The 144,179-nt window shown below is 46.3% G+C and overlaps 5 protein-coding genes across 6 annotated transcripts in view; 3 read left to right on the forward strand and 2 right to left on the reverse strand.

Moving 5' to 3' along the window:
* Nucleotides 1-9,476: 9,476 nt before the first annotated feature.
* On the reverse strand, nt 9,477-46,102 carry LOC130127189 (poly [ADP-ribose] polymerase tankyrase-2). The gene is made up of 29 exons (XM_056296760.1): nt 45,868-46,102; nt 43,691-43,806; nt 43,277-43,385; nt 42,946-43,041; nt 40,276-40,312; nt 38,701-38,776; nt 38,209-38,303; nt 36,934-37,000; nt 35,604-35,681; nt 34,915-35,023; nt 33,681-33,802; nt 32,575-32,666; nt 30,714-30,792; nt 29,781-29,952; nt 28,173-28,252; nt 25,479-25,624; nt 25,061-25,226; nt 23,917-24,136; nt 23,550-23,659; nt 19,861-20,049; nt 18,925-19,345; nt 14,938-15,014; nt 14,177-14,297; nt 13,808-13,905; nt 12,790-12,864; nt 12,406-12,511; nt 11,089-11,275; nt 10,371-10,527; nt 9,477-9,587 (listed from the first exon to the last, which is right to left on the reverse strand). Exons 1-29 carry the CDS (start codon nt 46,100-46,102, stop codon nt 9,525-9,527), a joined length of 3,699 nt encoding a protein of 1,232 aa, XP_056152735.1. The 3' UTR covers nt 9,477-9,524.
* A 1,473-nt stretch (nt 46,103-47,575) lies between these two features.
* nudt13 (nudix (nucleoside diphosphate linked moiety X)-type motif 13) lies at nt 47,576-60,156 on the forward strand. 2 transcript variants are annotated; one of them, XM_056296894.1, is made up of 9 exons: nt 47,576-47,850; nt 48,667-48,759; nt 49,392-49,534; nt 50,678-50,785; nt 51,778-51,884; nt 52,236-52,361; nt 52,946-53,057; nt 53,492-53,646; nt 59,912-60,156. In XM_056296894.1, exons 2-9 carry the CDS (start codon nt 48,677-48,679, stop codon nt 60,110-60,112), a joined length of 1,035 nt encoding a protein of 344 aa, XP_056152869.1. In that variant the 5' UTR covers nt 47,576-47,850; nt 48,667-48,676; the 3' UTR covers nt 60,113-60,156. The 2 variants fall into 2 exon arrangements, with proteins under 2 accessions (XP_056152869.1, XP_056152868.1); XM_056296893.1 differs by lacking the exons at nt 47,576-47,850; nt 48,667-48,759; nt 49,392-49,534; nt 50,678-50,785; nt 51,778-51,884 and having other exon boundaries at nt 52,349-52,458.
* Nucleotides 60,157-66,123: 5,967 nt separating this feature from the next.
* On the reverse strand, nt 66,124-78,001 carry dnajc9 (DnaJ (Hsp40) homolog, subfamily C, member 9). The gene is made up of 7 exons (XM_056297513.1): nt 77,862-78,001; nt 74,872-75,052; nt 71,858-71,998; nt 71,156-71,326; nt 68,115-68,198; nt 67,553-67,633; nt 66,124-66,854 (listed from the first exon to the last, which is right to left on the reverse strand). Exons 2-7 carry the CDS (start codon nt 75,043-75,045, stop codon nt 66,741-66,743), a joined length of 765 nt encoding a protein of 254 aa, XP_056153488.1. The 5' UTR covers nt 75,046-75,052; nt 77,862-78,001; the 3' UTR covers nt 66,124-66,740.
* Nucleotides 78,002-82,428: 4,427 nt separating this feature from the next.
* Nucleotides 82,429-93,358, forward strand: si:ch211-207i20.2 (uncharacterized protein LOC568537 homolog). Its single transcript, XM_056296761.1, has 5 exons — nt 82,429-82,806; nt 84,618-84,792; nt 86,857-86,915; nt 91,375-91,480; nt 92,268-93,358. Exons 1-5 carry the CDS (start codon nt 82,600-82,602, stop codon nt 93,356-93,358), a joined length of 1,638 nt encoding a protein of 545 aa, XP_056152736.1. The 5' UTR covers nt 82,429-82,599.
* Nucleotides 93,359-97,894: 4,536 nt separating this feature from the next.
* LOC130127192 (serine-rich coiled-coil domain-containing protein 2-like) overlaps nt 97,895-144,179 on the forward strand; it is a 114,383-nt gene continuing 68,098 nt past the window's right edge. The window contains exons 1-7 of the mRNA XM_056296762.1: nt 97,895-97,945; nt 135,191-135,413; nt 135,450-136,669; nt 136,792-136,959; nt 137,743-137,919; nt 138,533-138,591; nt 139,155-139,331. Of these exons, the coding sequence (XP_056152737.1) occupies nt 135,220-135,413; nt 135,450-136,669; nt 136,792-136,959; nt 137,743-137,919; nt 138,533-138,591; nt 139,155-139,331 (1,995 nt within the window). The 5' untranslated portion in view covers nt 97,895-97,945; nt 135,191-135,219. The remainder of the gene's footprint in view (nt 97,946-135,190; nt 135,414-135,449; nt 136,670-136,791; nt 136,960-137,742; nt 137,920-138,532; nt 138,592-139,154; nt 139,332-144,179) is intronic.

Consider the following 144,179-nt stretch of genomic DNA (forward strand, 5'->3'; position numbering starts at 1 on the left):
CATTCTGCTCAAAAGACTTCTGGAGACACATCTGGAGTTCCTTCGACTTTATGGAAGGACGAAGATTTACAGTATGAATTACACCCACTGTGCGTTATTAAATAGTCAGAATTACATTACATGTCACTGACTAGTTGTTTTGGGCGTTTCATTAGCTCTTTCTGCCCCCCCCCCCACACACAATACTCTACAATCCATCTGTTGTGATATCTACTTTCGTTCAGTAGAGTTGTTAAATGTTATTGTTGAATACTCGTGTTTCTTTCTGTTCCTTAAATACCCGGGGTTTAAAGGACAATGTTAAAAGAAAAGCCTTATTTCTTTTCAGTAAAGGGCAAATGTTTAACTGTTTCTTTCTTCAAGAGACTTACTCTTGCGTCGCTGACGCCACTTTCTGGTCTAATCAGTGGGGTGACTCTATTTTATTCACTCTCTGGTCTAATCAGTGGGGTGACTATGTTATTCACTTTCTGGTCTAACCAGTGGGGTGACTCTATGTTATTCACTTTCTGGTCTAATCAGTGGGGTGAATCTATGTTATTCACTTTCTGGTCTAACCAGTAGGTTGACTCTATGTTATTCACTTTCTGGTCTAACCAGTGGGTTGACTCTATGTTATTCACTCTCTGGTCTAATCAGTGGGGTGACTATGTTATTCACTTTCTGGTCTAACCAGTGGGTTGACTCTATGTTATTCACTCTCTGGTCTAATCAGTGGGGTGACTATGTTATTCACTTTCTGGTCTAACCAGTGGGTTGACTCTATGTTATTCACTCTCTGGTCTAATCAGTGGGTTGACTCTATGTTATTCATTCTCTGGTCTAATCAGTGGGGTGACTCTATGTTATTCACTTTCTGGTCTAATCAGTGGGGTGACTCTATTTTATTCACTTTCTGGTCTAATCAGTGGGGTGACTCTATTTTATTCACTCTCTGGTCTAATCATTGGGGTGACTCTATGTTATTCACTTTCTGGTCTAATCAGTGGGGTGACTCTATGTTATTCACTCTCTGGTCTAATCATTGGGGTGACTCTATGTTATTCACTTTCTGGTCTAACCAGTGGTGTGACTCTATATTATTCAGCCATGGTTGTCTGTGAATGTTCTCATTCATCCAGGTCATGGTTATCCAAAAGGAGTTGAATCAAGTGCAACTGGACTTGGTATATATCCGTGAAGACGTTTCGCCTCTCATCCAAGAGGCTTCCTCAGTTCGTGCCTTTCTGACTAGAACAAGCTAGTCTGACTGGCTGGTGATGAGACTCAGACTTTATCCTATTTGGAGTCGTTGTCAGAGCTATAGATGTCCATGGCTCTTTGTGTGCCGATGTTTCGGAACACATCGGAACACAGATATAGCAAGAGATATAGATATAGCAAATGAAGTATTTAATTTCTATAAGTCACTATACTCTTCTTCGTTTTCTGACTCTGGTTCTAAGCAGTTTTTTGACAAGGTTAAAGGTCACCTGCTTAGCATTGATCAACCCTTCAAAGATTTGTGTGATCCAGACGTTCTTATAGAAGAATTGGATTATGTTATCTGAAAAATGGCTATAGGTAAATCTCCTGGCTCCGATGGTCTTACTACAAGCTTTTTCAAATGTTTTTGGTCAGATATTAGAGAATTATTACTAAATGCAATAAAGGACTGCATAGAAAGACAGGAACTGACCCCAACTATGAAACAAGGAGTAATAATTTTGATCTCTAAACCGGGAAAAGATAAAAGTATTCTTGACAATTTAAGGCCTACCACGTTGCTAAATACAGACTACAAGATTCCGTCAGGCGTGTTGGCTGCAAGACTGAAAGAAGGTATAACACAAATAATTAGTGAAACACAGTCTGGGTTTATCAAGGGAAGATCTATTCACCATAACATCCGTCTGGTTCTGGATCTGCTAGATTACAGTGATTTAGTTGAAGATGATGGATTCTTACTGTTTCTAGATTTTCACAAAGCGTTTGATTCTGTTGAGCAACTTTCCATCTTACAAGCCCTACATCATTTTGGTTTTGGAGAAAGGTTTGTTGGTGTCATAAGCATGTTATACAAGGAGATAAACAGTTATGTGTCCTTACCTGGTGGTACCTGCTCGAGATTTGGTGTTAAGAGAGGCATTAGACAATGCTGCGGCAGCTCCCCTTTGTTATTCACTATTATAGCAGAATTACTTTCCATTCTAATTAAAAATTGTAACATTGATGGGCTGGAGGCCTTGGGCAACAAGTTATTGATGAGCCAACTTGCAGATGACACCACACTTTTCTTAAAAAATGCCTCCCAGATCCCCTTGGCCCTTAAATCCGTTGAACTCTTCGCTAAAGCATCAGGTTTAACTCTGAATATAAGCAAATGTGAACTTCTGGCGATACATGAGCATGATTCTAGCTCTTTATTTGGTGTCCCTGTTAAATATTTAGGAATTAACTTAAGTAAAAACATTGAATCAAGAGAAGAGATGAATGTTCAGAATAATATTACAAAGTGTAAAGCTATATTAAACAGCTGGTTACAGAGGGACATTACTCTGTTTGGGAGGACTCTACTCACCATGATGGAGAGTCTCTCTAGATTTATTTATCCTGCTTACTCATTGGCTATTTCATCAAGAATGATTAAATCCATAAACCAAACTAATTTCAGTTTTGTTTGGAAAAACAAGTGTCATTATATCAGGAAAAGTGACCTCTTGTGAAGTTATGGAAACGGGGGGTTGAATGCCATTGATTTTGACATTATGAATGGTATGATTCAACTGAAGTGGCTGAAAGCCTTTGTCATGGATGAGACTGTGATTTGGCATGCCATCCCTAATGCAGAGACTGGAGAGCATCTCCAACCACGGTGCAGATGCCAGTCAGTGTTATGTAACCGGACTCCGCGGTCCAGATGGATAAAATAACGACGAACTAAGGCAGGAAGATTGTGGACTTAAGCTTCAAGTTTCAGACACGATGGCTCTTGAGTTTGTTGCTTGAGTAGAATCCCAGTAACACGAATCTGAATCACCATAACCAACACAAACCCAACACTTCATCTGTATTTCACAGAGTCTAACAGAGAGAGGAGAGGAAGGCTGCGGATGGCAGGGGAGACGAGAGGAGAGCGGAGAAGGTGGAGGGATCGGGTTGGAGAGAGAAGAACTGACAGAACCAGCAGACAGGAGGAGGAGGAGATGGGCAGCAGAGAGAGGAGGAGATGAAAGTGGAAGTGTGTTTTGTTTCTCCTGTGGATGGAGAGAGGAGCTCTAGACACATGCACACACACACTGACACATACACACACATGCACGCGCACACTGACACAAACACACACACACATGCACACACACACTGACACACACACACACATGCACACACACACTGACACATACACACACACATGCACACACACACTGACACACACACACATGCACACACACACTGACACACACACATGCACGCACACACTGACACAAACACACACACACATGCACGCACACATTGACACAAACATACACACACATGCACGCACACACTGACACAAACACACACACACATGCACGCACACATTGACAGAAACATACACAGACACACACACACATGCATGCACACACTGACACATACACATACACACACACACTGACACAAACATACACGCACACACTGACACAAACATACACACTCACCCACACACTGACACAAACATACACAGACACACACACACACTGACACAAACATACACACACATGCACGCACACACTGACACATACACACACATGCATGCACGCACACACTGACACAAACACACACATGCACACACACACTGACACAAACATACACACACACCCACACACTGACGCAAACATACACAGACACACAAACACACTGACACAAACATACACACACATGCACGCACACACTGACACATACACACACATGCATGCACGCACACACTGACACAAACACACACACATGCACACACACACTGACACAAACATACACACACATGCACGCACACACTGACACAAACATACACACACACGCACCCACTGGCACAAACATACACAGACACACACACACACACACTGACACAAACATACACACACACATACACGCACACACTGACACAAACATACACACACACCCACACACTGACACAAACATACACAGACACACACACACACTGACACAAACATACACACACGTGCACGCACACACTGACACGTACACACACATGCACGCACGCACACACTGACACACAAACACATACACACACACACTGACACAAACATACACGCACACACTGACACAACACACACTCACCCACACACTGACACAAACATACACAGACACACACACACTGACACAAACATACACACACACATGCACGCACACACTGACACAAACATACACACACATGCACGCATACACTGACACAAACATACACACACACCCACACACTGACGCAAACATACACAGACACACACACACACTGACACAAACATACACACACACCCACACACTGACGCAAACATACACAGACACACACACACACTGACACAAACATACCCACACATGCACGCACACACTGACACATACACACACATGCATGCACGCACACACTGACACAAACACACACACATGCACACACACACTGACACAAACATACACACACACGCACCCACTGGCACAAACATACACAGACACACACACACACACTGACACAAACATACACACACACATACACGCACACACTGACACAAACATACACACACACCCACACACTGACACAAACATACACAGACACACACACACACTGACACAGACACACACACACATGCACGCACACACTGACACATACACACACATGCACGCACACACTGACACAAACATACACACATGCACGCACACACTGACACAAACATACACACACTGACACAAACATACACAAACACACACTGACACAAACACACACACACACACACACTTAAATATAGTGGAATATAGTATAGTGGAAGAAGACTGTGATTTCACAGTCTTACTTAAACCTGATCCTCCAGTATGCAGAGACCCTTTCAACATACTGTATTATTACCACACCACACCAGAGCTTCTTCCTTTGGTTTACACACAGTCAGCGTTTTGGTGTGGCAATGTGTGTGTGTGTGTGTGTGTGTGTGTGTGTGTGTGTGTGTTAGGCTGTGGGACTGAGGATGACTGCTTCATCCTCAGTTCAAAACCCTGCTTTGCCATTTTACTCTCTCTTTTTACCTTTATTATTTATGCACAACAATTGCCCCTCTGGGGGCAAATAAAAACCTAGTTGACTTGACTTATTAGACAGTGAATAGGCACAGAGGGAATGGGAGAGAGAGAGAGAGAGATCGACATGCGACAAAAGGTCGCCGGCTGGATTCGAACCGGGGACGGTTGGATCACCGCCTTGTGGTGGTGGAGAAGCTTGCGTGTACCAATGATCCCAGGAGCTACGCCGCCCAGAGCTTGGCTCCTGGTAGGGTCACCCAAGGTGGATAGGTCAAGGTGGAGGTTCCAGATGAAGCGTGATCCAACAAAGACCTCAGCGGTGGAACTGGTGGAAGATGTCTGCAGGGCACAACGGCAGTGAAGGTGGATGAAGGCTGCAACAGAGGGTGGTCCCCGATCGTCTTGGTTCTCCATGTCATTGGACTCTGGACGCCCCCTGCCAAGGACCATGTGGTGGCTGCAGGAGCAACAGCCACTCCACATAAGAAGCTGTCACGCGCAGGCGTCCTCCCATTATGAGGCTCCAGGATCGGCCTCTACACCCACCTGCAGACCCAGAGGGACCCAGAGGGGGGACGATCACACTCGACCCCGAGTGACCGCCGATGATGTGGTTTGCGCTGTAATGATTCTGCGATGGAGGCGCCCCCTTCATTTTATGTTATTATTGCTGCTTTTGTGATACGTTAGTGACAGCGAGGCGGTGGAAATGTGTCCCTTCCACCGGCCCTGCCAAAGAAAGCTCAAAGGTTATAGGTGTAATAACGCAATGGCCTCCCCTAGAGGCCAGGTGAGGTCAAAGGTGATTTAACCAGCAGCCCCCTGGGAAGCAGACGGGATGCTATTTCATCTAAGGGTATGTTTTTTTTGGGGGGGGGGGATAACGCTGCAGATGGAGGAGGTGGAAAAAATGATTTTGCTCCTCGTGATCTTGCCACCACCTCACCTTGTTGCACCACAGCAAAGGCCAAGCTGGTTACTGAGATGAGCACAGACACGGCTCCACCTGCCAAGGAACTTAACGACCTCCTACCTGCCTCCTACCTATGAGAGAAAACACACCGCAGGAGGTTAGTGTGCTCAGTCAGCAGCGATGCTGTATTTTGTTTCTGCTGCAAAACGTGTGAAAGAATCAGTAGCTGTGCGCTTGGCAGCGGTGGTTCATGGGTAAATCTGCTTAGCCACTTGAAACGGCACGAAGATGGCAAATCGCACCGTGCCGACGTGCAGAACTGGCTTGAATTAGATGGCAGGCTGAAATCAGGGGAAGCCATCGATGGTGCCGGTCATGAATTACACAATTACACACAAAAGAAAATATCTGACCTCGGATGAATTTAACAATAAGTCACATTTTATTCCAACATGGCTGCCGCTGCCAGCAAGACGATGCTTCCCACTCCCAGACAGCCTCAGAACGGGATGCTGCTGATAGACGACTGGACACTGGAGTAGCACTAGACCAGACCCCGGGGGGACCGGAGAAACACAGCTGGAGAGATTCTCACAGAGCAGGAGGACGTACCGTGACCCGTGAGATGTACTTGTTCACACCACCTCATCATAGCCCCCCACCTCCCTCATTCCTCCCACCTCCCTTATTGCCCTCAGCACTGAACAACGGGATTCTTTGTATACCGATAGGGAGACGTCCCTTCTGCAACCGCACCCTCAAACCGGTCCCTAAGGAAGAAAGTCAAACACGTCCCCCAATCTGAGACGTTCAGCTGTGATTTCCTCGGACCCCCCCCCCCCCCCATCTGCGCTACACAGGCGGGCCGAGTGAGTCTGGCGACAGAACAGCAGAAGTTTTACACCACACAGCTAACCAGACAGACAGTACCAGAGTACCATGCATTAGGGCACGACGGAGACCACCTCCGGAAAGTAAACAAGTACATTTCAACGTAACAACAGCGTTCTAGTAGCGCCCATTTAACGTCACATCACGGATGAGAGAAGGAGCTCGGCGACAGCAAAACAGCCGGGGCAGTAGTCTACATATGCTACATTCGTTTTGCCCCCTCCCTCCGTGGGTTTAAAAAGTCCCATCTGACCTCTGTCCGAAGTAAAACATACGTGTCTGAGCAAAACCTCTTGAAAAATCTTGAATCCGTCTCATTTTTTGTTTCAGAACCCCCACCACCACCCCCACCCCCGACCCCCCATTACATCACGGTGCTGTACCGGGCGTGTACAATTGTCATGGAATAGTACTGGCACCTTTTGGCTTTGCACAAGTCAAACTACCACAGGCACCCTGTAAAACTGGACCCCGATATGTTCCGAGTGACTCGCAAGCACAAACACCGTTGTGCCTGTGTTGACCCGGAACGAAGAACAACACAATGGAACGACACACTGTGCGGCACCACCGCGGGTGCAGCAAGGTACACTTACGCACAGGAGAAGAGAAACGTCTTTAAAAAGGCTCCCAGGCCTGCTGTGTCAGTGGGAGACGATTAAAGTCACTGTCCAATCACAGGGCCCGTCTCGTTAAGGCTGATCCCATGAACACAAGTCCACTTCTGCTGGGTCTGAGGAGCCCGCATACCAGAACAGTTCTTTTTGCTTCTAAATTCAGACAGAAATTCATTTCAAATATCAATAATTTAACATGCTGGTACAAAAAATATATATACATAACATCTTCGTAAAATAAATAGTTCACCCGTGAAGATGTGTCCTGAAAGTTGCCCGGTAACAGGTTTTTTTTTTTCCTTCCTTTGAGTGTTTGGAGATATCAAGAGTTAGGAATGACAGAGCAACAGATCCCTCTTCCAAAACAACGAGTCGGTTTCAACACACACACACACACACAGACGTGTCTAGTTTGGAACGTTCATCCATCCGTTACCCGAGCCGCTTATCCCAAGTCGGGTGGCGGGGATGCTGGAGCCTATCCCAGCAGCCATTGGGCGGCAGGTGGGGAGACACCCTGGACAGGCCGCCAGACCATCACACACACACATACACACCTAGGGACAATTTAGGACAGCCAATTCACCTGATCCACATGTCCTTGGGACGACCCCCAACGTCGGACTACCCCGGGGTTCGAACCCAGGACCTTCTTGCTGTGAGGCGACCGCGCTAACCACTGCGCCACCGTGCCGCTATAGCTTTTTGGACAAAAGGCACCAACGTGGGATAGCAACACATGCCGTGTTAACGTGTTCCTCTAGACAATTTTTGCATTTGAACAATTTCTCTGTTGTCAGATTTAACTTTTTTCCCTCTCGCGTTTTTGCAATAACCATTGTCAGTAGTGTCAGTAGTGTCAGTAGCGTACCTTGTAAGGCCTTGTAAAAGTCAACAAATAAAATAAGACCGTCATCCTTTACGAAGCCACCGCAGCCAACTGCATCTAATACCAGGCGGATGTTATTGCATGTCTGCCCTTCGTGAAGCCAGCTGGAGATGTGTCGGTAATAAAACCAGGTGTGTTTTTGAATCTCTCAGTAAATACTGATGCCAGTCATTTTCCATCACTGTCAATCAAAGGCAGTCTTATCATGTGGAACTGGCACATGGGAAGGACCCGTGCGATGGACTGGCGGCCTGTCCGGGGTGTCTCCCCGCCTCCCGCCCAACGACTGCTGGGATAGGCTCCAGCATCCCGCCACCCCGACTGGGATAAGCAGCTAGGATGGATGGATTTAGAGCACCGGAGCAAGTATCGAGTGAGAAGTAGCCGGGTTCAACGCCTCGCCCTGAAACACAGGGCGTACGGCCCGAATGTAACACGATTATTGATTATTGGTGGTGATGGAACCCGTGGTTCTTCAGATACGGGACTGTTCTGACCACGGTCCCCCCCCCGCCTTCGAGCACCCCTGCGTCCAAACTAGGTAAAGACATGTGTTGGACAGAACCCATCATTTAGGAAGAGTGCTATACCTGAATGACTGGACCATAGCATTTAAAAAAGACGAAGTCGACACTCACATCATACCATGACACAACACAGAGTTCATAAAGTGCAAACTGACAAACGATAAAAAAAAACAAAAAACAAACAAACAGCAAAATGGGTGTCCGATAAAAACACAAAATGTTTTATACATTGTATAAATAAAGGTTGTTGTTTTTCTGTGCATGCAGGCAGTAAAGCAAAGGCTGTGCTGATAGGCTAAGACAGGAGCTCTCCTCTTCCGTACTTGTCTTCCTTGTCCTCCCTCCCTTTCCTCTTCATTCCTCCTCTGTGTTCCCCTTCTCTCTCTCTCTCTCTCTCTCTCTCTCTCTCTCTCTCTCTCTCTCTCTGGCGCTCATCCGTCGGTGGACGTGTCAGGTTTCATGATCTGGTAGGTGATCAGGTACTCGGGGTAGGCCTGCGGAGAACAGAAGGCGTTCACATCCGTGTCAGTGAACAGACCGAGGCCGTGTCTCACGGCCTGTCATGTGACCATATCATGTCCTGCACCATGTGACCATATCATGTCCTGTACCATGTGACCACTATGAAGCCACTGTATGGATCACCTGCCATTAGTTACACTCATGCTCTGATGGAGGCCTGTAGCTGTAGGCCGAGACGTTAGCATGTTTTGCTGGCTGAAATACATTGGTGAAAATGAGGCCCCGCCCCTGTCCTTTTCCAGATTGGTGAGTGCTGCCCTACATCCTCGGATGTGGGTTTTGCCGTCTCTCATCTTTCCCCTCATAATGGTCCACAACGCCTCTTAAGTGATGACAAGCCAATGCGCTCTGCTCTCCGACTTTAGAGCCGCGGGCAGACGCCGACAAGACGTCTGCATGTGGTTTCCCCACCTAATGACAGCCGATTGCTGGAGTGGACATCTCCTCACACTGGACTGTGAAGGAGCACTCTGCACGTACTGCCCTCACTGGCTTTAGGTACAATTTTCCCTCAACACACATCATGATTAGTTGTTGACAGCACTTTCCAAACTCAAAACTTTTTTTTTTTATTCCCCCCCCCCTTTTCTCCCGAATTGTATCTGGCCAATTACCCCACCGTTGTCCATGTTCCAACAGTGGTAAAGATCAGATTCATTCATTAATACTCATTTTTAGAAACCACTCGCAGACTATATGGCATCCTGGTGTTTTCACATAAGCTCTCTTCCTTCCCTCCGGGAGTGATTTTGTACCTGTTCTCCTCTGTAGATGACATACTCAGCCAGGGCCAGGCCATTTACGCTGGGTCTCCCGGTGACCGAGTGGTGGCCTGGAGGGGAGTGGGCCATCTTCATTGCACTGAACTGGAGGAAGGACTTGCCCAGAGTCACTCTGCAGAACAACAGGTGCCTGAGGTGGGACAAAACATGGTAAAAAGAAGTAAGCATGATGTGTGTCAAACATAAAATATATAAAGCTGCACATCTTTTTTTTTTAATTTCCTCGCCCCTTTTTTGCTTCCCAATTGTACCCGGCCAATTACCCCACTCTTCTGAGCCGTCCCGGTCACTGCTCCACCCCCTCTGCCGACCCGGGGAGGGCTGCAGACTACCACATGCCTCCTCCGATTCATGTGGAGTCGCCAGCTGCTTCTTTTCACCTGACAGTGAGGAGTTTCACCAGGGGGACGTAGCGCGTGGGAGGATCACGCTATTCCCCCCAGTCCCCCCTGAACAGGCACCCCAACCGACCAGAGGAGGCGATAGTGCAGCGACCAGGACACATACCCACATCCTGTTTCCCACCCACAGACACGGCCAATTGTGTCTGTAGGGATGCCCAACCGAGCCGGAGGTAACACGGGGATTCGAACCGGCGATCCCCATGTTGGTAGGCAACGGAATAGACCGCTGCACTACCCAGACGCCCCAAGGCTGCACAATTTAACATGAAAAGCGTGTCGTCGGTCACCTCTGGCAGACGTAGCAGGACCGGTCTTTGTGCAGGGGGCAGCCGGTCCCTCCTCCTATCCCGTAAACATACTGGTTACTCTTGGACGAGTTCTCAGCAAAGTAAATCCCTGCACCGAACATCCCCCCGATGTAGGCGTGGCGCTCGTCGAACCCCTTGTGGATGATGGCGTTCACGAACGGAGAACCTGAGAGGGCAGGATGAGAGGCGAGAGGGGTTGTAAGGCCAGACGTATTTGGTTTGGACTTTTCGTTTGGGAAAGACATGGGAAACCTGCCTCTGCCCTGATGATAACTACTCATTATTACCAAGCAATCTGCAATCACAGTGAACGACAACTTTTGAAGCCATCTCTACAATTTTAGCTAATTCTACATCAGTCTGGGTAAGAGCATTATCCAGGTACTCAAAATTTACAATTACTTTACAGTAAAGGCATTTAGCCATCAACCTTACTTTATACAGTGAGACATCAAAACATGTATTGACACGTCACTGGCAACAGTAAATTTGATCCCCAAATCAGTCAGTGTGTCCATGAACCCTTTTTGCCCAGTCACTGTACTTTGAGTGAGATTCTGAATCTCTTCTTACTCAGTGTTACACATTACTTTTGAAAAGAGTATAACCTCCATCCTAAAACATGTTAAGTATCAAGCTGTTATGACTGCCAAGATCCTCTGACTCCAGCTCACTCATTTGATATGGTACTTCCATCCATCCATGATCTGAACCCCTTATCCTGCTCTCAGGGTCACAGGGATGCTGGAGCCTATCCCAATAGTCGTTAGGCAGCAGGCGGGGAGACACCCCGGAATCACAGGGCCAACACACACATACACATATTCACACCTAGGGACAATTTAGTACGGCCGATTCACCTGACCTACATGTCTTTGGACTGTGGGAGGAAACCGGAGCAACCAGAGGAAACCCACACAGACACGGGGAGAACATGCAAACTCCACACAGAGGACGACCCGGGTCGACCCCCAAGGTTTGAACCCAGGACTTTCTTGCTGTGAGGTGACCGCACTAACCACTGCGCCACCACCGTGCTGCCTATAGTACTTCCATGTTTAGCGCAAATACTAATACATACAGTAATCAAAATCACGTTCAAAATAATGACTGTAATTGCAGAGCAAAGTGTCTACATAAAGACACAATACGTTCTAGTTTTACGTGAAATGGTATAGTATTTTGTTAGACTATGCAAGAGCATGTGTGCCTTGGAAATGTTGTGTTGATTTTGTTTGGTCTGTGCCAACTCTACTTGCGTTTCCCTTATTAAGGTGTCATGGAAGGTAGTCTGACCATGGAAGAGCATGCGCTCATTGGAGTGGTTGTGGTTCTCCTCCGACACCTCCTTCCTGCGGTGAGTGTACCTCTCCCAAAGCTTCTTGTTGCAAACTTTCTGGATCTGAAAGGTAGACGGTGTACATTGCACAGACAGACAGACAGACAGACAGACAGACAGACAGACAGACAGACAGATCTGGTGGTCACTGAACAGCGTCATCGAGTGCTGCATACCTCCCCCATAAGCACACCTATAATCCAAGTTACACGGCACTTCTCTGTAGTTTGATGATGCTCTTATCCAATAAGAACTGCAACGAGTGAGCAGGTGGACACTCAGCTAGCTTAAGCTAAATACCTCAGATTTTCAGAGATAAAGAAGGGTAACGGATAATGCACCTTGACTATGTTGTATCTGTGGAAGACCCCGCCAGCGTGGCCACCATCTCTGTGTTCTCTGATGGTACTCTGCATCTGCCCGCAGGAGAAAAAGAGCAGTTTATGACGATGACATGATAGTTGTGTGAAAAATCAGAGACTGCTTTCCCTTCCCATCCACCCCTCACTGAACATGTGGCACCTTTTCATTGCTGGACTTCTTTATATATGTTAACTGGATGGAATTGGCAGTTTTTCTATGTCAATCTGAGTGACTGAGCTGAGTAAATATATGGCATTGGAAGTCGTAAAAAAACAATTTTAATGCCTAAATGTTTACAATGTTACTTAGAAGCTACAAAGGTTTATAAAAATTTTCATATAAGTTAAATTTTACACAAGTTACGTGATTATGTCTTGGAAAAAGTGTATTCAGGTAACTTGAAGGCTTTCCTCTATACAGAAATTATTGGGCTTCTTTTCTAGCAACACACTCCCCCCCCCCCCCCCCCCAGTTGTATTCGGTCAATTAATTACCCCACTCTTCCGAGCTGTCCCGGTCGCTGCTCCACCCTCTGCCGATCCGGGGGGGGGGCTGCAGACTACCACATGCCTCCTCCGATACATGTGGAGTCGCCAGCTGCTTCTTTTCACCTGACAGTGAGGAGTTTCACCAGGGGGACGTAGCGCCTGGGAGGATCACACTATTCCCCCCAGTTCCCCCCAACAGGCGCCCCGACCGACCAGAGGAGGCGCTAGTGCAGTGACCAGGACACATACCCACATCCGGCTTCCCACCCGCAGACATGGCCGATTGTGCCTATAGGGACACCCAGCCAAGTCAGAGGTAACACGGGGATTCGAACCGCCGATCCCCGTGTTGGTAGGCAACGGAATAGACCACTACGCTACCCGGATACCCAGCAAACGCACTTTTGCGCAAAATTGCTGTCTGCCTCTCGTGAAAACACCAATGGCGCTACAGCTAGCAGGCTCAAACAGTAGCCTGGGAAATAAAGTTCAAGGTCCAAGCCCCTACCTCCTCCTCCACAGACTGGAACTCCTTGTCGTCAGCTGCCAGGTCAATGAGGATGGTCCCACTGTTAGCTGTGTTCAGCGTCAAGTATGGGTTTAAACCTAAAACAAACATAAACAACAGAACCACAATGGCGATAAGGGCAAACAGTTCACTTCCTGTATGTGACACAAGACACAGGGAAGTTGTATTGATTGAATTGTGTGGAGTGTTTGTGTTTGTGAGCATGGCTAAGTGCACGCTAGTGTGCTGGCTAGAGCGAAGAGAATGAGCGAGGGGGTGTAAAGGAGAGAGGGATGGACGATGAGAAAGAGTGAGAGACTGGGGTGTGTGTGTGTGTGTGTTTGTGTGTGTGTGTGTGCGTCCTCTCACTCTGCGGCCCGCTAATGAGCCTCTCCACTCCTTTGATGATCTTGTGTCTGTGGCCGTAGGCGTTGATCCCGATCTCCTTCAGCTCTCTATGTCCCATCTCCACTAGCACATCCAGGGTAATCTACTCAGGAGACACACGAAAGACAGACACATGAAGGCGGTGTGTGTGTGTGTGTGTGTGTGTGTGTGTGTGTGTGTGTGTGTGTGTGTGTGTGTGTGTGTTCCCCCCCCTTCCCCCCCCAATCGAATTTTGGCCAATTACCCCCCTCTGTCAATCCGGGGAGGGCTGCAGACTACCACGTCTATATGGCAATATGGGGATTTGAACCGACGATCCCTGCGTTGCTAGGCAACGGAATAGACTCTTCCGTTGCCTACCGACACGGGGATCGCCGGTTCGAATTCCCGTGTTACCCCCGGCTTGGTCAGAAGCCCCAACAGACAAAATTGGCCGTGTCTGTGGGTGGGGAGCCGGATGTGGGTACGTGTCCTGGCCGCTGCATTAGCACCTCCTCTGGTCAGTCGGGGCGCCTGTTCAGAGGGGGAGGGTGAAACTCCTCACTGTCAGGGGAAAAGAAGCGGCTGGTGACTCCACATGTATCGGAGGAGGCCTGTGGCAGTCAGCAGCCCTCCCCGGATCGACAGAGGGGGTTGGAGCAGCGACCGGGACAGCTTGGAGCTTGGAAGAGTGGGGTAATTGGCCGAGGACAATTGGGGGGGAAAACAGGGAGGGGGGGGGAGTAAAAAAAGGTTCCTTTCACCTGTTCTCTATCAAAGATCTCCAGCAGATGCTCCAGCCCCAGACTGTTGAGGAACTGACAGATACTGAGCTCCGCCCCTGGAACAACAGACACAAACAGCAAACACGTGTCATACCTGACCAAGTTTCAAGACATTTTAAGAAACTTTTCATTTGCAACTTTTCAGACTCTATTTCGCATTCTTTCATCTCAAACTCCTGAGTCCTCCTCCTTCAAGCCACCTGCCAGCTCCTCCATCTTCACAGTATCCCCACAGGGGTCCCACGCCACAAGTTAGGAGGCAACAGGCAAATTACTGACGGATACGACTCAGTGTTTTGAACCTGGATAAGCACACAGCGGCTAGTGAAAAGCAGAGGAGCCCGGGACAGATTCAGCGCTGTGACGTCACATTCAGGTCACGTGTCTCAGTCTCCTCTCCAGTAGAAACTCATCTTCCTCCTGTCACACATGGTAACACAAAGGTGGACACGTGTAAATCAGTTCTGAGGGAGAGGAAGCTGGGTGAAATTGGTATCCTTCATCAGCCCTCCGAAATTTAGATCGCTAAATAGATGTGTGTATTGAAGGGGTGACTCAGACTCTTCTTTGTCACCATACACGTTGTACTATCCATAGTCTGCTCCCTGGAAGTCGTCCGGACGTGGCCATTGTAGAAATCCCACCGGGTACAGGACACTCGCTGAAGAAACTGCTAAAGGTTCCCCTTTGCCTCATCCCCAGAAGGATTCATCTGTGGTCTGGTATCTCTTGTTGACTAGTTGTTTCCTTATGTTGGTTGCACGGTGGCCCAGTGGTTAGCACTGTCGCCTCACAGCAAGAAGATCCCGGGGTTCGAACCCCGGGGTTGTCCAACATTGGGGGGGTTGTCCTCTGTGTGGAGTTTGCATGTTCTCCCCGTGTCTGTGGTGGGTTTTCTCCGGGCGCTCCGGTTTCCCCCCACCGTCAAAAGAAACATGCATGTTAGGGTTAAAACTCCTGTCTGTGCCCCTGAGCAAGGCATGGCAGGACGAACTGGAGTTGGTCCCCGGGGGGCTGCATGGTGGCAGCCCCCTGCTCCTAGCTACACACATCACAGCTAGGGTGGGTTAATTCACAGTCACTGAATTTCCCCAAGGGAATTCATTTATTATTAATTAAATTAATTAATAAATATTTTAGTAATAAAACTAATAATGGGGATCAATAAAGGGCATTAAATTAATTAATTATGTTACTGTTGTCAGTGCCAGACCAGTTCTGCTTTACTGTATTATGCTGAAGGAAGAACTGCCGGCAGCTCAAACGTACAGCACTGACACAATTAGTCAATTGATCAATTAGATGACAGACTCAAAACTAATCAATTGAATTTTTGGTGATCAATGAATCATTTTAGTTATTTGCCAAGTAAAAATACCACACATACATGCTGAGATGTGCTTGTTTGTTTCATCATAATAAAATGACTACTTCAGGGAATACTAGGAATACTACCTGCTGGTCAGACTAAGTTTTAAAGGGTGGAGGGGAGTAATTATATGCACATCACGTGGGTGGAGGAGAGTAATTATACGCACATCACGTGGGTGCAAGGCTATCAGAACAACGTCAGTAAAAAAGGGGGTCAACACTTGCACACTTACTCTAAGCCAAAGTTTAATAATGACAACATTTCAATCAGACTTGGATCTTCCAGGAAGATCGAAACGTTGTCAGACCAAGTTTGGAGACATCGCTTTGGGCTCTGAGGAACTTGTGATAAGCATCTGTCATTTCCTGAAATGTTCCCCCTTTTTCTCCCCAGTCGTCCCCGGCCAGTTACCCCACTCTTCCGAGCCGTACCGGTCGCTGCTGCTCCACCCCCTCTGCCGATCCAGGGAGGGCTGCAGACTACCACATGCCTCCTCCAACACATGTGGAGTCACCCGCCGCTTCTTTCCACCTGACAGTGAGGAGTTTCGCCAGGGGGACGTAGCGCGTGGGAGGATCACGCTATTCCCCCCGAACAGGTGCCCTGACTGACCAGAGGAGGCGCTAGTGCAGCGACCAGGACGTATATCCGCATCCGGCTTCCCACCCGCAGACACGGCTGATTGTGTCTGTGGGGACACCCGACCAAGCCAGACGTAACACAGGGATTCGAACCTGTGATCCCCGTGTTGGTAAGCAACGGAATAGACCGCTACGCTACCCGGACACATTTGCCATTATTTTTGATATTTTATAGATTAAATGATTAATTGAGATATATGGTTGATAGATTAATTGATCATGAAAATGATTATTGGTTGTAGGGCTACAAATGTGTGACAGGTGGAGACTTATAACAACATATAACTGAGCTTGTGTGACAGGTGGAGACTTATAACAACATATAACTGAGCTTGTGTGACAGGTGGAGACTTATAACAACATATAACAGAGCTTGTGTGACAGGTGGAGACTTATAACAACATATATCTGAGCTTGTGTGACAGGTGGAGACTTATAACAACATATAACTGAGCTTGTGTGACAGGTGGAGACTTATAACAACATATATCTGAGCTTGTGTGACAGGTGGAGACTTATAACAACATATAACTGAGCTTGTGTGACAGGTGGAGACTTATAACAACATATAACTGAGCTTGTGTGACAGGTGGAGACTTATAACAACATATAACTGAGCTTGTAAAAAACTCACGATACCTCAGGACAGACGCATCCCGAGTGTCTTCTAAGATGGCGGCCATAACAGTGAAGCAGTATCTAGAGGTGGATGTACTGTCTCCGCTTATTATTCATGCTACGCTATAAAACCGAGGGCACACAACATTAAACGTAAGGGCTTCTTTAGCATTGTGGACCCGACCCCCTGCTGGTGAAAGCTGTGACCTGCTGTTTATCCTGTCCACGCCGCTTCTGTCACCGAGACAAGACGTGCATGTAAAGAGTGGGACGAGTTAAAGACCATGTTTAAGCCTCGAGGGAAACGAGATTCAGACCGTGAAAACGGGAGCTCGGCTCAGTAATACAGGATTTTTTTCAGGGGGGGAGGGCAGTGGAGGAGGAGGAGGACGAAAGAGAGAGAGAGAGAGAGACTAGGGAGGTGAAGGTGAGCTGTTCTCTTGGGGATGGAGGATTTTTTTCGGCTATCATAAATTAGATGACAAAACCTTTTATGCGTACATGCTCCACAAACCCTGCTTTAAAATGTCCCTTTTTTTGGTTTTATTCTGCACCAGCTGGGTGTCGGGGTGGGTTTGAATGAGTTGCCCCAACTTCATTTTCTCGTTAAAGCCTCCCCCGTCCCAGCTCGAGAGTCGCTCACCAACCCCACCGGCGTTGAACCTGACGACTCACCAACCCACGTAACCTGCTCCAGGATAAGAAATCCATCTCAAGACACTTCTTCTCAGCACTCGAGGGGGACACGCCACGAGCAACGTCGGCGCATCACCGCTTCTAGTCGGCACACAGCTCTCAGGGCAGCTGAGCCGTTCCCAGAGTCATAAACCTTAATTTCCCCTAAATGTTTGCACGTGGGCAGCGGTAACTCAGAGGTAGAGCGGGTCATTTGTTAACCGGCCGGTTGCCGGTCCGACTTCTCCTTGCAAAAGTGTTGTGGCGGTCCCCGAGCAATAAACCTAACCCCTAACTGCTCCCGAGGAGCTGCAGGTTACCTTGCCAGACTCCGCCGTCGGTGTATGAGTGAGTGTGTGTGTGTGTGTGTGTGTGGGTGGGTGGATGTGAGGCACTAATCAACTGTAAAAGCTCTTCGAGGGGCTGTTCCAGCTAGAAAGGCGCTGTATAAACACGGTACGTTACCATTTGACAGATTCTTGTTATCATCAGCTCAGACGAGAAGACCGTGTGACATGATACGACAATATCCACATTTTGTCCTGACACAATACAGCCGAAAGATGATAAACAATAACATTGTGTTACTGCTCAGCCCCAACTACGTGGCTAATAAAGTAGCGTTGACAACGGAGAGTAGAAGATCTGTTCTGTCCTCACCTTCCTCTTTCTTCTCGGCGCCCGGCGCCCCCTCGGTCCCCAAGAGCAGGGCGGACATTTCCGGAAATGCTGCTGCTGCCGATGCTGCCGATGCCGATGAGGATGAGGAAGAAGATGAGCCAGAACCGTCGGCAGGGACGGGGTTGACGCTGGCTGAAGGCGCTGCGGTGGCATCCAGAGTACCGGCGCTCTCTGGTGCAGAGGAGGAAGGCAGAAGGGGCGGTATGGGGCTCGAAGAGGAGGTGTTGGAAGAGGAGGAGGAGGAGGAAGACGAAGATGAGGCAGAGAGGAGAGGGGAAACTACAGCGACGGGAGGGCCCCCTGGGGCCGGGGCTGCCACGCTGATAACCTGGGGCTTGTAGCACCCCGGTAGGGCATAGGGGGGCATGGCTGCCGTCAGCAGGGCCCGGACATCGTCAGCCTGTGGGAGCAAAGGAGGAGGAAGAAGAGGTGGGAAAAGAGAGAAAGGTTGAGGAGGGCAGTCGAGGTGTTGGGAGAGAGTTTCGGGGGGGTGGGGGGGGTGGAAAGAAAGTTTTTTGTTAATCAGTATTCATATATTGACTCACCATCCATTCATTGGATAAAAGACAGGAAATAAAGGACTAAGAGAGGAGCGTACAAACGAATAACAACTTCTAGAGCTCATCCCGGGGGGAAAGAAAGGAGCAGGGAAAACAGAGAGAGAGAGAGAGAGAAGGGGTGTAAAAACAGGAGGGTGGTTGGGGGTTGTCCAGAAAGAGAACAGGGGGGGAAGGAGAGAAAATGAGAAAGCTCATCCCAAGCGTGGAAGGAGAACAAGTAAAATCAGCAGAGAACGGGAATGAGAGGGAGGGCTGGACGGCATCGAGCGGTGACGTTAGGCCAGGGAGACACAGTCGAGACAGAAAGACACGGGAGGCTGACAGGTTGTGGTCAGGCAGCAGCCAGGCCACCTACCGTGACCAGGTCCAGCGGCGACTGTCCTTCCTGGTTGCGAAGGGAAGGGTCGGCTCCGTGAGCCAGAAGGAGAGCACAGAGCTGCGTGCGGCCCTTCTGGGCGGCCTCGTGGAGCGGCGTGAACGCCCACTTGTCCGTGGCGTTGACACAGGCGTCGTACTTGATGAGAAGAGCCGCCACGTCCACGTGCTGAAAAAGAAGCACAAGCGCACAATGGCGCCTCAGATCTGTGCCTTAGTGGAAAGTTCCACTTGGTTCATAGTGGTTATGACATCTGGATATGCAATTAAGGATATAAGGTGATATTTGCTATTAACATTTTTTTCCCATCAATCGCTTTTTCAGAGCAGGTAGGACTTTGGGTTTCTAAAATGGCTTAGTTTAGTTTATTGTGTATCTGAGAGGGACAACGCACAATTTAACAACTGCACCAGAGTTAGCCGGCAGCTAATTTGCATCTGCAGTCCCAAACAACAATTAATACAGAAGTAAAAACATAACAATACATAAGAAAACTATGGGACAGGCAGACAAAGAACAATCAAGACAAAATAAAAACATGACATTACATCAGAAAACCAATCTCAATAGTTATAAGTACAATCTGATCTATTTAAAACAGTGGATATAAATAGCAATCTGGCCTGTATGACAACAACATAATGAATATGGATTTTATCTATTCAGCAACAATAAATATAATTAGTAAACTGACCTGAAACATCAATAAATTAACAATCTGACCTAAACTACTACAACAGCTATAAAAATCAATCTGGCCTACTCAATGGCAAGAATTATAAATTACACACAGTCTACGGTCATGTTGCACCTGGGCTGGACCCAGCCAGAACCCGAGGCTGCTCCCGACTAAGAAACATATAGTAACTACTCTGAATAAAAAGTGCAACAAAAACCCTGAGTGAAATCTAAAATATGTGCAAAACATTAAAGCAAGGACATTTGCTGGTGGATCTCGTTTTGGGGGAGAGCCACTCTTCTTTGGAGTCCAGACATTTCACACACTGAGAGCACTCAGTCCACTGTGAAAAAGCCCATTATACCGAGCTGTGCCTGGGGCTCTCCAGTGGCCCATGTGGGCCATTTAGACAACCTCGCCTGCTAGAGTGAGACCAAGACCTGCTATTACACTGGATCTAATCAAATGAGAGAGAGAGAGGGAGAGAGAGAGAGAGAGAGAGAGAGAGAGAGAGAGAGAGAGAGAGAGAGAGAGAGAGAGAGAGAGAGATCGTGAGAGAGCGAGAGAAAGAGAGAGAGAGAGTGAGAAAGAGAGTGAGAGAGAGTGGGAGAGAGAGTGAAAGAGTGAGCGAGAGAGCGTGAGAGAGAGTGCGAGACAGAGAGAGAGGGAGAGTGAGAAAGAGAGAGGGAGAGTGAAAGAGTGAGTGAGAGAGCATGAGAGAGAGTGCGAGACAGAGAGAGAGGGAGAGTGAGAAAGAGAGAGGGAGAGTGAAAGAGTGAGTGAGAGAGCATGAGAGAGAGTGCGAGACAGAGAGAGAGCGAGAGTAGTGGCAGTATGGCACAGTGAAAGTGAGATACTTAAAGAGTACAAGAGAGTGGGATAGCAGGGGCAGAGATGGACAGGAAGGGGGGAAAAAAAGGAAAGGGAAAGAAAAAAAAAGAAGGAAAAGGAGAAGAAAGCTCAAGTGAGGGCAAACGAGACGAGGGCCAGGAATGTGTGATGACACAAAGAACAGAAGGGGGGAGAAGAGAGAGAGAGGAAATACATGCAGGGGAGGAGAATGGAGCGGGGAACAGCGACTGAGTGGACTGTTGTCCCCATTTCAATCAGCGGACCGCTGGGATGAGATGTTTAGAGTGGTCCTCGTTTGGTGTGTGTGTGTGTGTGTGTGTGTCCATTCTGTCTCATCATCCTATGGGTCCCCTCTGAGAGCAGTGTTGAGCAGAGCCAACATCAGCCAGCCTGGATATAATCACCATCTCATCAGCCTCAACACCCCTCTCAGAGGGATGATGAGAGGGGCGCAAGTACATGAGGTGAAATGACGAAGTGTTCCTGGAACATGTGCGACTCAAGCCTGCACGGTGACAGGTTTACATGCACACCGTAGGGGCTTGTGGATATGTGTGTGTGTGCGTGTGGTTGTGTATGTACGACTGCGTAACAGTGTGTCTGTGTGGAGGAGTGAGGGTGTTTCTGTGTGGATGTACTTGAGGTATAAATCTGTGTGTGTGTGTGTGTGTGTGTGTGTGTGTGTGTATTCCTCACCAATCAGTACTGCCTTAGCTGTTGGTTCGGCTGGGTCCAAAGCGGTTCTGCCATCCGTGTCTCGGATGGCTGGCTTTGCATATGTATTCAGGTGCTTCTCAAAGAATTAGAACATTGTGGAAAAGTTCATGATTTTCTGTAATTTGATTCAAAAAGTGAAACTTTCACATATTTTAGATTCATCACATAAAGTGAAATATGTCAAGCCTCTTTTGTTTTAATCTTGATGATTACGGCTTAGAGCTCATGACAATCAAAAACCTAGTATCTCAAAATATTAGAATATTATATATTATATAAGACCAATTAAAAAAAAGGATCTATAATAGAGAAATGTCGACCTTCTGAAAAGCATGTTCATTTATGCACTCGATACTTGGTCGGGGCTCCTTTTGCACGAATTGCTGCATCAATGCGGCGTGGCATGGAGGCAGTCAGCCTGTGGCACCGCTGAGGTGTTATGGAGGCCCAGGTTGCTTTGATAGCGGCCTTCAGCTCGTCTGCATTGTTGGGTCTGGTGTCTCTCATCTTAATTTGGCCCATAAATGAACATACTTTTCAGAAGGTCGACATTTCTCTATTATAGATCCTTTTTTTTAATTGGTTTTCTGTAATATTCTAATATATTGAGATACTGGATTTTTGATTTTCATGAGCTGTAAGCCGTAATCATCAAGATGAAAACAAAAAAGGTTTGACACAGTTCACTTTATGTGTAACGAGTGTAGAATATGAAAGTTTCACTTTTTGAATTAAAGTACGGAAAATAATGAACTTTTCCACAATATTCTAAATTTTTTGAGATGCACCTGTATATACACCCTTGTGTCCAGAGTACATCCAGGGTGTATATGCGTGAGTGTGTGAATGTGTATGTCTGCACCTTTATCAGGGATATACCGATACCAGCAGGGCTGCAACAACAAATGGATGAAATCGATAATATTCGATTATAAAAATAGTTGGCAATGAATTTCATTATCGATTCGTTGGGTCTGTGTCGGTGTACGGTGTGTCGCCGAGCTGGCTACGTCACATCAGAGGCTTTGTGTCGACGCAGTTGCCCACTGGGGACCGGGGTTCGCGCCCCGGTCTCGTCAGATCCGACTATGGCCGGACTCGATGAAGCAGCAACAATTGGCAACGCTGTCTTCGGGAGGGGGGCGGAGTCTGCTTGTGTTCGTCACACGAATGTGTGTCTGTGTGTGTGGGGAAAAAGCAGTGGTTTGGCCTTGTCAGGAAAGTGGCGAGGCGTCTCCTTTGAGGCTGCCGGCTGGAGAGAGGCAGTTGCCGAACGCACACGGTACGAGGGTGGGAGTTTGAGCTAAAATAGGGATCGATCGGCCATTAAATTGGGAGAAAAAGGGAAAAATCAGAAATAAATTTATGTGTGTGTGTGTGTGTGTTTGTGCAGTGTGTGGGTTATCGTGTCTCCACTCACCCCGTATGAGGCGGCGTTGTGAAGGGGGATCAGCCCGCCTTTATCCTGGGAGTTGACCTCTGCTCCATGTTGCAATAGGTACTCAGCCACCTCCAGGTTGTTGTAACCAGCTGACACACACACACACACACACACACACACACACATAATGATTGAATACAACGAGTATCTATAGTACTGTACCGACCATGGATAACTAGACTCGCCAGCCCTTGGCTAATGGGTCGGACCCGGGTTCGCGTCCCGGCTGCCCCCCCGAATTCGCTACAGTACTATAATGTGTGTGTGTGTGGCGGGATGGAAGTGTACCCTTTAACGCTGACACTCTGTTGCTATCGGAAGTTGTGCGTTTGTGTGCATATCTTACCAGCTAGATGTAAGGGAGTGGAGTGCCTCCCCTGTGTGTCTCTGCAGTTGACGTTCTGGGGGCTGCAGAGCTTTTTGACGCGGGCCAGGCAGCCTTTTTTGGCGGCGTCCAGCAGGGCGGCGTCGCCTCTCAGCAGGTCCTGAATATCCGTGTCTGCGTCCTTCACCAGGTCCAGAGGGGTGTTGCCGTCACGGTTCTTCCTCATCGGGTCGGCACCGTGCTGCAGAAAAGGCGCCGAGATGTTAACACCAGTATAACATGTTTACTTCTTCTGATTTAACGGTTCATTCAGTGTTTCCCCCGAGAACTGTCGTGTCGTGCAGGAGTGGTGAGGTGTCAGTACGTTGTCGACCACGGAGGAGTGTCGTCGACGTTTTTGCCTGGTTTGCCTCCTTTACCCTGTTTTGTCCCCTATACCCACACTGCTGCGTGACCTCCCGCAGCCTCCTGTTACATCACACTCGCAAGCAGTCAGATTCGCCATCGTCGCCGTTGGGCCAGAAGCACACATCTGCAAGTGAGCTTTACTTCACAAGAACCGAGGCCCTCACGAGCTTTAGAGGGGCGATCGCCAACATCAGCAGACGTGGTTTTTGCCCAGCAGGGAAATTGTGTTCTTTATATAAAGCACGCGATATGAAAATACGCGTGGTCTCGTCCTGTGACGAGTCACGTTTCTGCTGTGTTGGCTGTATGATGATCTTTAGGGAAAATGAATTTGGGACATGACATGTGGTGGTCACTGACATCCATCAGTCCGGTGAACACCTCAACAACAGACGGCGCTGCGACCCTCCTGCGTGGATTTATTATGAGACGAGGGCACATCTCATGGACAAAATAATGAACAATCAGAGAGCTACAGATTATCCCGTTGAAAACCTGTGATTCTACGGTACGGTAAAATAAAACAGGTGTTGCAGGTGTTTTCCATTTCACTACAAATGAAAACACTAATATTCACATTTCACCAATATGGGGGGGGGGGGGATTACTGGACAGGTATTCAAATTTTTCTGCCACCACAGAAAACTACTGATGATACCGGAACATCTAAACACATGTCAAGTCGCTTGCTCGAGGGCACATTTCGGGTTGTTATTTATGGTGGTGTGCGAGTGCATGGGCGGATGGGTCATCCCACCTGCAGTAGCAGTTTACAAATCTCGTATTTGCCCTTGGCGGCGGCCTCGTGGAGGGGTGTGAACTTCCACAGGTCTGCCACATTGACCACGGCACCGTGGAGCACGAGGAGCTCGGCCACCTCATAGTGACCATAGGAACAGGCGTTATGGAGGGGCACCAGACCACTGGCAGGGGAGAGGAAAACGGGTGGTCAACATACTACACACCAATATGAACTTTGGTGACACCATCTCGTCTCTTTCTATCACACCTCTCTCTTAATTGCTACTCCTTCATCTTCGTCACGCTTCTGATGTTATTCGATGTGCTGCTACACCCACTCCCTTTTACCCCTCCTCATTTTATCACCTGCTCTCGTTAACCTAGCTACGGATATCGCTTCCTCTCTCTTGTCTCCCTGTCTCCTTTCCGCTCACCCTTTGTCTTTGGCGTGCACGTCGGCCCCGTGCTGCAGCAGGTACTCCACCACTGCCAGCCGGTTGTAGCCGGCGGCGAAGTGCAGCGGTGTGGACTGACGGCCCTCCACATCCCTGCAGTTCACGTTTTGAAGTGTGCACAGCTTCTGCAGAGACAGTCGCAGAAAGGCAAGAGAGAGAGAGAGAGAGAGAGAGAGAGAGATTCAAAGCCATCATCAACTGATAAGGTTGAGAAAGACTTGCCATTTCAAAATTGAAATTGAAATCAAAATCTGGGGACGTCCGTGTAGCATAGCGGTCTTTTCCGTTGCCTACCAACACGGGGATCCCGTTTCGAATCCCCGTGTTTCCTCCGGCTTGGTCGGGCGTCCCTACAGACACAACTGGTTGTGTGGGAAGCCGGATGTGGGTATGTGTCCTGGTCAGTCGGGGCGCCTGTTCGGGGGGGAAATTGGGGGGAATAGCGTGATCCTCCCACGTGCTACGTCCCCCTGGCGAAACTCCTCAGTGTCAGGTGAAAAGAAGAGGCTGGCGACTCCACATGTATCGGAGGAGGCACGTGGTAGTCTGCAGCCCTCCCCGGATTGGCAGAGGGGGTGGAGCAGTGACCAGGAAGGCTCGGAAGAGTCGGGTAAGTACAATTGGGGAGAAAAAGGGGGAATTTTTTTTTTTTAAATTCATTCATTCATTCATCTTCAGCCTCTTCTCCGGGGTCGGGTCGCGGTGGCAGCAAGCTAAGTAGGGAACTCCAGACGTCCCTCTCCCCAGCAACGTCCTCCAGCTCCTCCTGGGGGATCCCAAGGCATTCCCAAGCCAGATTGGACATGTAGTCCCTCCAGCGAGTTCTGGGTCTACCCCGGGGTCTCCTCCCAGTTGGACGTGCCCAGAAAACCTCCAGAGGAAGGTGCCCAGGAGGCATCCTAATCAGATGCCCCCCCCCCAAAAAAAAATTCAAATCTAAATTATTTTCAATTGAGTCTTCACACACTAGGGAATCAACTTGGCGGCTTGCTTAGATATTTCACTTAAAATTATACACTTCCTTTGTAAGTTTGCAGGTAAATGAATCCACCTAATTTTCATTATATGAATGCAAAGCATCTCTGACTGCAACTGTAATTCAGGGGTGTGCAAACAGACTTCACTTAAAACGACGACTAAACGTGAGGCTGTAAAAGGACCTGGACAAATTCTCATTCACACATAGTCTCCAGGATGCCAGCACTACTGCACCACTAACCGAGCTGCTCAGCGTGTTAAGACATGCAGGACAGTGAGGAACAGATGTAAGAACAATAAATCAATTCCTCTGAGTAAAGATAAAGCACTTTTTCTGATTATGTCACAGTGAGTAATCTAATGAGTCATCTGTATTGCTTTGACATGATGCTGTAATTGTTATCCCCGCCAGGCAATATTTTCTTACCGTCGTTTTATTATTATTATTATTACTTTATTGATCCCCATGGGGAAATTCTTCCTCTGCATTTAACCCATCCTAGCTGTGTGGCTAGGAGCAGTGGGCAACTGCTTTGCAGCGCCCGGGGACCAACTCCAGTTCATCTTGCCATGCCTTGCTCAGGGGCACAGACAGGAGTACTAACCCTAACATGCATGTCTTTTTGATGGTAGAAAACCCACCGCAGACACAGGGAGAACATGCAACCTCCACACAGAGAAGACCCGGGATGACCCCCCCCCAAGGTTGGACTACCCCAGGGTTCGAGCCTAGGACCTTCTTGCTGTGAGGCGACAGTGCTAACCACTGTGCTACCGTGCCGCCCAAATTCACTCACCGTTTTATAAGTGAAAGTCAATCAGCAGAGCAGCCATTGGCCTTGACTCATTTCATATCATGAAAACCGCGACGGTTAAACACATCTGAAGTCTTACCGTTGTTTTACTGCTTTAGAATGAATGAAGGTCAGTCAGCACAGCAGCCATTCACCTCCATCGATTTTTATCTCATGAAATCGTGACAGCTAAACACATCTGAAGTCATGATAGCCTGATCTCTGGCATTTCATGTCAGATTTGGTCACTCTCGCACGAGGGTCCACCTAGGAGGCTGCACATCCACAGACTGACAGGCAAAACTTTTTATTAGGTATATTTTTTTTAGCTCGAGCGCTGGATATTAAAAGCTTTTTTCCCTCCACATTTCCCATTCAGTCGAGTTGGGCACTGTGCAACATTTTATAGTGGCAGGAAAAACACACTGGATTTTCTTTTTTGTTGGACCCCCCTTTTCCTCCCCCCCTTTTCCTCCCCAATTGTATCCGGCCAATTACCCCACTCTTCTGAGCCATCCCAGATCTGCACTCTACTGAGCGCACTCCTCTGGTTTGAAATGGGTTTGAACCCACGTTGGTAATATTGCTAGCTGCGTCACTAAAGAATCTTTGGACTGAACTGAACAGACCGAGAGACATCCAGAGAAATATTAGATTTCACTTTCTGTGGACTCATCAGCTGCAAAAGAGGAACAGAGAGCTCGGGTGACAGAAACAGGAGCTATGAGTGGATGGCGAGATGAAGACTAGAGAGGAAGAGAAAGAGGGGAGACAGAACAGAGAAAGAAGGAGGTAGGAATAATGGCTGAGAAATTGTAAAATAGAGTTAGAGTAAGAAAAAAAAAATGTATTTGCATATGAGTGGAGGGTGACCAACATTTTTCTGCAAACGTCTGTTTACCTTGACAGTCTCCAGATCGCCGGACTTGGAGGCCTCCAGCAGCTGTCGGTCCATATCGGAATTCCCAATCATGACCCCCTCTAAAGAGGAATAAGGAGTTTGGCGTCACAATGAGACGACATTAAAGTGAGTCTACATAACACCTACTCTTAAACAGATGAAAGCATTGAGAAATTCCCCAGCTGCAAAGGACAGTAGACAATTTTAGTCAGTAGTTGGCAAAACAATAACACTTTCACTATCTCCACTATATTAGATGTTTCATTTGTTTTGTTTTTTGAGAAACTGAATGACCTACAATTAGGGCTGTGCAGTATGACGATCTATATTGTGTGACGATAGAAAACGTCTGTCGTTTCACGTATCGTTTATTTCGTTGTGTCACAAATCACACTCTTTACGGCAATATTTTTCGTCATCCGGACGACTCTTTCCGCTCTTTGCACAGCACAGATGCAGGCAGGAAATCTGCACGAAGGCAATACAAACAAACATGGAGGACAGTGAAGGTAAGGCAGAACGGGGTAATCCCGAACAGAAGGACTCCGACCAGCCAGGACAAAACGAGGAGCTTGTACCTAAAAGAGGGGCTACTTCTATCCTATGGACGTGGTTTGGTTATGAAAAGTCTAACGTGGACCAGAAAACCGCACTTTGCAAAATATGCCGCACGCCAGCCCCCACAACAAACACCACTGGCCTCTTTTACCACCTACACAAGAATCATGTCAAATAGTACGGAGAGAGTCTACACATGAGAGCTGCAAAAGCAGTCAAGTGCTTCTAAATCGAGTCGAGGTTCTGGATAAAAGGAGCAAAATAATCAAATATGAGTAAGCACCTTTTATTTGTCAAGAAATTAATTCAAAATGTAATAAGAAATAGGCCTTTCCATGTTGTCATTTTATATAAACTATTTATTCAATGAATTTAAAGAAAATTTGCTATATCGTGATATGTATCGCTATCGTGATGTGAAGGACTTATATCATGATATGTATTGTTATGGTGATAGAAATGACTTATATCATGATATGTATTGTTATCGTGATACGAATTATCTATATCGTGATATGTATCATTATGGTGATATGAATGACCTATATGATATGTATTGTTATAGTGACATGAAATACCTATATCATGATATGTATCGTTATCGTGATACGAATGACCTATATCATGATATGTATCGTTATGGTGATATGAATGGCCTATATGATATGTAATGTTATGGCTATATGAAATACCTATATCATGATATGTATCGTTATCATGATGTGAATGACCTATATCATGTTATGTATCGTTATGGTGATACAAATGACCTATATCGTGATATGTATCATCATCGTGATGTGAATGCTCTATATCGTGATATGATCGTTATGGCGATATGAATGTATATCTTGATATGTATCGTTATCATGATGTGAATGCTCTATATCGTGATATGTATCGTTATCATGATGTGAATGCTCTATATCGTGATATGTACGTTATCGTGATATGAATGACCTATATGGTGATGTGAGATTTTGGTCATATCGCACAGCCCTACCTACAAGAGATGAACATTTTGACACAGGAGGACATGCACACACACACCTTGCAGTATCTCCTGGACACTCTCATTGCCCAGCTGTGAGGGGGAGAATCCCTGTAGGGACATGAGGAGGGGGTCACAGCCGGAGTTGAGCAGCAGCCGGCAGGTCTGGAGGTGACCACAGTGGGCTGCGCAGTGTAACGCCGTCTGGCCCAGGTTATCTACGGCGTTCACCTGAGGAGGACAAAGAAAAGGGATTATCCTTTCATCCTCTTTGTTCCCTCCATTTCTATTTTACACCGTTGGCCGTTTTGCTGGCAGAGCGAAAACGGATGCTTGCTGGAAGCACTGGGGAGAGCTCCCATTACTGCCAGCTGGCTGCCAAGAATCAGTTTTGAGCACGGTGCACTTTTGCTCAAAGTTTTGATAGCTTTCCTCAATCTCTTTGTCACTCTAAGCACAAAAACACCAACACACACACACCCCAAGTGACCTTTCCCCCCCCCCTTTTCTCCCCAATTGTATCCACTCTTCCGAGCCGTCCCGGTCGCTGCTCCACCCCCTCTGCCAATCCAGGGAGGAATGCCGACTACCACATGCCTCCTTTGATACATGTGGAGTCACCAGCTGCTTCTTTTCACCTGACAGTGAGGAGTTTCACCAGGGAGATGTAGCGCGTGGGAGGATCACGCTATTCCCCCCCCGAACAGGCGCCCTGACCGACCAGAGGAGGCGCTAGTGTAGCGAGCAGGACACATACCCACATCCAGCTTCCCATCCGCAATTGTGTCTGTAGGGACGCCCGACCAAGCCGGAGGCAACACGGGGATTCGAACTGGGATTCCCCTGTTGGTAGGCAACGGAACAGACCGCTATGCTACCCAGACGCCTATTTCTTCATAATCTTGAAGTGGGATGGATATAATGTGTGTCCCTGATATTTACAACTTTTGAAATCGCTGCGAAATCGTTGGCATATTCTGGGCAGTTCTCACCTTGGCATCATGTTTAACCAGCACTTCAATGACGTCATTATGGGACTTCTCTGAGGCCAGGTGGAGAGGGGTCAGCATGCTGAGGGGACAGAACAACATCACAAGGAAATCTAAAACCCCAAACAGGGGGCTTTGCCCTAGTCACAAATCAAAATTCCAGACTTTTCCCCCAAGACTTCCTCCATACTAACTTGCCCCCCCCCCCCAAGACATCAACTTGTTTTATAAGACAATTTTTTTGCCTCTGTTTTGTGTGAATTATCCATTCTTTTAAACAATAATAATAATAATAATAATAATTCCAAGCCCTCAAAGAATGGCCAGTGCTAATGTGAACAAAACAGCGGAGCACATGGTTTGTCTTATTTATATTGGTAATGACTTGCATGTGTTTTGCCCTGAAGGCGGCTGACCAGCACTGCCTCTCTCCCATGATGCTGGTATCGATTTCTTTTCAGATATTTTGCACAATGCTTTAGTGTTTGACTCGGGACGTGGAGCGACCCAGGTTTTAAATTTAGGGTTTTCCAGTTATAGGCTCGGAAACAAACAACAGCCCATTTTGACAATTATTTGTTTCTGCACGACTGTGGGTGCTGATCCAGGGGAACTACCTGCGTTTTCCCCTGGCAACAACAGCTCTAATGCAATGAAAATGTGCATTTAAAAATAAAAGACAAACCCAAATCATTACGTGCTTTTTATCTCATTTACTGCCTATAACTGCACCATCAACTAAATTAATCAATGTGTTTTCTTTTCTTTAATTAAAAAAATTATTATTAAAATCATTATTATTGTTGTTGTCATTATCAAAATTATTAATAATTTGAAAATGAGAAAAACCCTTAGAAACCCAGCTGCTTGCTGGCCAGGCGGGAAAACTGAAATCCAAACAGGAAGTCAATTCAAACAAACATGAGAGAATTTGGGGTTTTTGATAAAAAGGGCACACATTTTTCTTTTTACCTTTCGTGGTTTGTGAACTTCGCTGTGTATGTATTGATTAGAGCAAGGCATCCACACATGTTCGACACTTCCACACAAATTCCCATACTTTCCATTCTCCAGGTCCATAATTCAAAACTCCATAATAAGTGTAACAGCTCCCAACATGAACATTACCAAAACATGAATGGAAAAAAAAGTTTGCACATTTGCATTTTTAAGTGGCAGCCATGTTTGAAGTCTATCACATTTGTGGGAATCTTTAATAAACCTTTTTTTTTTTTATTTTTCCCCCTTTTTCTCACCAATTGTACCTGGCCAATTACCCCACTGTTCCGAGCCATCCCGGTCACTGCTCCACCCTCTGCTGATCTGGGGGGGGGGCTGCTGACTACCACATGACTCCCCCGATACATGTGGAGTCACCAGCTGCTTCTTTTCACCTGACTGTGAGGAGTTTCGCCAGGGGGACGTAGTGCGTGGGAGGATCACGCCATTCCCCCCAGTTCCCCCTCCCCCCGAACAGGAGCCCTGACCGACCAGAGGAGGCGCTAGGCTATGTTTCTCAGCAAGCAGCATACACAGACCAAGAGAAGCACCCAGCCCGTTGTGTACTGACACTGGGTTTTCAACACAATTTGTAGCAGGACTTTTATCAACATTCTGCACAGAATTGCACATTTTTAACGAGATTTTAAGCCAAGCAATTTTCTACAGCACCCTAAATACTTTTGACAAAGTCAAGACTCGATTCTTGTGATGTCTTGGAATTGGAATTTCAATATGAATAATACCCCTTCGATAACCGGACGACATCCTCGCAGCACACCTGAGCTTGGATTTTATGTTTTACCTTGTTTTGTGAGTTCATGAGAGTCAACTGAAAGTATGTATGAGACGCTACAGTACTCACTCTTTAGTCTTTTCATTGACGTTGGCCCCTTTCCTCAGCAGTAGCTCACAAACCTGTTTCCTCTTAGGGTAGGGAGAGGTGGACGCACAGTGCTGGGGACACACACACACACACATAGATACACACACACACACACACACACATTATTTACACTTACTTACATGATTTGCTTACCTTTGTCTCTGGCTCTTACTTCCCATTTCATTTCCTATAGCTCTGACATTGCAGGGATCTTTTCCAGGCACAGCGGCTTTGACCCTGGACCTCCTTACTCTGGGTTGCTTGTATATTGTTGAGCTCTGAATTTAAGATTAGCTTACAGTTGTACTCAGTGATGGGCCCCACGGAATAAAAGCATCAGCCTTAAATATCTTCAATTTTAAAATGTAAAAAAAAAAAATGATGAAAATTAAAACATTCAACTAGGGTATGGATGAATTCATTTAATTTCTGGTCAGATTTGGAGAACTTCTTATTACACGGTGGTATTATTACTTATTCGGTTGAGTTCAGTGTAGGTGTTAAATGTTGCTAAGCCCCCCCCCCCCAGTTTTTTTCTCCCCAATTGTACCCGATACGTGTGGAGTCGCCAGCCGCTTCTTTTCACCTGACAGCGAGGAGTTTCACCAGGCGGATGTAGCGGGTGGGAGGATCACACTATTCCCCCCAGTTCCCCCTCCCCTCCCGAACAGGCACCCCGACCGACCAGAAGAGGCGCTAGTGCAGCAACCAGGACGCATAACCACATCCGGCTTCCCACCCGCAGACACGGCCAACTGTGTCTGTAGGGACGCCCGACCAAGTCGGAGGTAACACGGGGATTCAAACCGGCGATCCCCGTGTTGGTGGCGTGTTATTCCTCAGCCTTTTTGGGAGAAGTCTCCCCTTTAATCAAATTGACTGGTTCTGTACTCTCATCACTTTGGAGTTACAATCCGAATAACGGCGAATAAAATAGTGAACACCATATTTCTCCTCCCGCTCTCTCTATCTTACTTTGTCATCACAAACAGCACGTAAGCACACACACACACACACACACACACACACACACACACACACACACACACACACACACACACACACACACACACACACACACTTACCAGTGCGGTCTCGTTAGTTTGGGGATGCTTGAAGTTGATCGTCTCCAGGGTCAAGTGTTTTTTCACTCGCGCCAAGTCAGCTTCCCTTGTTGCCTGGAGCAGGGCGTGACCTCTGAACTCATCTACCAGGGAGAAAATGTTGAAGATAATGAGGTTGTGTTTACAGCACATGTGACAAGTTTTCAGAGGAAAAAAAAAGGTCCAGGTCAAAACCAAGTCGGAAAATGTTTGTGTGCAAGGTGACGGATAGATGGAAGACCAGGATGTGTGGTAAACACCGCCACCGGTTGGGTTCAGTTCCTTTCATGGTCCAAGGTGTGGAAAACTGACTTTAGCACTGCTTAGCGTTAAGGGTCCAAATCCTCACTAGCTCAGTGGGAAGAGCATGTCACCAGCGTTGTCAGCGGGGATCGCCGGTTCGAATCCCCATGTTACCTCCGACTTCGTAGGGCGTCCCTACAGACACAATTGGCCGTGTCTGCAGGTGGGAAGCCGGATGTGAGTATGTGTCCTGGTTGCTGCACTAGCGCCTCCTCTGGGCGGGGGGGGGGGGACTGGGGGGGGAATAGCGTGACCCTCCGATGTGCTCTGTCCCCCCTGGTGAAACTCCTCACTGTCAGGTGAGAAGAAGTGGCTGGCGACTCCACTTGTATCGGAGGAGGCATGTGGTAGTCTGCAGCCCTCCCCGGATCTGCAGAGGGGGTGGAGTAGCGACTGGGACGGGTCGGAAAATACGGTAATTGGCCAAGTACAATTGGGGAGAAAACCAAAATAAATAAATAAATAAAAATTGGGGAGAGAAACAAGTGGGAACCCCCCCCCCTCCCCAAAAAATTAAGCAAAGTTACAGTTTTGATCAACCAGCCAACATGGCAAGTGCATTCAATCCTATTTCTCATAACTGAATAATTTGACTCCTAGTTTTTTTTTTGAATGTAAGAGACTGACTAAAGAAGTCAACAGTATAATGGTCAAACTGTGACGGCATATAGTTAGTGCTCATTTCAACCTGTCAACAAAAGTGAAGACTAAATATGATTGTACACTAAAGCCATAAATGTGCGAGTGAGAAAATGGGTGAGATGGGATCACATAACACTATTCTGCTGCAAATCCACAGATTAACATTTTCACAGGTGAAAGAGATTACGCGGAAAAACCCCCGAGGGGCTCCTCCGGCGTTGTCAGTGTGCTGAATACTGCACAGGATATACAGTGGGGGAGGGGGACGTACATGCCAGTCTTTCTTTGAGCTGCGCAGTGGGAGCCAGGTCGATGGAACTTTTGTTGTGGCAGTTGAGGAAGGTGGGGTCAGCGCCGTAGCTCAGCAGCAGAGAGCACACCTGCACACAAGATAGGGTCACATGACAGGGCCCACGTACACCGGGGAACATGTTGCTCGCGGCGCAAACACAGCATAAGAAAACCCTCTCGGCACAACGAGAAGCAGGGCACGTGAAGCGCTCCAGAAGGTGAAACCCATGCTGCTCACGAGGGAGGAGAAAAGGTCCACGTGGACGGACGGCTGCTATCACACCTCATTGTCCCGTCTCACACCGGAACGGCCGAACACAATCACACAATATTACAAAAAAAAAAGAAGCATTCGATGATCAGACAATCTCCGCTAAGCAAATCCGACGCCTAATTTCAATAAAATGGCTGCTGGCAAAAGCGCTATTTGCGAGTTGAGAGTTAATTAGCTATCATGAGTGATATGGAACCACGTTTTGCAAGACAACTGGGAGTGAAATCTTTAGTTGTGGTGCAGTTTAACTGGACAAATGGAGACGACGCTGGAAGAAACTGGGGACAGGAATACAAACTCGGCAGTAGCGACTGCTTACAAGAATGAGAACTACCGTCACCACGTGAAGTATTTTCAGCTGTACTTTTACTAAAAGCTGTTAAAAGGTAGCATACCTCAACGCGGTTCTTGGAAGCGGCTTCATGCAGAGGAGTAAACTGCCACAGGTCCATGGCGTTCACACAGGCTCCGTGCTGAACGCCGACACGAGAGAACGAGAGAGAGAGAGAGAGAGAGAGAGAGAGAGCGCAAGAGGAGAGGGTGAGAATGAGAGCGAGCGAGAACGAGAGAGAGAGAGAGAGAGAACAAGGACGAATGCGTGACACAGACAGACATAGATGATAGATAGAGAAGGAGTGAGAATAAAAGGGGATAGAATGAGTTAGGAGTAGCAGACAGAAAACTTTGCTTGAATATGAGAGAGAGGAATAGAGAGAGAGCAATAGACAGAGACAGAGAGAGAGAGAGAGAGAGAGAGAGAGAGTGAGAGAAACAGAGACAGAGAGCGAGAGAAACAGAGACAGAGAGAGAAACAGAGAGAGACAGACAGTGAGACAGCGAGAGAGAGAAACAGAGAGAGGGAGAAACACAGAGAGAGAAACAGAGAGAGGGAGAAACAGAGAGCGAGAGAAACAGAGAGCGAGAGAGAAACAGAGAGAGGGAGAAACAGAGAGCGACAGAGACAGCGAGAGAAACAGAGACACAGATAGAGCGAGAGAGAAACAGAGACAAAGTGAGAGAGAGACAGAGAGAGAGACAGAGAGACAGAGAGAGACAGAGAGAGAGACAGAGAGAGAGACAGAGAGAGACAGAGAGAGAGACAGAGAGAGAGACAGAGAGAGAGACAGAGAGAGACAGAGAGAGAGACAGAGAGACAGAGAGAGAAACAGAGAGAGAGACAGAGAGAGAGACAGAGAGAGAGACAGAGAGAGACAGAGAGAGAGACAGAGAGACAGAGAGAGAAACAGAGAGACAGATAGAGCGAGAGAGAAACAGAGACAAAGTGAGAGAGAGACAGAGAGAGAGACAGAGAGACAGAGAGAGACAGAGAGACAGAGAGAGAAACAGAGACACAGATAGAGCGAGAGAGAAACAGAGACAAAGTGAGAGAGAGACAGAGAGAGAGACAGAGAGACAGAGAGAGACAGAGAGAGACAGAGAGAGACAGAGAGAGAGACAGAGAGAGACAGAGAGAGACAGAGAGAGAGACAGAGAGAGAAACAGAGAGACAGAGAGAGAAACAGAGAGACAGAGAGAGAAACAGAGAGACAGAGAGAGAGACAGAGAGAGAGACAGAGAGAGACAGAGAGAAACAGAGCGAGAGCGAGAGAGAATGTGAGTACAGGAGACAAAGATAGCCAGAAGACACCAGAGTTTGAGTGCGCTGGGCTATTAGGTTTTATAACACAGCTACGTAGGCACACGCGTGTGCTCAAAGCGACCTACCTTAACCAGCAGTTCAGTAACTTCATAATGTCCATACGAGCAAGCGTTGTGAAGTGGTACCAGATCCCTGTAACAGAGGAGAGAATACATAACAGTGTATTAGACCACATATTAGCTACCATGTGCCATCGAGGGCCGAGAGGATTTCCTTCCAACCAACCTCTGGTTGAATTATCTGATTGGTCTTCTTTGGCTGAAGCTGCTGTGGTGTAGCGATGTGGTTGGATGGAAAATTTTTTTATTTTTTTTTTCTTCTGGATTTTGATATAGTCTATTGATCCCCATAGGGGAATTACACTCTGCATTTAACCCATCCTAGCTGTGTAGCTAGGAGCAGTGGGTAGCCGCCGTGCAGCACCTGGGGACCAACTCCAGCTCGTCTTGCCATGCCTTGCTCAGGGGCACAGACAGGAGTATTAACCCTAACACACACGTCTTTTCGATGGTGGGGGAAACCGGAGCACCCGGAGAAAACCCACTGCAGACACGGGGAGAACATGCAACCTCCACACAGAGTTGGGATGACCTGGGATGACCCTCCGAGGTTGGACAACCCCGGGGCTCCAACCCAGGACCTTCTTGCTGTGAGGCAACAGCGCTAACCACTGCGCCACCTGAGACTAAAATCTGCATACTCTTGGCACTCCATGGCACATGATTGCCTTTGTCTGTATTAGAGCATAGAGTATCATCATACATGTTATAATGATAATAATTCATAATTTCTCCATCCATCCATCTATCCATCCATTATCCAAGCCCCTTATCCCGACCAGGGTCACGGGATCCTGGAGCCTATCCCAGCAGTCACTGGGCGGCAGGTGGGGAACACCCTGTACAGGCTGCCAGTTCATCACAGGGCCGACCCACACACACACACACACACACACACACACACACACACACACACACACACACACACACACACACACACACACACACACATTCACTCCTAGGGACTGCAGACACGGGGAGAACATGCAAACTCCACACAATGGACGACCTAGGACGACCCCCAAGGTTGGCCTACCCTGAGGCTCGAACCCAGGACCTTCTTGCTGTGAGGCGACCGCGCTAACCACTGCGCCGCCGTGCCAACCATTCATAATCTATATCATTATTATGCTGTTGTACAAGCCCAATGGTTGTGACCCCCTCTACACACATGGACAAACATCTACATTTGCACTACAAATAGGAGAAAAAAAAGGTGACGCACACACAAAAATATGAACACACACACACACTGAAGTGTACCCTCTCTCTCCCACTCACCCCTTGTCCTTGGCGTGGACATCAGCCCCGTGCTGCAGCAGTAGCTGGACCGCCTTCACGCGGTTGTAACCCGCAGCCAGGTGTAGGGGCGTCGACTGAAACAGGAGCCGACAAAAAGAAATAATGAGCAAAACAGCTGAAGTGCACTGCATCAGCTGCAGCCTCGGTGTTGCTACTTTCTTTTCATTCGTTTTGCTGTTTTAGTCTGCTAACGGCAAAACAAAATAGGGATCTGCTCCAAGAAAATAGGGCAAGATAATCTCGTCTTTTCAAACGGGCCCGATACTCCATGGCAGGAGAACCAGTAACCAGTTTTGGAAAATTACCCTTTACTGAAGCGTGCCGCCTGGGGCATTGGATAACGGCTTACATGAGGATCCCAACAATCCATTTATACCCGAAATGTTGAACACAAGAGCACGTGACGACGCAAGACTTCCTCGTCTATACGAGAACAAGAGGCGTCTCCCCTCCCCCCCCCCCAGCACTGACCTTTCTTCCATCGCTGGCGTGGCAGTTGACGTTGAGCGGGGTCAGCAAAGCCATCAGCTTCTCTTCATTACCGCTTCTACCGTGACCAAAGTGTCCCGTGTCAGAGAGCAAAACGGATGAAGAGGAAATAAAGAGATGAGGATAAACGACATGAAAATGGAAGAGACGACGAGAACAGGGGGAAGGACGCGGGGATTAGGAGAGGAGGAAAGGAGTGTGCGGGGGGGGGGGTCGAGGAGAAAAGGGTGAAGAACACCAGAGAGAAGAGGAAGGATATGGGGAAGAGGATGGAGATTGAGAGTTGCGTTTATACAGGGTCTGTTGTTTTCAGGGCCAAGTCTTACAGTCAAAACAGCCCACGTCCCACAAAGCAACACAACAGACCCCTCCCACCAAATTTCTGAATCGAGCGGGATTTCAAACGATTACATGAAAGATAACAAAACTAAGAAATATCGCTCCATGAATATCACTCTATAAGATCTCTCTCCCATCTGACACCGGCATGTCAACACTTTTACCATCATACACAACTCTATCCACCCATCCATCCATCCAGCCATTATCCAAACCGCTTATCTGGCTCTCAGGGTCACAGGGATGCTGGCAGTGGCGCCCCCAAGGGGTGGCCACGGCCACCCTGATACTATCCCTGGCCCCCCTGCTGCCCCCCCCCCCCAGCCACGAGTCGCATATGCAGAATATGCTTCTGATTATGCATAATAAGCTTCTATCTGATATTTTACATTAGGTGCTGTTCATTTAAATCAATAATGTATATTTTTCTTAACTCTCATATTGACAGTTTTCCACTAGGCTATACAGTATACTACAACAGCAGCATAGAATTCCCCAAATTCAGTCATGGCTTTTGGTTTTGGTGTGCCACCCCAAGATTTTCAGTGGCCCCATTTGGCCCCCCCCCCCTATGAACAATTTCTGGGGGCGCCACTGGATGCTGGAGCCTATCCCAGCAGTCAGTGGGGTCACATGATTGCCTATGTCCATATTAGACCATAGCGTATCATTATACATGTTATAATGATAATAATTCATAATCCATCCATCCAACCTTCCATTATCCAAGCCGCTTATCCCAACCAGGGTCACGGGATGCTGCTGCCTATCCCAGCAGTCATTAGGTGGCAGGCGGGGAGACACCCTGGACAGGCTGCAAGGCCATCACAGGGCTGACACACACACACACACATACATACATACACACACATTCACACCTAGGGACAATTTAGTATGGCCGATTCACTTGACCTACATGTGTTTGGACTGTGGGAGGAAACCGGAGCACCCGGAGGAAACCCACGCAGACACGGGGAGAACATGCAAACTCCACACAGAGGACGACCCAGGACAACCCCCGAGGTTGGACTACCCCGGGGTTCGAACCCAGGACCCTCTTGCTGTGAGGCGACCGTGCTAATCATTGCGCCACCGTGCCGCCCGTCCCTGCACCAATACCATCAAAAAAACAAAAATAAATCTGTACATCCATTGTACCTAGAGAGGGATACGACAAGGAAGCTCATGGCGCTGACACAGAGGTCAACAGTACTGTACCTTGCACTTTCCAACAGCTCTTCTTTTCTGTATTCCCCTGTGTGGAAAGACAGAAAACTCGAGTTAATTCACATAAAAGCAGGCCTTGTTCGACAGCACACAGTGGTTTAGTGAGGATTTATTTTTCAATTTGTGTGCCTATGCAAATGTTAGCTCTACCACGGGTTCTTTCAGAAATGTTTTTATGAGAAAAATGCTTCGGGTTTTGGCTAAATGCCCGAAATAGGGGCAACACACACTTTTTTTTTTCTTGTGATTTTTTAAAATTTGGATTCTTTCTTCTTTTTTTTGGGGGACATCCGTGCCATTCTTCTAAATAAAATCTGAGAGCTTCTTCATGGTTTCTTTTTTTGGTAACACTTTAGTATGGGGAACATAAAAAAACTTAATTACTAGTGAATTAGTAATGATCAAGATGTCACTTTAGTATGGGGAACATATTCTAAGTAACAAAAACTTAATTTACAGTAATTTAACACTATGAACACTTGTAGTTTTGTGTGTTGTTATGTAAGAACAGACCATATTCATTAAGTGTTAGTAAGGGAGAATAACTCTTCTTGTGGTACTACCACCTTATAAAGGCCATACTAAGCAAAGCATATTGAGATGGTACTACTAATAAGCAATACTTCTGAGGTTATAGAGGGAAAACTCATAGTTAATGGCTTACTGGTTGTATAATAAGGCCATGCAGAATAAGGCATTAATGAGTACGTAATAATGACCAATTAAGAGCCAATATGTTGCTCATTTGCATGCTAATAAGCACCTAATTAATGGTGACTACGTTCCCCATACTAAAGTGTTACCCTTCTTTACACCTTCAGGTGAAAAGAAGCGGCTAGCAACCAGGATAGCTCGGAAGAGTGGGGTAATTGGCCAAATGCAATTGGGGAGGAAAAAAGAGGGAACACTAAAAAAAAGGAGTCACATGAGAACTTTCCCTGGTCAAGTTGGTCTCGACATCGTCGAGCATGTGATGTAGAGGGGGCTGGCTGTGGATGGGCGGGGAGTGAGAAAAAGTGCGATACTTTCGTTTGCGCATTTCATTTTCTTGCCAGCTGGCTAACGTTAGCTAACTACGCAGCTAGCTACGTCTACCTTCTATATCCAAACTCCGTCAGACTAAACTACATCGAACTGAATCAAACACCGTTCACAAAGTTAACTTCCAACTTTTTAACCCGATAAACGCTCTAAACTATCTGGCGACTGGCAGGATAGAAAATGGTCGCCAGATTAAAAAGCCAGTCGCGTTGGCGGCCATTTTGGTCGCCATCTGGAGCCCTGGATTTAGACGTTTTCTTCTATGAGATCATCTTCAGAAATTAACAGTGTTTATTTCTGAACAGTTTTTAATCACACAATTTCTTTCTCAACATTTTTCTGAACATTCATCCTCTAAATTTTGAACCAAACGTCCTACAGACCTTTTTTTTTTTTTAGCAGGGACACCCCACTCTTTAGGATATGATTTTCCAGGACTTTTGCTGAAAGCCATTTCTCACGCAAGGTCATATTATTCAGTATTCATTAAAGTTTATTATTATTATTATTATTGTTGTAACCGGTTATTTTCTTGCCCGGTGCGGGATTCGATACGGGGTGTACTGCACCACAAGGCGACATCACTAACCGCTCGGCTAAAGGGTCAGACCCGTTAGCTAGGGGCTAACGTGTCTTATTAGTAGTTTACATAATCATTATTATTATCATTCACCTTTAGTGGAGGTCTTAACAGTCCCTAAACGGACTGTGTAACTTTTAGCTGGTCACTGAACACAAACTTGACCACTGAGGCCACACTGAATACAGCGTGATTTGGCTGCTTTTTTGACCGCTTGCTAAAAATATAAAATCTTATCTAAAAACCAAAGAATAAAATAAAAACATGTCATCTCAGTAAGTAAAAAATATGATTTAATAACCATTTTCTAATTTCCCATGACCTCTATAATATACATTTCCAGGACATTTGATCCGTTTCACCATTTTCCAGGTTTGTTTCCACGACTGGAAGACGGCTATAAATTTCCAGGTTTTCGAAGATGTGTGCGAGACCTGTTTGAGGCTTTTAAAGAAAAGGCCATTCATTTTTCTAATAGAGGAAGAGTCAAGGGAAGCAAGGCTCAGAACCATTAACTTAAAAAAAGAAACTAGACCAGCAACTTCAGATTGGACGAAAAATGTAACAATAGGGTTAGTTTTGTGTATATTTCAAAGTTTTGATCATGATTGACGTACCAAGATAGATTAGTGGTATTCAACCATGTGCCATGGAGAGTCAAGGAGGCTTTTATTCCAACCCAACAGCAGCTGATTTCACTAAAGAGTCCTACCCTGTCTGGTCAAAGCTGTGCTAATTATGAAAATCAACTTATGTAGTGTCGGGTCAGAACGAAAACTTGCATACGCGTTGCCCTTCACGGCACATGGCTGAAATCCACTGCCATGGAGGATATACAAAAGAGGGTGTTCACGCTCTCATGCAAGAAATAGGAGAAATCTGTAGCAAGCAATTGAAATGATAGAATCACGAGGTTAGTGTGTGTGTGTGTGTGTGTGTGTGTGTGTGTGTGTGTGTGTGTGTGTGTGTGTGTGTGTGTGTGTTTGTGTGTGTGTGTGTGTGTTTGTGTGTGTGTGTGTGTGTGTGTCTGTATTCCTCACCAATCAGTACTGCCTTAGCTGATGGTTCGGCTAGGTCCAAAGCGGTTCTGCCATCTGTGTTTCGGATGGTTGGCTCTGCACCATGCTGAAGCAAGACTGCAAACCAACAAATGCACGCATGCACACACACACACACACACACACACACACACACACACACACACACACAAGCAAGAATGATTTGCTGCAGACTGAACCGATATTGGAGACTTGATAACGTTCTCAGCAATCACCTTGGCACCAGCACCCGTTTCTGAAGGTGTGTGTGTGTGTGTGTGTGTGTGTGTGTGTGTGTGTGTGTGTGTACGCATGTATGCGTTTGTGTGTGTACCTATGCAGACGTCTATCTTGCCCTTGATAGCAGCCTCATGGAGCGGCGTGTAGTTCCAGTTGTCTCTGGAGTTGGCGTCAGCCCCGTGATGCAGCAAAAGGTTCACCACCTTCAGAAGGAAGGAGAACAGAGGAGAAAAAAAAAAGTTTCAAAAACACAATAAGAGCACAATGTAGCACAGACCAACACATTTCCCAGAACACGACACCAAGGAATAGGACGAACTAGCTGACTCAAACAAAATAGGATAGAAAAGAACTGAACTTGACAGAGTAGAATAGAATAGTCCCCCCCACCCCCCACCCCACCACCCCACCCCATTCCTGTCTGTCTCCACCAAATACCGTTTGCTTAATGACACAGAAAAAGACACAAAAGGTCTTTCTGCCACTTATCCCCACGTCTCACGCAGACCTCGGCGTGTCCGAAGGAGCAGGCGTTGTGGAGGGAGATCAAACCCCCGTCATCTCTGGCGTGGACGTTGGCTCCGTTCTGTAGCAGGAAGTCCACGACATCCCGACGACCAAAACCTAGAGAGAGAGAGAGAGAGAGGCAGAAAGAAAGAGAGTTTAACAGAGAGAAGGAACGCGAGTCAGTCAGCCAGACAGCTTAAGAAAGACAGAAAGACAGAGAGAGAGACAGAGAGACAGACACAACCAGAGAAACACTCAGAGGAAGAGTGAGTGCAAAACTAGAAGAGGACACCCAGTAGAGTGCACATCTCCACCAGGCAGGTCTCCTCTTCTCCGGGGTTCAGACTTGGTGACAAACCAGCCCAAGAGTTATCACCCAATTACGGTATAAAATAGGGCTTTCAAAGGTTCTGAATCACCGCAACCATGAGAGGTCCTTCGTCATACAGTCATAACTAAGGGCGTCCGGGTGGCGTGGCGGTCTAGTCCGTTGCCTACCAACACGGGGCTCGCCGGTTCGAATCCCCATGTTACCTCCGGCTTGATTGGGCGTCCCTACAGACACAACTGGCCATGTGTGCGGGTGAGAAGCTGGATGTGGGTATGTGTCCTGGTCACTGCACTAGCGCCTCCTCTGGTCGGTCGGGGCGCCTGTTCAGGGGGGGAGGGGTAACTGGGGGGAATAGTGTCGCTATTGCAGCGACCAGGACACATACCCACATCCAGCTTCCCACCCGCAGACAAGGCCAATTGTGTCTGTAGGGACGCCCAATCAAGCCGGAGGTAACACGGGGATTCGAACCGACGATCCCGTGTTGGTAAGCAGTGGAATAGACTGCTGCGCCACCCGGACGCCTCTATCACGAGAGGTTCTTGATCATACAGTCATAACTGTGCACAAAAATGTTAGGCTGATGGGTTCAGTAGTATGCAAGATTAGTCGCGGACTGACACACACACACATACACATACACACACACACACACACAATTCCCTTTGCCTGGTGCTGATAACGATGGCGACTGAGAGAGAAAGAGAGGAAAAGAAATAATGAAGTTGGCTACAGATGGAAATGCAAGAGGTGCCACCAGATGGAGAAAGACAAAGGAAAAGAGTTCATTCTCAGGTAAAGCGTTTTTACAAAGGAATCATTCTCAACGGTCACAAATCATTCACATTCCATCTAGTTCATAATTCATTATATGTCTGAGTCTTAAGATGGCTTTGTGTCGAGCCTACGCCCCATCCCAATGAATTATTTACAGTAAATCTCAAGTGGCTACCGTGGCTACTATAATGAAGGCCTTTCTGGGGGTAAACATTTCAATGCGTTATAACCGCGCACTTAGCCTGGGTTTTGATGCAAGCTGATTGAATAATCCTAAGGAAGTTTTGAAAAAGTTAATGCCGTCTCATTTTTCTAATCTTGTTTCATCTTCACCGCGGGCATAAGCACCTCTGATCCTCTCAGAGGGTCTAGACGCAAACCTGGGCTCATTTCTACCAGATTCCCTCAAAACTAGAATTTGTGAGGGGACAACAAAGGGTTATAAGGGCAGAAATGCTCTCTTGGGGATGAGAAAGAGGTGTTTGATGCCCTGCAGAGCAAATTTTTAAAAAAAATGGCATGCACCTTTTAGGTAACCATGACCTTATGTAAAGGCAGGGTTGGAAACTGAATTTGAATTCGTATTTTGGGAAATTCTGGCAGAGCCAGTGTACGTCAACATAAACCGGTGCATGCACACATGGCTTCGTCAATTCGTGTCGCAGAAACCCCCAGTGAACATGTTATTTCGGTCTCTAACCAGCGACGGTGCCTTCACACTGGCCTACAGTTGTGACGCTCCTAGGTGTGTGTATACACACGCGCGTGTGTATACACACACCTAGGAGCGTCACAACTGTAGGCCGGTGTGTTTGCAGACGCGCGTGAGTGCAGACACACGCGTGTACGGTATGCTGCCCGTATAACGGCGGTATAACGGTCTGCTGATCCCTCGCATGTTTGTCACTGAATGGGATCCCATTGTTCCCCAGGTCGGTGCGTGACTCCTGCGTGAGACACGGCTCAGGAAACGCCTCGTAACAAACCCGTAATAAACGCAAGGGGCGACGACGGCAGGCGCTTGCTTGTCTCGTCTCGCGCGTATCGATCACGCGTGCGGTCCTCCTCACCTGCGGCGAAGTGCAGCGGGGTGGATTTCCGCCCCGCCGTGTCCCGGCTGTTCACGTTCTCCGGGGTCACCAGCTTCCTCGCCCGCTCCACGTCGCCGCTCCGGCAGGCCTCGAACAGCTCCCGGTTGCGCTCCCCCGCCGACGCGCCGGTCCCCGGGCTCTCCGCCGACACGGGCCCCGGGGAGACGGCTCCCCCGCCGAGCCCCGACACCCCCGAGCACTGCCGGGCCGACATGTAGCGCCCCCCCACCGCCCCCGCCGCCGCCGCCGTGTTGTTGTTGTTACCGTCTCCGGCCTGAGGTTTGGACCGTGCGCTGTAGCAGCAGGGGGTCGGACTCCAGAGTCCGTGAGCCCACCGAAGCCAACTCACCCCCCCCCCCTCCGGCGACCAAGTGGTTGCGCTCGCTGTCAGACAGCCTCCTCCCGCATTCCTCCGCCTCGCCTGCCCGCCTGCGTGCCCGTTACGCCGCGGCTCCTCCGCACGTCTGAAACGCCACGCGTATTAAGTGCCGGCCGATGTCACACGCCGCTGTCATGCCGCAGACGGCAAAACGCGGGTTATATAATACATGCGATGTATGTAATATATACATATATATATATGTATATATGTTCTACATGAACCCGATGACCAGCGTCCACCGCGCTGTTACTACTCAAAGCTGGCCAAGACAGCGGCAAACGTCGTCGCTCGATTTAAGTTTCGGGAGGTGTCGAGCGGGCGGAGCCGCCGCTACAACCGCGCTCTCTCTCTCTCTCTCTCTCTCTCTCTCTCTCTCTCTCTCTCTCTCTCTCTCTCTCTCTCTCTCTCTCTCTCTCTCTCTCTCTCTCTCTCCGCTCTCTGTCTACCTGAAACTGTTTTGGTTTTATGAGCTGGATTAGAAAAAGATGATTATGTGTGAATATCGGCTTTTGGACTGGAATGTAATCTGGATAAAATCTCTCTCTCTCTCAGTGGCGCCCCCAGACATGTTTCATAGGGGGGGCCAAATGGGGCCACTGAAAATCTTGGGGTGCCACACCAAAACCAAAAGCCATGACTGAATTTCGGGAATTCTATGATGCTGTTGTAGTATACTGTATAGGCTAGTGGAAAACTGTCAATATGAGAGTTAAGAAAAATATACATTATTGATTTAAATGAACAGCACCTAATGTAAGATATCAGATAGAAGCTTATTATGCATAATCAGAAGCATATTCTGCATATGCGACTCGTGGCTGGGGGGGGGCAGCGGGGGGGGCAAGGAAAGTATCAGGGTGGCCATGGCCACCCCTGGCCACCCCTTGGGGGCGCCACTGCTCTCTCTTTCTCTCTCTGAGGAGAGCCCCGCTCGACCGTGTGGCGTACGTACGACGAAACAAGCGCACTTAATGCTCGCAATCTCTGCAGACGGCACTTGTGTTTTTCAGCCCGGTGGGCTCCGGCGGAGTCTGCGCCGGTTCGTACGCAGGACCTGTGTGCCGATCCCTATAATGAAAGACCGGCCTACGCCTCCCTCGTCCGACCCAGAACACTTTCTACGCGATCTGATAACGGTGACCCGCCTCTCCGCAACTGTGCAAGCAAATTGTAAACGCCGCTGGAGGATCCTACCCCCACCCCCCCCCCGGATACGGGAGCGCTCGCTTACGAGGACGGAGTCCGTTGTTGTGCGGTACCGCAAAGACGGTGTTTGGTGGAGGGGGAATAAAGCAACCGAATAACACGAAGTAAACTCAATAACGCAGCCGATGCCGCGAGTCCGGGAGCGCCGTCAAAAGCAAACGCGGGCTCGCCGGTCACGAGGAACGACGAGACCGACCGGCCGCCATTTTTGAAGTCCTCTGCGGTGACGTTTTGCCTACAAAACACCTGGGTTAGTGTGGCAACGTGCTCGCTTGGGTTTGGGCAGCGGCGCGCGAGCAGGGTCGGAGGTCAAGTGTGAGGAGTCTAACTTCAGCAAGACGTAAAGCGGACCCCCCCAAGAGCCCGAATGTAATGTAAATACGTTGTGTCTCAGCTTTGTCGCCGCCGTTAGTAAACCTTTTGCAAAAGAGCCCCGGCTTTAGAGAGAGGATTGTAACTCTTGTGTGTACGTACATACGCAACTGTACATCCGGTGTGGTTCACAACATGGCTTACGCCTTAATTGGATTGTTTTAATTGATGGGCTTGTCCTAACTGTGCTCTGATATAACGCATGCAATTACACTGTATAATACAGTATAATGACACATACATTATATACATGACATTAGATACATTATATAATATATACACAGTATGCTCATATACATCCATACCTAATACAGTATAACTGTCAGAGCTAGCCCTAACTCAGATATCTGCTTCTGTGCTTTTACATCATTGATGTTTAGGGCTATAACAACACTCTTGTCCAGGAGACTGTGAATTCAGCATGTTGTGGTTGAGTGTTTGGTGGAATGGCAGCCTGATACGAACACGTCTGACGTCTTTCGGTTGGGCTGCCTATAGGCCATCCTAATTTCAGCTGTCAAATGGAGCTTTCAGACTCCTTTACTTATTCATGACTGACTGGTAACCCAATCGATCGATCCCCTGCAGATTTTAAAGTCAGTTTTTTGAGTGCAACACACTACGTCAATGTTTACTTGAATGTTAATGGGGAAATACTGCTTTAAAAATGTACCAAGTTGCTGTATATGCCATGCAACTTTTTACAGTCTGTCTACAAACGGGAATTTTACAGATGTTTAGCATTCGTCATTATTTCCACATTTGTATACATTCGCAAGTCTTTTATTGTCTTTTCAACTGTGTGGCATGTGATCCAGTCCAGCAACCATGCTAAGGCCGCTGAGGATTCTCCTCTGCGCCAACAGAAGGCCTCTCTTTCGCTCTTGCTCTGCCTACGTAGCCCGGATGAGGTGAGTTCCCCTGCAGAGGAGCAGTACTTACCATTTGTCCACATCCAAGTTGTAGCTTTGCTGTGGTTTAAATCCATTTTCAAGAAAGACCTACTACTACTACTACTACTACTACTGCTACTACTACTACTACTGCTACTACTACTACTACTGCTTGCGGCTGCTCCTGTTAGGGGTCGCCACAGCGGATCATCCGTTTCCATCTCTTCCTGTCTTCTGCATCTTCCTCTGTCACACCAGCCACCTGCATGTCTTCCCTCACCACATCCATAAACCTCCCCTTTGGCCTTCCTCTTCTCCTCTTCCCTGGCAGCTCCATATTCAGCATCCTTCTCCCAGTATACCCAGCATCTCTCCTCCACACATGTCCAAACCATCTCAATCTTGCCTCTCTTGCTTTGTCTCCAAACCGTCCAACCTGAGCGATCCCTCTAATATACTCGTTCCTAATCCTGTCCTTCCTCATTACTCCCAGGGAAAATCTTAGCATTTTTCAAGAAAGACCAAAAAGAAAAAGTAAAAGAGGGACCAAAGGGTTTTGTAATCTGGGATTGCATGACAATTTCGTCTTTATCCAGATTGATCGATTGAGGCTAACTTACTTTGGTCCATCTATCCCCGGACCTTTCCAGGTATCTCAACAAGCTAAAGGTGAATGATGACGCCTGCTTGGCGGCTCTGCAGACTGGAAAAGTCTTCCTCTATCACAGGCTGGCTCCTCTGTTGCAGCGGGCAGACCAGGGCATTTTCAAGCTGCCAGCCCTGCACACCAAAGGTACAGAGAGAAGGTTGTCCTCTGCTGCTGATTAGAAACAGCAGAGTCCTGCAGGTGCATGTGTATATGTGGAAATTACCAGTGGCGGGGCCAGGGTGCCAATTATGGGCTAAGCACCCCTGAATGACCAGTTAGACCCCCTAAAGAAAACCAAAACATGAAGGCGGCCTAAAATTGGGTTGAAGCATATATTGGCATTCAAGTTTTTGATTACAGTGTTGGAGATGAGTCCAAGTGGCATGTCGATCGATTCCGTTGCCTACCAACAAGGGGATCGTCGGTTCGAATCCCCATGTTACCTCCGGCTTGGTCGGGCATCCCTACAGACACAACTGGCCGTGTCTGCGGGTGGGAAGCCGGATGTGGGTATGTGTCCTGGTCACTTCACTAGCACCTCCTCTGGTCGGTCAGGGTGCTTGTTTAGGGGGGAGAGGGAACTGGGGGGAATAGCGTGATCCTCCCACGCGCTACGTCCCCCTGGCAAAACTCCTCACTGTCAGCTGAAAAGAAGCGGCTGGCGACTCCACATGTATCGGAGGAGGCATGTGGTAGTCTGCAGCCCTCCCCGGATCGGCAGAGGGGGTGGAGCAGTGACTGGGACAGCTCAGAAGAGTGGGGTAATTGGCTGGATACAATTGAGGAGAAAAAGGGGGGGGGTCCAAAATATATATATATATATATATATATATATATATATATATATTGTTGGAGATGATTTCTCCCAGCAAAAAGAGAGCTCTGCTGAATGACTTGATGTAATTTGTATACTGGGTGGTGTGGAGTTAGAAAACAACGAGACAGGAGACGTGAGAGTAGACGTAGTCGAGGTAGTTTACTAGCTCCAACTTTGCATGTCATACATCTGACAACGACACTGAACTGACTGTGAACCGGAAGCGGAAGTGCATTATCTGACCCCTCGCCTCTTCCCTTAAAGGTACACCGTCCTCTTAGGTGAATGTCTCTCGATATATAGATGTGGGTCACCACAGTGGGGCAGAATATGGACCCTGGTAAGGGTTTGGATATTTCAGATGTCTTTCTGCTCTGCAAAGATAAACTTAAGCTTTTAATATGTACATCACACGTTAATGACATCTCAAAAACATGGTTTTGTGTGTGTGTTTGTACTGACTGTTGCAGACGTGGAAGGGATTCTGCAGAAGCTTGGTAAAGACAGATCGATGGTGCGGGAGTCTGTCCTGATCAGCTGTTCTGAGCAGAACCAGGCCCAGTTCTGCTTAGATGTTGGTGAGAATACAACCCTACTTAGATTCAGTATAGCAAGGAAATAACGTTTTTCACACAGTAAACATGTTTCTGCAAAATAATATATATTCCTTAGCTCAGTAATGACAAAAAGAAAACTGACGGGGAATCCGGGTAGCGGATTCTGTCGCCAACCGACACTGAAATCCCTGGTTCTAATCCCCGTGTTACCGCTGGCTTGGTCGGGCATCCCTACAGACACAATTGGCCGTGTCTGTGGGTGGGAAGCCGGATGTGGGTATATGGCCTGGTCGCTGCACTGGCGCCTCCTCTGGTCGGTCGGGGCGCTTGTTCGGGGGGGGGGGGATAGTGCGATCCTCCCACGTGCTACGTCCCCCTGGCGAAACTCCTCACTGTCAGGTGAAAAGAAGCAGCTGGTGAAACTCCTCACTGTCAGGTGAAAAGAAGCAGCTGGTGAAACTCCTCACTGTCAGGTGAAAAGAAGCAGCTGGCGACTCCACATGTATGGGAGGAGGCATGTGGTAGTCTGCAGCCCTCCCCAGATTGGCAGAGGGGATGGAGCAGAGACTGTGATGGCTCGGAAGATTGGGGTAATTAGCCAAGTACAATTGGGGAGAAGAAGGGGGGGGGATAACAATAACTTCCTCTGTCCCTGCAAGTAAGGCAGCCCTTTTCTGGGGTGCCAGTAGATTCTCCATATTTTATAGCTGGTCAGCAGCAAAATGTCCTTCGTACAACATACATAAGATAACAGCAGATGTCAGACAAGTAGAATAAATATTTGTTAACGTAGCACACACAGCTTATTAATGTGTCTCATTGACATTGTTGTCTCTTTGCTCCTACAGATATCCATTTTAGGCCCTAAGCCCTGCAAATGCCGTGCAGCAGTGCAAAGCATCACTTACTCTGCACGTGCATGTGTGTGTCTGTCTGCTTGACTGATTTATTTGTGCATGTGTGTGTGTTTCCAGTGTGTCTCTGATTCCTTTTTCTACGTGTTTGTGTTATAGGGGAGTTGGACCAAGGTGCGGTGGAGGAGATGTGTGAAGGGAAATTTGTTGACCTGAGGAAGGCCTTCTTTGTTCTGAGAGGAGAAGAGGCCCCCCTCGTGGCCAGGGTGAATATGTGCATGTGAACTGCTGAGGCTAACATGTCTCATTATCGTGTGCGTTAGTGTGCGTGTGTGTGTGTGTGTGTGTGGAGGGGGGGATGAGATACTTCCAGTCATTGGGAGATTGCTGTCAGTAGGGTGACTGGATAAACCTGCGCTCAAGACTTCAGTGTTAGCTAGCGCCCTCTCCACTGAAGTGTCCTTGGGCAAAGAAACTGACAGGCTTTGAGGGGAGCTGTTGGGCAGCTAGCTGACCTTGCACTCTGGAAAGAGAATAACCCTGTCAACAAAGTGTCAAATCATTATGACCTTTTTTAATACTCAGTGGGTGTTAACCAAATATATTGTGTCCTCCAGGGTCAGGCTCTGCTGCGGTGGCACCAGGGGAATGGCTTCTGCAGCGCCAGTGGTCAGCCCACCCACAGAAACCAGGCAGGAAGCCAGCGGCTCTGCCACAGCAACGGCATCGTGTACTACCCAAAGGTTACACACCCAATGTGGAAGAAGTCGGATTGTTGAATGCAAAACTTGGAAAAGCCAACCCCTGCTTTAGAGACTAGCTAAACCCTAGACCATTTTCGTGAGTTTGATGACATCTACAGGTTAAAAACCATGTAAAGGTTAAAAACATGGCAGGCTGGTCTTGGTACTCTGTGATCAGGGCTCAGCGTATTCGGTTTTTATTTTTCAAAGCCATCCAGCATGCCGATTTTCACCACAAGAGGACACTGTTACATAACCTCACATGAACAGGAACAACTTTTGGATCCGTGGAAACTTAAAATCCGGGTGAAAATCAGTTTAAACCGATCTGCTCCTTTTAAGAGATCTGAGCATTTTTCGGTGAAAATCGGTAAAAGCCAAAAACGCTGAGCCTTGTCTGTGATGTAAGCAGAGCAGGATAAACATAGCTGCAGATAATAACATTAGTAATGGCACTATTATTTCCATGGTTTATTGATGAAGGTCTTCATTCTGCTCTAAGTTCCAGCATGCTCAGAACGAGACTGTCAGTGCTACTGGCAGGGAGAGGGGTTTTTGACAAGTTGTTTTCGGTGTGACTTCAGATGGCTCCGGTGGCGATTGTCCTCGTGTCCGACGGGAAACGTTGTTTACTGGGGAGGCAGGCCTCCTTCCCACGGGGCATGTACAGTGCCCTGGCCGGCTTCTGCGACATGGGTGAGTCGGTCTAATTACGACTAGAGGGAACAAACACCCATTGAACACACACACTAACACACACAAACGCCTACACACAGTACCAAGCACCAGCCCCCACCTAACCTGCAAACCAAATGTCTTGCTGTCAGAGAGAAAAAAGACTGTGTACTCACCTGTGCAAGTGTTGATTATGTGATCAAGCGTATTGGTATGATTTTATGGTATGTCTGAAGTCCATTGGTCACAAATTCCATATGTTTTGTCCAAATTCCATATATCCATGTTACCCACATGGGTACAGGTGGGCTTCCCAACAACCTCAAAATGAAGGGTTTGGTTTAGTATCTACAAACCCAGAGGTAATTTTTGTACTCTTAATGACACATTACTCCTGCCTGATTCCTGTGTGTGTGTGTGTGATATATGATGTAAAATAAAACACGTGTTCCCAGGTGAGACCCTGGAGGAGACGCTGTACCGAGAGGTAGCGGAGGAGGTGGGGTTGGAGGTGGAGAGCATCAGGTACTCCGGCTCTCAACACTGGCCCTTTCCTCAGAGCTCCTTCATGGTGGCCTGCCATGCCACTGTCAGCCCAGACAAGGCTGAGGTCAGTAGAGTTTTACTCGGTGCTGCAGACATATTTATACCCGGATAGACACCAACAATAGATAGACTAGTGTTGATTTACTTACATTTACCGTCAGTATGCTATATTTGATTCAGAGATGGGCAAACATACTTCATAATCTAACATGTTACAAAATACAAATACATATTTGTCAAACATATCAAAATAAACTACAAAATATGGGGTGGCATGTGGCCCAATGGTTAGCACTGTCGCCTCACAGCAAGAAAGTCCTGGGTTCAAGGGGGGGGGGATAGTGTGATCCTCCCACGCGCCATGTCCCCCTGGCGAAACTCCTCACTGTCAGGTGAAAAGAAGCGACTGACTACTCCACATGTATCGGAGGGAGCATGTGGTAGTTTTCAGCCCTTCCTGGATCGGCAGATGGGGGTGGAGCAGCGAGCATCTGGAGTTTTAGAATTTCTCCAAAGAACACTTCTGCAGAGGAAGGATGCTTAAAACCAGTTTGGTGTTTATGACCAAAGATGAAGACGATAGCTGGTGTTGTGAAAGTTTTTCCTAAAACCATGTAGGCCTACAGTTTCTTCAGCCTATGATCCTCCGGGCCGTTATCTTCTCCCGCTAGGTGAGCGTGGTAGGGGTTGACAATGAGACGGTTAATGACGCGGTTTCGAGACAGCATTGAAGAACACACGTATACAGTTGGTCTTTCGATTAGCCATTCAATTTAACCCCTTTTGTTGACGTAAAAGGCACATCAGCGTCCACACCACGCACACGGCATGATGTCACATTATCATGTGTGGTCTCTGTATCATTCACATCATCACCATGACTTAGAACAGGCTAACGTTGAGTAGGCTATAGCTAAAAAAAAAAGATCACCCCTCTTTCATCTCAAGTCTGATCTCTGTTGAAAAGTGCTTTGGAGTATTTTCAAACACAAAATACCACTCTCTGAAGTAACATATTACGAATTCAAGTACTTAGGATCGACAATACAGACAGAAGGTGGTGGTAAGAAGGAAGTCAAGAAAAGGACACGATCTGGGTGTTCTTCATGGAGAAAGGTAGCTGGAGTCAGTGTTGTAGTACTTGAGTCCAGGACTCAGACTCGAGTCCAACTCGAGTCCTGATTTTCAGGGTTCGTGATTCGACTTGGACTTGAGCACTGATGACTCGGACTTGGACTCGAGTATTGACTGCATTCGGACTTGGAAGTTGGAGATGAGGACTCGGACTTGTTAATTGATAAAGATTTTTTTTGTTTTTGTTAGTTTTGTCGTTTGGCTGTTGTGTCACAAAGTAAATAAACTCCCTTTGAAGTGGCGGCAGCTGTGTCATTTCGGTTTCATGTCGACCTTTTTTATTTGTATGTCAGCTTTTTTACGGTGCCAGAGTGGAGCACTGGAGCCCATCTTGGAACTCGACTCGGACTCAACCTTGATGACTTGGACTCAGGTAAGGAGGACTTGACTTGGACTCGACTCGGACTCTCTTTGGGGACTTGGACTCGAACACTGGGGACTCAAGACTCGACTTGGATTCGAGGTTTAGTGACTCGACTACAACACTGGCTGGAGTACTTTGTGACAAAAGAATGCCGTTGAGGGTAAAGGGCAAGGTATACAAATCAATGGTCAGGCCTGCCATGCTCTATGGTATGGAAGCAGTGACAACAACAGAGAGGCTAGAATCTACATTTCAGGTAGCAGAGATGAACATGCTACGGTGGTCCTTGGGGGTGACTAAAAAAGACCGGAAGAGAAACAAAGAACTGAGAGCTACGTTCATGATCAGAGGACTGGACGAGAAGTTGAGAGAGACAAGATTGAGATAGTTTGGACACGTACAGAGAGGAGGCATAGACTATATAGGAAAGAAGGTATTGGACCCAGAAATACCTGGCAAGAGAAAAAGAGGAAGACCAAGAAAAAGACAGAGAGACCAGATAGAGGAGGACACGGGGAGGGTTGGACTGCAGGAGAGGGATGCGTCAGACAGAAAGCTATGGAGGGCAAAAATCCACTGTGGCGACCCCTGAGAAATAGGGAACAAGCTGAAACAAGAAGAAGAAGACTGAAGCAACATATTACAAATTACATTCTATTTTGTCCAGACTGATCAAATACAAATAACAAAATATTCAAAAGTACTACTACTACTTTCGGCTGCTCCCGTTAGGGGTCGCCACAGCGGATCATCTGTTTCCATTTCTTCCTGTCCTCTGCATCTTTCTCTGTCGCACCAGCCACCTGCTTGTCCTCCCTCACCACATCCATAAACCTCCTCTTTGGCCTTCCCCTTTTCCTCTTCCTTGGCAGCTCCATATTCAGCATCCTTCTCCCAATATACCCAACATCTCTCCTCCACACATGTCCAAGCCATCTCAATCTTGCCTCTCTTGCTTTGTCTCCAAACTGTCCAACCTGAGCTATCCCTCTAATATACTCGTTCCTAATCCTGTCCTTCTTCATCACTCCCAGTGAAAATCTTAGCATCTTCAACTCTGCCACCTCCAGCTCCGCCTCCTGTCTTTTCGTCAGTGCCACTGTCTCCAAACCATATAACATAGCTGGTCTCGCAACCATCTTGTAAACCTTCCCTTTAACTCTTGCTGGTACCCTTCTGTCACAAATCACTCCTGACACTCTTCTCCACCCTGCTTGCACTCTCTTCTTCACCTCTCTCCTGCACTCCCCGTTACTTTGGACAGTTGACCCCAAGTATTTAAACTCATATACTTTCATCACCTCTACTCCTTGCATCCTGACCATTCCACTGCCCCCCCCTCTCATTCACGCATAGGTATTCCGTCTTGCTCCTACTGGCTTTCATTCCTCTTCTCTCCAGTGCATACCTCCACCTCTCCAGGCTCTCCTCAACCTGCACCCTGCTCTCGCTACAAATCACAGTCATCCACGAACATCATCGTCCATGGAGACTCCTGCCTGATCTCGTCCGTCAACCTGTCCATCACCATTGCAAACAAGAAAGGGCTCAGAGCCGATCCTTGATGTAATCCCTCCTCCACCTTGAACCCATCTGTCATTCCAACCGCACACCTCACCATTGTCACACTTCCCTGCACATATCCTGCACCACTCCTACATACTTCTCTGCTACTCCCGACTTCCTCATACAACACCACACCTCCTCTCTCGGCACCTTGTCATATGCTTTCTCTAAATCCACAAAGACACAACGTAACTCCTTCTGGCCCTCTCTATACTTCTCCATCAACATTCTCAAAGGAAACATCACATCTGTGGTGCTCTTTCGTGGCATGAAACCATACTGCTGCTCGCTGATCGTCACCTCTCCTCTTAACCTAGCTTCTATTACTCTTTCCCATATCTTCATGCTGTGGCTGATCAACTTTATACCTCTGTAGTTGTTACAGTTCTGCACATCGCCCTTGTTCTTGAAAATCGGTACCAGTATACTTCTCCACTCCTCAGGCATCCTCTCACTTTCCAACATTGTGTTAAACAATCTAGTTAAAAACCCCACTGCCATCTCTCCTAAACATCTCCATGCCTCCACAGGTATGTCATCAGGACCAACTACCTTTCCACTCTTCATCCTCTTCATAGCTGCCCTCACTTCCCCCTTGCTAATCCACTGCACTTCCTGATTCACTATCCCTACATCATCCAACCTTCTTGCTGTCTTCATTTTCTTAATTCATCAGCCCCTCAACGTACTCCTTCCAGCTTCTCAGCACACTCTCCTCGCTTGTCAGCACATTTCCATCTCTATCCTTGATCACCCTGACTTGTTGCACATCCTTTGCAGCTCGGTCCCTCTGTCTAGCCAATCGGTGCAAGTCCTTTTCTCCTTCCTTAGTGTCTAACCTGTCATACAACTCACCATACGCCTTTTCTTTTGCCTTTGCAACCTCTCTCTTTGCTTTACGCTGCGTCTCCTTGTACTCCTGTCTACTTTCTTCATCTCTCTGACTATCCCACTTCTTCTTTGCCAAACTCTTTCTCTGTATAATTTGCTGGTACTTCCTCATTCCACCACCAAGTCTCCTTGTTTTCCTTCCTCTGTCCTGATGACACACCAAGTACCTTCCTAGCAGTCTCCCTCACTATTTCTGCAGTGGTTGCCCAGCCATCCAGCAACTCTTCACTACCACCCAGTGCCTGTCTTAACTCCTCCCTGAACTCCAAACAACAGTCTTCCTTCTTCAACTTCCACCAACAAAATACTCAAAATTAATTAAAATATATATTCCAAATGCTTTTAATTCAATACTGCCCACCTCTGGCTTTGGTAAGCTACTGCATTTAGATGTAGCTCTGGAAACATCAGTACACACATAAGCACAAATTCACGTCCCACGTTCTGGTCAAACAACTTATAACTCTTTGTTTTTATCTCCATTTGTGTCCTTATATCCCTTAAAAGCATCTCAATACACCTTTGTTACAAGCGCTTCACCAATACACCGACTCGACTTGACCCTGGAGGACAGAAATATTTTTCGAGGCATCCTAAAGGCTCCACAGAATGAGGTGCTGGTTTTGGCCCTCGACCTCTGTGACGTCGACCACACTCTTGGCCCGACACTTTCCATCACACATGACCTAACTGAGTAGACGCCTCAGCATGAGCTGAGGAAAAAAACGAAAACATGAGCCGCAGTATTCAGTGCACATTGCTATTCTGAGAGTTGGGGCTTAGTGAATGTGGGTCATGCAGATGTTGACCTTGCAGCAGACCGCCACTGCTCAGATATGTCAAAACGTCACGAGGATATGTCGTAACCACCTGTTTAAACCATCGTGTATTGATCTCGCCTTCCGAACCTGGTTGTGACAAGGGACTCAAAACTGTTGAAAATCTGTACAGCGAAGGAACTTTCTCATGATATTCAGACTTGTCTGAAAGATTCAATTTGCCTATATCTCATCTATTTCTCTATTTCCAGGTTAGATATTTCTTACAGTTTCCAGATTTTCCAAACCATCCTATTTATTCTGAAATTGATTCCATTCTCTCTTTGAACCCCAGTGTAAAGAGCCAAATTTCAGTATATACTGAAATAGATTCCATTAAGCCCGGGACTTTTCTCTTTTTTTTTTGGATTTCCCCCCGTTTCTCTCCCCAACTGCATTCAGCCAATTACCCCACTCATCCGAGCTGTCCCGGTCGCTGCTCCAACCCCTTTGCCGATCCGGGGAGGGCTGCAGACTACCGTCTCCTCTGTCACATGTGGAGTCAACCGGCCGCTTCTTTTCACTTGACAGTGGAGGAGTTTCGCCAGGGGGACGTAGCGCATGGGAAGATCACGCTATTCTCTCCACTTCTCCCTCCCGCCCGAACAGGCACCCTGGTCGCTAATGCAGCGACCAGGACACATACCCAAATCCGGCTTCCCACCCACAGGCACGACCAATCGTGTCTGTAGGGATGCTCAGCCAAGCCGAAGGTAACAACGGGGATTCGAACCGCTTATTTTCACCTGATAGTGAGGAGTTTCGCCAGGGGGACGTACCACATGGGAGGATCATGCTATTCCCCCCAGTTCCCCCTGCCCCCTGAACAGGCGCCCTGACTGCTAGTACCGCACTAGTGCAGCGACCACATCCAGCTTCCCACCCGCAGACACAGCCAATTGTGTCTGTAGGGACGCCTGACCAAGCCAAAGGTAACACGAGGATTCGAACCACGATCCCCTTGTTGGTAGGCAATGGAATAGACCGCTACGCTACCTAGATGCACCAAGCCCAAGACTCTTAACCATCTTAAAGTTGCTTGGGAGCAGGATTTGGGTGTGGAGCTGACGGAAGGGGTGTGGGATACTGTGTTGGGGCTAGTTCACACCACCTCAATATGTGCTAGACATAGTCTTATATGATGTAAGATCTTCCATCGCAGTCATTATACTAATGCTAGACTAGCAAGGATATTCCCTGGTAGAAGTGACGCAGCAATCGCCTGCTGGCCTGCTTCACATGTTTGGACCTGCGCTCACTTATCTGAATTCTGGACAGACATTTCTAAATCCTTTGGGGATATATCTGGTGTGGACGTTCCACCTGATCCTCTTACGGCCCTGTTTGGCATTCCCCCCGAGACTAACACTCCCCTGTATCTTAATAGAATTATGTCATTCACCTCTCTTTATCTAGACGTCTAATACTTCTTAAATGGAAACATGTATCACCAAAAGGAGGGGGGGTGGATGCCCCCCCCAAAAAAAGGTCAGCACACAACCTTTTGTAGCATCACCTTTTCCCTACTGACCTTTACACTTATGTAACTTGTCCAGGTGAATGTGGACCATACTGAGTTGGAGGACGCTAGGTGGTTCACCTTAGAGGAGGTCACCAACGCCCTGAAGATCAAGACTCCTCCAAGGAACCCCAAAGAGGAGACCCCCACCCTTTGGGTCCCGCCTGACTATGCCATAGCCAACCGCCTCATCCAGGAGTGGGTGAAGGATCAACAACTCAGTCTAGCAGGAAAATAACTTTGTGCCTTTAGGCCGCAGTGTCCAACAACTGGTAATATTCATGTGGGTGATGAATTCCATTTAAAATGTTTTATATGTTAGAGCTAGAAAATGAACTTTTTAAATGATAACCCGATACCTGCTGAAGAGGCTGGTACATGAGACAGACATATCCAGTTTACAAGTATTTGATCAAGCCAGACAGGGAAAGCAGAAAAAACAAAGTCCAAATGAACGAAAAAAACAGAATCTCCCACTAGAAATGATCACAACTTGTGCATTCAAAAATGCCCGAAGATCATCTGGAAATCTTTGTTTACAGTCACATCTTTGTCACCTCCAACCTGGGGTTCATTGTTCTTAGTTTTCATCGTCATGGTGGGAAGATCCAGCCACTTTCAAAGCATCTGTCTTGATGCATACTCAATAATCCAGGTAAGAAAATCACAGAAGGTTGAATCCGTTCATCCGGACACAACGTTTATTGACAGATACGTTTCATCACTCATCTAAGTGGCCTCTTCAGTCTAAGGGCCCAGACACACCAAACCGACTAGCGGCGATGAAGACCGACTGTTGCGTTGCCTCATTTCGCCTGCTGTCGCCTGCTATCTGGGCCAAAAAGTAGCACTTGAACACACTGCAAAGACTACAGGCGACAGCCCTGATTCACTAGCTTAGTACTGATTCATTAAGCTGAACAGCCAATCAGAGTGGTCTCCCTCACTGACGGGCTCCACCGATTCAAAATGCTGAATCGGCCGAAAAGCTGCCGACAGGGGTCTGACTAGTGCTGACAGTGCAGGACACACCACAAAAACTAGGGTCACAGATGCTCACAGACGGCCCGACTTTTGCCGACGGCTGACTCTAGGCCTGGTGTCTCAGGGCCCTAAACTGATTGCAGGTATCCCCACCTTTATAAACAATGCAGTGGCATAATGACTAAAACCAACGATCTGTTTCATATGCAAATATGGGTGTGACCATTAACTAGAGTTTCAATTGCCATGTGTACTATTCAAAGAGGATTTGGTAATGTTTGCAGTCACAGCATTGTAGCATTGACTTATGATGTTAAGTCTCTCTTCAAGTGCGTTCACATTGATAAAGCAGTGGAGTTGTGACTTGTACATTGGGGAAACCAAACAGATGCTGGCCAAGAGGATGGCACAACACAGGAGAGCTAACACATCAGGCCAGGACTCCACCGTCTACACCCATCAACAGACCAGTAGCCACTCTTTCAGGGATGAGGATGTGCACATCCTTGATAGGGAGGAACGCTGGTTTGAATGGGGAGTCAAAGAGGCCATCTATGTGAAGCAGGAACGACCATCCCTGAACCGGGGGGGGGGGGGGCTAACAGTACATCTGTCACCATCTTACAATGCTGTGATTGCAACTATTCCCCAATCCTCTGTGAATAGTACACATGGCCATTGGAACTCTAATACATCAATTTGCATATGAAACTGATCGTTGGTTTTGGTGGTTATGCCACTGTATTGTTTATAAGGGTGGGGATACCTGCAGTCAGTTGAGACTGAAGAGGTCACTTAGATGAGTGTTGAGACGTAGCTGTCAATAAATGTTGTGTCCAGATGAACTGATTCACCTTTCTTTGAGACCCTTTCAAAGCAGCATCTGACCGCGACGTCAGTACACGTATTCAGAACAGGGGATAGCTGAGATGGTCTGGGGGACAGAGACAAGAACATACTCATGGTACACTTCAGACCCTTATGGTCTTTTAAAGTGCCTTTGAACAAGCCACTAGGAACCTAGGCCCCTACCCTCATGCACTCACTGTGAAAACATTCTGGATTAATGCAATCCTACACTCTTTGTTTTGTTGTAATACAAGTCCGGCTTGTGGTTTTCTTCACGTCCGTCTGCCATCTAATAATTTGGAAACAAAATGGAGGCAGCTGTCACGACCCTCAATAGTGGTCGACTGTCAGAAGGCCATAAGTGAACCACATTAATAAATTGTGATACAACTTCCTTATGGATTGTCTCTACTTTCTGGTGTTGATTTTCCTTTTTTTCAGTTTGATGATGAATTTGTAATGAAATGATTCACTTGTCATTTTTTTGTGCCCCAAAATCTTTTTTCATTTATTTGGAACCACAGGGCTCAATTCTTGGGGCCTTGTTATTTTTGATAGACATTAATGACCTTCCCAATATTTCAGACAAGCAGTCTAAATGTTATTTTATTTAAATACATTTATTTATTTATTTGACACAAGTCAAACAGATCTAGAAGCCCAAGCTGCCCCCAGTACTTTACAGATAATGATAAGACTATGAATAACATGGAAGACGTGGTCAATGGCTTCAACAGATTCTTTGTATATGTGGGCGTGCAAAACTGGCAGGAAAAATCAATGACACACAAACAATCACAGAGGGGAATGATACTGATTATGATTATGGGGACAGAGATCCAAGTTCAAATTGTCTTAGAGGGGTAGAAAAGAAGGCAATCCTGGACATTGTGAAGAAATGCAAGAACAAAAAAAATCTACTGACTGGAATGATATTGATACGACAATAGTTAAGAAAGTAATCGAAGGTATTGCAAAAACCGTTAACCCACATCTATGACATGTCCTTTCAATCTGATAAAGTTCCAAGCAAAATGAAAATAGCAAAACTTATACCCCTATATAAAACCGGAGATAGACAGCAAGTTACAAACTACAGACCGATTTCATTACTGTCACAATTCTCCAAAATATAGAAAAACTATTTGCTTCTAGACTAGACAAGTTCATTGAGAAGCACAAACTGCTGACCGATAGCCAGTATGGGTTTCCACCAAACAGATGGACATCTCTGGCGCTCATTGAATTAAAAGTCTTTGACACTATTGACCACAACAGATTAATAGACAAATTGGAAAGGTATGATATCAGAGGGGTGGTTCAGAATTGGCCAAGCATCTATTTAAGTAACAGGCAGCAGTTTGTAAAGATAGGTGAACATAAATCGTCATGCATGGATATTACTTGTGGTGTACCCCAGGGCTCGGTTTTGGGCCCAAAACTGTTCATTCTGTGCTTAAATGATATATGCAAGATATCAAAAATATTGGAATTTGTTCTATTTGCTGATGACATGAATATATGTTGTTCCGGTGAGAATTTAAAGTAACTTTTGGACATGAACACAACAGAAATGGAAAAAATTAAAATGGTTGTTTGACAAAAACAAATTATCCTTAAATCTGGACAAAACAAAGTTTATGTTGTTTGAAAATCAAATAAATACCACATTAAAAGTAGTGATAGACAATGTCCAACTAGAAAGAGTATATGAAAATAAATTTCTAGGTGTGATACTAGACTACAAAATCTGCTGGAAACCTCACATAACATATGTGCAAGCAAATCTGGCATGGAGTATTGCAGTCATGAGAAAAGCAAGTCACATTCTGGATCATACATCATTGCACACTGTATTGTTAATTTATTTTACCATATCTGATGTACTGTGTGGAGGTATGGGGTAACACCTACAAAACCAATCCACAACCATTATGTATAGTAGAAAAAGAGCCATAAGGATAGTTAATAATGTAGGATATCGTGGACGTACCAACAAGCTATTTTTAAAGTCAAGTGCCTTGAAGTTCAGGGATTTCGTAGAATTTAACACAGCACAAATAATGTTGAAAACAAGAAACAATCTACTACCGACTAACATGCATAAAATGTTCTCAGATAGAGAAGGGAAATATAACTTGAGAGGGAAATTAAACTTCAAGAAATTATATGTTCGTACAACTTTGAAGAGCATGGGCATGTCAGTCTGTGGGGTAAAATTGTGGAAGAGTCTTGAGCATGGAACTCAAACAAAGTACAAACATTACGCAGTTCAAGAAGAAGCACTCATTATCAAGAGATACCGGGATGATGAAGAGTTGTGTTAACTGTTAAAAGTTTTACTTATCTCCAAACATTCCTAATTACATTTTTTTTCATTTTCCTTTATGTGACACCAAGTGGATATTTGGGTTGTTATATATACATATATATATGTATATATACATATATATATGTGTGTGTGTCATATAGTTTTGTATATGTTTTTTTCTTTTCCTTTTTGTAATGTATAGTAGCTGAATTAACTTCAGAGTAGGTGACAAGGAGCAGGAAAAAATAAGTGTGTACTTCCTCCTACTCCTTTTCCAACATGTAACGAGTAATCTGATGCATACGGAGGGAGATTTGGTGGCTGAGTTTGATGTGTGGATTTGTTGATGACTTCAGATTATTGGCAGTGGATTATCTGTATGGTGTATCCTGCATATGTACATGTTTGAAATAAATCATCATTCATTCATGCATTCAAGTGTTTTCTATTCTTCTATTCTAGAGATCCTGACACCGCGGGCGTCCGGGTAGCGTGGCGGTTTGTTCCGGTGCCGACCAACATGGGGATCGCCGGTTCGAATCCCCGTGTTACCTCCGCGGCTTGGTCGCGCGTCCTTGCCAACAACATGGGCGTGTGTGCGGGTGGGAAGCCGGATGTGGGTATGTGTCCTGGTCGCTGCACTAGCGCCTCCTCTGGTCAGTCGGGGCGACTGTTCAGGTGGGAGGGGGAACTGGGGAGAATAGTGTGATCCTCCCACGCGCTACGTCCCCCTGGTGAAACTCCTCACTGTCAGGTGAAAAGAAGCAGCTGGTGACCACATGTATGGGAGGAGGCATGTGGTAGTCTGCAGCCCTCCCCGGATCAGCAGAGGAGGTGGAGCAGAGACCAGGATGGCTCGGAAGAGTGGGGTACAAGTACTACTGGGGTGAAAAGGGGGGGGTGGATCCAAACAAACACACAATAAAAGATCCTGACACCACCATTAAGGTGTTAATAAGCTGTTTATTTGGTTTAAATCCAGGAAACTATGACTTAACATTAAAAAAAACCCAATCTTCATCTTTTTTTGGTCTTAAATCAGGGGTTTTTAACTCCGTCTGAAACTGTAATCGATAACGTCCCCATAACTAACGTGTGTTCTACGTGATTCCTTGGCATTCTGCTTGATGAATCCTTATATTGGCCACAACCATATCAGGGCCACAACCATGAACACGGCCTAGAGTGTTGGTACACTAGGCAAAACCCGTCACTTGATCAACACTGCGGTAGCCACTATGTTATATTACTCAATGGCTTAGCTGTATATTAACTATTGTAATATAGCTTGGGCTAGTACTCGCCAGACCAAACTTGAGCCCATGTACTGTCTTCAGAAACAAGCATTAAGAACAATAGTGTACATCGCAGCCATTCCCTTCAGCCCGGTGTCCGCAGTCTTCATCAAGCCAATCATCTCCAGATTGACTTGGTCATAATTCCTTAAAAAAAACAACCCTTTTTTTCATGACATATTTGCATACAATTATCAATGTCATACTTACTCCACACATAGTTCTTCTCTCCTTAGACCCCCCCCCCCATTCCCATACTTCCCAATCTCCGTTTAGTATATTCTACCGAGGGTCCAAAACATGGAATTCTCTGCCTTTGGAATTTTTTTTTAAATTTTCCTCACAGGAGTTTAAAAGAGCCCTGAAATCACTTCTCCTAACCAACCAATATTTTCCATATGGTCTCTGCCCCTACTAAAAGCTGGGTCCAACCAATATTTTCCTTTGTCATATAAGTCTAAAGGCCTATTACGAATATTGCTTGTATGTATACTTTGTCTTATGGGAACTCTTAAGCCATATCACATGAATCATCTCGCGCCATGAACGAGTGTTCTTGATGTGTGTCTCTTGTGACCGATTCATTGTACTTGTGTAACATGGGTTTTTATGGGATGCGTTGTTGTCGGGTGCTGTGCTGCACTGCCTCAAATTGTGCGTACCACATTGCTGTCGTCGTTTCCTGTAGTACGCTGCCTGGAGAATGACACTTTTCAAGCCCCTTGAGGGTTTTTAGGCAATTCTCCTTCACATTCAGTTTCCAGATCTCTTTTTTTCATGTATAAATCAAGCATCAATCAATAAGCGCTTGTAGATATGCTTTTATTTTATGACAAACAAATAAAAAGCCTTAATTAGAATACCAGGGAAATAACTTTTAATACAACTACCTCCGAAACATTTACAGACACTGGAAATAGTAATAAAAATCTGACACTCAAAAGCTTTAATGTTTGCATTTCTGACCGAATTCAATAAAAGCATCATTTATCTAAACTGAGTTGAATCATCTAAACACTTTTTTCCTCAAGGAAGCGCAGCTTAGTGAAGTGGGCGGCTGGCCTTGGGATCACCCATTCAGATCTCCAGATTTTACACAAACAACTACTGCCGAGGAGCTCTTGAGCAAGGCACCGAAGGCAAACCGGTGTTGCAGAGCAATTCAGTGGCCGACAACAGCAAAAGCTTGAGTACCTGGGAGCCCTCCCTGTTGAACTACAGGCTTGTAGAGGGACAAGAAAAACAATAGTGTTTACAGAGCTACTCCCCCTTGCCTCCATCTTCCTTTGTCTCAGTATCTCAAATAGAACCAGAGCCAAATGATAGTAAAGTTCAGAGCAGAGTTTCCTTTACTCTTCTCAAAATTCCCCTGGGCCAACAGTAAAACACATGGAGAAGGTCTTTGAATTGGTGAAACTTCTCATTAACTACTTCACTTTCTTCGCTTTCCTTGAGGAGGCGGCTGGTTTCTTCTGGCAATATTTCTTTTCCAGGCCGTCTATGAAGGAGTTGAAACCGGCCTTTCTGGAGTCGTTCTTCCGCTGAAGGTCAGAAAAAGGATAAGATGGAAAAACAGAATAGAGTTAGAGACAGCAACTACGGTCACATTTAAATCCTGGACCTACGGTGTGTTTTTAAGCCTCAAGTCCGTCCCTTGCACAACTTTCACTAAAATAACCACAGATACATAGAAGTTTGAGACGAGCGCATATGGCTGGATGGTCAAATGTTCAAATCCCAACATCAGTTTAGGGCCCTGACACACCAGGCTGATGGTCGGCCAATGTTGGGCCGTCAGTGAGCGTCTGTGACCCTAGTTTTTGCGGTGTGTCCCACAGTGTCGGCACTAGTCGGACCAGTCGGCAGTTTTTCAGCTGATTCAGCATGTTGAATCGGCGGAGCCCGTCGGTGGGAGAGATCACTCTGACTGGCTGTTCAGCTTAGTGAATCAGTGCAGGACGCACATGCTAGTTGGCCGTCGGCTGTAGTCTTTGCGGTGTGTTCAAGTGCTACTTTTTGGCCCAGAAGGCAGGTGATGTGAGGCGATGCAACAATCGGCCTTCGTCGCCGCTAGTCGGTTTGGTGTGTCTGGATCCTTACAGCCATCCACAGAGAGAGTAAATGAATATTCGCTTCCTGTCGCAGGGTACCAATGTTTTTGAGGAACTCGGCTTCCCATATGGATAAAGAAATGAGGGCACACACATGCACCGGTGCACGCTTAGCTAACTGTTGTTACCTTGATCAAGGCAGTCAGACTCTGTTCTCCGAGACCCAGCTCCTTTTCCATCTGCTCACACTCCTCACGCTCCTTATCAGCCTGGGGACACACACAAGATTTTGGCTCAACGTATGATGCTCAAACAAAACCCCTCACACCTCTTGAGAATGAAGTTTCATTCTCAAGAGGAAAACTGTCACAAGAAGCCAAAAACAAAAAACACACCAAGAAAAAGTTAACCTCTATATATATTTAGAAACCCTCAACTGGAGACGATCAAATCATGGTTTGTCTATATAGTTGCACTGATGGGATTTGAGCTCCCCTAGATGTGGATAGCCCACTGAAATTTATAAAGCAATTTTAATATAGGTTCACATGCTCAAGACGCAGAGAAAAGTTCCTTTTTTAAATTTTCCTTTTTGTGAAGGACAGAGGTTAACCAAGATAACATTGCCCAGCACCTAATGTGTGGTCCTGAGGTGTACGTTAGATTGTTTTTTTCTGACATTGCAGGCCACAGTGACGATTTTGTTTGACAAGAGACACTTGTAGAGAAGCCGAGCTGGATCCCTTCTACCTTGCGTTGGCGCATGATTCTCTTCCTAGCGCTCTCGTGGGTGAAGGCTTTGAAAGCAGGCAAGTCCCCGGCATCGATGGCACTCTAGAAAGGGTAGAGGTCATAGGTCAATCTTTATCATCATCTCACAAGGAGACTATCACCCATTTTACAGAAACTATTACAAAATAGATTAAAGCACAAAATAATAAAAATGCAAATTTTACAGTGCTCACGGTTCTTGTAAAAGGATAGTAAGGAGATTAAAGTCTTTGTGGACAAAATAAAAGACACTTTACCAGACTACATCCTTCATATTTTAAATAAACTTAAAGCTGCAATCCTGAAGGTGAGCGTTTTTGTTGAACTTACTGGCTTCCATGGCATCATACAAACCATGGGTGGTACATTCATGGTAATTACCAACTACAGCAGACAATCCCCCCACACTGCAGGGAACTATCAACTGGCTGACAACCTTAATGGGTTTTACTGCAGGTTTGAAAAGCAAACTTTCACCCCCCTCCCCCTCTCCGGCCACAATACACAACCAACTGCACACCCTGCAAGCCACTCCCCCTCCCACCCGAACCCCCACCCGCACTCAGGATATGTGTTGAAGAAGTGTGCTAGCTCTTCCAGAGACAGAAGACCTGGAAGGCACTGGGTCCACCAGATAGCGTGTCACCCTCCTGTCTGAAAGTTTGTGCTGACCAGCTTGGCCCTCAATTTTCACACTGATCTTCAACAGATCACTGGAGCTGTGTGAAATCCCCTCCTGCTTCTAGAGCTCCACTATCATCCCAGTCCCCAAGAAACCCTGTATCACAGGATTAAATGACTACAGGCCCATTGCCCCAACATCTGTGGCCATGAAATCCTTCATGGGAGACGGGTGTTGGCCCACCTGAAGGAAATCACAGCCCCCCGTGCAGTTTGCCTACAGAGCAAACAGGTCAGTGGAGGATGTGATCAACATGGGCTTGCACTACATCTTCCAACACCTCGACTCCTCAGGGACATACGCAAGCGTCCCGTTTGTGGACTTCAGCTCAAATATCATCATCCCAGATATCCTCCACTCCAAACTAACCTGGCTCACTGTACCAGCCCCCATCAGCCAGTGGATTAAAAACTTCCTGACAGACAGGAGGCAGTTAGTGAGGCTGGGGAAAAAAAAAAAAAAAAAAATCACATCCAGCACCCAGACAATCAGCACTGGCGCCCCCCAGGGATGTGTGCTCTCCCCTCTACTCTTCTCCCTCTACACAAACGACTGCACCTCAGGTGACCCATCTGTTAAACTCCTGAAGTTGCAGACAACACAACCATCATCAGCCTTATCCAGGATGGTGACCAGTCTGCATATAGACGGGAGGTTGATCAGCTGGCCCTCTGGTGCAGCCATAACAACCTGGAGCTTAACACGCTCAAAAGAGTGGAGATGACAGTGGACTTCAGGAAAAGTCCCCCCCCCCCCCCAACACTGCCTCCCCTTACCATACTCAACAGCACGGTGTCTACAGTGAAAACCTAAATTTTTCTGGGTTCCACAATCTCCTACAGCCTGTACTTTCTCCACCAGCTCAAGAAATTAAACCTGCCTCAGGAACTGCTGATTCAGTTCTACACTGCAATAATCCAGTCTGTCCTCTGCACATCCATCACTGTCAGGTTTGGGTTGGCCACCAAACAAGACAGACTACAACAGACAGTTAGGTCTGCAGAGAAAACCCCTGGTGCCAACGTGCCCTCCATTCAGGACTTATGCACCTCCAGACTCAGGAAACATCACTGCAGACCCATCACATCCTGGTCACAACCTGTTCAAACTCCTCCCCTCTGGCAGGGGCTACAGAGTACTGTACCCCAAAACAACCAGATATAAAAACTGTTTCTTTCCACAGGCTGTCATTCAAATGAACGCTTAATGTTGTCAATAAATCCAACCATTTTATATATATACTGTACTATACATTGTATGTATACTGGTACGCTCTGTCATGTCCATCTACCTCGGGCATGTACATGTTCCCAAATGCTTATCGAGTGTTGTTAAAAGGGAAGGTGATGTAACACAGTGGTGAACATGCCCCTGTCCCAGCTTTTTTGGAACATGTTGCAGGCATCAAATTCAAAATGAGTGAATATTTGCAAAAAACAATAAAGTTTATCAGTTTGAACATTACATATCTTGTCTTTGTAGTGTATTCAATTGAATATAGGTCGAAAAGGATTTGCAAATCATTGTATTCCGTTTTTATTCATGTTAACTTCCATTTCAGCATCTCTGATATATTCTCTGCAACATTGCACTTTATCACTTCTTATTTCACCTGTATACGTCAATCCTTGTGTAGATATCTGAAGATTGTTGTGTTGTTATTCTATGTTTAAGCACACAGAGACGTGGTGCAAAATATGCCGTGAAAATCCCAATCTCGCAGATAAAAGCAGCGCCTTTTATAGAGGGACAAAAATTTCAGTTACCCAACTTTTGATAAGCACGGGATGGTCGTTCCCTCTTCACACAGATGGCTTCTTTCACTCCTCGTTCAAACCAGTGTTCCTCCCTTTCAAGGGAGGGGCCAAAGAGTACACCTGTTGCCATCTTACAATGCTGTGATTGCAACCATTCCCAAATCCTTTGTGAATAGTACACATGGCTATTGAAACTCTAGTTAATGGTCACACCTATTTGCATATGAAACCGATCATTGGTTTCGGTCGTTATGCCACTGTATTGTTTATAAGAGTGGGATACCTGCAGTCAGTTGAGACTGAAGAGGTCACTTAGATGATCGATGTAACGTTTCTGTCAATAAATGTTGTGTCCAGATGAACTGATAAAACTTCCTTTGACTTTCTTCAATGGATTATTGTGCATGCATGAAGGTCAAGTCAAACCCCTACCACTATCCATTCAGCCACACAGAATGTAACTGTTGATAAGCCCAAAGGCGCTTCGAACTCTGAACCATGAGCTGTTACACATCCCCCTGCAATTCCAATAAACCTCTCAGTTAAAACAAACACATCTAAAGGCAACAGCTCTAGTTTACCTGAAGGAGGTCTCTGATGCGGGGTTCATCAGCATGCGTGACACAGAGGGCAGTCTGCATTATCCGTGTCATGTCTCCCTTCCACTCAGTGTATTTCCTCATTACGTCAGCCCGCTCCTCCTCTGAGCCCTTATAGGTTTTCTCAAAGTCTATAATGTCTTGTACAGTAATCTGCAGGGGGGACAGCAAGGCAGTTAGCAACTGTTGACTCGCCGTTTTTAAACCTGTCAAACAAAAACCAGGTCAGAACAATGTGATCATAGCCCATAACAAGTTTTATACAGCATCTTCAATATCTTGAAAAGTTTTTCAGCTGACAAAAAGTAAATATCTGCAAAAAGAAGTTAACGTTTCAGAAATAAAGAAAACACATTCAAGCAAAATTTTTGAAGTTATACATGGTGGCCTTTTCTAGTTTTAAAGAGCCCAGGGCTCAGAAAACTCCTTCAGCACCGAAATGACTACTTGTTTCCTTCATCATAAAAAGATATGGACAACAGTAAATGTGGTCATCTCGACAATAACCCCAAATCAAGCAAATATATAATTTTCTGTTGTTGAGCTCATCGTTGCATATCAGTAACAAAAATGCTCGTCTAGTAAGAGGTCTATATTGGCCACTAATATTTCCATATCAGTTTGTCTACCCTAACTGACAGCCCACTGAATAAATGTGTGTGTGTGTGTGTGTGTTTGTATAACCGTTGGAAAGGAAATCCTCCAATATTCCTCCCAGTCGCAGTCTTGTTTCAGTAAGTCCGATTCATCCTCTATGATGCCTTGCTCATCATAAACGGCCCTCTGGTCTTTGTCATTGAGCACTGCGTACACCCTTCCCAAGGTCTAGATGGGCAGAGACAATACAGCACAAAGATCTTCATCTGCTTTACCGAGAAAATTTACACATCCAAGGGCTTTGACTTGGTGGTTTACTGAAAAATTTGCAATACTTAAGGACATCATGTTTGACTCAATGCTTCCCCTGTATGGATTTAGTTTCATACCAAGTTTAAATTTCATGTAGAACTATCACACACACTCGTAAAGAAATGTACGGGTCATTCTCTTGAAAACACGGGGGCCAAATTCTATGCTACCGTTTACACAGCATTTGGACAGCCCGGCTGGCGTGTGGCTTTGTACGAAACGACCAAATTACTCTGATGTTGGTTGACGTATTTGCAACCCAACTTCATGATCTTCCATGACTGCAGTAATATTTCCAAGACATTTGATCAACTGTATCATTTTCTAGGTGTTTCGCCATGAATGGAGATTTTCCAGGGTGCATGGGGAACCCTGAAGTGTACATTTTTAAGGGTTTTAAGCGCAGTAGCTGGACATGCTGTACAGTATCAAAGTACACCTACTGCCAATGGGTAGTACGGGTCGGGGATGACGCCCAGTGGGTAAGTTGTCCAATGACAGCTATGATAATCACTGAGGGAAACTAAACAAGGGGTGTGCAGTCTTGTGTTATCAAAAGCAATCTGCATGTATTTTCATTCTAACAAACAGCTCGTTCCACAAATTAACAAAAAGGGATAAGTAAAATCAGCGGCACGATAGCGCAGTGGTTAGCGCGGTCGCCTCACAGCAAGAAGGTCCTGGGTTCGAGGCCTGGGGTAGTCCAACCTTGGGGGTCGTCCCAGGTCCGTCCTCTGTGTGGAGTTTGCATGTCCTCCCCGTGTCTGCGTAGGTTTCCTCGGGGGGCTCCGGTTTCCTCCCACAGTCCAAAGACATGTAGGTCAGGTGAATTGGCCATACTAAATTGTCCCTAGGTATGAATGGGTGTGTGTGTGTGTGTGTGTGTGTGTATATATGTGTGTGTGTGTGTGTCATCCCTGTGCTGTCCTGGGTGTCTCCCTGCCTGCCGCCCAATGACTGCTGGAATAGGCTCCAGCATCCCCGCGACCCTGAGAGCAGGATAAGCGGTTCAGGTAATGGATGGACAAGTAAAATCAGCAAGTGTAGTGTTTTGTTGTAATGAAAACCTGCAAATACTGCATAATGCTGGGTGCTCCCGATAAGTACCGCTGCTGAGTTTTCTCGTTTGTTCACAGTTGTGTTCATCACGGTCTGGTTCGGAGCAGCAACAAAACAGGATAGGAACGGACAGTAGCGAACAGTAAGGACAGCAGGAAACAAAAAATCATCAGCGCTCCCCAGCCCATCCTGCAGGACTTGTACACCTCTAGAGCCTGGAAACGGGTGGGGAGAATCAACACAAGACCCCCTCACACCCAGGACACAGTCTGTTTGAACTTCTACCCTCTGCCAAGCACTACAGAGCAACGTGTACCAAAACCACCAGACATAGGAACAGTTTTTCCCCCACAGGCCATCTCTCTCATGAACACCTAACAGCATGGTGCAATAACCCGACGCTTAAAAATTACACCTTGTAAACAGCCCCCTCTGGTCAAGATGTCTCATTTACATATCTACGATGTGCACTACCTCTTTAAATCAGATGTGCAATACAAATGTTTGTGCAATACAAATGTGCAATTTTAAATACACATACAATTGCTGTATACTGGTTACAAATTATTGCTGTTATTGTAGTTGTAACATAGGTATATAAAATCACATGTAGTTGTGAGGTGGAGGGTGAATATATAGTGTATACTTCTGCTACAGAAGATCAAATAGTGTAATATAGTGTGAGTATATATATATATATATATATATATATATATATATATATATTAGCAGAGCTACCCGGCGTTGCCTGGTGAAAATGTTATCACCAAAACAGCCGATCTTTACGATTTAATCGATGATGAAATATAGGATACTTTATATGATACGTGATAAACGAATGTTGAATAAACGAATCTTATTAATGAAAATTATCAAATGTCATAATTTTCAATCCATTCATCAAACTTCTTTGCCAATGTGTGTACTAATTGCTGCAAATCCGCCGCCACCACTGCAAATCGGCACAAAATAAACTAAATTTCACAAATAAATTACATTTTTTACTTGGTTTTTGAAATATTTTTCAAACTGTGCAATCCTTGGAAAGTGCTGATTCTAAAGATACCTTTGTTTTGCTTCTACAGTGAGTATTTTTAGGTTTTAAGTGAACATACAAACATACACTCTTGTTTTATATATATAGAGCATTGTATATGGGCATGATGGGTTGTGGTGTTGTGGTATGATATATGCTATACTGTAATGACAATATAGTTTATAAGCGCACAATATATGGGCACAAGGCAAAAGTTGCTGATTACTCAACCATAACAAAACTCTGTATAGCAGCGACATAGCTGTTGTGCAAACATGCTTGGCTCCAATGTTCTGTTCCATCCATTATCCAAGCCGCTTATGCCAACCGGGGTCGCGGGGATGCTGGAGCCTATCCCAGCACTCATTGCGTGGCAGGCGGGGAGACCGCTAAGCCATCACAGGGCCAACACACACACACACACCTAGGGACAATTTAGTACAGCCGATTCACCTGACCTACATGTCAGTTCAAAGTCAACAGGTGTGAATCTGCACATCAGTGTGTGTCCTGCTGTTCCATTTATTTCTTGTTTTTTTTTTTGTATGCGAGTGATGTCTCCAAGTGCTAGAAGCTGTTGTGAACCAGTCAAATTCCTCGTGTATAGGCACACTTAGCCAATAAAGTCGATTCTGATTCAGAATTCATTCTATTAAAATTCCCCTTTTCACGCACTGAGAGAGAATTGGCTTACCTGGAACTTGGCGGTTGCCTGTGGGTCCTCAGGTGCTCTGTCAGGATGTATCTTCAGAGAGCTTTTGTAGTATCCTCGTCGGATATCAGCCTCTGATGCAGCTTTGTCCACACCTATAACCTCATAGAGATGAGTTGTTCCAAACAGCTCTTGGCATTCTTCAAGCAAACCCATGGCTTCTCTGTGACAACAGTCAGAGAAGATAATTATAACGCAAACATACAGACAAATAATTATGATGCAAACATTTAAACAAACAGTTAATCCACCGATACAAACAGTTATCCTCTGACGTCACTTAGATGAGTGATGAAATGTATCTGTCAATAAACATATCCAAATGAACTGATTCAACCTTCTTTGGATATATATGGCTACCGCAATAACAGTAAAAAGCAAGTTTATAAAATTAGCCTTATATGTAGTTCAAAGCTTTGGCACAAAAATCATTGAAATGTGATGTTGTGAGAATTGCTCGTTTTGCTTAATTTGTAAAAAATTGTATTAGTGTTTGACGCATCCGAAATGCCATAGCTACTTCATTGCTGTTGCGCAAGCACCTTCCCCTCTGTCGAAAAGACTACCTGTGTTTCAGCTTTTGATGCTGTAGTATCTGTTGTTAAAGTTTTCTACAAGCTTAGTCGCGCCACAATTTCCCTACTTCTTCAAATAAGTACCATCCAACCTTTTTGTTTTGTACTTGGCTGCTGTGATGTAGTGACAATTCAAAAAGCCAAGCACTGTATAATTTTTCCCAGGCAGGTTCTGCCAGACAGTAAACATTAATCTCAGGGTTGCGGGGATGCTGGAGCCTATTCCAGCAGTCATTGGGCGGCAGGCGGGGATACACCCTGGACAGGCTGCCAGTGGACTGTATTTCATATGCACTGCATATGAATTAGATAATGTCTCACATTCACCTGATAACCTGCTCCACCTCCTGGGTTACTGCTGACAGAGGCCCGTTGCCAGCTTGTAGGAGCTCAGAACAACTCACAACAATAATATTTTACAGGCCAAAGTCGGTCATGATTTGCATGCAAAGTAATGGAAGCTTTAAGAGTCAGGCTTTAGGTAATGGTTTGGGTAAGAGTTGTAGTTAAGAGTTGATGTGTTGTCCCTGTGATGGCCTGGCGGCCTGTCCAGGGTGTCTCCCTGCCTGCTGCCCAATGACTGCTGGGATAGGCTCCAGCATCCTCGCAACCCTGAGAGCCGGATAAGCGGTTTAGATAATGGATGGGTGGATGGATGTTACCCTCCATCATGGAAGTGGCAAGACGAGTGAGGGGATGGCAGCGCTGACCTGAGTCAGCCTCGGACGATGTGGATGACCAAATAACTATTAACCCATTTACTACTGGGGCACAAATTATAATACAAATTCTTGTATTTTTTGGATATGTGTTTTTGTCTTTGTGTTGCACTGCTGTTGGCAACGATATTTCGTTTCATTTCATGTACTTCTGTACATGAAATGAAACGACAAATAAAAAAGTGTTCCTGACTCCTGAAACTGTTCAAAACTAAGTTGCTGTTGTTCAGCCTAATAATCTCGATTGCTGGCACAAGTACACACATACTGCATATGATTTAATGACCTTGTGATGGGTATTTGTGGCTACTTTTAACATCTTAAAAATAAAATAATTAATAGAGAAAAAATGATGCATTAATGAGAGAAAATAGTCAACAGTTGCAGCCTCAATCTTTTGCATCTCTTACAGTAGTTGCGTTGTAAAATGTATACACTGTAATTCTTATTTTCTGATGTATTTTGATTTCTTATTGCATTTTTTTACACGTCTTGATTATTCAAATTGTATGTGCATGCTTAACAATGCTATTTCCTCTCTAGGGATGACGAGTATGACGTAATCTAACCGAGTCGGTAGAGGCAGCAGAGACAAGGTGGCGTTAGCGTCTGATCCCAGTGGCTGAACTGGTCAATACCTAAACTGAACAAGCTCATGCTCTAGATCAGTGGTTCTCAACCTTTTTGGGGTCCTGGACCCCCTGCGTATTTTTGATCTACCCTGAGGACCCCTCCACCTGATCTTGGGGGAGGGGGGTTGCAATTTGCTAGAAACAGTAGAAAATGCATTTTAAATTGCATTATAGTATTTATTCACTCTTTGGGGCAAAAATAAGAGCTTTCAGTTGTAACTTAGATATAGTTAACAAAACAGAATTCTTATGCAGTAACTTTCAGATATATGTAACAAAACAGAATATGTATTCAGTAACTTTCAGATATATGTAACAAAACAGAATATGTATTCAGTAACTTTCAGATATATGTAACAAATCAGAATATGTATTCAGTAACTTTCAGATATATGTAACAACAGAATTCTTATGCAGTAACTTTTAACAATGCCAACGGGAGCGAGATCTCTTATTAAAATACAATAAATTACACTTGTGAGACAGATGTAATTAGAGAAAAAAGTCCTGTTACCCTTTATAGTTTAGGTCGATAAAAGTCTCAGTCACATTTGAGTAAAATAATCCTATTTCTATAAATGTCATAGGATCTTTTTTTTTTAAAGATATTTTATTTTCACGGACCCCTGGCAATTACACCACGGACCACTAGGGGTCCGCGGACCCCCGGTTGAGAAACACTGCTCTAGATCTCCGTGGACTTGGGTCTTTTTTCCCCCCCAATACGTCAGACAGATCATTAACTGCATTAAGTTAATGTCGTTGTTTCTTCGGTTACCTACTGACTTTAGGTGTGAGGAAGTTGTGGAGTCACAGCAAACGTGATAGCTAAAAAAACAATCGTCCTGACGTCCCCTAGAGAACCGGTATCCGCCGTGACAACGGCGAAGCCTAGTCGGCGAACACGGTCATCGGCTAAAGCTAGCAAAGCCCAACTAGCAGATTAGCGCTGGTCAGCGGCATCGTCTCGGGACCACAAACACGTCCAAGCACGTTACTTAACCTAATATAAGTTTTTTGGGGGGAGACCATGGCTGTTTACTTACACGTGAACGATACGGTGTAACGCCAACTTGAATAAATACTCTCCGGTGGTACTGCCTCTTCCTCGGGTTCGCGCGAAATTTTTTCCCTTCGTCTTCTTCGTCGTCTTCTTCCGCGCCTTCGCCTTCTTCGTCGTCTGCAATTTTTGGTTCGGAAACAGCTTTCGGGCGCATTACCGCCACCGACTGATCTGGAGCGCGAACTGCCGCTCTCACGGGGATGGGCAACACGATCCAGAAAGGGCCGGCGGGTGGGTGCAGGTGTTTGCCCCAACCAAGCAGCTACACACCTGGTTCTGTTATTCACCCAACAGTCTTGTTCCAACCAAGCAGTGACACACCTGATAGTACAAGTAAAATTGACCTGACTTGACCTTGATTTGTAGACTCAGGTGTGTGGATGGAACAAAGAACTGGACCCACACCGGCCCTTTCTGGATCATGTTGCCCCCCCTGTTAGAGCATTAGTTCATGCTCCAGATCAGATCGCTACAATTAGACACTACAACTTCTTGTTTATTGACTAGTCGCTATTCTGACTGTCACTCAAAGCAGTTGAGTTAGATATCGACTTTTCATTCGCTACCGGTTGCTCTGTTTTGGCATATTTTATAACAGTAGTGAATTAATATGACCAGTCACAACTGATATCAAAATTTCAGATTTGACTCATCAAAGTGAAAAAGATGGTAGTGTCAAACTGAAAAGTAACTACTCAGCTAGTCTAGTCAATTTTATTCGTATAGCCCAATATTACAAATTACAAATTTGCCTCAGCGATACAACATCCTGTCCTTAGGCACTCACATCCGATAAGGAACAACTCCCTAAAAAAAAACCTTTAACAGAGAGAGAAAAAATAGGAAGGAACCTCAGGGAGAGCAACAGAGGAGAGATCTCTCCTAAGACGGACAACGTGCAATGAATGTTGTGTGTACACAATTTACAGAATACAATATTGAAAGATGAGGGTAGAATTATAATGTAATTATAAAATCGATGAAGAATATGATGGGGAGGATGCTAAGCAGTGTCCAGACGCCACCGCAACAGCCCAGGACCCGAGCCGCCATCTCCATGTATTCCTGATAGGGGGACAAACTACACATGCACACAGGGGCGGACTTAGAATGAAAAATGGCCCCGGACTTTTTGACTTAGACCAGCCCATCTACCACCCCCCTCCCCACGTATACACAATGAGAAGACCATCTATGTCCACTGCAAAGCGCACTGTCTGAATCTGGTGTTGGTGGAAGCCTCAAAGTCTAACAAATATTTTGTGATGTTCTTCAGCCTTGAGGAGAAGCTGTATGCTTTTTGCACTGGCTCCCCAAAACGCCATGCTGCCGTGGTGAAATGGCAGCAGTCTCTGTACCCTGGACAGCGTGTTGTGGAGCTCAAGAAGTTGTCAGATACCCGATGGGCTTGCAAAGAGGGAGCACTGAAGGCCCTTCAGAGAATTCTTAAAGCTGTTATGAAGCTCCTTGATGACATTAGTGAAAGCGACCCACCTGACCTGGCCCAAGGGGATGCTAACATGTATAGAAATGTGATCAACTTCGTATTTATTCCCTGCCTGGAAATCACCACCCCATTCTTCCAAGTCACTGCTCTAGCATCATTCTCTGAGGGAAGAAAGCTTGGACCACTCCACTGCCTACAAGGTGACTGATGGCATGCTTCACACATTGCAAACAATGAGGTCTGAGGAGAAGTTTGAGGAAATATTTGGAGGTGCATCAGAGAAGGCGGAGAGCCTTGACATTCCAATACCTACTGTAGTGCCCGGTCAGGAGAGGAAACGGAAGGTGCCAATGCCTTTCCAACACAGCCCAACAGTGTCTCAAGTGAGTGATCAGTTTGAGTCTGTAGAGGCATACTTCAGGAGCAGTGTGTACTACACATTTCTGGATAGTATGACTGAGGAGCTTAACGGGAGATTCAAGGGGGGCAAAACTGGAAGTCCCACTGATGGAATCATTCGATCCCTCCACTCCCTAATAGTACATGCTAACTGGATAAGTGCCCCAAACTCCAAAGCAGAGGAAGCTGTCCACATTTTCTGTGATTTCCATGAGGAAGATAAGGGCCAGCTGAAGACAGAGCTAAAGATCTTCCACTCCAGCTTCCCTTCAAAAGACCTGCAAAAAATCCTTCCCATACTGAATGAATACAGGGGCCAGCGCATCTTTCCAACCTTAGTGAAGATGATAATAACCTATGCGACACTGCCAGTGTCAACAGCTTCTGTACAGAGAGAAGTCTCTGCAGCTCTCTGACCTTCCGCTGTTTGCCATAGAGCAAGACACCCAGATGAACAATAGTGAGGTCATCAGAATCTTCCACGACATGACACCGAGGAGGGTGCGCCTTTAAAGCAGAATGGTTCTGCTCCCTTCATCTGAGTACACAGAACACACTTAGTCTAATTGCTGCAACTAAACATAGACAAAAAAGGTTGCTGTTGTTGATTTTGAAAGGTTATTTATTTTATAGACCACTAAAGTTTGCACAGTGGCATTGTTTCTTTGTTGTTGCCAATGTCTGTCCCTGTGATGCCAAAGACCATAGTCTCTGTGTGAATTGATACCGTAATTTTGTAGAAACCTGTTGAGATTTAAACATCTGCATGGGTGTCATGAGTATTGAAATAAATATGTAAGTGCAAGATGTGCCACTGTAACGTTATTCTATTTATTTTTTGACAAATTTGAAACCCTGAAAACGTGTTGGAGAAACAATGTAAAGAGTGTTGCAGTTGTGAATAAGGAAAATTCAAATACCAAATAATATTTGCAGAGATTCGATTTTTATTTTTTATTTTTTTGCAGCGTATCAAAACATTATGCAAGCATTCAAACTCGCCCCCCTCCCCAAATGAATCCGGCCAATTGCCCCACTCTTCCAAGCAGTCCCGGTCGCTGCTCCACCCCCCCCCCCTGCCGATCCGGCTAGGGCAGAGCGGTCTGGGCGAGGGCTGCAGACTACCACATGTCTCCTCCGATACATGTGGAGTCGCCAGCCGCTTCTTTTCACCTGCCAGTGAGAAGTTTCGCCAGGGGGACGTAGCACGTGGGAGGATCACGCTATTCCCCCCAGTTCCCCCTCTCCCCTGAACAGGCACCGCGACCGACCAGAGGAGGCGCTAGTGCAGCGACCAGGACACATGCCCACATCCGTCTCCCCACCCGCAGCGGGGCTTTCTTTGTACACGCTGGTCTCGTGGGCTAATAGGTAGCATGCGATGGTTGGATTCTAATGGCGATGTTTGGAAAGTTCAGGGGATTTGTCATTTCATAAATGGAAAAACATATTTTTCTTTCAAATTTAAGGAGCCTTGATTTAAAAAAAAGTATTACCATTTACAAATTGAAACGGAATATTTTGAAACTTAATTTTGGTTTCATTTTTCATCGTCACCAAGTATTGTAGACACTACACAAATCGAAGTTGTGTCATGGCACAAATTCAACCAATATGTAGTGTAACGTGCATGGATAAGAAGACACGCTGGCCGCTGGCTGGCGGATCTGAACCTTTAGTCTAGCGGTCAGCGACGTCTCCTGCGGTGCGGGCGATACGGGTTCGCGTCCTGGCCGCGGCAGTTTGTGTGATTGTGTGGTCCCCCGAATTCCCTACAGCATATTCCTGATTTAAATAGTTAAAAGGTCTACAATAACCATGTAGACGCCATTAAACCATAAAATACAACTTGTAATGTTAAACACAACGTGGAAAAATTAGTGTCTGCTTATATCTGAGTTTCACCTCTGTCCATTCAAACAGAACGAGGCAGCGAGGCAGATTGTAACCGCCATGCATTGTTTCCTATATTAACAATCAGAAAGGCGCATGCCATCTTCAAAGCAAAATTTGAACAAACTAAACCTTCATTCATTTATTATCCAAACCGCTTACATTATATTTCTTTTTCTTAAAGCAAGTGGTCGACCATGAATTAAAGCACAGATATGAAGACAGTTTCCCCCCCCCCATGATTTCGTCTAGAAACGCAGCAAATACAGAAGCAGCTTTAAAAGGGGACGTTTGCGTGCCTTATTTTGCCAAAATAAAAATGGGTTATTAAAGAACAACGATTATTTCTCACATTCCGTTAATAAACAAGGCGCCGTTCAAGAACCCTCCGCTCGCACGTCGCCTGAACCGGAAGTAGTTCCCTGCAGCAGCCAATCACTTCCGTATTTGGCAGTTATTATTTTGTTTTTGAACAAACTAAACGTTCATTCATTTATTATCCAAACCGCTTACATTATATTTCTTTTTCTTAAAGCAAGTGGTCGACCATGAATTAAAGCACAGATATGAAGATAGTTTCCCCCCCATGATTTCGTCTAGAAACGCAGCAAATACAGAAGCAGCTTTAAAAGGGGACGTTTGCGTGCCTTATTTTGCCAAAATAAAAATGGGTTATTGAATAACAACGATTATTTCTCACGTTCCGTTAATAAACAAGGCGCCGTTCAAGAACCCTCCGCTCGCACGTCGCCTGAACCGGAAGTAGTTCTCTGCGGCAGCCAATCACTTCCGTATTTGGCAGTTATTATTTTGTTACGAATGTCAGTTGTCATTTCTGATCGTTAATCTGGCGGTGTCGTTACGCGTTATACCCGTCGCATCTGTCGCCAACGTTTTGTAAATTTTATTTTTTATTTTTCCGATGAATGCCAAGTCGCTAGCTGAAATCCGTTAGGACGGGAGAGAGAGGAGAACCAGCGGAATGTCAAAGCTGATCACGCTGCAGACTCGGCTGGCCTCCGTCATGGAGACTCTGGTCCACGCCGCGGTGGCCGAACTGGGGAAGATCGCGGAGGACAGCTCCGCGTTCGTCTTCAACCTAGAGCTGAGCCGGGGCGGCGGCGGCGGCGGCGGAGACGGAGACGACGAGCTGAGGGCCAGACTGAGGACGGAGAGTCAAGTGAAGATGGTAAGCCGACCCCGAACTCCCCCTTTTTTAGTTTCATATAAACGGAGCGGCCTGCGCAACGCCACGACGTATAACACGACGCGATGGGTCTCCAACCCCTCCGCAGCGCTTTGGTGCGTCTGCAGGGAAAATTCGCGTACCGGACGAATTGCAAACTTTTTTTTTTTTAGCCGTCTCCAACCGATTTCGCAACAAATCGTCGACCGCCCTGCCCCGGGTAGTGTAAAAATAGGCCGTTCCGGATCGTTTGTAAATCTAATGTGGTCCTGCGAGATAATGGAGACGGCGGATCGGTTTGTCGCCAACGTTATGTCCCGCAACACTTGGCCGATTTAAGCATGGGCACGAATCTAGCATAATGCCACTCGTTACTGTTTTTTCCTGTAGCACTTCCATCAACAAAATGTCACAGTGTTGTCGATCAAGTTAACCGTACACAGTGTTATGGACGGGGGGGGGGGGTTACGCTGACACCCACAATACAGTGATGAGCAAACCACTCGCACATCCTCTCGGATAACAAACGAAAGTTTGGTCTGTTTCTAATTGAAATGCTAAGGACGAAGAGGTGTAAGTGGACCCTTACTGAGTGGCAGGCAGACTCATTGAGTCATACTACTTGTGTCATCTTTCTGCCGCCATGTTAACTACCACTATTACTTGCAGGTGCTTCCGGTAGGGGGCGCCACAGCGGATCATCCGTTTCCATCTCTTCCTGTCCTCTGCAGCTTCCTCTGTCACACCAGCCACCGGCATGTCCTCCCTCACCACATCCATAAACCTCCTCTTTGGCCTTCCTCTTCTCCTCTTCCCTGGCAGCTCCATCGTATTCAGCATCCTTCTCCCAGTATACCCAGCATCTCTCCTCCACACATGTCCAAGCCACTCAATCTTGTCTCTCTTGCTTTGTCTCCAAACTGTCCAACCTGAGCTGTCCCTCTAATATAATCGTTCCTAATCCTGTCCTTCTTCGTCACTCCCTATGAAAATCTTAGCATCTTCAACTCTGCCACCTCCAGCTCCACCTCCTGTCTTTTTGTCAGTGCCACTGTCTCCAAACCATATAACATAGCTGGTCTCACAACCGTCTTGTAGACCTTCCCTTTAATGCTTGCTGGTACCCTTCTGTCGCAAATCATGTTAAGACACCAGAAAAAAGGCCTATTATTATTTGGCTGTGACCTGTAACATGTGATTCACACAGAAATGCTACTCTTGGAGTCCGCGGTGGTGTAGCGGTCTAAGCATCGGCTTTGTGTTGATGCAGTTGCCCACTGGGGACCGGGGTTTGCGCCCCGGTCTCGTCAGATCCGACTATGGCCGGACTCGATGAAGCAGCAATCATTGGCAACGCTGTCTTCGGGAGGGGGGCGGAGTCGGCTTGTGTTCGTCACCTGAAAGCGTCTTTGTGTGTGTCGGAAAAAACAGTGGTTCGGCCTGGAGGCGCCTTGTCACGAAGCATCTCCTTCGAGACTGCTGGCCGGAGAGATGCAGTTGGCGAACGCATGCAGTACGAGGGTGGGTGTTTGAATTAAAATATGGATCGACTGGCCACTAAATTGGGAGAAAAAAGGGAAAAATCAGAAATAAATGAAAAAAAATAAAATAAAAAAAATAAATGCTACTCTTATTTTCCCATTTAGCCAATGTTAAATGGCTACCAGGCTTGAGGGGATCCGTGACTTGTTCTGAACCCCTTGACAGAGTCGTTGATGGACACATGTTGGCTGTAGAACGAGTTGGTGGTCATATTGGATGGTCCCTCTCCCCACCAGGCTTGCCCTTACTTTGACAGCTTATTCTCGTTTCAGACACGCTTTGCATCCGTCATGGAGACTCTGGGCAACGAGGCACTGGGTAAAATCATGAAGATTGTGGATGACACAAAGTTCCTGATGGACTTCGAGCAGAGGTCTTTCAGAGGCTGTAAAGGGAAGAGGAAACCCCACACCAGTGTCCTGAACATACTGTCAGACGGAGGAGTGGGTATGTAGATTGCTGGACCTCCTCTATATAGAAGCTGATTGTAGACAGTTGAGCTTTAGTTTGGCTATCATGAGGCAGCCAATGTTTGTGGATTGGCCACGTATGTGGCGTGCACGTAGACAAACTCAATATTCTGTCTGCTGTTATGCAGACTTGCAGAAAGGTCTAAAGCAGTGTTTCCTTTTCTGGGGACCCTCTTTTTAAAAACACAAACAATTGTGACCCAATTCAGAATCAGCCTAATCTATAAAACCCGAGAAGAGCAAATTTGTCCATGAATAAACATTTCTTACTATTTTCACTGCCATTTCTGCATCACCTTATATTTTCTTCTATAGGTAAACCAGCCATTTCGAAGAGATAGACATTTGATAGATCACAACTTCATCTTATGCACGTGTTATTAAAAACATATATGCATGTTAAATACTGTATAAATGAGAACAAATAAAAAAAATGCATTCAGGCGGCGTTAACAGTCTATCTCATTGTTTTTATTTCCTCCCATCAGTAAAACAATATACACATTTTAAATACTTTATAAGTGAGACAAATGCATTTAGGTGGGGTTAACAGGCTCTGTTTTTTCCCTCTCATCAGTAAAACAAACAGAATGTACACTAGCCTTTCATATTGGATTCAACATTATAAATACAGCTATCAATACAAACATTCAGTACTGCCAAAAACATGCTTCTTGTTGAAAGTTTTTTGAAATGCTCATGACTGTGATCAGAACAAGTGGGCTTGTGTTTAAGTGTAGTTATTATCAAACAGTCAGTCAATCAATTTGAACAGTCAATAAATTCATTAACCACATCAGGTCTGTTCCACATCGCATCTCATTGGGCCCATTATGTGCTGTTTACTTATGTTGAAACATTATCTTTTTAGGTGTACCCCAACTGTTAATTTTACTTACACCTTGTTAATGTGATAGGTGGGCCTGCGTGCTTTGTAGCATTGCCCTCCAGTCAGGCGTACATCAGGTGTAGCCTTCAGTTTACTTCTGTGTTCTGTGTTATGGCGGAAACCGTGAGTGTGGTAGAAATACCAACGCGCTCTCTCGTGTGGCTCAAACATGTATTGCAGATATAAATCTTAAATGAAGACTGGAGGAAATTCTGCAAATTTATTTGGCGACCCAAATAAAATCTCCTGCGACCCACTTGTGGGTCCCAACCCAGTTTCTGGGAAGGACTGTGGGCTACAATCAGAGTACTGTCACAGATGTTTTTAACATGGTACCCATTATTGGGGGTATTTATTAAACAGTGATGTGACTTTGGACCTTTGGTGATGTTGTCTGTGGTAAACCCAGTGCTGATAGGACACAGCCAAAACCATTTTGTGCCCATACCATTATGCTATCTTGTATTATAACATGTTATTGTGCAGAATAATCCTGTAAACCAGTTGGCAGCAATATTTCCCAGTCATTATGAACATACGTCATAGTGAACACTGAAATGAATTTTGGCATTAGGGAAAACAATATGAAAAAGTTGAGAATGTGTGGTAACTCTGTGTTTCACTGCGTTACATCACAAGTCATGTTGTGTTCCCATGCCAAGCTGTGCTCATATCCAGACACGAATTTAAGATGGCCTGAAGGTGAAAGTCCATCATATCCTTCTTCAGTTAACATTACTTCTCATTTATGTTTCCTCTGTAAAACCAAGCTGCGTCTCATTTGTAATGACAAAGCATTTCTTTCCAAAGATGTCCAGGTTGGATAAGAAAATGTCTTTTTTTTAATTTATTTTTCAGTTGCTTTGACACTGAATGTAACTGAACCCTCAAAGTAATGCTTTGTGATGAAGATTTTAAAATTTGATTCACTTTCTTAGATGGGAACATCAACACAATAATCATTTAATAACACAATAATCCAGTGCATACGTACTTGACAACAGGGGGCCACAGGGCTTTATAAACAATTTAAAGTGAACATTTAGGACATGCATCCAGGCTTCACGCGTTCTAAATAATATAATAATGTAATATTAGTGCTCGGTCTGGTATTTTGTGATATGTTAATGCTTTTTGTATGGTTGGACACAGAGGCAGAGCATTGTTATGGAGGCAGTGCAAAGCGTGCTGAGAGAGAGAGCGCCACACAGGTACGTTTGAATCATCAATCCAAATTTGTAGTCACTGGTGTAGAGTGCTGTTGTCTGGTAAAAACCTGGTAACTACAGTATCGGTGCTGATTTATCTTCAGTCTGCTTAGAATTGTTTGCAGTCTCTGTTACCTTTATATTCTATATTATTTTATATTTTTATATTTTACATTATATATATATATATATATATATAATGTATTTTTTTGTATTATTATTTTATATTATACATTTATATTCTGTTACCCGGGTGTAAATGGCTGAAGTGAGTTTCATGTTCACCCGGGGTCGATAAGTCATGTTGTTTTGTACTTCATGTAGATCACAGAAAGTTGAATCAGTTCGTCTGGACACAGCGTTTGTTGAGAGAAACGTTTCATCACTCATCTGTGTTGACTGGTCCTTGGGGTGGACCAGTTTCTGGCTGAAATTCGCTATGCCAGAAATTGATTGGGTCCCCCCGGGTACAAACGGAGCAGTATAGTGTATGCTGTTAAGTACACATCAGGGAAATCAAACAGACGCTGGCCAAGAGGATGGCACAACTCAGAAGAGCTACCTCTTCAGGCCAGGACTCCATGGTCTACACCCATCTACAGGCCAGTGGCAAATCCTTCAGGGATGAGGATATGCACATCCTTGATAGGGAGGACCGCTGGTTTGAACAGGGATTCAAAGAGGCCATCTATGTGAAGAGGGAACGACCATCCCTGAACCGGGGGGGGGGGGCAAGAGTACATCTGTCACCATCTTACAATGCTGTGATTGCAACTATTCCTAAATCCTCTGTGAATAGTACACATGACCGTTGTAACTCTAGTTAATGGTCACACCCATATTTGCATATGAAACCGATCGTTGGTTTTGGTGGTTAGGCCACTGTATTGTTTATAAGGGTGGGGGTACCTGCAGTCAGTCGAGACTGAAGAGGTCACTTAGTGTCCTGACACACCAGGTCGGCCCTAGTTTTTGCGGTGTGTCCCGCACCGTTGGCACTAGTCGGACCCCTGTCGGCAGTTTTTGGCTGATTCAGCATGTTGAATTGGCAGAGCCCGTCAGTGAGAGAGATCACTCTGATTGGCTGTTCAGCATAGCGAATCAGTGCAGAACATACATGCTAGTTGGCCGTCGGCTGTAGTTTTTGCGGTGGGTTCAAGTGCTACTTTTTGGCCCAGACGGCAGGTGACGTGAGGCGACGCAACAGTCGGTCTTCATCGTCGCTAGTCGGTTTGGTGTGTCTGGGCCCTTAGATGAGTGATGAAACGTTTCTCTCGATAAACGTTGTGTCCAGATGAACTGATCCGACTTACTGTGATTTCCTACCTGGATTATTGAGCATGCATAAAGATACTTCATGTAGGTATTTTTCACGTCACATCAGCAGAAGTTCGTACATGCAGGAAAGGGTGACATTCATGCCCGACCTCCGTGGTACCTGGATGGGCTCACAGTATTCTCACAGTGTGTGCACACTGTGAGAATAAATGACCCTTTGAAGGTACCGTAAATTGAAGGAAATATACAGATGTGCTCAAATTTGTTGGTACCTTCCAGAAAAAAACAAAGAATGCAAAATTTTATTTGTTTTTTTAAATAACTTGAAACCATCCACCATGGTTTATTCCATATTTCATGGAAATCAGACTTGGCTTTTGATTGTTTTTTTTCCAACGTAATATTGTAAATAGTAAAACAAATGAAAATGGCATGGACAAAAATGATGGGACCCCTAACCTAATATTTTGTTACGTAACCTTTAGAGACAATCACTCCAATAAAACATTTTCTGTAGCTCTCAGTGAGACTTCTGCACCTGTTAACAGGTATTTTGGTCGATGCCTCCTGAGCAAAATGCTGCAGCTGTCTCAGGTTTGCTGTGTGCTTTCTGCAGACTGTGAGTTTCAGCTCTTTCTATAGATGTTCGATAGGATTCATATCAGCACTCATAGAAGACCACTTCAGAATAGTCCAATGTTTTGTTTTTTTTCCATTCTTGGGTGCTTTTAACAGTGTGTTTTGGGTCATTATCCTGTTGCAGGACCCCCCCCCCCCCTTTTCTCCCCAATTGTACCTGGCCAATCACCCTGCTCTCCAAGCCGTCCTGATCGCTGCTCCACCGCCTCTGCCGATCCGCGGAGGGCTGAAGACTACCACATGCCTCCCCCGATACATGTGGAGTCGCCAGCCGCTTCTTTTCACCCGACAGTGGGGAGTTTCACCAGGGGGACATAGCGCGTGGGAGGATCACGCTCTTCCCCTCCAGTTCCCCCTCCCCCCCAACAGGTGCCCCGACCGACCAGAGGAGGCGCTAGTGCAGCGACTAGGACACATACCCACATCCGGCTTCCCACCCGCAGACACGGCCAATTGTGTCTGTAGGGACGCCCGAGCAAGCCGGAGGCAACACGGGGATTCGAACTGGCGATCCCTGTGTTGGTAGGCAACGGAATAGACCACTAGGCTACCCGGACGCCATGCCTTGATAGTCTTGATTTCATTGTGCCCTGCACAGATTCAAGGCACCCTGTGCCAGGTGCAGTAAAGCAACCCCAAAACATGACGGAGCCTCCTCCATGTTTCTCTGTAGGTATGGTGCTGTTTTCTTTGTAAGGTTGATTTTTTTTCATCTGTGAACATAGAGCTGATGTGACTTGCCAAAAAGCTCCAGTTTTTACACATCTCTCCAAAGGACATTCTTTCAGAAGGATTGTGGCTTGTCAATATGCATTTTAGCAAGTTCCAAGTCTGGCTTTTTTATCTTTTTCTTTCAAAAGTGGGAGTCCTCCTGGGTCTTCTTCAGTGGGGCCCACTTTTGCTCAAAAAGCGACAGATGGTGTGATCAGAAACTGACATACCTTCAGCTTGTATCTCTTTGGCGAGTTATCCTTGGTTCTTTTTCTACCATTCCCACTATCTGTCTGTTCAATCTGGGGTCGAGTTTCCCCTTGCGGCGACGCGCAGGGGGTTGGGACTGTTCCATGGACTTTAAAGGTCTTCATTATATATGCAACTGTTGTCACAGGAACATCAAGCTAATTGCAGATGGTCTTGTAGCCTTTAACTTTACCATGCTGGTTATAATTTTCTTTTTGATCTCTAGAGAAAACTCTCTCCTTTGTTTTCTCTGGTCCATGTTCAGTGTGGTGCACACAGTAACACCAAACAGCACAGTGACGCCTTATCTCAATTTAAATAGGCTGAATGACTGGTTGCAAAATTGGAGACGTGTGATACTAATCAAAGAAACTATCCATCCATCCATTATCCAAACCACTTATCCTGCCTCAGGGTCACAGGGATGCTGTAGCCTATCCCAGCAGTCATTGGGCGGCAGGCGGGGAGACACTCTGGACAGGCCGCCAGTCCATCACAGGGCCCACACACACACACACATTCACACATTCACACCTAGGGACAATTTAGTACGGCCGATTCACCTGACCTACATGTCTTTTGACTGTGGGAAGAAAACGGCGCAAGTGGAGGAAACCCATGCAGACACGGGGAGAACATGCAAACTCCACACAGAGGACGACCCGGGATGACCCCGAAGGTTGGACTAACCCGGGGCTTGAACCCAGGACTACTGCACCACCATGCTGAATAATTTCAAACTAATTAGTTTGAAATATCACTATAATCCAATTATTTTTTATCTTTTCTAATGGGTACCAACAAATGTGCCAGGCCATTTTAGGATATCTTTGTAGAATAAGCAGTAATTCATCTCTTTTCACAGCTTCTTTGCTTGTTCTATACCATACAAAAGGCGTGGAAGTATACATAATAAAATAGCTTTTAATTTCATCACTTTTCAGAAGGAATTAAGCATTATTTCGATAAGCCGTAAGGGTACCAACAAATTTGAGCGTTTCTGTAAGAAAGCATTATGCAGCTGAGGGAGAAGTTATCATTAGGTTGGTACTAGTAAATATCGGCCATTGCTGTTGAGTTTATCAACTCTGCGTATCGCCATGGAAGACAAACTATAAATTAGCAGTCTTGTTATTGAATTTCAATCAATTATTTCTGATTAAGTGGCAGTTGAACTTGTGACTTGATTGATTGGCATGGCTTGTGGACAAACAATACCCCGATATTGTGTCACGATATTATATCAATATCAAGATATTGTATCACTATCAATATCACAATATTGTATCACGATATGTCGCTATCAATATCACAATATTGTATCATGATATTATATCGGTCACTATCACGTTATTGCATCACAATATTATATCACTATCAATATCACAATATTGTATCACGATATTATATCACAATATTGTATCACGATATATCGCTATCAGTATCCCGATATTATATCAATACCATGATATTGTATCGTGGTATTACATCAATCAATATCGCAGTATTGATAGTGCCACGATAACTGTCCTCTAGAAAGTGGGACTTCTGTTCTACTCACTGCATTCCTGTTGTGTCCTCTCAGAATTATAAAGCTGAGGAGGACATGAATGACTTCGAAGCACCTTTTGTCCTGGCTGTCAGTCTAAAAGATGAACAAGGCAATGTTGACCTCACCGCCATCGCTGAGAGTAAGTATGAAGCTGCATTTCACTGTGTTAGTTTTACTTATGGCTGAACAACAATGCCATTAAGTACTGTACCAATTCTTGTACTAACAAGAATATTAGCTTGGACAAACTTTTATAATGTTGGCTTCTTACAAGGATAATGTTATTTTTCTTTGGTTTTATAGGAATTTGTATAGAGGGGAACCAAAGCAGATGTAAAACACAAATGTTAATCAGAAAATGTTACACCCTCTGTTGAGAAAATTGTATAATTAGTTTCCTTTCAAGACCATTTTCAAGGAGAACATGGGAAAAATAATTGATAGTTTCCAAAAGTTTCATTGTCAGAAAAAGAAAGATAGATTGTGCAAGAGCAGAGAGTATTTCCTGGAAGAGGCCCGCACAAACTGTTTCATTGTTTGGCGTGCCCTAGATTTGCCAAGAACTCGGATGAAAGATTTCAAGCTAAATGAGGATTTGTGGAAGTGAACAGTTTGTAGTTGGTCAAGCTGACATGGGATCAGCATCTTTCATGAACAGTGGGCTGCACGGTCCAAAAGTAATTCTGGTACCAGTACACTTTCCGCTTTCACTTAAATTGTAATCAATTTTAGTCAGTTTTTTTAAATGATCTTCGACCAGGAAATGTACACTGTAATTGGTAATTGAGAGGTACCCAGATGTCGTTGTCGGGTCATTTTCATCAATCTCAAGCAAGCTGATACAACAAAGGAGCCAGTTCAATGTTGATTTGTTTAACCCTGTTGTTGAGATTTGAGTAATTTGCTGGAGTCTGCTTATCCTCCAGGAGCTGCAGCAGAGGCCCTCATCAACAACAAAGCCACCAATACAGTGACCCTTGACCCCCAGCCGCCGCAGCCTGATCAGCAGCAGCCTAATCAGCAGCAGCCTGATCAGCAGCAGCAGACCAGTGAAGCTGACCTGCTGCTCCAGAAACTGGTCAGCCAGGACAGGAAGTGCTTCATCTGCACAGAGTGCGGCAAGAGCTTCTCCACTCAGAGCAACCTGAAAGCCCACCTCCGCATCCACACAGGCGAGAAGCCTTTTACCTGTGTAATTTGCAATAAAGGCTTTACCCACAAACAGAGCCTCCAGGACCACATCCGCACACACACAGGAGAAAAGCCCTTTGAATGCTTGCAATGCGGTAAGTGCTTTGGCAAACAAGCGCACCTCAGGACACACTCGATCATCCACACTGGCGAGAAGCCGTACGGCTGCGAGCAGTGCGGTAAGAGGTTCAACCTGGCCCAGAACCTCACCCGCCACACGCAGATCCACACAGGGCAGAAAATCTTCACCTGCCCTGTTTGCGGCAAAGGATTCACACGCGCCGTCACGCTCAAAACCCACGGGCTCATCCACACCGGCCAGAAACCGTTCAAGTGCAGCCAGTGCTCCAAGAACTTCCGGCACGCGGTCAACCTCAAGAACCACCAGAGGATCCACACAGGGGTGCGTCCGTTCATCTGCGACCTGTGCGGAAAGGCGTTCCGGCAGTCCGTGAACCTGAAGATCCACCGGCGGATTCACACTGGCGAGCGTCCGTTCACGTGCAAGGAGTGCGGGAAGAGCTTCAGCCAGCAGAGCAGCCTCATCTCCCACGGTCGCACGCACTCCGAGGAGCGGCCCTTCCCCTGCAAGTTCTGCGAGAAGAAGTTCAACAACGCCAACAGCCTGAAGCTTCACCTGCGCGTGCACACGGGCGAGAAGCCGTACGGCTGCGAGATCTGCGGGAAGACCTTCAGCCAGGGCAGCCATCTACGGACGCACAAGCGGCACGTTCATGCCGGCGGTAAGCAGTACATATGTGATAAGTGCGGGAAGAGGTACTCGGACCAGCGGAACTTAAAGATGCACAAATGCGTGTATGCCTGAACAAGACAGTTAACACTCCAGAGTATTGAGTTGCTCCCAAACACAATTGTATAGGTGTTTGGGATTTTCTTTTTTGTAAAATTTTTATTTATTTATTTATTACATTTTTAAAAGAAATGGTTTTTGCACAGGGCTTTGGAAAATTGTTGAAATATTTTTCGATCGTTCTGCTTTTGCATTTTTAATTTCAGCTCTTTGAGGAGAATAATTTGAGAGCAGATTTATAAACCTTCATTTCCTAAAGTATTTAGTTGGTATTTTTGTGTTAAACCAGCAGGAGCGTAGGGTGGTTTGTGTGCGCTGAGGGTCTGGTTTCCCCACCCATATGTTCAAAACGTGTAGCTCGTATCATCAAAACAAAACTGGGCATGGTGTTATCATCCTACAGTTGGCTTTACAGAATGAGGGAATTTAAAATGTGCTGCTTTACCCCTCACCATCTCTGCAAATGCATTGCTATTTGTAATTTTATAGCTGATATTTTCACGTTTATGGAAAACTATATTTGATTAGATAACTCCACATTTGTAACTAAAGCTTACATACAATGACTGATTTGGTCTCTCATATACTCGCATCCATCAAGTCACTGGGACCATGGGAGATGAGGTTGGGTGTTGAGCGTCCCAACTCTAGGTCAGTGGACTTAATTTTGTTGTTATTCCTCCATGAGAATTAAAACCGACAACATGCTGTCTTCATGCAGTTGTCAGATATCTGAATCGCTGGTGCTCTAAATGGAGTATGTATTACAATTATCGGCCCGAGTGTCGCCGAGGACGCATTGGTGAATCGTAACCTATACCGCAACATGCACGCCCAAGTTGTGATGGGGGCAAACTATCTGATTAATGGTGTCGATGACCAATGGCCCAGCGAGGGCGCCAATGAAGTCCATCCATCCATTATCCGAACCGCTTACTCAGGGTGGCGGGGGATGCTGGAGCCTATCCCAGCAGTCACTGGGCTGCAGGTGGGGAGACACCCTGGACAGTGCCAGACCATCACAGCGGCCATTGAAGTCTTTTTAAAAGTGTGCAAAAAAAGTGACCAGGGCTATACCCAAAACTGCATGAATTGCATATACAGTCGCACCGTGTAGCACGCTCTGCAGAGAAAACTACAGTACATCATCATAACTTAACATCTTAAGCATCTTAAAACTTGACAGGTTGTCGGAGGGGTCTTGCTCCTAGCTGAGAGTACGTGTAGAAAAGCCTTTGAACTAACTCCCGAGTTACCTTGAGGTAGGAGTTAGTCCTGGTCATATTTTTAGTGGTTTGCATGAGTAATTGTGAGAGCCGCCATAACTACGGGTTCCAGACCACGTAACTTCAAGGACGGGTATTCACAACATGCAGGGTCAGCTGAAAGGAGACAGCAGGAGGGCTGCCGAGGTCAGAGAGAGAACGTCCCGTCACTGAAAATGTTGCAGAATGAATCCCTGCAAAAGCCAGTTTGTGTACCAACAGTCACACCCTGCATGTTGAAGTGTCCTTGAGACAGACGCTTGTCTTGGTTATCGTGAATCCCCTCTAAAAGTGCAATTACTCTGACCGCTGGCGCTTGGCTCCCTTGTTTCAGTTGAGCTAGCAACGTGTTTTTTTTTCTTCTTCGATCTTGGAAGTTTTATTTAACTTATGACCCAACATCTTTATTGTTGAGTGAAGTGGACATGATTGGATCGGACGTGATGTTGGTGTAGCTGTGATTTAGTGATCTGAAATGATCTTGGGAAAAGTTTTATTGATTTAAGTGATTGGGCCCCAAAAACTTTCTAGAAAAATACGGAATGTGGATCTTTTTTTTCTCTTTGGATTTTTTCCCCCTTTTTCTCCCAACTGTATCCAGCCAATAACCTCCTTCTTCTGAGCTGTCCCTCTTGCTGCTCCACCCCCCTCTGCCGATCCGGGGAGGGCTGCAGACTACCACATGCCTCCTCCAATACATGTGGAGTCGCCAGCCGCTTCTTTTCACCTGACAGTGAGGAGTTTCACCAGGGGGACGTAGCACGTGGGAGGCTCAATCAATCAATCAATCAAGTTGCATTTTATATTGCGCTTTTCTAGCTGCAACACACGCTATTCCCCCACAGTTCCCCCTCTCCCCCCTGAACAGACGCCCCGACCAGAGGAGGCACTAGTGCAGCAACCAGGACACATCCACATCCGTCTTGCCACCCGCAGACACGGCCAATTGTGTCTGTAAGGACACCCGACCAAGCCGGAGGTAACACGGGGATTCGAACCGGAGATCCATATCGTTGGAAGGCAACGGAATGGACCGCCACGCGAAACTTGGATCTGTTCATTTTGTAGACCTTGGAAAAAAGAATTCAAACCGCATAAAAAGTGTTGAAGAATATTTTAAGGCTATTGTGAGTAGTCTTGCGACAGCTATAATGGACCATACTCTAGTTCTAACCCAGGAACTTCAGATGGGATATTTTTTGTTGGGAGTGCAGATTGTCAGTGGTGCTGCCCAGCTACTCATGAGACTATGTCCTATTGAACACTCTTAAATCATCATCCATTCATGATTTTTTTGTTTGAAAGAAATAATGAAATTTGGCAAAATGTGCAGGAACATTATAAAATGTCATAGTGGAGAGAGACGTGGTGTGTTAGAGGAGGGCTTTGACTGTAATCTTTTGATTAAATACAGTTATATTCAGTCCAGCGTTGTTTGCCGCTTTATTTTGGTCTCAATTAGCCTTTCCTTTTAATCTGTCTATAAGACTCAATAAGTGCATGATAAGTAAAGAAAAAAAAACAACCCTTGTACAGATAATACGGAGAATGCTGATTGCAGAGCTGGGAAAATGGGTAAGAGGATGAAGGGAGAAAATAAATGTGCATGCTTGTGTGTGTGTGTGGGGGGGGGTCTGTAACTAAATGGTCAAAGGTTGTATGCCCTGAAGGACCAGTATGTACTGGAGCCAGGTGATCTTGTTCTGCCAGTGTGAGAGACTCGGATAATGAACACCAACCGGCTCACACAGTGGAGGTCACGCTTGATAAGTGCACAGGAGATGAGGCGGAAAGTTCCACTTCCATAGGGTTTCCAACAGTCTTCAATGTAGGACATCCCAAGACCTTCAAATGAAAGAACTGGCGTCTTCTCTCTGACCTCTGAGAATGCTGGCTCTGCACTGCCACCGTGTGGCTAAGTATGGTGGAGTTCAAAACATGATTAGTAAACCACAAAAAAACTAATGTTCAAATGTGATTTAAAAAAAAAGCCTACTGTGAAAAATCGGGCAATATGCACATAAGAATTTTACATTATTGTAATTACTCATAATTTGGTATACTACCAGATACAGATGCTACAGTACCATGTAGGTGGTTATGCATGCGCAATGATCCAGATAAGGAAATCACAGGAAGGTGAATCGGTTCATCTGGACCCAACCTTACCATGCACTATGTATTTCAGGGCCAGGAAACCTTCAATCTGTGGTGTGCTCGCTGCTTTCAGATGAGATCGAGGTTAATGGGCCAGTTGCTTGTACTGAACACTTGGTGAAGTCATTAACCCTTACACCTCGGTGAACTTAATTAGGCTATGGATGGAAGTACTCCTCAAGGATGTACTTCAAGCATGCCTCCCGCCTTTATTATAGCAGACAACCGACATGTTGTTCGGTTCATGTTTTTACACGGCACATTGTAAAGTTTCATCAATTATCTTTATCGTTGAGCCAGTACGAATGTTGTTGATCCAAAAAAAAAAAAAAAACTCAAAAAAACTACTAAATTGTTCTTGCGCGCTTTAGCGAAGGAGAGGAGTGGCTGAGATTACATTTATCCATCATAATCGCCTTTAATAGTCTAATCCCGGTCGTGACTGTTCGCGGGAGGCCGGTTAGGAAGGGGTTATGTTTACAGTGAGGCGAAGGAGGGGGAGGAGGGGAGGGGGGCGTGACGTCAGAGTCAGCTGCGCCTCAGGCAGGCGCCGTGCGCGGCGTGGATGATTCAGCACGGCGATCAACGAGCGACCGTGACAACAAGACGCGCACGCGCACCCCCCGCGCGCGCGCACGCACGCACGCTGCGGCTTTTCCGTAGAGCATGTGACGGTGCGACGGACAGAAAGCGCAGTGTGAGGCGGAGAGCGAGATGCTAATCAAGCGTGTTAGAAACGGTCGGACCTAAAGAGGAAAGAAAGCAAGCAAGCACAAATCGGTGCCGCGGGGCAAATCCGGGGTATTTTGGAGGCTGCCCGACAGGCCCACCGCGCAAGGTGTCGCCCGTCTCACCCGGCTGGATGCTGCCACACGCCGCCGCCGCCGCTTCTGCTCGGGGTCCTTGTCGGTCTGCGTGTCGTTTTCTAGCCCCTTACCCCCCCCGACTCCTCCTCGCCTCATCGCTGCGCGGTGGGTTCGTGTAGCGCGACGTGTCGCGGATGCGCCGTCTGGCGGCAGCCCGCTCGCCACCCGCTGTCATTTTGAGCGGAAGTTGTTACCGGGTCGCTGCTGGCGCCCGCTCAACTTGTCATTTAACGTCCACCCGTTCGAAACCCCCCCCCCCCACCCGAGCCTCTTCTGGTCTGCGGACTTTTGCCCTGCGCTCGATTCACCCGCAGGTAAGTGAAACTGTTCATGGTGCCTGAGACGTATGTACCGTTTAGCTCTATTTGTGATACAGGTGAACTGTAGTAGGGGGGAGGGAAGGGGGGAGGGAAGGGGGGGCGGTTTGGTCTGACTGAAACTGAAGCTACATAATACGTGGCGGAAGTTCGATGTGCAGCATTGTGTGTAAGAGCAGGTTTCTGTTAGAAACGCTAGAGAGCACACCCTCTCAGCGGCGTGTGTGTGTGTGTATAGAGAGAGAGAGAGAGAGAGAGAGAGAGAGAGAGAGAGAGAGAGAGAGAGAGAGAGACTATGCCCTCCACGTACCGCCGTTAGGACTTTCTAAGGCATGCCTTCTGGTTTCTGGACATGCCACAGTGGAGCAGCAGCGGCGTTCCCTCCGTTAGTTCCACGCATTCCGCACATTTTCTACCCAGCTGTCAGCCTTTCAGTAGAAACGAGTCCAACTCCCAACAAAATAGGAGTTAAACCCCCCCCCCCCGTGGACTCCCCAGTGTCCCCATCTGAGCCTTGCCTGGTGTCTTGGTAGAGATGGTGCCCCACTGAGGCTTTGACTCTGGGACAGTTGGTCCAGCAGATGTTAACACATTATGTGTGTGTGTGTGTGTGTGTGTGTGTGGCCATAGGGACTAAAGTGGCATGTGAGGCCTGTAAAGTTTGCTTTTGACTCTTTGTCTTTTTTCATGCCCTGCTGGGCCTTTATTATTTGCTAAATGGCAAATTGGCCTTATTGCTAGTCACGCTAATAAAGGTCTAAGCCGTTCTCTTTCCTGTTCTGTTTTATTGATGCGATTGCGCCGATGTAAGTTTTCCTATGCCTGTCTATATCTGTCTGTCTGTCTCCTTCATTCTTTCCTCTCTGTCTCTGTCTCTCTCTCACATACATGCACAACCTCTTCACCAGTTCCCGTGTCCCTGGAAAAGCATAGTTTGACAGCATCCTCCGCCTATTTGTTGCGTGCCGCTGTACGTTGCAGGCCGGGCCGTGCACAGTCCGGAGAAAAAGTGGATGGGCAATGGGAGTGTCCCTCCCTGCAGGCGTGCACGATGACAGTGCAGTGAACAGTCGGAGAAGACCGGAGCTTCCCCCCGGGTAGCCTGGTGTTTCTGCACGCCATGAGTAAGAAAACATTGAGACATGCTGACCGTGAGTCAGTCAGCTCAGTTTACGTACAAGCCTGGTTCACAGGGCAGTTAGTGCCTCGCTTTCCGTTGCGGAAATGCTTATTCACTTGGTTATAACGCACACAAGAGTTGTCGTTTCAGGAGTTGTTCAGCGTCGCACAGGCCGCGTTAAATATTCAACACTTGTCCTGGAGATAATTAAATATGTATTTCTTCTGCGTTATCTGTATTTAAGCCCGGATCTTGTGTCTCTCCAAAAGATGTTTGTGAGGATCGAGACTGTTCGGAAACAGTTTCCACGTCCCTGCAACCCAGAATCTTAAAAACCCTTATTGTCCGGGCTCCATGAGGTTCTGGGGTGGCAGTTAACCCAGTATGAGCCGTGGTATACGTACTATGTACATGCTGGCAAAGAGCAAGTCTTGTTTGGCTCGGTAGTGAAACCCGGTGTGGTTTGTGGACAGGCCTGTGAGACGGCATGTTGGGACACCAAAACTCCTCACTTGAAAAAAAACAAAACAAAAAACGATAAAAGCGAGGACGTTTTGACAGCTGTTGAGTGGTGGTTGTAACTAAATACAACAGAAATGCGGTAGAGTGGTGCGGGCGTCCTCAGACAGACGCGAGCCGAGAGGTGATGGGATTATTCCTGAGCTCTCCCCGTCCGCCGTAACCTGCTGGTCTCACAGCAGGATCAGGCTGAGATCCCTGGCTAATGATCAATCCCCTTAACAAGAGCCGCCGGATTGATAGGCTGAAGTCAATCTCTCTCTCTCTCTCTCTCTCTCTGTCCCAGTCTCTCGCTCTCTCTCTCTGTCTCTGTCTCTCTCTCTCTGTCCCAGTCTCTCGCTCTCTCTCTCTCTCTCTCTCTCTCTCTCTGTCCCAGTCTCTCGCTCTCTCTCTCTGTCTCTCTCTCTGTCCCAGTCAAATTCAAATTCAAATAGCTTCATTGGCATGAACAGAAAATATGCCATTGCCATAGCAGTTTACAGAACTGTCTCTCTCGCTCTCTGTCTGTCTGTCTGTCTGTCTGTCTGTCTGTCTGTCTGTCTGTCTGTCTGTCTGTCTGTCTGTCTGTCTGTCTGTCTGTCTGTCCCAGTCTCTCTCTGTTTCTCTGTCCCAGTCTCTCGCTCTCTCTCTCTGTCTCTGTCTCTCTATCTCTGTCCCAGTCTCTCGCTCTCTCTCTCTCTGTCTCTGTCTCTCTCTCTCTGTCCCAGTCAAATTCAAATTCAAATAGCTTCATTGGCATGAACAGAAAATATGCCATTGCCAAAGCAGTTTACAGAACTGTCTCTCTCGCTCTCTGTCTGTCTGTCTGTCCCAGTCTCTCTCTGTTTCTCTGTCCCAGTCTCTGTGTGTGTGTGTCTCTCTCTCTGTCCCAGTCTCTCTCTCCCCCTCTGCATCTACCATGACATGAACACCCAGCTAAGAGCCATTTCTAAACTACGTCACTGACTGAAAGTGATCCAGGTGCCAGTCAGAGCCACAGCCCCTTTGTTTCCCACTCCTCTACGTGGGGCATGTTATCAGCTTGCCGGTGATGAGCTTATTTATTGGGTACGGCTCGAACCCAGTCCAGGGCTACACCCCTCACAGGCTAGGCTAACTTAAAAAAACAAGTGTTTTTGCAAGTTATGCCGTTGTACCGTTCCCTTGTCTCTCTCCCACGGCCTTCCCTCTCGTTAGTTGTCCCCATCTTCTTTGTGGTTTTCCCCTCTTCTCTCGTCCCTCCTTTTGCCTCTCTGTCTCTCCCCTTATTCCACATCTCCTCCACCTCTCCCCTCTCCTCCACCTCTCCCCTCTGCTGGTACATCTGACACCCAATAGATAATTGATGCCCTCGCCTTCAGGTCAGGGGCCATGCTTTTAAGGGCATGACACACACACACACACACACACACTCACACACACAGCTCTCTTTCTCCTCCATCTTTTCTCTTTTGTTCGTTGTTATTTTCCATTTCGGTTTTCCTCTCTCAAGGAAAACGCGCCTAGGGAGAAGGTGTTGAGAGGTGTTTGTCGACTCTTTCAGCCACTCCTTTATTTATGTGGTTATCTATATATTTCAAGCAGACTCTCTTAAGGTAAATAGTTGAGTGACTGTAAGCCGTGTGCTGCTGTCATCCGGTAAAATGCCGGCCGTGGCGTCTTCGCATGTGAACATCGCACACGGTTACAGTGTGCGGTTTATCTTATCCATCTATTTAGTCTGATCTCTCACCCATCTTGTTATCTTGTGTTTCTTGCTGTGTGTTTAAGTGTTTGTTAGCAATCAGGGTGTCCGGGTGGTGTAGCGGTCTATTCCGTTGCCTGCCAGCACTGGGATCGCCGGTTCGAATCCCCGTGCTACCGCCGGCTTGGTCTGGCACCCCAAAAGACACAACTGGCCGTGACTGCGGGTGGGAAGCCGGATGTGGGTGTGTGTTCTGGTCACTGCACTAGTGCCTCCTCTGGTCGGTTGGGGTGCCTGTTTGGGGGGGGGGGGTGGAACTGGGGGGGAATAGCGTGATCCTCCTATGCGCTACGTCCCCCTGGCGAAACTCCTCTCTGTCGGGTGAAAAGAAGCGGCTGGCGACTCCAGCCTGTATGGGAGGCTGTATGGGAGGAGGCATGTGGTAGTCTGCAGCCCTCCCTCGATCGGCAGAGGGGGTGGAGTAGAGACCGGGACAGCTCGGAAGAGTGGGGTAATTGGCTGGATACAACTGAGGCTAAAAAAGGGGGAGGGGAGTGTTTGTGAGCAATGTGCTGGACCAAATTCCTTGTATATGTAGACGTACTCGGTGAATTGAGGATCCATATTCTGATTAATTTTTATTTTTTTTTGGAATTTTACCCCTTTTTCTCCCCAATTGTATCTGGCCAATTACCCCACTCTTCCGAGCTGTCCTGGTCTCTGCTCCACCGCCTCTGCCGATCCGGGGAGGGCTGCAGACCACCACGTGCCTCCTCCGATGTATGTGGAGTCGCCAGCCGCTTCTTTTCGCCTGACAGTGAGGAGTTTCACCAGGGGGACGTAGTGCGTGGGAGGATCACGCTATTCCCCCCAGTCCCCCGCCCCCCCCGAACAGCCGCCCCGACCAACCAGAGGAGGCGCTAGTGCAGCGACCAGGACGCATACCCACATTCGGCTTCCCACCCGCAGACACGGCCAATTGTGTCTGTAGGGACGCCCGGCCAAGCCGGAGGGAACACGGGGATTCGAACTGGCGATCCCTGTGTTGGTAGGCAACGGAATAGACCGCCACGCCACCCGGACGCCCTGATTCTGATGAATTAAACCTGGGCTTTCTCAGATGGATGCTCTCTGACAAATAATGTGGAGTACTATGAGCAAGGCATTTGTCCAGATTCAAGAGAACCCAAGGTCATCACCATGTGGGGCGAGATCTAACGCTCTGACCTGAACGGTGCCTTGTCTGATCCCCCCCGACCCATCCATGGTTGTATTGACATGTGTCCTGCTGCATTTTGCTGGACACACGGAAACTCTAAAGTCTCCTTCGATAAAAGCATTAACGCACACAAATGGCATCTGCGAATATAAAAAGTTGCACAGCAGTCTTGTGTTATTATCCAAAGCCTTTCAATCACCGGGGTGAAAAAAGAGCCACGGGATATCATTTAAATAACTTGGATGAGAAAGAAAATCATCTTTCTGCTCCGAGCTGGCCACCCGAGGGTTTGATGTGCAGGCAAACCCAGCTTGTAAACTAGTTTTAACCTGCTGTATATGTGATATAACCGCAAACCAGATCAGAGCCTGACACACCTCTCGTTCTAGATCTGAAGATGTGGAGCGTGCTTCTCACGCTGCCCTCATAATGATGATGCTTATGAAGGGGTTTGTTGATACTCGGGGGCAAGAGCCAGTATTCCTGGTTAGGGATGGGCATGTCGAGCAGAAATGCTAGTCGATATTCACTGGGAACTATTCGACCAGTCTTTCCATACACACCCACCCCCACCCACTGGTTCGCTCTCAGATGACTACTTGGTTGTTGTAGACTTGTGACATGCTAGCCTTACCTGGCGGAGTTTGGCCTGCACCTCATTTTCATTTATTATTTTGAAGGTCTTTGCATACCATCAGGAGACAGGCATGGGCACAAGTCCATGAATACTGGGATGGCATCCAGCGCTTCACCCGTGTCCCCGTCCATAGGGGTCGTGGTTGTGTCAGGAAGGGCATCCGATGTAACATTTTGCCAAATCATTGTGCGGATTGACAAGACCATACCGGATCGGTGGAGGCCCGGGTTAACAATTGGTGCTGTGCCCTCACAGGGTACTGATGGGAACTATGACATCCGCTGTGGCGACCCCTGAGAAACGGGGAACAAGCCGAAAGCAGAAGAAGAAGTAGTCTTTGCACGTTTCTCCTGTCTGTACAGTAGCATCTCTAGACCATCTCACAGCGCTGCAGCAAACGCTACACCACCTTCCTGTGGACAAGCGCCAAACCGAACATGCCACAAGGGAAAATATATTTTTTTCAGATGAGGCGATAGTCGCATAAACGATACGAAAACACACACAGCCAATAAATACTACGTTGCCTCGCGTCATGCCCCTAGTTACGGTGCACAGCAGCCAATGGATATTTGAACATTTGAAAGTCACGACCCATGACCCATCCCTTTTCCCGGCATGGTTGATGCCGCCTAAAGCCAGCTGTCGGTCTCCATAGCTAGAAATGTGCTCCCGACTTGTAGGACTCGAGCATCAACCACAGTAACTAGTAAAATCACTACAGTTTAATAATTAATTATATTGATTAATTATTAATTAATAATAAATAAATTAAACTAAGTACAGTCAAGTAACCAAGTACCTTTCACCACGCTACCTGGACGTGCTGATGATGTAGTCAGAGGAGACAAGGTTCACACCGTGGTGTGCGTCACGACCACAACCACACCCGACACTGACAACGGAGATGGGCGTGGAAGCCAGGCAGCATAAAAGCACAGAAACAGTGCTGAACTACGGTTGCTCACAAAACTTTCCGCGCCGCAGAAGTTACCCCACGTGTTTTGTTTTCTCAGGTGAAATTATTTTTCTCTCTGATTTATGATGACAACAAGATGAATACGCTGCCGGTGCTTTGCCAGATCCCCGGACTACCAGTCGATACGCTCGGCATGGAAACCATCTCGTTTGGGCTTAGCAAATCCAATACGTTACATGCTGTTTCCCCACACCCCCCCGTGTTACCGAGCGCCCTCTCTGTCAGAAAACAACAGTTTTGTTAGATAAAGCAGTGCCTGCAAGTCATGTTGTTTATACCAGTTTACAAAACGGGTAACACTTGAGTATGGGGAACATAGAAAAACTTAATTACTAGTGAATTAGTAATGATCAAGATGTCACTTTAGTATGGGGAACATATTCTAAGTAACAAAAACTTAATTTACAGTAATTTAACACTATGAACACTTGTAGTTTTGTGTTTTGTTATGTAAGAACAGACCATATTCATGAAGTGTTAGTAAGGGAGAATAACTCTTCTTGTGGTACTACCACCTTATAAAGTCCATACTAAGCAAAGCATATTGAGATGGTACTACTAATAAGCAATACTTCTGAGGTTATAGAGGGAAAACTCATAGTTAATGGCTTACTGGTTATATAATAAGGCCATGCAGAATAAGGCATTAATGAGTACGTAATAATGACCAATTAAGAGCCAATATGTTGCTAATTTGCATGCTAATAAGCACCTAATTAATAGTGACTACGTTCCCCATACTGAAGTGTTACCCAAAACGGTTGCAATATTCATCCAGCATTAAACTGAACTGTCTCCAGACACCAGCCCCCAGAAACCTGCACTGGGTACCGGGAGTGTTCTCCATCTGATAACAGAGGAATGTCCAAACAGTGGATGTAATGGCAATGGTGAGGAGGAGGAGGAGGAGGAGGAGGATGATGATGATGATGATGGCACTTATATAAAACCAGCCGTCTCTGCCCTCTTGTCTTGTCTTATCGGCATAGGAGGAGCCATGAGATCATTCCTTAGTGTCGTAATTTCCGTGGATCTTTTCATCTGTCCTTCCTCCCCGAGAGCTCCTGACTCCTCGGCTCCTTCTCTACATCTCTCTCTCTCTCTCTCTCTCTCTCTCTCTCTCTCTCTCTCTCTCTCTCTCTCTCTCTCTCTCTCTCGCATACACACACTTCCCCTCATTGACATCGCCCTCGTTCTGATGTCTCTTGTTCCCGTCTGTATTTGGCTCGAAGCAATAGATTGACAGTAGGAAAAGCTTTCTAGTGTGTAGGTCGTCCCCTCTTCTCTGGCAGTTGAATGGGACTACAGCAGTTGGAAAGAGGATCGACACTTATCGTAGGCGTGGTGCAAATGTGTACATTTGTAGGCTTGTTCAGCCTTGTCACGCTCCGCGTTCACACGGTTTCGGGCACGCGGCGTGTTGGCGTGTCCAGCGGTGTTGAGCGGCGGGTTTAGTGTCTTTCAGTTGTGCGGCGTGTTTACAAGTTGTTGTGGAAGCGAGAGGAGCGTTTTACCATTTCACTTTCCCCCAGCCACCTTCTCACCCTTGGGCCGGGGTATCGGGATGAAAGGTGTACCGTCGAACTAACATTTCTCTCGCTCGGGCAGCTGTGGAACGGTCGTGGATGCAGGTTGGGAAGTTGTAACCAGCCACCAGCTGAACGTATGGTCTTATCCGCTCCCGCTGCTCAATTTTACCTCCTACATTTAGTTGAGAAACGACTTATCGCAATACACTTGACCCATTCCCCCCCCCTTTTTTCTCCCCAATTGCACTTGGCCAATCGCCCTATTTTTCCGAGCCTACCTCACCCCCTCTGCTGATCCGGGGAGGGCTGCAGACTACCACATGCCTCCTCTGATACACGTGGAGTCACCAGCCGCTTCTTTTCACCTGGCAGTGAGGAGTTTCGCCAGGGGGACGTAGCACGTTGGAGGATCACGCTAGTCCCCCCCGTCCCCCCGAACAGGCGCCCCGACCGACCAGAGGAGGCGCTAGTGCAGCGACCAAGACATACCCACATCCGGCTTCCCACCCGCAGACACGGCCAATTGTGTCTGTAGGGACGCCTGACTAAGTCGGAGGTAACGCAGGGATTCGAACCGGCGATCCCCGTGTTGGTAGGCAACGGAATAGACCGCTACGCTACCCGGACGCCCCACTTGACCCATTTTGATTTAGAAAAACGAAATGTCTCCAGCAGTGCAACTGGCTGATGGGTTTTGGAGCGTGCAAGTCGCTCTAGCTGACGAATGGGGGAAAAGCAAAATGTGCCACCCTGCCTGGATGGAGAGCGTACTGACGGGTGGAGTCTTGAGTGGAGCGTGCACTTGTGGATTATTTCAGGGTCCAGAGTGAACTTGAGAGGAGTGTGGCCGGGAACGGGGAGCCGGTGGAGGGCAAGCTGTCGAGGGGCACCAGGGAGAAAGAGCTGTTTTGTGTTACATCAGCGCAGCAAAGAAACACACACACACACACACACACACACACACACACTAATGAATACACTTCCTTGATCATTGGTCACACACACACACACCCGCACCGCGGGCCAGGGCTGCCCAGCACAACAGAGACTTTGTCCACGGCTTACCACAGCCAGCTCTGTGAGACTGTGGGTAGTGGGCTACTGACATTCAGTGGCTGAGGGTGGTCCGGGGATGAAGACCCAGTCACACTATATTGGCTTACTGTACACTGTTTTCAGAATCCTTGGGGCACAGAATTCATTTGACTAGCAGATAAGACCACCCAGATTTGACACAGTTACATTTCAAGGAAGTACTGCGAGTGCTGCACTTTGACAAACATTACGCGGATCCATTTTTTATTTTTGTTTTTGGGCTCGAGACGCTCGCCATGGGTATTCGGTAGGTTTAAATGAGTTTTAAAAGCTTTATCTAAACTGCCAGTCCTGGACTTTTGCAGAGCACCAGCAGACCTTGTTGTTGTATTAAACATCTTTCCCCCCCCCGTAAGAAAAAGAAATGAAATATGAATGTTGGGATTTGCAAGTTTTTTTGCACATCTGTGGCTGCTGGCGGCAGTGATTCTCTCCGGTCTGGCATCATTTGAGCCTCCCGGGGGGTGAAACACCAACAGATGCCCAGTGTCTCATATCCAATCTCCCCTGTCTCCTATGTTCAAAAAGATGGGAGTACTTGGGGCGTCCGGGTGGTGTAGCGGTCTATTCCAATAGCTACCAACACGGGGATCGCCAGTTCGAATCCCTGTTTTACCTCCGCCTTGGTGGAGCGTGCCTACAGACACAATTGGCCGTGTCTGCTGGCGGGAAGCCGGATGTGGGTATGTGTCCTGGTCGCTGCACTAGCGCCTCCTCTGGTCGGGGGGGGAGGGGGAACTGGGGGGAATGGCGTGATCCTCCCACGTGCTACGTCCCCCCTGGTGAAACTCCTCACTGTCAGGTGAAAAGAAGCGGCTGGCGACTCCACATGTATGGGAGGAGGCGTGTGGTAGTCTGCAGCCCTCCCCGGATCGGCAGAGGGGGCGGAGCAGCGACCGGGACGGCTCGGAAGAGCAGGGTAATTGGCCAGATACAATTGGGGAGAAAAGGGGGGGGGTGGAGGACTTAAGCTGGGCTCTCTGTGGGAGGGTTGGAAGGGGGCTCATTCATGCTTTCTTAATCGACCCATATTCCACATCTGTGACTGTGCTTGGTTTTGTGTCTTGCTGTTGTGTTTTGATGTGTTTATGTGTGTGTGTGTGTGTGTGTGTGTGTGTGTGTGTGTGTGTGTGTGTGTGTGTATGAGCACCACCTTGTGACGGTTTGCATCTGTGGGGTTAGAAATGGCCAATGAAGGCTGAGCATTCATGCAGTATGCGTCATATCCAGCCCATGTCTGGTGGGTCTGTATGGGTGTGTGTCTGTGTGTGTCTGTGTGTGTGTGTTGGTCCTCCCCACACCTGCGTGGTCCTGAGAGAATCGGCCAAAACAGCAGCACGGTTTTACCACCATCACCTTTAAAGGTGTGATGGAGGGGAGAGATAACAGGCAGGCACAGACACATTGGCAAGAAGGCAGCCAGGGACACTGAGAAGGAGCCAGGGTGCAGTCATCTGAGCACTGAGGCAGTCGTGCAGAGACGACCAGTCTGTCTGTCTGTCTGTCTGTCTGTCTGTCTGTCTGTCTGTCTGTCTGTCTGTCTGTCTGTCTGTCTGTCGCAAAATACCTAGATGCCAGTTTCCTTTTCTGTCTGACTGGTTATTTAGGCTGAACTTGCTGCTCTTCTCGTGGAGCCGCTGAGCATGGTGCGATAGAGGGCCATGCTGAGAGGCGTGCCCCGCTTATACTGCACCCACCCGAATAGCCAAGCTTGATGATTATTTTTTTTTGTGGATTTTTTTCCTCCCTTTTTTCCCCACCAATTGGATCTGGCCAATTACCCCGCTCTTCCGAGCCGTCCCCGGTCACTCCTCCGCCCCCTCTACTGATCCGGGGAGGGCTGCAGACTACCACGTGCCTCCTCCCATACATGTGGAGTCGCCAGCCGCTTCTTTTCACCTGACAGTGAGGAGTTTTGCCAGGGGGACGCAACGCGCGGGAGGATCACGCTATTCCCCCCAGTTCCCCCTCCTCCCCAACCAGGCGCCCTGTGCGACCAGAGGAGGCGCTAGTGCAGCGACCAGGACACACACCCACATCCGGCTTCCCACCCGCAGACACGGCCGATTGTGTCCGTAGGGACGCCCGACCAAGCCGGAGGTAACACAGGGATTCGATCCGGCGGTCCCGGTGTTGTTTGGCAACGGAGTAGACCGCCACGCTACCCGGACACCCCAAGCTTGATGACTTTGTGAGGTCATCCAGACACCCAAGCGTGTGTACAGTACTTGGCTATACGAGTTTTATTTCAGTAAGAGGTCACATTGATGAAGGTAAATTACTACCACTGCAGAGAAGTGTAAGTTTTACTTCGCAGGTAAAACTCAGACTTCACCAGCATCTTCCCCTGACATACTTATTCAGCTAAATATGACTCTGAGGATGAATTGGACTTTAAAACAGTAACTGGTGAACTTCCAAAGCGGCCAGACAAACCAGTAAACGGCATGTGGCTCGTGGTGAGTTGTCGCTGGTGGCTTAATATGGGTTGTATTGACGTAGAGAGCCGTGCTCTTTAAGTTTTACGTTACGTCGATGTAAAACGGTCACCGCCCAAGTCGGATGTATTAAAAGGAAGATGAGGAAAAGGGAGAAGGAAAGGAGGCAAGTGGAAAGGAAGGAGAGGAGAGGAGAGGAGGAGGTAGTGTCAGATATTGAAATGCAGCAGGCTTGGTTTAGGTTACCGCTGCCCTCTACTATTAATAGCTGTGTCCTCACTGATGTGCAGGGCTCTTGACCAGTCTGTCTGTCTGTCTCTGTCTCTCTCTTTCACTCTCTCTCTGTCTGTCTGTCTGTCTGTCTGTCTGTCTGTCTGTCTGTCTGTCTGTCTGTCTGTCTCTGTGTGTGTCTGTCTCTGTCTCTCTCTTTCGCTCTCACTCTCTCTCTGTCTGTCTGTCTGTCTGTCTGTCTGTCTGTCTGTCTGTCTGTCTGTCTGTCTGTCTCTGTGTGTGTCTGTCTCTGTCTCTCTCTTTCGCTCTCACTCTCTCTCTGTCTGTCTGTCTGTCTGTCTGTCTGTCTGTCTGTCTGTCTGTCTGTCTGTCTGTCTGTCTGTCTGTCTCTGTGTGTGTCTGTCTCTGTCTCTCTCTTTTGCTCTCACTCTCTCTCTGTCTGTCTGTCTGTCTGTCTCTCTCTTTCGCTCTCACTCTGTCTGTCTGTCTGTCTGTCTGTCTGTCTCTGTGTGTGTCTGTCTCTGTCTCTCTCTTTCGCTCTCACTCTCTCTGTCTGTCTGTCTGTCTGTCTGTCTGTCTGTCTGTCTGTCTGTCTGTCTGTCTCTGTGTGTGTCTGTCTCTGTCTGTCTGTCTCTCTCTGTCTTTCTCTTTCTCTCACTCTCTCTCTTGCTCTCATTGTGTTTTTTTAAAATAAAAGTTACTTTTTAAAAATCAAAAATCAAATCTCTGTCTCTTTCTCTTTCATAAATTCAAATTCAAATGTGCTTTTATTAGCATGACATATACATTTGTATTGCAAAGCATTTTCACATAAAGGACAATAAGAATGCATGAATACAGAACATATATACATATATTTTTTAAATATATGTATGTAAGAGAGGGCGAGAGAGAAATACATATACATTTCTTGCTCTGTCTGTTTGTCTCGCTCCCTCTGCCTGTCTCTCTCTCTGTCTGTCTGCCTGTCTCTCTGTCTGTCTGTCTCTCTCTGTCTGTCTGCCTGTCTGTCTCTGTCTGTCTGTCTCTGTCTGTCTGTCTGTCTGTCTGTCTGTCTGTCTGTCTGTCTTGCTCCCTCTCTCTCTCTCCCTCCCTCTCTGTATTAAAGTTTTTTTTTTTTAAAGTTAAAAAAAGTCTCTCTCTCTCCCAGTGGGGTGGTACCAAGGTGAGATGGGAGGGTAACTGAGGTGGATAGAAAAGGAAATGGAGGACAGGAGCTGGTAGTGACGGGGGACGGATGAGTGTCATGCAGATATGATGGATGACAGAAGGAAGGTGCTTTATGTCGGAGAAGGACAGGTAATTTTTCCTGTCCGTCCCAATCCTTTCTCACCTTCTCAATATCGCAGCATGGAAAAAGAGGGAGCTTGTGTGTGTGTGTGTGTGTATGTGTGTGTGTGTGTACCATCTTTAATGTCTCACAGATATGTTACATCAGCCTTGGCCTTTGAACTGCCACAGCAGCAGCAGACAAACGCCCATTTCAACAGAGCTCTGCTTGGAAAATATACAGAGATGTCTTCTACTGTTGTATTGTGTGTGTGTGTGTGTGTGTGTGTGTGTGTGTGTGTGTGTGTGTGTGTGTGTGTGTGTGTGTGTGTGTGTGTGTGTCTCGTTTGGAAGAGTGAGCGAACACTTGATATTTTATGTAACAGCCTCAAAGCATCTTTCTGTAGCAATAATTTATTCGCTGCTCAGTGGATTTTAATAGTTCTGCCACAGGAAGCTATTCAGAACGTTGTGTTTACCAGTCAGTATGAGAAGCTAAGCTGAATATCGTACAATCTGAAATCTCTGTTGTCAGTATCAGAATCTGCATTTTGATGTGTTAAAATCACATTCCAGATGTTATGTGGATGTCCTTTGAAAACTTAAACACTATATTATTCACACACACACACACATACACACACACACACACACACACACACACACACACACACACACACACAGAGTGAGTTTAGGGCCCTGTCCATCTGTCATGGGGCCCCTGGTCCATCTGGATCTCAGCAGTGTGTTCTGCTCCAGTAGCGTTTAGCTGCATCCTCTGCCTGGGAGCCGAAAGGAAATCTAATCACAGATTGTGTCGAAGGGGACCCTTGAGGTAATGGGGAGGGGGGCAAACTCACCACACATACTCGAGAAGATTCTCAGCGGATATCTTTGGGATTTGATTTTAGCTAGTTTGTCTGTTTAATATCCAGAGATCATACATAATTGACATTATTATTGTCAGTGTCGTCATCTGTCCTGTACTTGTGCTTTATCATTGTTTTGCGCGAGAGTGAGTGCAGAGCTTCTCTTCTTACCAAAGAACATGTGGTGTTGCTTGGGGGTGTGGTGGGGTGGGGGTGGTTTTTACCCACTTCGTTCTTACTTTCAATGACCTTTATCCCCCTGCTGTGAGTGGTATAAAGATGCTCCAGATTTGTTCTGCCCTGCTGTGGGGAGGGTCGCTATAATGTGTTTGAGGTTAAGTGTGAACTCTTGACATATGAGGTTTGGGCCATATTGATTGCCGATATTGTGTTTCTGCCTTAGCCTAGCTGCTAAGAAGGAAACGCCACCAGGTCAGCTGCCAATTGACCCCGGTTAAAAAAAATGTAGGTTACTAAGGTGGGCAAGTCATACTCCTGTTGCCTAAATACTTTGTTTGCCTATAGCCTTCTACATTCAGTGTTGTAGTTTATGGGTCTACCTCTATTCTTTTCTTCTAATGTCTTCCCTAAAAGGGAGATTAAAGAAAATCCTCCTTTCTGTTTCAAGCCATCAGAAGTTGTAAGGAATTGTTCACTATTCGGTATTGCTGTAGGAATTAAAGTGGAAGTAGACAACTTTTGAACTTCCCCCCCTAGTGTTTCCATGTGGTATTATTGTTTCGCGCTGCTGTCGCAAAGACAATCCGGTGTCGGTTTTCCTCAGAGCCTAGAAACTCCCAAAAACCCAGGACACGCGTGCATTTGTTTACACATTTCCCTGAAGAAGCATGTTCACGTAAGACAGTGTTTTCCAACCCAGTCCTCAAGGAACCCCTATCCTGCAGATTTTCATTGTAACCCTGCATAGGTAGCCCTGCTTGTACTTACTCAACCAGTCATCTCATAGCACTTAATTATGCAAGGTGTGCAAACTCAGACATTCATTGCTGATTGGTTGAATAACTACAAACAGGTACCTATTCAGGATTGCAAAGAAAAAATGCAGGATAGGGGTTCCTTGAGGACTGGGTTGAGAAACACTGATGTAAGAGGTAAAGGAAAATTGTCATGATTTTATATTGAATTTGGGAACTATTGGCAATTGTAATAACATAGTTTGAGTAATGTTATTGCTTCGCACAAACAAGTAACTACTGCAGGGGTTGGGGTGGAGGGAAGAGTAGAAGAAAACATTAGAAGAAAAAATGTGTTCCTTTTATTATCAAACGGACAATTTATCATTGATGTTCGTTTCTGGCTGTTGGCAACATGGCTAATGCTAGCCATGCTAGCTAACGGTAACAGCCAGATACAAACATGTTTGTTTCTTTTGTCCCAGAAACAAACATCTTTAAGCCACTTTTTTTTTTGTCATTGTAAGTTACAATGAAATTTGTTCTCTGCATTTAACCCATCCTATTGTATAGGAGCAGTGGGCAGCTGCAGTGCCTGGGGACCAACTCCAGTTTTTCTTTCCATTGCCTTGCTCAGCAGCACAGGCAGGAGTATTTCTGCACCCGGAGACACACGCAGACACGGGAGAACATGCAAAGTCCACACAGAAAGGACATGGGACAACTTGGGGTTCGAACACAGGACCTTCTTGCTGTGAGGCGACAGCGCTAACCACTGGGCCACTGTGCTGCCATCTATGCTTGTTTTTGCCCTGGTCCTGGATTCCTTGTAGCTCCTAGTTCGCCTGGCTGTTAGCGTTATCTAGTAGTAGCATTAGCAACAAGGCTAACCGTTAGCAGCCTGAGTACTGTACAAAGCAAGAAACAACTGCAAGAATCACAATTTGAACTAGAAACCCCGATCTCAGTGCTATGACAAAGCCAGAGGAAAAGATCCGGTAGTATTAATAAGTAGGGAGGTTGTGTATTACTTACTGATCAAGTAGAAATAATGCTAACTGAAAGTCAGTTTGGAACCATCTCAAGTCCCAGAGCACTCTCCATTGAGTGAATGCCTGTTAGGTTCACTCTTGTTATATCTCGCCTTCTATCACTCTCCTTCTTCACCTTCTTTGTCCCATCCGTCAACTGGGTTCTTTTTCTTTTGCCGGGTAGAGTTTCCACAGATACTTTGGTTGTTCCACCGTCCGCCATTGCCTTGCCTGCTACTGAGTAGTTGGTGCACTTCCTGCTCCATAAATGGATTTGCCGGGCAAAATCTTGCCAGGTGGCGGACAGAATTGCATAATGAAAGCGAGGCTTAAAGCCAATGGTGTCATTATTCTATAGCCATTACACTTTACAATCAACATTTACTTCATAATGATAGATTAAAGCAAAAAAGTTGTCTAACTCCACTTTAATTAACTGGTTCTGTTGTGTGTTACATAAGAAAGAACTGTCTGCAGAAATAGTCTGGGCCTCGATACTGATTAATTCATGAGGTCAGACTACAATAGCTGCCACTGTTTTCAGTGCTCAACCAGCAATGGTGTTTTAGTGCATTAAACCTGGATGTCGTGATGTGTGAAGGGACACTTCTGTAATTGTTGTCATTTTATTATCAAGACTCATTTTCACTACAGCTGTGCTTTTTTTCTTGTATTAATTGGCAATTTACATTACCTCCTTGGAAAGAAGTAATGTGAACTCCTTTTCACATTTTTCAGTCAAACTAGTTGATCCTTCACTGTCCAACATGGTCAACAGTCAGTTAGCTAACCATCATAATAGATATTATAATCACTGATACATTGATTCAGTTTATGTGATACTATATCAAGCCCACTAAATTTCTGTTTGTAGCACAGAACTAATATATATATATATATATATATATATATATATATATATATATATATGAATTATATAATATATATCAATTTCTAAAGAAAAATTGCAGAGGTGATGTACACAATTATTTGCATATTGAGCAGGAAAGCAAAATCTGGGCGTAATTGGTTAGTGTAGATGCATGTTGAGGCATATGGTCATACCAAGTGTAAATGGATTCTGTCTTGGTACAATTTGGATATATCTGAAAGCAAGAAGCCAGGCCTAAACGGGTCCTGTTTCATCAAGGTTGTTTGTTCCCATTGATTATGGGTGGTTTCCTACTCCTGGAGCTGGCTTTATGGGCTACCACTGTAAAAACAGTCGATCAAGATCAGACATGCAGATTTTCTGTACATGTCATGTCAAACAATAACAAATCCGAGATACTACATGGCTCTGCTCAGTTTGGTAGATGTTGCCGACTGTCAATCCGGCATTAAAGAGGTACTAAACACTTGAACTTTTGTTTTTTTTTGGAGCTGTAAACTGAGTGGTATGACTGTACGGTGATGAAACACACCAATGCTGTTGTTAATACTGACATTTCTTACCAAATTTCTAAAAATATTTTTTTAAAAATCATTTTTTTGGTTATCCGGGTAGCTTAGCGGTCTATTCCGTTGCCTACTAACATGGGGATCACGGGTTCAAATCCCTGTATTATCTCTGGCTTGGTCAGGCGTCCCTACAGACACAATTGGCTGTGTCTGCAGGTGGGAAGCTGGATGTAGGTATGTGTCCTGGTTGCTGCACTAGTGCCTCCTCTGGTTGGTCGGGGTGCCTGGTTGGCGGGGGGGACTGGGGGGAATAGCGTGATCCTCCCACATGTTCCGACACCCTGGGGAGACCCCCTCACTGTCAGGTGAAAAGAAGCGGCTGGCGACTCCACATATATCGGAGGAGGCCTGTGGTAGTCTGCAGCCCTCCCCGGATCGGCAGAGGAGGTGGAGCAGTGACTGGGACGGCTTGGAAGAGTGGGGTAATTGGCCGCGTGCAATTTGGGAGAAAAAGGGGGGAAAAATCCCCCCCCCCAAAAAAAATCATTTTTCAAAATTATGCAGTGGGTGGAGTTAGGTTCAGAATGGGTTATTGTTGTAATTGACCTACTCTCACTGTCAAGCGGGGCCGTCGACAACAGCAAAAGAAGAGTTTTTCAGATATTACTTCAAAGCTCCTTTGGGGTTTATTTTTTTCCTCCTGTGGTGACTTGATTTTTCTGTTCTCTTTTGTCAGCTTTTCTTATTTGTACATGCAAACAAAGTAAAAGGAGACCTAAATCAGAACAGAATGATGATTATTTTCCCTCCACTTTGCACCTCAGTTCCACTCCGCATCACTGGAGTTGACCTGTGTTGGTTTCATCACAGGTCAATGGAGAGGACAATCGGCCATGGCGGCTTCAAAACGGCCTTGCTGGGCCTGTTCCTCTCACCTCAGTGGGCTGGGAACTGGAGCGTGAGGACAATGATAAACCCCACCGTATCACTGAATGGATGCAATGGAGAGGGGAGGGGATGGAGAGAATGGGGGACAAGGGTTGGGGGGGGGATGAGCAGGGTAGGAAAGGAGAAGTGGAAGATGGGTAAGGGTTTGGAGGCGAGTGGAAAAAGGAAGGGGAGCTGTAGGGAGTTGGAGAGAAGGGGGGGGGGAGTGTCATGGAGACATATAAAGGCAGCATGTCATTTGTCATACTCATGTTTCATAAAAGGCAAGTAGCCATCAACCAGGCAGACGGAGAGACACATGAGCAGCCTGACCAATTTACATAGTGAGGCAAACAGCCAACCAGAGACTGAGAGAGGCAGACAGCCAGCCAGACAGACTTTAAGAAAAAAAGGCAGGCAGCCAGATGTGCTCCCATCAAATTTTCAAACCCCTGTTATTCCTCAATGCATTCTGGGAGTTAGCTTTGACGCACACATGCATCCATGTACACATGTGCGCTCACAGGTATGTGGCATACACACACATGCACTCCAACATTGTTAGACTGCAGAATTTGTAACATCATTGTTTTCCTGCAGGTTCAGTTGTCATTAGATAGAATGACTCGGCGTAAGTCTTGTTTTTTATGTATTTATTTATTTATTATTTGGAGATAGGTGTGCTTAAGTGCAGCCGGTATCTACTATTAGCAAGGCAGGTTTGGGGTAAAATCTGCAAGAGTAATTCTAGTGATGGGATCTACCCATGAGTGTGACACCAGACCCATACCCATTGATTGATTATATGTCGTTTTGGATAAGAGTGTCTAGCAAATGAGTAGAATGTGATTAAATACAACTTTTTTCATTACATTCTTGGTTGTGGAATTGTAATATGTATGGCTATACATTTTCCAGTTGCTGAAAACAAAAGGATGTAGAAAAAGCAATGTTCACTTGTACGGTAAATCATATTGCAATCACAGTTTTCAACAGAGAGAATGGTGAGTTTGGCATGAGAGTGAAAGATGGAGCTTGCAGAGTTACAAATTGAATTTTTTTGAGGAAAAAAATTTAATTCTCTTCCCTCTTCCTGTCGCTTTTCCTCTTTCAGATGCAGTGTTTATGGACAGGAAGTGAAATTTTACAGCCAATGAAAGTGTCTGGTCGGTTTGTGAGAATAAGAATCATAGACGTTGTTTTCACCAACCAGAAATAAATATGTTGGTATAACGAGAAGAAATATGTATGAACAGTGTGCAATTGTTAAAAGAGTACAAGACAGCCACTGTGGCCTGCAGACCCAAGAAAAATTAAATAAAAAGGTTTCCATCCTCATTCCTGGTTTCCAACCTGCCCCAGCTCGGGGCAGTGGGGGTTGGAGAGGGGCACTTTTGGGGTTTCCTGGTTTTTCTCTACTGCAAACTCTGGTAGAGGGAGTAGCTGTTGTGGTAGCCTCCTACCAAATCATGGGATCCGTTGTTAACAGCCATGAAGTGATGGGGTGATATTCTGTATCGCATCTATTAATGACTCTAGATAGGAGAGCGCCGGTGTGTTTTGCTGTCTGTGTATGGAAGTCCTACCACAAACAGCTTGAAAGGGAAATGGCAGCTCTGTGTTGGCAACCTGGATCCCAATCCTGATGGTCCTCTGCCGCCTTTTGAGCATGCGCAGAGCAAAAGTTGACTTTGCACTTTCACTCCATGACAGCATTTAATTCACACCTACGTCATTGCCTGTTGTTGGCTTTAACCCGTATGCTCGTCCTGCTGCGCCGCTCGCTGGTTGTCTTGAAGAGGTGATGATAAATTCTAGTGCGACTGCCTTATCCAGTTAACCAAATTAGATTAATAACATAGGTAGAACCCCCCCCCCCCAACAGGGTCTTTATCTGATTATCTTGTTCCTTCCAGCACAGCGTCTCTTTCGCCGGCTGTTACGTCCTTAAGGCAAACCGTCTCAGAATGAAACCCATCTGTCACCGCTGTCAGACAAGAGCTTCTCTGGTGGTCCAGCCTTCAAATGTGCACTAACGGGCTGCAGACAGCGTGACACTTGTATTCCCACTTTTCCATATTCACCGAAGTTTGTATGACTGGAAGGTGAGCACTCATCTCCTGTCTCTACGTAGGTCCCCTGTCTCTACGAAGGTCGTGCTATACACTCGAGTTTCTAAGTGGAAGATATGGTGATACCCAGGGGCCTCATCTATAAACGCATGCCAGGGTTTTGTGGGGATGAAAAGTTTCCACGTGCACGTGTAGGGTTTATAAAAAGTAGGCTGAACTTGACGTGCGGATGCGCGCAGCGCCACGCAAACCTCGACTTGTGCCTACGCCCGTTTTGGAGCCGGTGGGGAAATTGTGACTCCAATGGCGAAGTAATGAAATAAATCATGTTGGTCTTTTCACTCGATACATTTAATTTGTCCAAGTAGAGTTGTTTTTAAATGGGGCGTCCGGGTGGCGTAGCGATCTGTTCCATTGCCTAGCAACACGGGGATCTCCGGTTCGAATCCCCGCGTTGCCTCCGGCTTAGTCGTCCCTCCGTACAGACACAATGGCCATGTCTGCGGTTGGGGAGCCGGATGTGGGTATGTGTCCTGGTCACTGCACTAGCGCCTCCTCTGGTCGGTTGGGGCGCAGTGGGAGCTGGGAGGAATAGCGTGATCCTCCCATGCGCTACATCCCCCTGGCGAAACTCCTCACTGTCAGGTGAAAAGAAGGGGCTGGCGACTCCACATGTGTGGGAGGAGGCATGTGGTAAACTGCAGCCCTCCCTGGATCGGCAGAAGGGGGTGGAGCAGCGACTGGGACGGTTCAGAAGAGTGGGGTAATTGGCCGGGTACAATTGGGGAGAAAAAGGGGGGGAAATCCAAAAAAGAAATAGTTTTTAAATGGCTTACAAGTATCAGATAAAAGCTAATTACATTTGGAGCCTGTAGGAAGTTGATGGTGTTCCTTCTACGAAAAGCGCAGTGATTTTGTCCTCCCAGCTTGCATAATGCCTTGATTCTTGGGTAGATTAGATTGGTTTTGCTGACCTTGCACGCAACCATCCTGCTGTGTGCATGTTATGTTAATGCATATCAAAGTCAAACACGTTTTCGGTGGGTGTCGGACTCTGCCAAGGTTGTCCCTTGTCTCCGATTCTGTTTGTGATATTCCCGGACAGGATCTCAAGGTGCAGCCAAGGTGAGGTCCGTTAATGTATATCATTCGTCCATATGCTAAACAAATCTATTAGCCCTCACCTGACCGTGGGTATATGTTAGGACTTTGCTCCTCACCTGCTCTTCATTTCTCATGTTGTCACAGAAAAACAGGCTGAATGCTTCCTCCTGGGAGGAGGCTGGGTGACTCGTAGTTTGATGCACAGTTTGAAGTTGGTTCGGGATATGTGAAAGGAGTGCATTGGATTTGGTATACGCAAGGTTTTATAAATCTAATTATTTTCTAATGTACGAGTTTTTAGTATAGAGGTGATGCAAAGTTTTATACACGAGACCCCAGGACCTTGAGATGGATGAAATCTGCAGAGCACTGGACGATGATGATGATGTCACCGTGCATTGTATATTTCAAAGGAGCAACTTCCTTTAGTTGGGGAAACACTGCATGTATATAATCTGGTGCAGATTTCCATTCATTCATTATTTTCAAATGATTTCACGTAAATGTGAATATGGGCTGTCATCCGCTGTAGCCTGTTAAACACTTGGCTGGCCTAACTGCGAAAGTGGGAATTAAAGTACAGTCTTCAATCATTAATTCAAATGGACCTGCTGGCACATTGCCGAGGGAGAGAGAGAGAGAGAGGGAGAGAGGGGGGGAGTTCATGGTGAGAGAAATATCTATCTTTTCACACAGAGCTGAGTCAGAATCATAGAAGTCATCTGCATGTGGCTGTTATGTAATATGTACATGTGTGCGTTCACTCTCAAACACACACACACACACACACACACACACACACACACACACACACACACACACACACCAGATGATCGTCCCATCTCAGTGTTCAGTCTTTAGCTTATCTTGATAAAGTGCCTCAAGTTTTCAATCGCACTACATAAACTCCTCAACACTACACCCCCCCCACCCACCCACCCTCTGTCACCTCTCTATGTGACTGTTGGGCTCGTGCATGAAAAGGGCATGTGACTCGCTAGCACCAGAGGTGCATAACTTGTGTTGCTTTTCGCTGATTGCTCGGCCAATAGAGAGACGCCACCCTTTATCCCGACGCCGCCGGAAATCAAACCTGCATTTCAGCAAGCATCGGCCCCGCTCAGCTGCTCTTAGACAAGACACGTACTCTTAACGGGGTTGCTTTTATGAACTGACCTCTGACCTGCACTTAAGGGGGTTGCACACGAAGAGCGTTGCCCATTCCCCCGCAGGGCTCCATAAGAATCACATTTTATTAGCGCTGCTGTCAGGACCCTCTCTTTGCTGTCGACCATAGGGCAAGCATGTCCGAGGCCAGAAAAGCTCTTTGAGAAATAGGCCACTCTGCTGTAGGTCAGCACTCAAATTAGGTCAGCTGATGACCTGCCAACACTCTGAGGCAGTCTGTGCGTATTATGTACGACCAGTGAAATCCATAAGGCCTTGACGTGAATGTGACACCCACTATGGTCACAATTTAATTAGCTTTTAATTTTCTTGAACGTTGTGCTGCTGTAAAGCCCCTTGAGGCAAATTTGTCATTTGTGACATTGGGCTACACAAATAAAACTGACTCGACTTGCGTTTGATTTTTTTTTTAGTCCGGAAATACTTTCAAACGAACGCCGCTCCAGTTTTCACCGCAGGGGGGCGCTGTCGAGGGGGGAAGTCTCGCGCTCGGTAGCGTAGAACGCTGCCGTCTCGCTTCAGGCCGCCGACGGGCAGAACTGGAAACGGACGCGGTTCCTCAGTCGTTCGTCATTTCTCGTGTCCCCTGTTGCTAACAGGTTGGTGAATAAACGTTCTTGTATCATGGTTCACGAATATATAAAACATGTTGGTGTAAGAAGAAGGAAGTGTGATTTAAATGTGTGGAATGGACAAAGGTCCCGCCGCGCTGCTCCAGCGAGCGGGGCTAGCGCACCGTTAGCTAGTTGTAATGGAAGTCAATGAGACAAGATGGCCGCCCGCGCTTTTCGCCGTTTTATTTTGTGTAGTCTAGCGAGTCACAACCGTCGGCGTCGCCAGGTCATTTTGCCGGGGCTTGGCTGTAGCCCGAATATAATTTCAAATTTTAAGCCTTTGTGAAGCCCGGAAAAAAACCCCCCCAAAAACAAAACGTAACGTGTGTGAATGTCCGATAACGGCCTGTCAAAATAAATGCAGAGCTCGTGTTTGTGCACGTGTGCGCATGCGCGTGTGTGAGAGAAAGAACGCTTAGTATTGTGACATGGTCAAATAATTGACTCCTCAGCAAACCGTTCAGAGTTAACAAGCAAGCTTTTAATGACCGCAAACCAAGCTAGTCATCATAACAGACACAAGTTCGTATTAGTCTCAGCTTAATCAATGTCTTGGCCGCAGAAGCGAGCTTATCTATTTGCCTACTCTTTACCCTCATGGTGGGAAATAGCCTGTTGTCTAATACGACTTCTCTCATAACGTCCCCATTACCTTCCACCACATCCCCGCTATCTGTAACAGATAGGCCCGTTTTTAACATGTTCAATCTCCCACAACATAACCAAAACATCGACACTTCCGTTGCATTGTGGGTAATATGCAAATGAACTTGGAGCAGGAACACTAGTTGAATTCGCCACAATATTATTCCAGTAAACTGTTAACATTAATACATTTTACTTTTTTTCTGTAGTCTGGTACTGTAGCATGTCAATAAATGTGATAGTAGTTGTGAAGTATTCTGCTTCTACCCAGTACTAATACTAATTGCTAACCACTACTAATATTTTTAACGTCACAATTCATAATTAATCTGGAGAGTAAACAACAGATTTTGAGGTACACATTTCAATTTTTCAATGATTAAGACATGTACTTTGAATGTAAATAAGACGCCAGAGTGCATTAAAAAAGCATCAAAATAGAGCTTGTTTATTAAAAAAATAAAGATGAAATAAAATTGGGGGGAGGCTCCTACCTGACCCCCTAAGCCCCGAATGTCCCCAAATCCTGGAAACGCCCCTGATTCAGAATCAGAATACTTTATTTGTTCCCGAGGGGAAATTGGGTTGTATTACAGACACTCAAGTTCTATTAAGAAAAAACTAACAAGATACAAGATAACAAGAAAATAGAAATAGATAGAAACAAGAAAAACAGAAACAAAAGATAAAATAAGAAACAGAAATAAGAAAAAATATATCAACAAGCATGGTGCACATAACACCCTCGCTATACTGCACTATCGCAGCACAAAACAAACAGCACAAACAAAACCCGACAGGGTAAAGCAAGTCAAAGGGCCAGCCCAGCGACCATTAACTCCAAGTGTCTGACACTGAGGGAGGAGTTGTAAAGTTTGATGGCCACAGGCAGGAATGACCTCCTGTTGTACTTTTTGGCAGAATGAGTCTATTACTAAAACTCGGTCGTATGTGTTTTACAAAGTAATGGCTCGCGGTCATATCTAAAAGGGGTGCGCAGGTAACTGCCGTGGTAGCAGTCGTTGAGAGTGTTTTTGGTGTGATATTAGTGTGTAAATGTTTGCTGTTCACTGTGATGTTAATTTGGGTTTTCTGATTGTAGTTGAGCATACTGGTTAGCTAGTACATCAAACACTAGTTAGTATTCTGTTTTAATTGTTTGATCTAATCGTTGTTAGAATAAAAGGTGCTGACGAGCAGAACGGAAGAACACCGCAAACATTGCCCCTCTCCGTCATTTTTCTTTACCCCTGTTCCTAGCAGGCTGTCCACAATTATTACCTGTTCATGGGATCCCAACCCCTTGGGACCTGTAACATGAACAGCAATATATGCATAGGATAATGGCTCACAACCAGCTCTATGAAGAAGAGCAGATGGATGTTATTGCCTGCAGCAACTGGAGTGAAGTTAATGTGTACAGTAGACTGCAAAGAAGGATGCAGAAGATGATGCTGTGGCCCATAATGACTGCCAGAATTGCCTGGGGGCATTGCCTTAAAATGTTTCCCACATATTCTGGCCTTTATTATAACACTATGTGTGTGTTTAAAAAAAAAAAGAGAAAAACTTAGACCTAAGAAGTGAAAGCGAGTGTTGTCAACAGTTGCCTAATTTCCATTTCTTGCCATGGCTTAATACTCTGCAGAAAAACTTTTTGGGGGACATCACCCACTTGTCGCCAATCATGCTGTCAGTGTATGCTCCCTTCTAACACTGCAACCACCTCTTGGTTCGCAATCATCTGGCTGAATTTGGATTGGGGAATTGGACTGTTGTTGGTAGCATAATATCATACAGTAAAGATAAAAAATATCCATCCAAACAATGTAAAGACAGAATTCGTGAAAATATTCACCTGGGACATTGACCCATCCACTATTGATGAATTTCACATTGGCCTCCTCGCTCCAGTGGGCAGGGAAGAACCTTTGTGTTTGTGTGATGTGTTCTGATTGATTGGCTTATCTTTCCCCCAGTGTTGGGCCGACGCCTGTCTGCTCAGTGTTGTTATACTCTTATCAACGAATAAACGTTCTCTGATGAGATCTTGCCACCAACCCATCAGCCAAATTGGTTCTGGCTGAGAACTTTCTCTGGTCTAGCATCCCCCAAGGAAGATGACCATGCTCTATTGGAAGTTGCTTTTGAGAAATGAACGGACATTTCTGGTAGTTTCCAAACCATGAATTGAGGCCGGTGAAGAATGACTCCACAACCCAATTCTTCCGAGTATCCTGGACATGGTATAAGTGTCCTTATTGTTCCTGTACATAACAGGTAATTTCTGTTATGAAACTAAGCTTGTTGTTCATGTCTACCATGACTGCTGTACATCCAGAATCTTAGTACTGCAGTGAGTGTTTGAATTGAAAAACTTTTCTTTACCATCCATCCATTATCCAAGCCGCTTACATGAATACGGGTTGCGGGATGCTGGAAACTATCCCAGCAGTCATTGGGTGGCAGGCGGGGGGACACCCTGGACAGGCCACCAGTCCATCACAGGGCCGGCACACATTCACACCTATGGGCAATTTAGTACGACCGATTCACCTGACCTACATGTCTTTGGACTGTGGGAGGAAACCGGAACACCTGGAGGAAACCCATGCAGACACGGGGAGAACATGCAAACTCCACACAGAGGACGACCCGGGATGACCCCCAAGGTTGGATAACACTGGGGTTCGAACCCAGGACCTTCTTGCTGTGAGGCAATCATGCTAACCACTGCGCCACCGTGCTGCAGTGGTTACCACATTTTTCAAAATTGGTACATGTCATAGCTCGACATGTTGCATTTCTGTTTATCAGCCTGAACACAATTCATACTTGCTGATATGAATCCCACTGAAATGTGCCCCAGAGGGCTCGCGATAATCACATGCTCAGTTCTCAAGGTCCATGTTGTTTCACTGCTTGCATGCCTGAATAGGGGAGGGTGTGCGTGAGGAAAAATATGTCCTACGGGAAAACTTTTAAAAGAATTTCCCCTGTTCTTGTTTATCTTCTTCAAAAGTTGAATTGGCTAAAGTATTGAGTATTTATTGCATTAATTGCAGTATACAGTATTCACTGCAGTAGACAGGCCAATCTTTTCTGAAGGTAATTTGTTAATATAGTTTGAGTTGCAATTGTGATATCTGGGCTGATAACGGTATCTTTAGTGGAACTGTTTGGTCTGTTTACACCACTTGCGAATAACTTGCTGTCAACTTTGAGTCGTACTCAGCATCTGTAGTCAGGATGAAAAGTGTGAGGTGTGTATTTGCAGCAGGGGGCACTCAGACGGACCCCACAGTGCTGGACTGGAGATATCGGAGTCCTCTCTTTCTCCTCTCTATATCTATAACTTCTCTTTCCCTCTCTTTCTACCAGTCTCTCTCTGTTTTTCACACTCTCACTCCATTTTTCCCACGCCCTACCAGACAGACACACACACGTGGCGTAGACCTTGCTGCCAAATTCTTTGGTTCTCTCTTCTTACTTTCTATCTGTGCAGCAGTTTCCAGCCTACAGTATGAGAAGGTGGCAGACAGGACAGGAATAGTAAATGACGCAGGCACATGTGCATTAAGGCATGCGCGCACACACACACACACACACACACACACACACACACACACACACACACACACACACACGCACACATGCAGTGTGTCAGGACTGTAGCCCCCCTCAGTGTACTTAAAACTTGGAGAAAGTCCAAGATAAGGGCAATAAAAAGGAGATTAAGAAAAGAAGGGAGGAGCGATGCAAACAGGCAGAGGCAGAAAGGTGAGGAAAGGGAGTGCCTCAGGTATGCAGGGAGATGTAGAGGCATGCATGGAGGGGGAGAGCGAGAGCGAGAGAGAGTGAGAGAGAGAACATCTCATTAGCACACTGGGCTCAGCTCATTCATCAGCTTGCCTTCATTCCTCCTGTGTGTCCTTGGCCACTGCACAGCAGGCTGGCCGAGCAGAACAAATCATAGCCTTTTCCCACTGCAATACAGGACAACTAACGCAGCAGCAGGTCACAGCGTAGCGAGAGAATACCTCTAATCGTGTTCACAACAAGCGAAAGTTGCAGAACAAAACTTGGGACTTGATCCATTGCAACACCCAGGATGCAGAAGGCTACAGTACATAGATACGCAAGAATAGCTGTGATGAGAGTGGTAATGCAGGTTCGACCACCTTAGTGGGGTATTACGTGGTTTTGCCAAACTGCAATATACCATCATGCACCTTTCCACTGCAGCAAGCTGCAGAATATATTGTAGACTCCTGTTCATACTGATGGGATTCAGTGTATTATTAGACCATAGCAGAATCCTTCAACATGTCATTCTTTGAAAATTAATTACATTTAAAAAAAATAGTTTGTTTAAATTATCAGTCAGTTTCTATGAGTAGATTTCCCTTTTTTGTGGTGGTGGATATCTCCCATTTCAAACAAAAGCTCTTTATATACTTAGTCTAACGTGCAGTGGTGATGATGATAATCCAGTATTGTTATGTGCATTAAAAATACAATAAAATACTTGTGCTCTCTGCCTTGACATATTAAGGACACCACACAAAGACAAATATGCAAAATACAGCACAATACATAATGTGTGCACAATGCAGTACACAATATACAAATGTACAGTGCAACATAATGCAACATAGTAATCTTGTTCAGCAGGTCTTGCAGACTTGTAATCATATCTATAATGCATAACCTTATATTTATAGCACTAGTGATAATTTTTACACCAAAACAGCGTAACACCGTCATCACTCTCAGCAATGTATTGATAATTTTTTATGGTATGGAATATACGTGTGATGACAGGAGGACTTGGCCATGCTGACAGCACTAATCTTAATGCTACGCCATAGGGAAATGTCTACTGTACCTTCACCTTAACACATGCGCATCCACCCGTATTATTTCCCTCACACTGAAATCACAAGTTTGTCCACTGACCCACCCGCAGTTGTGCAATGCTTTTCCCTTTAGTATTGATAGTTACATCTGTTATTCAAGTGTTATAAAATGATGATGACCCTGTGATGTCAAGTTTCCTCTTTCCATGGTGGCCCCCAGGGAGCACATGGCTCAGGCTGTTCCCTTGTGTGCTCTAGGTGTGTGTGTGTGTGTGTGTGTGTGTGTGTGTGTGTGTGTGTGTGTGTGTGTGTGTGTGTGTGTGTGTGTGTGATCCCTAGCGTGTCATATGCTAGCGCTTGCACGGAATTCTCTTTTCTAGATGTGAGTGGTGTTTTTGTTCCTCCGACCACGTGAATTAAAACAAGGGATACCTTCAAATGATCTGGCTATGGATATTTGTGGTTATGTAATTGTGCAGATCAAGCTTTACAAATGAAACAAATTACACAAGAAGGCATAGTTATAATGCAAGTCTTTCTTAGCCATGGGGCTAACAGTGAACAGAGTCCAAGACGTGACCTGAAGTTTCTAGCATGCTCATATTTGTAAGTTAAAATGCATAGTGACACATTAAAGCCAGGGATTTCATGCAGCTTGCAGGCACACTGTTTTATTTCCATGTTTCTTTTCAGGCCCTGCATAAGTAAATTATTTATTTACCCCCCCTTTTTTTGTGCCCCCCCCGCCCCCTTTTCTCCCCAGCTGTATCCGGCCACTTACCCGACTCTTCCCGAGCCACCTCAATCGCTGCTCCACCCCCTCTGCCAATCCGGGGAGGGCTGCAGACTACCACATGCCTCCTCCGATACATGTGGAGTCGCCAGCCCCTTCTTTTCACCTGACAGTGAGGAATTTTGCCAGGGGGATGTAGCACATGGGAGGATCACGCTATTTCCCCCCCAGTTGCCCCTTCCCCCCCTGAACAGGCACCCCAACCAACCAGAGGAGGCGCTAGTGCAGCGACCAGGATACAATATCCATATTCAGCTTCCCACCCGCAGACACGGCCAATTGTGTCTGTAGGGACGCCTGACCAAGCCGGAGGTAACACGGGGATTCGACCCGGCGATCCTCGTGTTGGTAGGCAACAGAATAGACTGCCATGCACCCGGACGCCCTAAGTGAATGATTTGTCTATGAATTTTGAGTGATTGTCACCAAAGAAATATCTTATAAACAGCCACCACTGCCCCATCTGCCCTAGTGAACCGCTAACGTTGAAGTCCTGCAAAAGGCGCTTCTTCAATAATGAAAGGTCTTTTCTGTCTCATCTATGGTAACCCTGCTTGCTCAGCACCCTCTTTTCGTAGTTTTATTGCTATTATTATCATAATCATACAAAAATCAGTTATGCAGTATTTAAACATCATCATAATCAGTGTAAACTCAGAGCATTTGATACAGGGGTTTGTTTTGAAGCCAGTGGTACAGAGATATGGACAACTCATGTAATTACCCAACTCATACATGCATGACTAAATAAGTCCAAACATCTGCAATTGTATAGCAATCACTATGGTTGCCCAGTGATTAGCACTGTTGCCTCACAACAAGAAGGTCCTGAGTTCGAACCCCAGGCCGTCCCAGGTCCTTTCTGTGTGGAGTTTGCATGTCCTCCCCGTGTCTGCATGGGTTTCCTCTAGGTGCTCTGGTTTCCTCCCACCACCGAAAAGACATGCATGTTAGGGTTAATACTCCTCCTGTGCCCCTGAGCAAGGCAATGGAAATAAGAACTGGAGTTGGTCCCTGGGCGATGCAGCTGTTCACTGCTCCTATACAATAGGATGGATCAAATGCAGAAGACAAAATAAAGTGGCTTTCTTCTTACAAAAGAGGGAAAATTTGCAGGATTTATTTGGCAATACAGCAGAGGATTCTTTGCATAGAAAACTGCATAGATGTGCAAAACTCAACAACAATTGGCAACAACTTGAGATACAGTTTTCAGAGGTCCTGATGTTTGACGGAAAGTGCCTCTGGAAATCTGCTTCCAAAAGCATTTTTGCCAGATTGTCTAACCAGGAACCATCCGGTCCTTGTATAACCAAATTGAGAGCTGTGTCCACATTCTTGGCCCAAAGTCAAACATGTTTTCTTTCGGTGGGTGTCGGACTCTGCCAAGGTTGTCCCTTGTCTCCGATTCTGTTTGTGTTATTCATGGACAGGATCTCTAGGCGCAGCCAAGGTGAAGAGTGTGTTCATTTTGGGAACCTCAGAATTGCATCTCTGCTCTTTCCAGATGATGTGGTTTTGTTGGCTTCATCAGAACGCAACCTCCAGCGCGCACTGGGGCGATTTGCAGCTGAGTGTGAAATGGCTGGATGAGAGTCAGCACCTCCCAGTCTGAGGCCATGGTTCTCTACTGGAAAATGGTGGATTGCTCCCTCCTGGTTGGGGATGAGTTGTTGCCTCAAGTGAAGGAGTTCAAGTATCTCTGGGTCTTGTTCACGAGTGAAGGTAGGATGGAGCGGGAGATTGACAGGCGGATTGGTGCAGCATCAGCAGTAATGTGGACGTTGTACTGGACTGTTGTGGTGAAGAGGGAGCTGAGCCGGAAGGCAAAGCTCTCAATTTACCAGTCAGTCTTCGTTCCAACTCTCGCCTATGGTCATGTATTTTGGGTAGTCACTGAAAGGGTGAGATTGTGGATACAAGCAGCTGACATGAGTTTCCTCTGTAGGGTGTCTGGGCTCAGCCTTAGAGATAGGTTGAGGAGCTTGGACATCCAGAGGGAGCTTGGAGTAAGCGGCTGCTCCTTCGCGTCGAAAGGAGCCAGTTGAGGTGGTTCGGGCATCTGATTAGGATGCCTCCTCGGCGCCTTCCTTTGGAGGTTTTCCGGGTATGTCCAACTGGGAGGAGACTCTGGGGAAGACCCAGAACTCGCTGGAGGGACTACATGTCCAATCTGGCCCAGGAACGCCTTGGGATCCCCCAGGAGGAGCTGGAGGGCGTTGCTGGGGAGAGGGACATGTGGAGTGCCTTACTTAGCTTGCTGCCACCGTGACCCGACCCCGGGGAAGCGGCTGATGATAAGATGAGAGATGTCTTACCAAGCAAACCATCTGAAATGTTAACTTGCATTCTCTTAATTTCTTACGTCTGCAGGCTGGGTTAAGTGCTCACAAGTCTAGTCTGGTTGGCTGCTCTTAGAGTACCGATTGGCTGGCTGGCAAGCCGATAGTTTAAATGACTTTAACTGTATGACTGACTGGCAGAGTCATCTGGTTTGACCACTTTCATTTACCTGTCAAGGCATTTTTTTCATGAAAAATATCTGGGGGGGGGGGACATCAGACAGACTTAAAATAGCAAGAGGACCAATTTGAAAATCAGGTTTTTACCTTTTGTGTAAACGCACTACCCCCTCCTCCATACTCTTTTGTCTGTGACGACTTTTACGTTTTGCATTCCTGGAATTTTTTTCAACACTTAACCACACTTGCATTTTTTTGCCGCCCACGATACAAGCACACCGTTTTACTGAAGGGGTCAAATCCCAGAAAATCAGACTCATGTTTATTGGCCATATAGGTTTGCACTACATGGAATTTGAGTCCGGTTTCATGGCTCTCTCAGTGTACTTAACATAGAATAACAACACTACAACACAACAATGTTCAGATATATACACAAGGATTGACTATATACAAGGCTCAGCGTTTTCGGTTTTTACCAATTCTCACCGAAAAATACCCAGATTTTTTAAAAGGAGTAGATCAGTCACTGAAAACGCTGAGCCTTAATTATATACAGGGGAAATAATAATAATAACAATAATCATTACGTTTATATAGCGCTTTTGTAGACACAGTATAATGGTGCAGAGAATATATCAGAGATGCTGAAATAGATGTTAGCAGGTTACTTACATACATGCCTGAGGTTGATGGACGTGACGGAGTGTACCAGTGTATGTACAATGTACAGTACAGTATAGTATAGTATAGAATAGCATATAACATATAAATAAATATATGTGAAGTGAATAAACAAGTAAACAAATAAATATATATGTGTATGTGTGTGTGTGTGTGTGTGTGTGTGTGTGTGTGTATATATATATAAATATACCGTTTACCTTTTTTTTAAAATTTTTTTTTTTACTTTGTTAGAATATATAGGGGGCAGCACGGTGGTGCAGTGTTTGGCATGGTCGCCTCACAGCAAGAAGGTACTGGGTTCAAACCCCGGGGTAGTCCAACCTTGGAGGTCGTCCCAGGTCGTCCTCTGGAGTTTGCATGTTCTCCCCGTGTCTACGTGGGTTTCCTCCGGGGTTTCCTCCCACAGTCCAAAGACATGTAGGTCAGGTGAATCGGCCATGGTGAATGTGTGTGTTTGTCGGCCCTGTGATGGACTGGTGGCCTGTCCAGGGTGTCGACCCGCCTGCCACCCAATGACTGCTTGGACAGGCTCCAGCATCCTGTGACCCAGAGAGCAGGATAAGCGGTTTGGATAATGGATGGATGGATATATGCGTGTGTGTGTGTGTGTGTGTGTGTGTGTGTGTGTGTGTGTGTGTGTGTGTGTGTGTGTGTGTGTGTGTGTGTGTGTGTGTGTGTGTGTGTGTGTGTGTGTGTGTGTGTGTGTGTGTGTGTGTGTGTGTGTGTGTGTGTGTGTGTGTGTGTGTGTGTGTGTGTGTGTGTGTGTGTGTGTGTGTGTGTGTGGAATATATAAAACGTACCAACCAATTTTTTTTTATCCCTACAGAAAACAAACAATGTTTTCTCTTCTTCTTCAGTAGCCAAAATGAAGCCAAACATGCTTTTGTTGTGGAAAATGCCGTCCTCACCATCCCCTTCTATCATTGGGCCATGTACTGTCTGACGTCTGTGTGTGAGAGAGAGATTTAGAAATTGCCTAATGTGTAATATGCTCATGTGGAGACGCAGAGAAATGGCATGGGGTGTGTCTCATAAAAGCGCCATTATTGAGATTACCATCTGTCTTGGGTTGTGGAGAGCATTGGGTTCAGCGCTGGTGATTGTATTTATTAGGTATGGGTGTGTGTATTGTGTGTGAGAAAGTATGTGTGTGTGTGTGTGTGTGTGTGTGTACTCAGGGCGTGTACTGAAATGGTGGTTAGGGAGGAGTAGCAGACGACCAAGAGAATCTGGGCTTGTCAGCATCAGGGCAGAACCATGGAAAACACACACACACACACACACTGAATTTAGCTGTGGCCGTAATGTTATCTTACCTTGTCTTAGCCATTACTTAGGGGCCAATCCGATGATAAAAATAGAGGCAATGGCAAAATGATGAAAGTGAATTGCGAGCTTTAGGATTTGCCACCTACTGTGTTGCGCTTGCAAACACACCCTTGCTAAGTTAATACCGCGCTTCTTATAAAGATGCTAACGACACCGAATATGCTTAGTATTTCAATGAAAATTTTAAATTACACTTGAAACTATTATTATAGCCATAGTTGGAGTAGTCACTGATGCTGCTTCACTCCTACAGTAGATCCAGGTTTTGACGTTTCTCCGTTAAATTTGTATTTTTTTAGATGCTACGCTGTAGAGAATAATATAAAAGAGGGAATAGTATCCACTCTGCAACTCCTGACTTCCTCATACAATACCACGCCTCCTCTCTCGGCACCCTGTCGTATGCTTTCTCTAAATCTACAAAGACGCAATGCAACTCTTTCTGGCCTTCTCTGTACTTCTCAATCAACATTCTCAAAGCAAACCATATCTGTGGTGCTCTTTTGTGGCATGAAACCATACTGCTGCTCGCTAATCGTCACCTCTCCTCTTAACCTAGCTTCTATTACTCTTTCCCATATCTTTATGCTGTGGCTGATCAACTTTATACCTCTGTAGTTGCTACAGTTCTGCACATCGCCCTTGTTCTTGAAAATCGGTACCAGTATGCTTCTTCTCCACTCCTCAGGCATCCACTCACTTTCCAAGATTGTGTTAAACAATCTAGTTAAAAACCACAGGTATGTCATCAGGACCAACTGCCTTTCCACTCTTCATCCTCTTCATAGCTGCCCTCACTTCTTCCTTGCTAATCCACTGAACTTCCTGATTCACTACCCCTACATCATCCAACTTCTCTCTCTCTCATTTTCTTCATTTATCAGCCCCTCAACGTACTCCTTCCACCTTCTCAGCACACTCTCCTCGCTTGTCAGCACATTTCCATCTCTATCCTTGATCGCCCTAAATTGCTGCACATCCTTCGCAGCTCGGTCCCTCTGTCTAGCCAATTGGTACAAGTCCTTTTCTCCTTCCTTAGTGTCTAACCTGTCATACAACTCACCATATGCCTTTTCCTTTGCCACCTCTCTCTTCGCTTTACGCTGCATCTCCTTGTACTCCTGTCTACTTTCTTCATCTCTCTGACTATCCCACTTCTTCTTTGCCAACCTCTCCCTCTGTATACTTTGCTGTACTTCCTCTTTCCACCACCAAGTCTCCTTGTCTTCCTTCCTCTGTCCTGATGACACACCAAGTACCTTCCTAGTTGTCTCCCTCACTATTTCTGCCGTGGTTGCCCAGCCATCTGGCAACTCTTCACTACCACCCAGTGCCTGTCGTAACTCCTGCCTGAACTCCACACAACAGTCTTCCTTCTTCAACTTCCACCATTTGATCTTCAGCTGTGTCTTCACTCGCTTCCTCTTCTTGGTCTCCAAAGTCATCCTACAGACCACCATCCGATGCTGCCTAGCTACGTTCTCCCCTGTCACCACCTTGCAGTCTCCAATCCCTTTTAGATCGCGCTGTCTACATAAGATATAGTCCACCTGTGTGCACTTTCCTCCACTCTTGTACGTCACCTTGTGTTCCTCCCTCTTCTTGAAATATGTATTCACCACAGCCATTTTTATCCTTTTCGCAAAATCGACCACCATCTGTCCCTCCACATTTCTCTCCTTGACTCCATACCTTCCCATCACCTCCTCATCACCCCTGTTACCTTCACCAAAATGTCCATTGAAGTCCGCTCCAATCACCACTCTCTCCTCCTTGGGTACCCCCTCCACCATGTCGTCCAAGTCACTCCAGAATTCTTCTTTCTTGTCCATCTCACACCCAACTTGCGGGGCATATGCGCTGATAACATTCAGCACTACACCTTCGGTATACAGCTTCATACTCATCACTCTGTCTGACACTCTCTTCACCTCCAGCATGCTCTTGACATACTCTTCCTTCAGAATTACCCCTACCCCATTTCTCCTCCCATTCACACCATGGTAGAAGAGTTTGAACCCACCTCCGATATTCCTGGCCTTACTCCCCTTCCACCTGGTCTCTTGCACACACAATATGCCTACCTTTCTTCTTTCCATCATATCAGCCAGCTCTCTCCCTTTACCAGTCATAGTGCCAACATTCAAAGTTCCGACTCTCACCTCCACATGCCTACCTTTCCTCCTCTCTAGCTGCCTGTGGACATGCCTTCCTCCTCTCCTCCTTCGCCCAACAGTAGCATAGTTTCCACCGGCACCCTGCTGGTTAACAGTACCGGTGGCAGTCGTTGGTAACCCAGGCCTCGACCGATCTGGTATGGAAATCTTATTTATGATCCGTATATTTGATTTGGCAAAGATTTTATGCCGGATGCCCTTCCTGACGCAACCCTCCCCATTTGTCCGGGCTTGGGACCGGCACTAAGAATACACTGGCTTGTGCATCCTCAGTGGCGGAGTTGCAGAGAAGTATGTAGGAGTGGTGCAGGATATGTATGAGGGAGGTGTTACAATGGTGAGGTGTGCAGTTGGAATGACAGATGGGTTCAAGGTGGAGGTGGGATTACATCAAGGATCGGCTCTGAATCCTTTCTTGTTTGCAATGGTGATGGACAGGTTGACGGACAAGTTCAGGCAGGAGTCTCCATGGACGATGATGTTCGTGGATGACATTGTGATCTGTAGCGAGAGTAGGGTGCAGGTGGAGGTATGCACTGGATAGAAGAGGAATGAAAGTCAGTAGTACCAAGACGGAATACCTATGCGTGAATGAGAGGGACGACAGTGGAATGGTCAGGATGCAAGGAGTGGAGGTGATGAAGGCATACGAGTTTAAATACTTGGGGTCAACTGTACAAAGTAACGGGGAGTGCAGTAGAGAGGTGAAGAAGAGAGTGCAGGCAGGGTGGAGTGGGTGGAGAAGAGTGTCAGGAGTGATTTGCGACAGAAGGGTACCAGCAAGAGTTAAAGGGAAGGTTTACAGGATGGTTGTGAGAACAGCTACCAGCTATGTTATATGGTTTGGAGACAGTGGCACTGACAAAAAAACAGGAGGTGGAGCTAGAGGTGGCAGAGTTGAAGATGCTAAAATTTTCACTGGGAGTGACGAAGAAGGACAGGATTAGGAATGATTATATTAGAGGGACCGCTCAAGTTGGACAGTTTGGAGACAAAGCAAGAGAGGCAAGATTGAGATGGCTTGGACATGTGTGGAGGAGAGATGCTGGGTATATTGGGAGAAGGATGCTGAATATGGAGCTGCCAGAAAAGAGGAAGGCCAAAGAGGAGGTTTATGGATGTGGTGAGGGAGGACATGCAGTTGGCTGGTGTAACAGAGGAAGACGTAGAAGACAGGAAGAAATGGAAACGGATGATCCGCTGTGGCGATCCCTAACGGGAGCAGCCAAAAGTAGTAGTAGTATCCACACAAGGTTTTGGATAGTTTTTCCACCCACAGTGTTGTAAGTACATGTCATGAGGCCTCCAGTCCTAATTCAGGCCTAGCTTGTTTTGTGTGATTGTTTTACCACAGTTGTGATTACAGATTTTTAAGTGGTATGATCCAAGTCTTTGCCCATCTCTCAATTTTCTCTTCTCTCATTGTTTTAATTTCCATCCCTTTTAATCCGGCTCTTTCACCCTCTTCTAGGGTCTCCATGGTGAAGTGGGCAGGATCTGATGTCAGCCCCTCCTCTCATCGACCTTCCCGCCATGCCCACCATGGTTTCAAGGTTGCCCAAGTTCGGCTCGCGAGCCACCTCCGGCACACACACCGGCAGCACTCAGGTGTCCTCGGCTGGTTCTGTTCACACCAGTGCTGTGACTGGCAGTGCCACCGCTGGTGCCCAGCCCATGAACGGATCCTGCCACCAGTCAGTCTCAACTCCTGCCACAGGGGTTAAAGGCAGTCCAGCTGAAGCCCTTTCCTCGGCCAAGCAGAATGGTTTGATCCACATGCCGCCTTCATTTTCAATGAAGTGGAGAAATGGAAAAGGAGAGATGCAGAAAAGAGGAGGTGATGTGGAGAAAGAGAGCAGGGAGAGGAAAGGTGTTAGTGTGGGGCCAAATCGTAGTAGCAGTCATCTCCAACATCATCTGTCAACGCAGCGGGCATCGCCTCAGCGGTCACCATCAGCAACCCAACGCGAGATCAAGAAGCCGAGCATGTCCTACGCTGGAAGGGGGCGTGGTTTTGGCCTGGCTGTGACAAGGTCTTTATTGCCGTCACCCCAGTCAAGCCCAAAAACTTTTGCCACATCTAAAATTGGACAGCGTAGCACTAAACCAGAACTGAACCCACCAGACCTGACAAATGAGACAAAACAGAGCATGAATGGCCATGCCAGTACCAGACAACGCGCTAATGGGGCTAACAGTTCTCTCAGACTACCTCTGAGTTTGTCTCGGCCAGATGGGCGGGTCAGTTCCCACCCTGCTTCTCGATCAGGTTCTCCGCTCCTCATTGACCAGCCGGCCTTCCGCTCCCAGTCCAGCGACAGCCTCAGGTCTACAAGCCCCGCTAGCTCATCCGTCAGTCTGTCCAAAGAGGACAGGCTTCGCTCTCGAAGCCTCACCCAGGTCAGGAGGCTTCCCTCCCCTACACTCACCCCACCTTACAGCTCCTCATCCCTCCCCTCCTCGCTTCCTCGCTCTCCCACCATCACCCGATCCTATTCCCTCAATAGGGCCGCCGAACGGGGATCCAAAGAGCTGGCCTCGTCCGCCACCCGGGCGCTGCCCAGAGCTGCTCTAGCTAGGTCGCCCCTCACCAAACCCACTCCAGGGGGAGAAGGTGTTGATGTAGGAGCAACAGGTGAAAGTGAGGGCTTCGACTGTGCCAAAGTTCAAAGTTCAGCGGCTCCAGTCAGGTCTGAGGTCACTGCTCCCTCCCTCCTCCCCCCTTCCGCCTTTAAGAAGCCCCTCCTACCCAGCTTTGGATCCACCTCCAAACCAAGTGCCCTCAGCTACAAGCTTACACGCCCGTCACTCATTAAGCAGCCCACCCTGCTTTGCCCGGCTCCAGGAAATGCATCAGAAAATGACCAGGAAGTGAGCCAAGAACTTACAGGAAGAAGAAACTCTGTAGAGACGCCTCCAGTCACCCCCTCCACTACAGATGAGAGCCCAGGTATTAATTAATCAAATCTGCTTTTTTTCCCCTCACCATTGTTTTCTGTAATCTGATCATTTTTCTTTGTTCTCTTTAATTCTTGTCCTTGTACCAACAAACCACCCCTCACCCCACATCAGGCAGCACCCCCGGGGCTCCAGGGATGGAGGGGCTGTCGGTGGAACCGGCATCTCATGGAGATGTGTCCATCTTGGGTGAGACACTGGAGGACATGTCTCTGTCGTCCACTTCTTCTCTGGAGCGGAACAACACCAGTCAGGAGTATATGGATGACTTTGATAACTTCGGTGAGGAGTATTGGAGAATTCATATAATGTTGTTTTGTTTTTAATGCTTATTGAGTTATGTATCTAAGTTTACTTTTTTAATTAGTACTGCAGTCATTAAATCTAATAAAAGTAAGTTAGTCTACATCAAATCAATATCAAGAGTGTAGGCTGCTGTAATAATGTGAGTTAAAATATATAATTGGGCGTCCGGGTAGCGTAGCAGTGTATTCCGTTGCCTACCAACACAGGGATTGCCAGTTCGAAACCCTGTGTTACTGTCGGCTTGGTTGGGCGTCCCTATAGACACAATTGGCTGTGTCTGCGGGTGGGAAGCTGGATGTGGGAATGTGTCCTGGTCGCTGCACTAGCGCCTCCTGTGGTCGGTCGGGGCGCCTGTTCGGGGGGGGGATAGTGTGATCCTCCCACGCACTATGTCACCCTGGTGAAACTCCTCACTGTCAGGTGAAAAGAAGCGGCTGGCGACTCCACATGTATCGGAGGAGGCATGTGGTAGTCTGCAGCCCTCCCCGGATCAGCAGAGGGGGTGGAGCAGCGACCGGGACGGCTCGGAAGAGTGGGGTAATTGACCATGTACAATTGGAGAGAAAAGGGGAGGGGGAAAAATTGAAATAAGTGAATTGAAAGAAACTGAATTAACTGCAAAGTAATGTGTCATCTGTCATTTCCTGTTTGAATAAAGTTTCCTAAAATCGGGATCAGTTTTATTTCTGCATTTAACTTTTTATCTATTTCTCTATGTAACAATTAATTGTTTTTATTTTCTTTTGTATGACAACCTAGGAAATGGAGGGATGGGGATTCTTCTGTTCTCATCCAATGATGATCACGAGGACTTGCATGACCTGTCCCACACCAGGTCCGAGGGCAGCAAACCTCTGGCGAACGGTTCCAGCGGCGCAACAGAACTGCATAGTTTTCTGACGGACGGGATGGACTGGGCCGACATGCGACTTGGCGGTGAGACACTCACACGTCATGCTGTGTGGGTGTCGTGTTGCAAATCTTGAAAGAGAGGAAGTTTATGGGAACCGAAGTCTAGCTCGTCAGTTTCTTGAAAAGTTTTAGGGTTGCACAATCGATTTATGTGCCTCTACCCAAGGTTGTGGAAATATTACAGAGAGACGATATGGCCCAGGGATACGGATAAAGAACTATTAGGTTTGTCATAAGCCTGGGCTGCCTTTAACTGGAGCCATGGAGCCAAATCTTTCTCACTTTCGAGGAGATCTTTGGGTAGTCGTGAAATCTCTAAGCTGCCAACAGCAAGTGAACAAACATGTGCAATGCTCGCCAATACGAGTCCTATAACCTTACAAGACCTCTGATCTGCACAGCTAACGGCTGATACCGGGTTGGTTTGTCCAAGTGGGCTCGGTCCATATGAAGCTTATTTAGGCATGCTTGACTCACAGGGTAGAAATGATGTCTGCTGATATATGGGCTGCTGTACATATGGGCAATAACGGATACTGACACACACACGCATGCACTCATCATCATCATCATCGTCACCATCATCATCACCACCACCACACACACACTTAGCCCTCTCCTCTCCCTCTCTCTCCAGGTGAAGAAGGGGAGTGCCCTCTGACCAGGCAGAGGAGGTCCAGTCAGCCGGACTACCAGGTACAAACAGAAGCTTCACATCCAGTTAAAATTGGTGATCTGATTTATCGTATAACTCCTCACACTGCAGGACTCATCAGCTCTCAGAGCAGAGATCACAAACACAGTGAGAGCAGGGAAATGATAATGTCGTGTTTTGCTGCTATCAAACAGGCACCATATCTATTAATATTATTTTTGAGACAATAGGATATAATTGATAACCAACATCATATAAAAAGGTAAATACTTTGTATTTAACAACTAATTATATGGTGCCTAGTGAGCACTGGGATTGGCTCCAGCACCCCACGACCCTAATTAGGATAAGCGGCTTGGAAAATGAATGAATGAAGAGTGAAATGAATGAATTACTCATGAATTAATGAGATAATAATGTAAATGTGCATATGATACTTGATATGATACTGCAATACCCCATCCATTAAGAAAATTAGAAAGAAATCCAGCATATGACAAAAAAGGGCTACCTATAAAAAAAAACTTGAGACTCAACATGCGCTGAAAACTGAAAACGTCACATCAATCTCTTGTTTTTCTTTTTGTGTCTCTGGTCCCTTCAGGGGGGTTCGTCGCTGGACCTGTCCCCCTCAGACAGCTGTGGCTCCGGGGGAACGTACATGTGGGATGAGGAGGGGCTGCAGCCACTAGGGGGCGGCACTGCCACCAACACCAGCAGCACAGCCAACACCGCCAACACCCACAATATAGGCAGTTACGACTCTGACCTCAACAGCATTGTAAGGCTTTTCTGTGTGTGTGTGTGTGTGTGTGTGTGTGTGTGTGTGTGTGTGTGTGTGTGTGTGTGTGTGTGTGTGTGTGTGTGTGTGTGTGTGTGTGTGTGTGCGTGTGTGTGTGTGTGTGTCTCTCTCTCTCTCTCTCTTTGAGGTGCTCTTTGGATGGGGATGTATGCAGACATAAAAATCATAAGAAATCCCCAAGGCACTCATCTTTTTAAAAATTAAAATGCCCTTAATGTTATGGCGTGGTCATATAAGACCTATAAAACATCAGGAAATTTTTAACTTGATGAAGGTCTGTGTACCGAGACGTTGTTTATAGCTATTAGAGATCTCTGACTGCAAGTATAGAGGACAGTGTGCGGAAGTTTTTCTGATTTTGCCTTATTGACCATGGATCTTCTCCCACGCCTGTCGATTTACAGGTGGTGTGCAAAAGCTCTGTGGCCTCATGTATCAATCGTTACTGTGGGCAAATTTGTGTGTACACACTAATGGAATTTTTTAGCCCTTAGGGTTGTCTGACAGTCAGCAGCAAAGCACGATGGTTATTTGTAATTCCTTCCGCCTAACATTTATTGTCTACCTGTTGCAACGAGCAGTCACCCAGGCCTGCAGAGACACCAATCGGTGTCTAAATTCAGGGGTTACCCAGGTTCTACACTGGTCTCTGAGACAAACTTCAGGGCTAAAAAAACCTGTGGGTGTGGACGCACAAATTTGCCCATAGTAACGATTGATACATGAGGCCCCTGCTCTTTAAGGCTTGTAAAAGACGAAAGAAATCCGTTGTCGCCACCTTCTGGATGAAGTGTGAACTACATCTATTTAGTATACATTTCAGACTATAAAACTTATGTTTCTCTTTGGGCATCTCCTCGACACTGTAATCAAAAGCAGACAAAATAAGTGTTAATAGAACGTTTCAGTTCTCAGATCACCACAATTGCTGGCAAACAATAGACATTTATTAATTATAGCTTTATCCTCAGAAAGTATTTTTTGTGTCTGTTTGTCTGTTAGCCTCCACAAATTGTGTCATTTTTAACTGCCATCTTTTTTATTCATTTGTTTTATAATTTGAGTTTTCACTCAACTATTTTGAAAATAATCTATCTCAATTTGAATTATACTCAAACTAAATAAAAGGCAATGGAGAGAAATTAGAAAGATATCAAGGGACTGGCAAACTGTGCAGGTAGTCTGCTCTACCACAATATATACTGGACTAGACCCGAGCGGTGATGCTGACTCCATTAATGCTTTTGTCATCCGTTTAAATGGGTGAAAGTTGCATGCATGCCCATTTTCAGCATGACTCAACAGTCCTTTAAATAGCTGCTGGATGGAAGGGAGGGTGTGCCTTACTACAATACACTACTAATGTACTGCATACAATATCAATTGCACTGATTTCTATAATTACTTATTTTGATTCAAGGCAGCCATCCTCCAGATACGACTGAGGTGTATCACCCCTAAAAGATCTGAAAAACATCTTCTCAGTTCCCTCCTCCGGATGCTTTTTTAACTGCAGCTGTCTCGGCATATCAGAAACCACTTAGCAGCACCGTGATGGAGAGTTAAACAGTGAGCTCTTGCAAAAGTCTGGAAGATTTTATTTAAACTTAAATTAATGTAAAATCCATATCTGAAAATCTGTGCATTATAAATTGAAATACAAATATATTTCAGAGGGTTCATGTGCATTTTAAAAGCGAAAACCCTGCGCACAAGTGTGTTTACACGTTTGTGGATCGTTGCACATTTATTTGTGAATTTCCTTACATTTGTGAGTCATGCTGTACGCATTTACATGTATGAATTGAATCCATTTCATGCAATGGCAGATCTGTAAGAAAATGTCTATGCTTATGGACTCCTTCGTATTTTTTACAGAAGAATAGAAGACAGCCAGGATCCAGAAAAGGTGCATCGCTGCACTGCAGTAAAGTTGTTTTTATATTGGACATGTGGACTTTGGGATCAAATATCTTTTTTTTTTTTTGGCAAGTCACAGGGTTGTAATAATGATATATTCTAGATGAGCTGATGATTACAAGCATGTCTGATGTCTCACTTGCGCTGATATATTGAGTTTAAACAAAAAGTTGGTTTTCAGTGGACCATGTGCAAGAGAAGGGAGTATTCTGATCAGCACATCAGTTGTTTTGTGGCTGTAGCTATTATGTTGCATACCTTTTATTCTTTTTCGTATCTCGCTATACTATTTAGCTGCCTTACTACACGTTCACTAAAGATGCAGTGAAAAATCTAACAATAGTAGGACAGAATTTTCATTTGAGAAGATTTTTTACATGAGTGGTGTGCATTTTGTTGCATACTTGTTGAAACCATCGGAATGTATTCTTCATAACTGTTTTCATAATCACTCATAATTATACCATATATACTTTCAGATATTTCAGATATTAAGAAATGGAAACGGATGATCCGCTGTGGCGACCCCTAACGGGAGCAGCCAAAAGTAGTAGTAGTAGTAGTAGTAGTAGTAGTAGTACTTTCAGATATTTCATTAGGCTACTTAGCATAACTACTGAACTGTCTATATATATATTTTTTTTAAATTTAAATATGAGTTGATTTTTTTTTTCTAATCTTCCTTTGTGTCTTCTTTGAGACGGTCCCTTTCCGTCTCAAAAGAGATTTGGCTGGTGTCCGGGTGGTGGGGTGGTCTATTCCGTTGCCTACCAATACAGGGATTGCCAGTTCGAACCCCCATGTTACCTCCGGCTTGGTCGGGCGTTCCTGCAGACACAACTGGCCATGTCTGCTGGTGGGAAGCCGGAGGTGAGTGTGTGTCCTGGTTGCTGCACTAGTGCCTCCTCTGGTCGGTCAGGGCGCCTGTTCGGGAGGGAGGGGGAACTGAGGGGGAATAGCGTGACCCTCCCACGTGCTACGTCCACCTGGTGAAATTCCTCACTGTCCGGTGAAAAGAAGCGGCTGGCGACTCCACATGTATCGGAGGAGGCATGTGGTAGTCTGCAGCCCTCCCCGGATCGGCAGAGGGGTTGGAGCAGTGACCGGGACCGCTCGGAAGAGTGGGATAATTGGACAGGCACAATTGGGGAGAAAAAGGGGGAAAAATCCCTCCTCCCCCCAAAAAAAGATTTGCTTAGGTTTTAATGGTGATTGGTAAATTGCTGACCTTATTCAGGTGAGTACGCACATAAATATATCATTCACCTGGATTATTTCAGTCGTATTAAGGAGAAATCTCAGTACGAACTACAAATATCCATCCATTATCCAAACCACTTATCCTGCACTCAGGGTCGCGGGGATGCTCGAGCCTATCCCAGCAGTCATTGGGCGGCAGGCGGGGAGACACCCTGGACAGACCTCCAGGCCATCACAGGCGAACTCCAAATGTCCAGTAAAAAAAAAATAAAAAAAATTCACCAGTCATCACTGCTATTGACTGGTGAGATGCGACGGGATGTAAAGATACCATCATTTAGCTTATCTATCTATCTATCTATCTATCTATCTATCTATCTATCTATCTATCTATCTATCTATCTATCTATCTATCTATCTATCTATCTATCTGGATACAGATATATAGATTGATAGATAGATAGATGTGTGTGGTGATTTCAATGGTTGTAGGAGGTGAGGCACAGGGATCATGGCAGTCACGTTTGATTCAGCAGGCCCCTCTGAGGCTCCAAAGGAAGGAAAATCTAAAGCAGGCCTGATTTGAACATTGGGATGCTGACCGTCCTGCACAGAATACACCGAGTGGGGTGCAGTATTTGGTCTCTTTGGCTAACAGCCCACGTAAGAGTTGGAGGGAATTGAAGCAGCTGACGCGGTAGTAAAACCTGCTGTTTCAAGAGAAATGGGTGCGTCGGTGGCAGATGTTAGATCAGGATGCCTGATTGACCGTTATTTCCCCATTGACCGTTGCTCTTTCAAAAGAAATAGGCACAAACAATGTACTATGACATCATCAGCAGCTGCTTTTTAAACATAGTCGTGCAAAAACAGCCGTCTAATAAATGTAGTCGTGGTCCAGCCCTATACTAGGTTTTAACCTAGTCTTGTTCAGCAACGCTCTGCGTACACATTCGCACCTGGGAGCTGCCCAGTACAACCACGCTCTTCACTGGTGGCTACTGAGCAGCTCCACTGAAGCAGTTGGTTGGGGGGTTAAGAGCCTTGTTCAAGGGCACATCAGCAGTGAGTATTGAGGGAGGGGACAGCGCCATTCATTCACTCCCCCAACCAACATTTTCTTGCTTGTGTGGGGATCGAACTGGCGACCTTCCAGTCACAAGCCCGTGTCTCTAACCTTGAGGTGACATAGCCTGGGATTTGGAGGGTCCGGCCAAAAGTATCACAAAAATCTTCTCCTGGATCGCCACCTTGCTTTGGTGGAGAAGCTTGTGTGTACCAATGATCCCAAGAGCTATGCCGTCCAGAGATTGGGTCCTGGTAGGGTCACCCAAGGTGGATAGGTCAAGGGGGAGGTTCCAGACAAAGCACGATCCAACAAAGACCTCAACGGTGGAACTGGCAGATGTCTCCAGGTCACAATGGCAGTGAAAGAGGATGAAGGCTGCAATAGAGGGTGGTCCCCAGTCGTCTTGGTTCTCCATACCTTTGGACTCTGGCCACCCCCTGCCAAGGACCATGTGGTGGTTGCAGGCACATCAGCCACTCCACGTAAAAAGCTGTGACGCACAGGCGTCCTCCCATTATGCGGTTTCAGGATCGGCCTTTATGCTCACCTGAGGACACAGAGGGATCCAGAGGGAGGATGGTCATACTCGACCCCGAGTGATCGCTGATGATCATACAATAGAAGATGATCGGGACTGT

This window comes from Lampris incognitus, chromosome 17 (genome assembly GCF_029633865.1).
Source record: "Lampris incognitus isolate fLamInc1 chromosome 17, fLamInc1.hap2, whole genome shotgun sequence".
In the NCBI taxonomy this organism is placed as follows: domain Eukaryota; kingdom Metazoa; phylum Chordata; class Actinopteri; order Lampriformes; family Lampridae; genus Lampris; species Lampris incognitus.

What these genes read in the sequence shown, in the direction of transcription:
- LOC130127189 (XM_056296760.1), bottom strand. Translation starts at nt 46,102, where the DNA reads ATGTCGGCCCGGCAGTGCTCGGGGGTGTCGGGGCTCGGCGGGGGAGCC. An exon ending in CCCGCTGCACTTCGCCGCAG is followed by an intron (nt 43,807 to 45,867) that starts GTGAGGAGGACC and finishes CTCTCTCTCTAG; the next exon opens with GTTTTGGTCGTCGGGATGTC. An exon ending in TTACTGAACTGCTGGTTAAG is followed by an intron (nt 35,682 to 36,933) that starts GTAGGTCGCTTT and finishes GTCGGCGTTCAG; the next exon opens with CACGGAGCCTGTGTGAACGC.
- nudt13 (XM_056296894.1), top strand. Translation starts at nt 48,677, where the DNA reads ATGCTAAGGCCGCTGAGGATTCTCCTCTGCGCCAACAGAAGGCCTCTC. An exon ending in CCAGTTCTGCTTAGATGTTG is followed by an intron (nt 50,786 to 51,777) that starts GTGAGAATACAA and finishes TTTGTGTTATAG; the next exon opens with GGGAGTTGGACCAAGGTGCG. An exon ending in AGGCCCCCCTCGTGGCCAGG is followed by an intron (nt 51,885 to 52,235) that starts GTGAATATGTGC and finishes TGTGTCCTCCAG; the next exon opens with GGTCAGGCTCTGCTGCGGTG.
- dnajc9 (XM_056297513.1), bottom strand. Translation starts at nt 75,045, where the DNA reads ATGGGTTTGCTTGAAGAATGCCAAGAGCTGTTTGGAACAACTCATCTC. An exon ending in GGAGGATTTCCTTTCCAACG is followed by an intron (nt 71,327 to 71,857) that starts GTTATACAAACA and finishes TCCCCCCTGCAG; the next exon opens with ATTACTGTACAAGACATTAT. An exon ending in GCATCAGAGACCTCCTTCAG is followed by an intron (nt 68,199 to 71,155) that starts GTAAACTAGAGC and finishes TACCCTTTCTAG; the next exon opens with AGTGCCATCGATGCCGGGGA.
- si:ch211-207i20.2 (XM_056296761.1), top strand. Translation starts at nt 82,600, where the DNA reads ATGTCAAAGCTGATCACGCTGCAGACTCGGCTGGCCTCCGTCATGGAG. An exon ending in ACTGTCAGACGGAGGAGTGG is followed by an intron (nt 84,793 to 86,856) that starts GTATGTAGATTG and finishes GGTTGGACACAG; the next exon opens with AGGCAGAGCATTGTTATGGA. An exon ending in AGAGAGAGAGCGCCACACAG is followed by an intron (nt 86,916 to 91,374) that starts GTACGTTTGAAT and finishes GTGTCCTCTCAG; the next exon opens with AATTATAAAGCTGAGGAGGA.